General features: G+C 44.2%; 6 protein-coding genes and 1 long non-coding RNA gene across 14 annotated transcripts; 4 read left to right on the forward strand and 3 right to left on the reverse strand.

The window, feature by feature from the left end:
* The first annotated feature begins 344 nt into the window (after nucleotides 1-344).
* On the forward strand, nucleotides 345-13,369 carry LOC311510217 (zinc finger and BTB domain-containing protein 8A-like). 2 transcript variants are annotated; one of them, XM_084609721.1, is made up of 4 exons: nucleotides 345-463; nucleotides 5,022-5,994; nucleotides 10,467-10,627; nucleotides 12,170-13,369. In XM_084609721.1, exons 2-4 carry the CDS (start codon nucleotides 5,049-5,051, stop codon nucleotides 12,497-12,499), a joined length of 1,437 nt encoding a protein of 478 aa, XP_084465847.1. In that variant the 5' UTR covers nucleotides 345-463; nucleotides 5,022-5,048; the 3' UTR covers nucleotides 12,500-13,369. The 2 variants fall into 2 exon arrangements, with proteins under 2 accessions (XP_084465847.1, XP_084465848.1); XM_084609722.1 differs by having other exon boundaries at nucleotides 394-463; nucleotides 5,027-5,994.
* A 3,531-nt stretch (nucleotides 13,370-16,900) lies between these two features.
* On the forward strand, nucleotides 16,901-25,023 carry ZBTB8A (zinc finger and BTB domain containing 8A). The gene is made up of 4 exons (XM_084609727.1): nucleotides 16,901-17,172; nucleotides 18,222-19,192; nucleotides 22,270-22,439; nucleotides 24,584-25,023. The coding sequence occupies exons 2-4, from the start codon at nucleotides 18,253-18,255 to the stop codon at nucleotides 24,914-24,916; spliced, it is 1,443 nt and encodes a 480-aa protein (XP_084465853.1). The 5' UTR covers nucleotides 16,901-17,172; nucleotides 18,222-18,252; the 3' UTR covers nucleotides 24,917-25,023.
* Nucleotides 25,024-36,975: 11,952 nt separating this feature from the next.
* Nucleotides 36,976-43,667, forward strand: LOC311510218 (zinc finger and BTB domain-containing protein 8A-like). 4 transcript variants are annotated; one of them, XM_084609726.1, is made up of 4 exons: nucleotides 36,976-37,182; nucleotides 38,248-39,239; nucleotides 41,536-41,705; nucleotides 42,893-43,666. In XM_084609726.1, the coding sequence occupies exons 2-4, from the start codon at nucleotides 38,279-38,281 to the stop codon at nucleotides 43,217-43,219; spliced, it is 1,458 nt and encodes a 485-aa protein (XP_084465852.1). In that variant the 5' UTR covers nucleotides 36,976-37,182; nucleotides 38,248-38,278; the 3' UTR covers nucleotides 43,220-43,666. The 4 variants fall into 4 exon arrangements, with proteins under 4 accessions (XP_084465852.1, XP_084465851.1, XP_084465849.1 ...); XM_084609725.1 differs by having other exon boundaries at nucleotides 37,172-37,271; nucleotides 41,536-41,651; nucleotides 42,893-43,667; XM_084609723.1 differs by having other exon boundaries at nucleotides 37,172-37,271.
* Nucleotides 43,668-46,383: 2,716 nt separating this feature from the next.
* On the reverse strand, nucleotides 46,384-63,062 carry ZBTB8OS (zinc finger and BTB domain containing 8 opposite strand). The gene is made up of 7 exons (XM_084652180.1): nucleotides 62,927-63,062; nucleotides 58,249-58,273; nucleotides 54,977-55,098; nucleotides 54,674-54,756; nucleotides 54,208-54,260; nucleotides 52,555-52,591; nucleotides 46,384-51,338 (listed from the first exon to the last, which is right to left on the reverse strand). Exons 1-7 carry the CDS (start codon nucleotides 63,012-63,014, stop codon nucleotides 51,252-51,254), a joined length of 495 nt encoding a protein of 164 aa, XP_084508306.1. The 5' UTR covers nucleotides 63,015-63,062; the 3' UTR covers nucleotides 46,384-51,251.
* Nucleotides 63,063-68,451: 5,389 nt separating this feature from the next.
* RBBP4 (RB binding protein 4, chromatin remodeling factor) lies at nucleotides 68,452-79,203 on the forward strand. 2 transcript variants are annotated; one of them, XM_084609701.1, is made up of 12 exons: nucleotides 68,452-68,610; nucleotides 70,015-70,162; nucleotides 70,899-71,044; nucleotides 73,453-73,626; nucleotides 74,587-74,702; nucleotides 74,824-74,984; nucleotides 75,088-75,214; nucleotides 75,339-75,416; nucleotides 76,747-76,823; nucleotides 76,928-76,985; nucleotides 77,074-77,184; nucleotides 78,144-79,203. In XM_084609701.1, the coding sequence occupies exons 1-12, from the start codon at nucleotides 68,475-68,477 to the stop codon at nucleotides 78,207-78,209; spliced, it is 1,398 nt and encodes a 465-aa protein (XP_084465827.1). In that variant the 5' UTR covers nucleotides 68,452-68,474; the 3' UTR covers nucleotides 78,210-79,203. The 2 variants fall into 2 exon arrangements, with proteins under 2 accessions (XP_084465827.1, XP_084465828.1); XM_084609702.1 differs by having other exon boundaries at nucleotides 68,455-68,610; nucleotides 70,018-70,162.
* On the reverse strand, nucleotides 79,016-94,429 carry SYNC (syncoilin, intermediate filament protein). Of its 3 annotated transcripts, XM_084609703.1 has the most exons (5): nucleotides 91,361-91,808; nucleotides 91,018-91,102; nucleotides 87,527-88,496; nucleotides 84,033-84,157; nucleotides 79,016-80,886 (listed from the first exon to the last, which is right to left on the reverse strand). In XM_084609703.1, the coding sequence occupies exons 2-5, from the start codon at nucleotides 91,065-91,067 to the stop codon at nucleotides 80,826-80,828; spliced, it is 1,206 nt and encodes a 401-aa protein (XP_084465829.1). In that variant the 5' UTR covers nucleotides 91,068-91,102; nucleotides 91,361-91,808; the 3' UTR covers nucleotides 79,016-80,825. The 3 variants fall into 3 exon arrangements, with proteins under 3 accessions (XP_084465829.1, XP_084465831.1, XP_084465830.1); XM_084609705.1 differs by lacking the exons at nucleotides 91,018-91,102; nucleotides 91,361-91,808 and adding an exon at nucleotides 94,381-94,429; XM_084609704.1 differs by lacking the exon at nucleotides 91,018-91,102.
* A 13,367-nt stretch (nucleotides 94,430-107,796) lies between these two features.
* LOC311510200 lies at nucleotides 107,797-114,263 on the reverse strand. The gene is made up of 3 exons (XR_014709043.1): nucleotides 114,174-114,263; nucleotides 108,828-109,573; nucleotides 107,797-108,752 (listed from the first exon to the last, which is right to left on the reverse strand). It is a non-coding gene; the product is annotated as an uncharacterized lncRNA (long non-coding RNA).
* Between the last annotated feature and the right edge of the window lie 4,029 nt (nucleotides 114,264-118,292).

Consider the following 118,292-nt stretch of genomic DNA (forward strand, 5'->3'; position numbering starts at 1 on the left):
TCTCTTCTCGGCACCTGGAAGGGGAAAATGAAGAACCAACCAGCCCCTTCCCCTGTGTCATGATGGGCACTCTAGACGTTCCTACCCTGCCAGGGGAAGGCGCAGAAATCGGGCATGGGGCGGTGTAAAATGGCCCTTAAGGCATCACGTTGCCTCCTGGGGAGCATGTGGGGTTGCGGGTGGGAGAGGAGGAAAACGCAGCCCACGCTGCCGGGAAGCGGCCGGGCTTGTGCCTGCTGCGAGCGGAGCGTTGCCCCTTTAATTGTGTCCCCAGCCCTCGGGCGTCTCTGTCCAACGCCCACGTCAGCAAATACCTTTTGTTTCTCTCCGCTCGGGCTTCCAGGCTTTGGGGCGGCGGGACCCGCCACTCGCACTGAAGCCACACAGAGCCCGGCCCGCGGGTTCGGGGATCCCGCCTCCTGCTCTCTCCGGCCCGGCGGCTGCCGCCCGCGGAACCCAGCCGGTAAGTGGCGGCGGCGCAGCCGGGCGCTGGGGGCTGCCAGGGCCCGGGCTCGGCGGACCCGAGGCGGGCGCTCCCCGCAGCCGAGCCGCGCTCGCAGGGAGACCGAGGCGGGCGCCATTTGTAGCCCGGGCGCCGCTGTGAGGGGCCGCGAAGGGCAGCCGAGGGGCTGGCGGCTGCGCAGCGGGACGGAGACCGGGCAGGGGCGGCAGGTCCCGGGCGGGCAGGGGCGGCAGGTCCCGGGCGGGCAGGGGCGGCAGGTCCCGGGCGGGCAGGGGCGGCAGGTCCCGGGCTGGCCGCGGGGCTTGGAGCGGCCGGGGGCGGGGCAGCCCCGTCCCGAGCCGCCGCTCAGGCTCCCGCGAGCGCCCCTCGGGCACGGACGCTCTGTCCGCTCGGCCAGGCGGGCGGCGGCGCCCGCCTGGATGGCGGCCCGCGGGCTCCGAAGTCCCACGGTGCCGGCCTCGCTGGGCCGGCGAGTCTAGCGCCGTCGGGCGTCCCTCGCGCTCCCCTCGCGCCCGATGGCGGAGCAGCCCGTTCCGCCTGGGCGTGCGGGTGAGGGGCGGGGTCCGTCCCCGGCGCCGGGGGGCTCGGGGGCCCAGTGGGAGTTAGTGCGGCCGCCTCCTTGTGCCGCGCTGCTCCCCGCGGTCAAGAGGAGGCGGGGAGAGGGACGGTGGGTTGCAGCGCTACTGGTTCCTCGGCGTGTCCATGCGGAAGGCGTCTCCATCCCCTCCCCTCCTCCTCTCACCCCGCTTCCCTGTGATGGGGGATAGACCGAACTATGCCCCCTCCGCACCTCGTCGGGGTCTTACACGTGCGGTCGAGGGAGCTGGAAGAGAGCACCTGGACTCTAGTCAGTCTGATAGCGCCACAGCCCTTCGATATCGGCTTACGGATGATTCTGACTTACTCGGCTGTACTTGTATGTCATGACAAATTGCGAGCAAGCTACTCGAGTCTGCTCAGGAATGTATTCTTTGCTCCCGTGTAAATGTAATACATCTAGCTTCTCTCTAATAAATGTATTGTTCATTTCTTACGTAGAAAGGCAAGAAGGCTGCAATGGGATTTTTAAAAAGTCAGTAATAACAGGTATGTGTTTCAGACTTTGCAAGGTGCTTTCCAGGCACAATAAAGCATGCCATCTAGCCTCTTCTGATTTGAAATTCGTTTTTAAGGCGTCTGATACAAATATTACTGACATCTGGACAAATCCAAGGTTTTAGTTCAAGCAGTAGCCTAAGGATAAAGAGGTTATAGCATCATCAGTGCAGTATTATATCCACTTCAGGACAAAGACCTCATCATTTTTTTGCCAAAGATTTCTGTTTCCAGCCACCAGTGAACATCACCACACATGTTTAGCAAAAGCTAGCATTATGTTTCTCCATCTTCAGGTAAGGAATCCATGTTGCACCTGCCATGCATTGATATTCATTCTGCTGTAACAGTAGTTCATCTTCCTGTTGTGTGGGGGTGAGTAGGGGGTTGCTTATTTTCCTTTTGTGACTTGATTAAAAATCATTGTCACCTTAGGTTCTTAAGTCTTCCAGATATTCTTATTGGTTTTCTTTTTTGTTTGTGTTCACTTCTATATAATAGTAAGAGTAAAATATTTTTCTTGATTTAATATGACTGTTCAAAAATAAAATTATTTTAAACTTTAACCACGAATATCTGCTTTTTATGTCTCTTTAGATTTAAAATAGAAATGTTATGGAGAGTATTCTTAACTTAGCTTCCGTTTAACACAGTTACATGGAAGTAAAAAATCTATACTTTCTCTTTTGCATGCCTCATTGAGAGAAGAGTACAGTAGTCAGGAGAATACCTGTAGATGCTGAAGAAGAACCATTCACATCACCAGCATCCCATATAATATATAGTACTATATAGTCTAGTCACTCACTAGATGATCATCCCAGTTCTCTGTACTGCCATGCTGGAGATGCAGATTAATCTTTTCTGGTCTGACTCTCTGGATTAGTAGAGAAGGGCACTGTGGAAAGAAAAAGGACCATTTAGACTCTGTCAGAGATGTGGAGAGCACACTACTTTATCCAGTGGGGGGTGGAGGGGGGGGGAATAGGAGATAGTGCATGTACACTAAAACTAATCTGGTGTTGTACCAATAAAATAAAAACCAGCAGGATCTTATTAAAGGGAAAAAGGCAAAATACTACATTTATTGTGAATACAGAAAGAATCATAGTAAGCAGTTAGTTATAGTTATAACATTCCATTCAATCTCATATTTATTCACACATTCATTCATACAAACATACACACACAGGTTCTGCAAGGTTGTTATCATAGTTACCAGCCTTAGAGTTGCTCATGCCAAGCCACTGGCCAGGTGGCCTGGACATGAGGAGGGAGCAGGGCCTTGTCAGATGCTCATCTGATGCTCCTGGAAGTTGGTTTGCAGAATCAGACCCCAAAGTTCTCACTTTTTAGAGTCTATTTTTATAGGAATTTCTTCCTATGCCAGTCTATGGGAATTGCTTCATCATGCTGTTGCTGAATCAATCAGCAGATAGCACATTCCTGATGGCTCCAAGATGTTATCTTGTTCTTTGGTTCTCCCATTCTTGAGGCTGTTGGGTGGATTCCAGTCTGCCCTCCGGGGGGTCCTCTGGTTATTTCCACTTGACGCCTTCTTCAGCCGATGGACACTGGATTCTTAGGCTGGCACCTCCCTGATCATTCAGTTATTATCCACACCAAGCATCCATCCACATACATCCTCTATCTCTATTTTAATCACAATTGTTAATACAACAAAAGGGCGGGGAGTCTCTGGGTGCTGTTTCTGTTGTTCGAGTATTGCTTTGAGTCTCTCTCTCTGTGAATTGCTTTGAGAACAGACTCTGTCTTAGAATGTACTAACACAATTAGCAGCTTGCAAGTTTCATACATAGAGGGAGAGAAACAGCACCAAAAACCAAGAGACCTCTTCATTAGTAATACCCTGGAATTTAAACTCTGGGGAATCAAACTCATTTGTGATTTTAATACAGAACTTCTTTAATATGATCCAACACTGGCATACTGATTTAATTTCCTGATCATTGATGTCTTCCGAACATGCATTGTGATATTCAAAATGCATTTCTGAACTGTGAAGATCATGTTCATAGTCTGTCTTGTATCACTTAGTTTTGATGATAGTTTGTGATGACTGTCATTCATAGAATTTCACTCTATTTTTAAGAGCAATAAATTCTAGATTTTTTTCAAACACTACTTCATGAAACTTCCAGTCATTCAAATTTTATTCCCTGCATGCTGCGGAACCTACAAATATATATAGTACCCCCAAACTGTACTATTCCATCATAGGGTCTCTTCTGGCTTTTGTATTTTTAAGGGATAATTTCATATCTGTTCACTAAAAATATTGGTGTGGGGCAATCAGAGTAATCCTGTAGTTGACCATTTAATACATGTGTTGGATTTACAGCACCTATATCTTGCTTTATGAACTGGTAGGACTGCAGAATTTGCCAGCTCCTGGTGAGAGAGCACCTTTCATTGCTCTGCAGTGATCTTTGTGTAACTGAGTAAGGAGCAACGTTGAAAGATACTAAAGCCAGTCCTATATTCAGCCCCTTTTTGCCAAAGAAGGTAGCTCTGACATGAGCTCTTGAGGGACTGGGTAGTGGAGAGAAAATTCTGGTGGTAAGGACATAGTAGACTGCTGCTTATATTTTCTTTTAATATAAATTGATATTAGAATACCAAAAATGGCATAGCGCTTTTAAAATATTCTATTTCAAAATAACAGTGTTATTTCAGTGGCTAAATGCTGACAGTTTTATGTTCCAACATCACCCACCCTTTATAAAAGACTCTTCACTTTGGACACTTCTAAAAAACATTACTCAACTAGATTTTTTTTGGTCACTTCTTAGGCAACAACGTTGAGAAATTACTATTTGTGTATTAAAAGTTACATTTGTGTAGCGCCATTCATCCCACAGGAATCAATAAGACCTTTCCAATTTATATATTCAGGAATAACTTAACCCACTGGTAAGTGTTACACAGCAGCTTTTTACAAAACACATCAATAATGCATGAGAATTTAGAATAGGAATTGAGCAATAAAATTATCCACTGAAAATGGAGGGTGACTTTAGGAAGGCGGAATGTAAATATCCCAGTGGGAATGTGACATGACTCTACAGGCTAGGACCATTTAACTCCTACAAAAAAAGGAATATTAGTGATCACAAATGGTCAGGTTCTCCTCTGAAAGGCAACACCTTCCACCGAGAGTCCCATAGCATCATGCTAGTTCGTTGTTTCATTATTGGTTTTGAAAAAAGATTACCACTTACTGAAATGACAACATCACTTGTGGCAGTACCTGGATTTCCCCCAGTTTCTTAACCAAGTACTGACAAAACCCAATCCTGCTTAGTTTGTGAAATCTGTCAAGATCACATCGTGAGGTGGAATGGCCACTGGAATACCCACAGAGGTAAAATCTTTGCTCTGCCAATCAGATTACTTCTTTTACGTTGCACATTTTATAAACATAATTTTCAATTTTTCTTAGAGTAGTGCTTGTTTGCCCTTCTCTGGAATGGAGATTTCTTCTCGTCCATCTCGCCTCCTACAGCAACTGAATGAGCAGCGCAGGCAGGACTTATTCTGTGACTGCAGTATCCTGGTGGAGGGGAAGGTCTTCAAAGCACATCGAAATGTGCTGTTCGCCAGTAGCGGTTATTTCAAAATGCTCCTTTCTCAGAGCTCAAAAGACATGAGTCAGCCAACAACTGCCACCTTTCATATGTTCTCCCCTGATACTTTTATGGTCATTCTGGACTTTGTGTATTCAGGCAAGTTATCTCTTACTGGTCAAAATGTGATTGAGGTCATGTCAGCTGCCAGCTACCTACAGATGACAGATATCATTAGTGTTTGTAAGACTTTCATTAAATCTTCACTAGACATCAGTGAGAAGGAGAAGGATCGCTACTTCAGTCTTTCAGAAAAAGATCTGAACAGTAATGGAACTGAGAGTCCAGGCTTATATAGCACAGAATGGAGAGTAGAAAGCAGTCCCCCACATTCTCAAATGGACTCTGACGTAGGGGTATCTATGGTGGGTGGAAATTCCTGGAGTAATTGCACCTACTACTCCGCTTCACAAAGGAACACCCAACGATCTAACTTGATCAAACAGACTCAAAGACGGCATTCCATAAAAAAACGTATGAGGCAGCTTGGATTGCCACAGTCCACTGACGTCCCCCCTGGTAAATCAAGGAAACTTGGAGACAGAGCTTCAGAGCCTACTAACCACATTTCTCAATCTGAAGAGCAAACTCAGCTTGATACAGAAGTTGACTTTGCGGATGCTGGGTATCAACATGGTCTGGGGTCAGAGGTGTTGCCAAGGAGCTTGCTAGAGACCCAGCAGGAGTATGAATCATCTAGATCAGCCAACAAGTCTAAATCATCAAAAGCAGATGAGCTGTATGCAAGTATGCCCACAATTTTAGGTGTTATGGGGAGTTGGATTGAAGGTAAGAGTGAACTAAACATTTATTCCTTCACTATTAGGGGTTCTTAAATGTTTTTTTCTGCTGAATTTTTGGTCCAGAAATTGATTGAACATTTAACTCAATAAAAATGATCAGCTCTAGAAACTGAAAAATTAGTTACAGTTATGCACTACAGTGAAATCTAGAATCACCTTTTTAACTAATGCCCGATAGTAACTCCATGGTTATATTTTCAGATTGCAAATCATTCAGACATTCCCATATTGATAAATCATTGTAATGGCTTTGAATTCCTGATAAATGAGGCTCCCAATAAAATAACTAAAGTTGCCTTTTATATTGTTGCTATGAACAGATTTTTATTTATTTGTCCATATTAATTTATAAATTGTGTCAGGCTCATTTTAAAAATTGCTATGAATCATCATGTGATAATTCTTACAGTAGCAGCGGCCAGTCAGTTTCTCATTCTAGAAAGACATTATTAACTTTCTATCTTGGATTCCCTTTTAAGGAAGTGCTGTTGCCTCACTGAAAACTTTAAAAATAAGTTCCCTATAGAAAGGATTATTTTAATAACAATTGTCCTGCATTTGTTACTTCTAAGGACAGATGCAACAGACCTTTACCAATACTGAATGCCATGATTAGTTAGCAGTGCTAATGGGGTGCTGGAACTAGGGGTGCTGGGGGTGCAGTAGCACCCTCATCGCTTGAAGTGGTTTCAGACATATATAGGGTTTACAATTTTGTTCAATGGCTTTCAGCACACCTATTACTAAAATTGTTCCAATGCCACTGAGTGCTAATACAATGTCTACGGAGGAATTGTAAATTGATGGACTACTACATGGAACAGCTTCTAACAGAAAGATGATCCTATCAGAAGACTAAACATCTAGTTGATAACAATGAGTGAAAGAGTGCATTGTGTTAAATGTAGCTGATATGTGTCTTTGACTAGAGCAGAATGTAAACTGGCCACTAATTAGTTTAAAGAGAGTCTTCAAACTTGTAGGTTCTCTCAGGTATGCTGTAAAGATAGCTGAAAACATACATAGCACTCCTTCAGGAAAGAATATTTCATGTTGTTGACCTTAATTTCTTAACAGGATTCTGCAAATGTATAGTTGCCATGGGGAAAAAGCACCTTTCAATTGTTATCAATGCATGTACAAATATGTTATTATATGACCCTTACAAGCAGAAAAACAACTGTACCAGATAGTGCAAAACCCTGTTGTGATTCTTTACTATTTAGAGTTTTATAGGCTCTTTTTGACTTCTTAATTAGACAAGATTTCCTGCTAATTGTTTGAATTTGAGGAAAATTAATAATTTGTTTTTGACAAATCATCCAGTTTTAGCAATTAAGGGTGGACTGATCCTCCAATCTACATTGTCATATCTCAGTGGATGACTGGTGCACTTCACTGACCTTGGGTTCAATAATAAAAATAAATGTAATCAATTTTTTTAAATTATAAAGTATACTCTCTCTCTCTCTCTCTCTATATTTTAAATCCACACAAATTTCCCTTTAGGGAGAAAAAGGGAGAATGAAAGAACCATACGTGATAGATGCTAGTCACATCACTTAATGCGCTACCAGAAGGCACATACACCATAGTGATGTGTGCGATATAAGAACCTGTATAGGTTGCTACTTTAAAGGCATAAAGTTCTGTTCTACAACTAACTGAGCACATCATTATAGGAAAGGCAGTCTTAATAAGGAGATCAAACTACTGTACCTTTGGTTAGAGTTTGTAATACCATATCTAACTTTCAGGTGCTAAAACTTGTCTAGTCCTAGGTTTTTATAGCTTTTGCTGCTTTCAAAAAGGGAGTACCATGGAGTTGCAACAACCTATGCCCATCTTATAGAGTTCATTAGTCAGGTAATTAATACATTTGAAAAGATTATATATAATGATGTCTTGATGACTCCTTGCATAAGTCATTCCTTTGTCTTTATATATTTTCAGGATTTTTTCCTATTATGTAGCTTGAATTTTCCTTTGATAAGAAATTAAGGGTGTGGACATACAACTCCAGGTAGACCTTCTATATACTTCCAAAATTTAAAAAACACTATATTTAATAAGATCTCGATGTCTTCTTTGGCACTTCATTCCCCTGTGTATGTGACCTCTTTTACTAGACACTGCCTCCTAGAAATTGACCAAACCCTTTGCAGTGAGAAAGGGTTCAGTCATACTCTTCTGTTGCAAATATGCATCAGGCTATTCTTATGACTGATATATTCTAAATCCAAAGTTTTCAAACTGCAGGGCGTGCCCCCCTGCGGGTGCGGGGGGACAAGGAGGGTATTCTGGAGGGGCATGAGAAGTTGCTCTGCCTTCAGAGCTGGGTGGCCAGAGAGCAGGAGCTGCTGGTGGGGCACCCAGCTCCGAACGCAACACTACCACCAGCGGCACCGCAGAAGTAAGGGTGGCAAGCTGCTGCCCAACTCTGAAAGCAGTACCACTGCCAGCAGCAGCAGAGAAATAAGGGTGACAATGTCATGCCACCCTTCCTCAGTAATGCAATTTGTGCATATGTGCGGTGTACTGAACTTTCACAGTAGACAGAGCTCCAGAGAGAATGACACTAGCAAACTGTCTCTGATTTGACGGGCAAACTCGGGAAAGTGGTACAAAACTAAAACTAACTTGGCTGCAGAATAAAATGGGTTTATGTTTTTTTGTAATGCAAAGTTAGCAGCCATTTCACTGTTGCCCACAAAAAAAAAAAGAAAAAAAAAAGGGAAATATATGTGTTATTGAATATGCCTGGCAATGCTGTAGTTTGAATTACTCATCTGGTAAGACAGAGAACAAGCTGTATAGAACTTCTCAAATAGGACAGGAATTGACCAGTTCCTTCTCTGTCTCACCTGCTAGCAGGAAGGTAAGTACATTTTTCAAAGTTTTCCATGAACAGTCCACAGTTCTTTTAAAAAAAATCAAAAGGATAATAATAGTCCTTTCCTGTTCATTTATTCTCTCATCCTTCTTTGGTATACAGACTGACTACTAAAGCAAGATTTGTCACTTCATCTCCTTGAGCTGGTAGGGACTGGCAGCATTGCAGAAGCAGCATGTTCAGCCTCGGGGTTACCCTCATGATTGATACAGTAGTGTCTGACTCCAGAAAATTCCTTCTGCCTTAGTTAGTGTTACAGGGTCATCTTAGTCAGACCTGCATCAGATGCATGGCAGTGCCTCAGTTTCCTCTCTTCTGTGCCTCCGGGATAACCACGCAAATAGAATTTCAAAACAAAATCTCCCTTCTGTGGTCTGGTTTATTAATATACCAGTTGAATTCCAGTATTTGCACTGGAAAGTCTTTCCTATCCATACCTCATCCTCTGACTTCTACAGCCCTCCCACTGAGGTCTGTGAGTAGTTATTCCATTTTAACCAGGTTCTTGACAGCCTTTCTGCCAGGGTCTATTAAAAGTTATTTCAGTCTTTCTTGGCTGCGGGGGTCCACAGTATTTCTAAGCAGTCCCTGCCCCACTCAGGCTCTCTCCCCAGTCCCTTGGCAGTTGAGGCTTAATAGCCATTCCTCTTCCAGTCTGCCAGTGAAGAAACTCCCTGATCCCCCATCCAGATCTCTTTCAGACTCTTCTGTCAAAAGGCCTTGCTGTCCTCCTAGTCACATGTCTCCATACTATCAAAGGAACTGAAGCCCTGCAACAAATGTTCTGGTGAAGCTTGCCCTTAGTGGCCCACCATGATGCTACACTTGGCTACAGAAGGTTGCCATTAGGTACATCTTGAGGTGAAATAAGGGATGGATGGCAGCAGGGAAGTCTTATACTGAGGATTGAGAGACAGAGTTTCATGATTTAAGTATTTCAGAGAAGACAAAAACTGTCATCATCTTACTGGATTTCTTTTTCTATCACTTACAATCTCCAAGACTTTTCTGTGTGAACAGAAGCTATTTTTTATCTATTTTATTCTGTTTGCTTGATTCATTTACTGTTGTCACTATCTAGTGTTCATTATATGACAATTGCTTCTATAGTAACAAAATCCAATGTCAGAAACCTTGGATTGTGTCAACACTACTGTACACAATACAGCAGGGAGTAAGGCTGTCTAGAAAAAGACTTTCTGTGTACAAATATGCTGGTAAAACACTGTGGGAAAATATCCCAGATTGGTATGTGACTAGTTAATGAGGGTTTTTATAAAATATATTATCTAAAGGTATGCAAGTAAGGCTGTGATTCTTTCATGCTGTGGGTAATTGTTAGAAATTCAGTGTTGATTGGAAAGATCTGCAATTATTTCAGTTTTAAAAAAAGTTGTTTTCCTCCTGCTGTTCATAGTCAAAATATCATTTATACATCAGAAAATCTGATAAATGTGGTAAGTCTGATACACTTCATTTGGGTTTGGAACTTTAGTTATTGCTTTTCTCCCACTACTAAAAAGAGCATGAAACTTTTAGAAATTAACAGGACTGTTTTGTAACAGATGATGTGAGGTTCAAGTGCCCATTTTGTACCCATATGGTGAAGCGGAAAGCAGACCTAAAGCGTCACCTTCGTTGTCATACAGGGGAGCGACCCTATCCATGTGAGGCATGTGGGAAAAGATTCACCAGGCTAGAGCATCTGCGTAGCCATTTTCGAACAGTATGTATATTTTTTAACATATAAGAGATTTTTTAAAAATGTTTGTAGCATAAACCTGCCAGTCACTTCTGTAAATAATCAATAGGGTGAACTTTAGACTATTTGCTTCTAAACATTTCTAAATAAACTATTGTGTTGTGATTATTGCTTGGATTTGAAGAACTCTGATTATTAAGATGAGCATAGTGCTTGTGTCTTCAGCATACCATGGTCAATTATTGTACGTTATTCAAATACTGAAAAAGAATATATTGAATAACTAATGCTCAAATTAAATGATAGAATGTTTTCCTGTTCCAGTCTGGTATTTTAAAAGGTTTCCCAATGTTTATCTTTCTCCCTCTTGCAAAATGTTATGTCCCTGAAATGACCCCGTTTGTGGGCAAACTCCTTTTAAGCTTCTCTGCATCATTCTGACAAAACACCTCAGTGTCAAAATCCTGTTATTACAGTTCTCTGTCTCTTTTGAAGAAAGACCACTAATTATTCACAACTGTGAAGTTGTTTGTGAAGTGGACATTTTATTTTTTTTATAGGGATTATGATGAGACTACCAACCAAAACAAGATTTAATTCCTAGTTTTCACAGAGGAAAAAAAGTACTGAATGTTGTTGACTAGCTCCCATCTCTTTCCAGTAATTTTTGCATTCTTTCCCACCCGAATCATGTGGTCCTAGTAACAGCCTTTCATCTCAACAATATTAGTTCACATCTATCTCATTTTGATAGTGACCAAGAGACATACCGTTCCAAAGCTGTGTGGTGATCTATGATGAAATTAACTGATTTTCTCAGTACTGTTCAAAAAAATCAAAACCAACATTTGTACTAATTGAAAATCTTGTTGGAAGTCCCAGCATAGAGACTGAGGACTTAGTAAGTGTGGAAACTGAGTTAGTCTCTCCAGGCCAGACTCAAGAGCTTTTATTACTGGATTGTCTAACCTTACAGAAGAGTTAGATGACGTAGCAATAGAAATTCCTATCTGCCTAACCCCACTTCTACACCATAGCTTCTGTTGTTGCTACAACTGGTGTAACTCACCAGTGGCAAATTATCAGTAGAGCCTGTCGCGGATACAAATTTATTTCCATGGAAGGATAAATTTGTATCCACGCAGGACTCTAATTATGAGCCCTAATTTACTTAGTGTAGACCAAGCTATTGGCAAGATGAGTAGTGCTGGGAAATTTGTGCCACTCCTGTTTTTGGATTAATAGAGGACATATATCAATAGTGCTGACAATCCAGCATTTTTTTCAGAAGCTCTACATCCTATTTAGAACGTTCAGCAGATATCTTTCTCAACTTAGATGCGGATACAGTACTCATTATACTGTGCAATTGATATTCTTCTCAAAGATTCTTCCCTGAATATGTAACATATTTATTAAAGTACATGATGTAGTTTGTCTCTCCTTTGAAAGGAAACTGGTTCTATTACATCACAGAATTGTTAAATTTAAGATATAGAATCTGAAAAATAACTTGTATTTTTGTGCTGCTATTGGATAATATTTTTTATAAATTTAAATTTTCAGATTCATCAGGCTTGTAAGCCAATATGCAGAAAGTGTAAGCGCCACGTGACTGACATGACAGGGCAAGTGGTGCAAGAAGGAACAAGGCGCTACAGACTGTGTAATGAATGTCTGGTTGAAGCTGGCATAGAAAGCATTCCTATTGACTTGGAGGCTGAACAATCACTTGGGTTTTCACCAGAAGAGGACAAGGATTCTAGGTGGCACTTTGGTGAAGAACACAGAACTAAGGAAGTTGTGGAGGAGGACTCTGTTGGCTTAGTCATCCAGGAAGTTGATGATAGTGAAGATGAGACTGAGAAAAAGGAAGTAAAGCCAAATATTAGTTAGTTGTGAATTAATTGAGAATTAGTAAATCTCACCATTACATTAATTTTTTGTGTCTTGTCCAGGAATCCCCATATCCCCAGACTCTGGTTAACAAGCAAAGTTCTGTCATTATGACTGTGATAGGATCTTATTTGCATGCTTTGTATTCTTCAAGACACCAAGATCTGTGACATTGGAAAGAATTCCAAGACAGAATAATGAACAATTCACCTTTGAACTACTAGAGGGATGAATAACTTTTTTATTAAAATATTCCTTAAAGACTTTTAAATGAAGGAAAAAAAGATTAAATTCTCACCAATACTTGCTCTCTCTTTAAGAAACATTACACCATTTAAAAAGCAATCATTTTTGCACAAGTTCTAAGCGTAGTTACTCTTGTTCATATTTTTTCATTGGATGCATTTTTCATCCAGCAAAACAGAATGAGAATTAAAATACTCTGCCACTGTGAAGCAGGAAGGGAATTAGAGGTTTCAGAGTAGCAGCCGTGTTAGTCTGTATTCGCAAAAAGAAAAGGAGTACTTGTGGCACCTTACTCACAAATTTATTTGAGCATAAGCTTTAATGAGCTACAGCTCACTTCATCGGATGCATTCAGTGGAAAATACAGTGGGGAGATTTATATACACAGAGAACATGAAACAATGGGTGTTACCATACACACTGTAACTAGAGTGATCAAGGGAATTGTGTCACTCAAACTGCTCTGTAGCCAAGGGATCCATTAAACTTTTCTTATGTTTTGTATTTTGAAAGAATCTCAGTATAAGCATATGGTACTTTTATTTTCTTATTTTGAAAAAATCTGTTACAACTCATTCATCAAATTTATCTTTCAAATAAATGAGTTTATGTTAGTCTTCCTTATTACAGCAATTTGTGTTTGTATATTAGCTGCAGAACTTTTATTTAACAAATATTACATAACATTTAAAGAAAAAATATACCATATTTGAGTTCTTGGATTTTCAGGACAAATATACTTTACATAAGGCAGAGCTCTTTTAACTTTTTCTGGTGTTAATTCTACTTTTATGATACCTAAGTGAAACCAAGAAAGACACACCTTGTAAAATGTATGCTAATATTTTTTATATTAGCAGCTAACTGAAGAGAAGGAGATTTTAATCTCCTTTTTCTAGAGCTAGTTTACAAGATAAGACTATCTGTCTGGCCTCTGAGCTACTACTCCTCATATTGTTGCAAGGAGTTCCACCCCCAGCAGAGCTCTTCCTACCAATCAATCCTCTCTGACTCCCAACTCCAGGAGAAACTTTCTTAGCCTAAAACACTAACTCAAAATCGGAGAAATATGAGACCTAGCACTAAATAAAACAACTATACAAACTAATACCTACGTGGTCTCCTTTGCAGAAAATTTATGTACAAAGTAAGAACAAAAATCTCCCTGTCTGCAAGAAGCCCAACAGTTCAGAATGTGGGCTATTCCTAGCAGGTTTACTGAAACCCTTAGCAGGTTTACTGATTGAAATAAGAGCTCTAGGAAAGTTGTCTTAATCTACAATCCCTGGGACTCTGAATGCAAAGGGTACAGATGCTAACATCTATTCTGTAATGTTGAGTGAAAGTGTGGATTGATCACCAGGGTCCTGTGTGACAGATTAGTGCCATGGAAAAAGTAGTCATGCTTTAAGGAGAATGGAACCTTGCGCGCAGAAAGCAAAAGTATTCCCAAAAATCTTCCTGAATATTCCAGTCAGGCACACAAGCACTAGTTCCTCATCCCCACAACCCTTGCTATCTGTGCACAACTATGTGATTGGATTTTCAGAACAGTTAGACACAATGTGACTCTTGAAAATTTTAACCAAAACAACATGTAGATATCTATGTGCTTATCTACTGGTTTAGATGCACCCTGTTCAGTTCCTGATAAGTGATGAGCCCCCACCTCCATTGATGTTGATGTGAATTCTGGGTGTTCAGCATCTTTCCAGATCTGGGCCCAAGTACTAGGGCTTTGAAAATTCAGCTGTTAATTTCCAACCTAGATTAAACCTAATATAGAAAAGTATTGAGTGTACAAACAATTGGTTTCAGAGGGAAGTTTTCCCTACATGATGATGATTTTTAGCATAGTTTTAAAAAAGAACTAGGTAAGTTCATGGAGGTTAGGTCCACCAATAGCTATTAGCCAGGATGGGCAGGGATGCAAAACCATGCTCTGAAGTGTCCCTAGCCTCTGCTAGCCAGATGCTGGGAATGGGTGACAGAGGATGGATCACTTGATGATTACCTGTTCTGTTTGTTCTCTCTGAAGCACTTGGCATTGGCCACTGCTGGAAGACAGGATACTGGGCCAGGTGAACCATTGGCCTGTCCCAGTGTGGCTGTTCGTATGTTCTTAAAAAATATCAAGATATCATTTAGAAAGATGAGTACTGCTTACCTAAATTTACAGACTAAATTAAACTGTAGAAAAATGAACTCACATGCTACAAAAATCTGAGGACACATATAAAAACGGTTTAAAATTTTGAATGGATAGGAATGAAAGATTCTCAAGTATTACACTACCTTTAACATGTTGAGTAACCTTTAAACACTATCACAAGGTGCCCCAGTTTTTGTGGAAAGAGAGAGCTTATTCTTCCTGTTCTATGACATTACTTAGTTTCTGCTGCATAATACAATGGTTCTTTTGTTGCAAGTTTAGTTGAGACTTATGGTCCAAGGCCCCAATCCCGCAAACTGCTCTAGGCCTGCACAAAGCCCCACAAACATCAGGAGGCTCCTGATGGGTGGAAGGGGTCTACATGCACAGAACAACTTGCAGGATACAGATTTCAGAGTCGCAGCCGTGTTAGTCTGTAACTGCAAAAAGAACAGGAGTACTTGTGGCACCTTAGAGACTAACAAATGTATTTGAGCATAAGCTTTCGTGGGCTACACCCACTGCATAGGATGCATGCAGTGGAAAATACAGTAGGACGATTTTATATACACAGAGAACATGAAACAATGGGTGTTACCATACACACTATAACGAGAGTGCTATTACCAGCAGGAGAGAAAAAAAAAACCTTTTGTAGTGATAATCAAGGTGGGCCATTTCCAGCAGTTGACAAGAACGTGTGAGGAACAGTAGGGGGGAAAAATAAACATGGGGAAATAGTTTTACTTTGTATAATGACCCATCCAATCCCAGTCTTTATTCAAGCCTAATTTAATCTGGTATTCCTTCATTTGTATTATACAAATATTTATGATGGCACACTACAGAACCAGGAAACTGAAGTTGTGGAGAACAGTAGTTCTGTTAAAGCTTCCAGTACCACTGTTTTCTTGACAAGTTTCAGAGTAGCAGCCGTGTTAGTCTGTATTTGCAAAAAGAAAAGGAGTACTTGTGGCACCTTAGAGACTAACCAATTTATTTGAGCATAAGCTTTCGTGAGCTACAGCTCACTTCATCGGATGCACGTTTTCTTGGGTCTATCATTTTTTTGGCACTTGCAGATTGATTATGCAGATGATTTTTGACCTTACAGGGCATATCCATATTCTGCAGTCTTCACTCGTAAAACCCCCCATTTGAGTAAATATGAGTTGTTTTGTTTGAGGAATTTGTGAAGATGATACTAATCTAAGTACTTTGTGTTAATTTACTTTACCACAAACAAAGAATTATTTCTCCTTTTGTCACCAGCTGCCCATCATTTACACATACATACAGGAACTCATAAAGCAGTACCCCTAAGGGTTGAGTTAGCAACTGCAAGTTGTGTTTTTTTAAACAGATACAGAAAGAATGTGCTCTGTAGAACTAGATATATGATTTTGCATACAAGGATTACACGGATATGTCCAATAAATTTAACATATGTACAGTCTCTGTATCTTTTCTTTGCCAAACAAAATGATATAAAATCTGGCCCTTCTCCTGGCAGCTAGTGCTTTCATCTCATGTACAAAATCACATTAAACTTTTATTATGGCAGGAACTGGGGCATCCCACCAAACCTGGGGGCTCAGCTAAGAGCGAAAAGTAAGGAGTGGGGCATCACAGATTCTCTTGAAGCGTCTGGAGTATGGGAAGGATGCGAAGTAGACCAAGCCGGGGGTGAGAAAGGACAGGCCCTCAAAACTCTACTGAAGAGCATGTCAGGAAGAGAAAGAAATGGGATATCAGGGCCTAAATCATAAAGCGTGAGGGGATTAAGAACAATTTGAGGCATGCTGGTGCCTTGAGGGGCAAGTGGGCGTGAGGCAGGACAGGGCATTACATTCCCTCAGGGGAAGAGGCGGGTGTGTGGCAGATGGATCTTGGGCACCAAAACCCCTATAGTACACAAAGGTGTGAGAAGGAAGAACCTAGGGCATCACGTTTCCCTCCTGGGGAGCATGTGGGTTCTGTGGGTGTGAGAAGAGGAAAGCGCCACCCTGGAAGGGAAGCTCAGGCAGCGGAAGCTGCTGGGTTGTGCCTGCAATCGGAGCGTTGCCCCTTTAATTGTGTCCCCAGCCCTCGGGCGTCTCTGTCCAACGCCCACGTCAGCAAATACCTTTTGTTTCTCTCACGTTCGGGCTTCCAGGGTTTGGGGCGGTGGGACCCGCCACTCGCACTGAAGCCACACAGAGCCCGGCCCGCGGGTTCGGGGATCCCGCCTCCTGCTCTCTCCGGCCCGGCGGCTGCCGCCCGCGGAACCCAGCCGGTAAGTGGCGGCGGCGCAGCCCGCCGGCAGACCGGCCTGGGCGTTGGGGTGCGGGGGCTGAAACGGCCCCGGAGCCAGCCGAAGGCCGGGGGCGGCGAGCCGCTCCCGCGGGCTCTGACACGAAGCGGGCCGGGGCCCTTCGGCGGACGCTCCCGGGCCCAGGCGCTCTCCGGAGCCGAGCTTCAGCCCCGCGAGAGCCGCGTTTGCCGAGAGACCGAAGCGGGCGCCATTTGCAGCCCCGGGCGCGGCTGTGAGGGGCCGGGGCCGGCAACAAAGGGCTGGCGGGAAGCGGGTGCGGGGCGAGAGCAGGCGGAGGGGGAGGCGGGTTCGCACGCAGGCAGCCAGACCGGGATCGGGGCCGAGCGAGGCGGCGCGGGCAACGCCGGGCGCGGGCGGCAGGTCTCGGGGGTGGGGCGGGGGCCCGGCGGGAGCCGCACAAAGCGGGAGGCTTGAGCCTGAGGAGAACCCCCGCCGGGGCGAGCGGGTGTCGGCGCTGCAGCCGCCCGGGCAGCCCACAGGGCCCTGCCGGGCTTGAGCCCCACGGCGCCTGGCCCGCTGGCGGCCGCCGGCTGCCCCCAGCTCCTGTCGGGCACTGGCGCCCCGGCCGCTGGGGAGGGCGGCCGGCACTGCGGGCTCCAGTCGCTAGGCGCTGCTGCCCCTGGTCGCTGGGCGGGCGTGTCTCGCGCCGTCGGGCGTCCCTGGCTCCCGATGGCTGAAGGACCAATGCGGACTGGCCGCGCGGGTGAGTGACAGCGCCCTCCGCCAATGTCACGGCGCGGGAGCCCGGCCCGGCGGCTTCGGTGCCCGTGGCGAGTTTGCTGCCGCGGCTGCTGGCCGCGGTTTTGGTCTCCCTCCGTGCAGAGGATGTGACCGTCGCGGTGCTGGTCTCGCTCCTCTCCTCCCTGTGCTGATGTGGGCTGTTCCTTCGGAAAAAGAAGGAATGGTCTCAGTGCATACTGTATTTCCGAAAGACCGCTGCTTTTAGAATTGGGTTCCGCAACTCTGGTTTACATGTAGCATGTCAAGATTGTAATTATTCTTTATTGTAGAGCAACGCTTCCTGTTACCCTTTTTTTTGGGATGGAGATTTCTTCCCATCAGTTTCATCTCCTGCAGCAACTAAATGAGCAGCGCAAGCAAGATTTATTCTGTGACTGCTGTATTCTGGTTGAGGGGAAGGTTTTCAAAGCACATCGAAATGTGCTGTTTGCCAGTAGTGGTTATTTCAAAATGCTCCTTTCCCAGGGCTCAAAGGAGACAAGTCAGCCAACGACTGCTACCTTCCAGGCATTTTCTCCTGACACATTTACAGTTATTCTGGATTTTGTGTATTCTGGCAAACTCTCTCTCACTGGCCAGAATGTCATTGAGGTCATGTCAGCTGCTAGCTATCTTCAGATGACTGATGTTATTAGTGTTTGTAAGACCTTCATTAAGTCATCACTGGACATCAGTGAGAAGGAGAAGGATAGATATTTCAGCCTGTCAGACAAAGATGTAAATTCCAATGGTGTGGAACGCTCATGCTTGTATGGTGCTGACTGGAGAACAGAAAACAGTCCCCCTCATTCTCACTTAAATCCTGATCAAGGGACTTGTGTGATGAGTGGAAATGCTTGGAGCAATTTCAGCTACTATCCAACTTCTCAAAGAAATTCGCAGCAGCAGCTGGCCAAACATGACCAAAGGCAGGATTCCATTAAAAAAACTAGACATTTAGGATTGCAACAATCCTCTGACATTCCCCATTATAAATCAAGCAAGCTTGAAGACCGATCCTCAGACCCTACTAGCCACATTTCTCAATCTGAAGAGGAAGTCCAAATTGACACAGAAATTGACTCTGCCCATGCTGGGTACCAATATGGTCAGGGGTCCGATGTGATGCCAAGGAGCTTGGCTGTGTCACAGCAAGAGCATGAATCACCCCATTCTTCTAGCAAGTCAAAGTCCTCAAAAGCAGATGAGCAATATGGCAACATGCCCTCAATTTTAGGTGTAATGGGGAGCTGGGCTGAAGGTAAGAGTTGGTCATTTGTACCTCTCCCCTCAGTTTCTTTCAAAAATGTTGTTGAATCTTTACTGTATGAAAGTTACAATGGAAAATTTATATAACAATCTATTATATCACCAGCTCTATCAATGGGGAAGTATGTGTGACTGCACCCAAAATGCAGGGGGAGGGAATACATTCAGCTGCATTGCCTAGAAATGCAAGATTGGAAAGTAACATTCCCTAAGTGGTACAACTTTGTTACGGCTACCTACAGTATCTTTCTACTTTAAGTCACTAACTTTTGAATTGGTTCTCAAGTTTTGGAAGGATTCCAAAATGGGGTGAGTTTCACAAAATTAGAGCTCTCACTTCTCTTCCTCTCCCACTGTAATTCTGTTGCATTAACCCCTATGCCCTTAGGTAGACACAGAAACAAAAGCCATGTAGCAAAGGTATGCAACAAACTACTAGGGATCTTGGGATAGGTTCTCAGCTGGAGTAAATTTGTAGCTCCATTGACCTATATTCCCTTTATTTTTGCTATATCTTTTTAAAGATATGGTGACCAGAACTGAACACTATTTCCTAGTGCAGGTGTACCATCCGACAGTATTATCTTTTTACATTATTTTTCAGTCCCGTCCTTTTACATTCTAATACTTGTTGCTTTACCATTGACTTCTGCTCAGTATGCAGCATTGCTGAGCTGTCCATCATGATATCCAGGTCTTTCTTTCCTGAGGGTTTACAGTTAATGTGGAGCACTGTACGGTGTACACACCGTTCCAACTCATGAACTATGAGCTGTTTGTGAAAGCACACTCTCAGTAGTTGATTTTAGCCACAATTCTCTTTTTAGTAGAGAGAATATCACAAGAGACTACTAGTTCAAGCTGGAACCAACGTGGGGTTGTTTTTTTCCTAGGAAAGGTATGTAGGGTCAAAGTCTTAAGTTCTTATAGAAGTATTAGAATTTTGGCAGAGACTGGCAGCTAAATCAGGCCAGCCTTTTCAGGTCTCAAACTTTGTGATTTTTTTTAATTTATTTCTGTTGATTAAAACTTCTCATATGTCCATGTTCCCAAAACATCTTTTGAAATTATACTCTAATAATTGGACTCTCTCGTGAGTTTTTGCTTTATCACCTCTTCCTTTGGTCATAATTATTGTGCATTACTAATTGTAATGTAATGTTCTGCTAACTACTGGGCAATACAGGCAAAGTAACTTTACAAAATTGAAGTTTTAAGTGGCAGGCAACCAAACACTAGAGATCAGATATATGATCTCTTAAGATTTACCAACCAAAGATTCCTGTGGAAGGTGAAGGGTGTCAGAATGCAGTTTATTTTATCTTGTTTCACATTCTGGGAAGGCACTGGCTTCTTTGCTCCTCACATTCATGCAACAGAGCAGAAGTAGGTGTTGGGATTCCGTCCAAGACCTCTTCCACTTGACTTATCCAGAACAACTCATCCAATTCTAGAAGAAAACTTCATCCAGTTTTCTGGAATCCAAAAACTCAGTCTGACTCTAGCTGGTCACTCAAGTTACTTTTTTAGGATGTAACAGCTCTATGCCCACGCTAGCCAGGCCCAGACACAGGGGTTTTAGGTACAGGATTATACCATGATTCTACATCATATCACACAGTACACAGTTTCCTAGCTACTAACATTTATGCTTTTTGAATCTAATCGGTTTACACATTGTACGGATCGAGTAAGGACCAATCATGTTGCAGATTGTGTAAAGACCAATCACTTATGTCCCCACCTGATTTACATTTCAAGCTTATCAGTTCAGCATGTTCCCACTTATCTCATCTAGCCCAAAAATACCATCTCCAGCATAGCTTGTCACACCCTTGTTTACAGTTTAGCCTTGCACTCAAATCAAGCTATATGCAAGTTTACTCATGCCAAGCAAAATCTATGCTAATAGTAGGGAATCTTGTTCCTCAAAACCACTTTACTGTTAATTGCAATCACCAGTCAAAGAACACTCCCCCTATCCCCATCATGCTTTTTTTTTAAAAGAGCCTGTGGAGGAAGCGAGGAAGGTCATGGTGATGACAACTTTATAATGTGGTGGAAGGGCATAGCAATAGGAGAAAAGATACCGGTGTTCTGTTTCCAGCGGTACTGCTGACTTGCTGTACGATCTTAGGCAAACCATTTAGGTCCCAGTCCTGTAAATACTGAAGTCAATAGGACTATCCACATGCTTAATTAACTGTAAGTATAAAAAAAGGGTTGTGTGTTTTTTGTTTTTTTTTATTAAAGGATTGTGGCCTAAAGCTGTTTATCTGTAAAATGGGGATAATAATGCTTATTCCCTGGTGAAAACCATTATGAAAGTGCTATGTAGTTGTTTGCCATTGTTAACCTAAAAATTGGGGGCGGGAATTAATTCCCTGACATATTTTGTTAATTACTGCTTTGGCATTTCAAGCTATTTTATTTTTGAGGCATGAACTTTGTATATTTACGCCTCAGTTCTTCTGCCTTGATCTGCTGGCAGTGGAGCTGTACAGTATAACTAGGAAAAAGAAAAGGAGTACTTGCGTCCGATAAATTTGTTAGTCTCTAAGGTGCCACAAGTACTCCTTTTCTTTTTGCGAATACAGACTAACACGGCTGCTACTCTGAAACCTGTCAGTATAACTAGTAGAAATGCTAATCTTTCAGACACTAACATTACAAAGGTAGTTAATTTTGAATGGCTGAAATAGCTATCTTATCAAACTCCATTGTTACTATAATCAAAGTGTTTGTCCAGGCTGGCTTATAAACACTAACCCTTCAGTGGCTCCCTAGTTTCATCCTGCAAGTTTGGTCACTATCCTTTATTTTTATTCTTATCCATTCTAGTATAGCCAGTTGTTGAGTCCTTTTCTTTTATTCCACTGCTACATATTTAACATGAAAAAACGATGACATCCTGTGGAACTGAAGGGTTGACTCTGAAAGATTTGTGATGTTAATTCACTGCTTTTTATAGTCAACATAACTTATAAATTAGAAAAAGTATTTTAGAATTTGTCATATTAGACCTGTTATGATATTTTTCAGGTTTTTAATAGGATTGTTTTGTAACAGATGATCTGCCCAGGATGAGATTCAAGTGCCCATTCTGCACCCATGTGGTGAAGCGAAAAGCAGACCTAAAGCGCCACCTTCGTTGCCATACAGGAGAACGACCTTATCCATGTGAGGCATGTGGAAAAAGATTTAGCAGGCTAGACCACCTAAGTAGCCATTTTCGAACAGTATGTATTTTAGACAAAGACTGCATGGTTTCATTTAATGCATGTACAAGTGTATGTCTTGGAGTATAATGTATGGATGTATATTATTTTACATTACTCAATCTGCTTGGCATGATTATGCCATTTTTTTTTAAAGCAAGGTTAATATAAAATGGCACTCTAGTGGTTTAAAAACATGTCAACTTGAAATTTAATCCTTTTGAAAAGGGATGAATTTCATCCTTGTTTAGAGGGCCTGCAAAAGGGCTACGTACAATTTAAGACCTCCAAATAGGGTATAGGCCTTGTGTGAGCCCTTTGGAGATGGGTGAATGTTGCTCAAAAGGAATTGAAAGTAGTATTTGGCACTACTCCTACCCCTTTCCATTTCTTTGTCTTAAAAATCACTTCTCCCTCTTCCCTGTTGCTCTGTGAAAGACTCCTATAAATGAGGAAACAAACTGACTAACCAATTTGACTATACAAAAAGTAAAACTGCAAATACAGAATTTTTCTTAAGTGTTAGTACAGTAATAGGTAGACTTGCACACAAGTGTAGCTCTTTTAAATTTTGGCTTTGTTCCTTTAATCCCTATTTAATTGTCTTTTAAAAATAAGTTCAGGAATAAGGTAAAACTGGTGGTACTGGGGGAAATAAGCTGTAATATTTGAGAAGGGATCTGGCAGGGTGGATGGAGAACCTAGAGCGGGGTGGGCATACTTTTTGGGCTGAGGGCCACATCTGGGTGGGAAAATTGTATGCAGGGCAGGGGGTTGGGGTGCAGGAGGGAGTGCAGGGTGTGGGAGGGGGTGTGGTGTGCAGGAAGAGGCTCAGGGCAAGGGATTGGGGCAGAAGAGGGGTGTGGGGTATATGAGGGGGCTCATGGAAGGCGGTTGGGGTGCAGGAGGGAGCTCAGGGCAGTGGATTGGGGTACAGGAGGGGTGCGGCAGGGGGCTCAGGACAGGGGGTTGGGGTGTGGCGGGGGCTCAGAGCAGGGGGTTGGGGTGCGGGGTTCAGCAGTGGGCTCAGGGCAGGGGGTTGGGGAGCAGGAGGGGTGCAAGGTGCAGGCAGGGGACTTAAGGCAGGGAGTTGGGGGGTGGGGATGCAGGAGGGGTTCGGGCTCCGGCCTGGCACCGCTTACCTAAAGCAGCTCCAGGGTGGCAGCAGTGTGCACCCGGGCCAGGGCAGGGGCCTCACGCCACGCCACTCCAGGAAGCAGCTGGAACCACTTCCCTGCGCCCTTCCCCTTCTTCCTCTGCCCTCCCCCCAAAAAAGACTACCACTCAAACCAGAGGACTTCATTAACTGTCAACTTACCTCATTTCAGGCCCAAAGCTAACTGTTTTCCACACACATTTGGCACCTTCTCGTTTATATTGTTGAAAAGTTACAACAGAAAAATAATAATGAAACTTGTTATTTACCCTTAAGGAATTAATCCGACATCCATCTTAATGAATGAATAATTATTTTGTGTCACCTATTTATTAGGTTCATGTTTTTGGACCCTGACAGGTTGAAAATTATGTGTGTCAGTAACATATAGATCTGTAGGACGATTACAGAAAGATGAAATCAGATGATCTGTGACAGAAATCTTTGGTATACATACACACAAGCCTGTATGCTCTCCCTCTTCGTATTTTTATTTAGTAAATTTTGTATTTGAAAGTGAAATCTGAAATTGTTGAATGAGCACAGTTCTGTCATACTACTTAAGTAACAAATCACAATTTTTTGTTGCAGATTTTTTTAAATTCCCAGTTATGAAATAATAAAGCCAGAACTCAGTTCACTGGGGGTGGTTAGAATTTTCCTATGCTGCCTGGATTCTTAACACTAAAAGTTTAATTTCTCAACCAGGCCTGTCCTTGAGGACAGAATTATAAACTTTAAACTGAGACAGAACTTTTCAAAAAAGGCAAGTGCTCTGTAGTGTTGAGATCACAACACAGGGTTTTCAGCTCCCCTGTGAATCTCCTTTTGGGCTACTCAGTAGGTTTGTTTAAATCAGCCTAAATTAATTTTTTTTATAAACTTGTGAAGCACAAAGTTGTCAAATGATATCTGACTGCCTCTTCACAACACAAGAACACAGAACTTGTTTGGCTATCCTACTCTTATGGAGGAAAATACCAGCTTTTATCCATTTCAATTTTCACAGATTCATCAAGCCTGTAAGCCAATCTGCAGAAAGTGTAAGCGCCATGTGACTGAGCTGACAGGGCAAGTGGTCCAAGAGGGGACAAGACGTTACAGACTCTGTAATGAATGTCTGGCTGAAGCCGGCATAGACAGCATCCGCATTGACTTGGAGGCTGAACCACAGCTTGAATTTCCACAAGAAGGGGATAAAGATTCCAGGTGGCACTACAGTGAAGACAACAGATCGGATGTGGAGATTGTGGAGGATGGGTCTACTGACTTGGTCATCCAACAGGTTGATGATAGTGAAGATGAAGCAGAAGAACAGGAAGTAAAGCCAAATATTAGGTAGTAGTGAGTGAACTGAGAATTAGTAAATCTCCCCTCTTACATTGACTTCCAGTGTCTTGACCATTAGCCCCCAACCAGCCTGTTCTTAATATACAAAGATCTACTATATTGGCTTCTTATGAACTTGTCTAAACTTGCATGCGTTTATGGACATGCCATTGAGTCCATTTTGAATTTTGTTACTCAAAGTATCAATATTTTGCTTCATTAGAAACAATCCATCCTGCGATGGAATAATGGATGAACAATGAAACTGAACTACTACGATAACTTTATAGCAGACAGTGGGTCCCTTCTCAAACCTTTTTCGTTGTGGGGAGGGGTAAAAAACACTTTAAAATTTCACATTTCACTGTAAATTACCCTATTTTAAAACTTTTATAGGCGGCGGGGGGGAAGAGAGCGCGGAGTTTATATCCAGTATCACCTGGTGACAGCTAAGTATAACAGGGTAGCCCAGTACAGAACATAAACAAAATTTTCTTTAAAATCCAGAAATGAGGGTGCCCTTCCATGGAATTTAATAACTTCTTGATATCAAGTTTAGAGAAGCCAGGAAAAACTTTCAGAAATATTGTATATAAAATGTTTTAGATGTGATAGCACATATCTGGAAAAGCACTTTTTTGTAAAACTTCTAATAAGAAAAAAACAGTAGCAGACCATTCATTCAGGAAAACTTTTTCCCAGAAAATAAACAAATGGATATAACTTCTAGTCAATGCATCACAGATCAAGTGATGTCTGAGAGAAATCATTCATTGATACTGCTAAATGTCTTATTCACTTTGAAAATCGGGAATACTCGTTCTTTCCATCAAAATCCACTCCGTCTTTTGTTAACTACCCAAGGAAAGCAATTTTTTAAAATAATGAATTTTTGTACTTCTCAAAAGTGCCAAATTGACATGACTGAGAATTGTATGTAGTGTAGTTGTAGCTGTGTCAGTCCCAAGATATTTAGAGAGACAAGGTGGGTGAGGTAATACTTTTATTGGACCAACTTACGTTAGTGACAGAGACAAGCTTTCGAGCGACACAGAGCTCTGACCTGAAGAAGAGCTCTGTGTTGCTCAAAAACTTGTCGCTCTCACCAACAGAAATTTATTATAATATAAAATATATTGTCTCACCCACCATTACTGAGATTTCTTAGTTATAAGAACAGGTACAACGCTACCAATGGCAGTTCAAGCTTCCCAAAACTACTGTAAAGTAAACACCTTCAGGGGTGAAAAGGGTTGTTTTAGCCTTCATGCTAGTTCCTTCCTTGTCCCCTCATTACATTTTCAACAATGGTCTCACAGCTAACTAACCTGTACACCTGGTAATTAGAAACTGAACTAATGCAAACTAATTTTAATCTAAGCCACTGAATATTTTGGTCCATAGTGATCTGTACTCAATTTGAACTGGTAAGTTAAAGGTAATGTTCCCAATGTCATTCAGTCACCAAGAGGACCTTGTAATCTTCTTTTCCTAAGCTTTCTCAGTGAACAATATACCCTGAAAACATACATACAATTTGTTACTTTGTCTACAATTAGAATACAAGAGGTGATTAGTGCCAACCAGAGAATGCTGCTGAGACAAAATAAGCCACTTTTACTCTCTGATATAGTGAGTTAACCAGCACTGCAAACATGAAACAAACACATGCATGCTACTAGTGTGCTTTTCTACAATCTCATTTTGAACAGAAATAATCTGTAGTTGGATGATTTAAAGATAATTGGACATAATTATTAAAAGCTTCATCCTGCCCTCATGGAAATTACAGGTGTTATCATTTATTTCAATGGGTGCAGGATTATGCCCTAAATTTCTATTTTCCATAAATCCTTGCTTGTCTGAATTTTTCTCTGATAGTAAATTGCAGGTTTTATCTCTTTGCACTATATCAATAAGCATGCTTGCCTGACGTCTAGATTAACTACAGCAACATTACAAAAGTGTACTATTGTAACTTCTCTACCCATTTACATCTTTACATAAGTGGATTTCAAGTAGTGCTTTTTAAAGATGCGTAATCTTAATTTAATATCTGCATTACCTGAGAGAGCAGCATTTTCTTTTTGGGATGTTGATAGCTAGCAGGAATGTTAAATGAAAACCTGGGCAATGCCTTCCTGGAGATCATAGACTGGGTCCTAAATTTCTATACTGGCAGAGGCTGAGAGCAGTCCAGAAGTAGTATGCTCATCTTCTAGGGAGAAGAATACCCTCTTTTGCCTTTGTCTGCCTCAGAAACAGTGTTCACTGCCTCAAGAGAAAGCCTTGTCCGTTCTTTTTCATATGGCAGAATGGGATGACCAGAGGTGGGCTCTGATAAAACAGGGAAGTGAAAGGAGATTGCTTATGGGCTCCTATAGCTGATTTTAATTTTAATTATAATTATTCCAGATTTTCTCCTGCTATCACCTGTTTAAATTTGTTTTATGTTCCTTTTCACGCAGAAATTTGCACAATGGGTTTGCTCTGAAACTGCACAGAAAACTCTTAAAGTTTTCCACTTTCCACAAAATTCCTGTAGTGGCTGGCAGAGGCAAGAAATCCAAGCAGACTTCTTCCATTTCTGCCAGAACTCCTAATATACTACAATTAAAACTTTGTAAAATATTCCATGACCAACCTGAACTAACTTTCAGACCTAACAAAGGAATGAAAATAGAGAGACTGAATGGCTTCAGAGAGCAGTTAATTTAGTAATTTGCTAACAGAAACCTGATTTACAGGTAAGAGGGAAAACTCCTGTTCAATCAGTAGTCAGCCACAATAAATTCCAGTTAGTAATAAATTCCACTGTGCCAGAATATTGAGCAATCATAGGAAATGATGGGGAGAGGGCTTTAGGGCCACGCACATAACCTGGGCTACATCTGCTGAGGATGACATCTAGTGTGTAGCCTATTGCAATGGTTTTCAAACGGCAGGTCGTGACCCAGTACTGGGATGCGGCGGCTCTGGTCAGCACTGCTGACTGGGCCGTTAAAAGTCCTACCTGTTCTGACGCTTCGCTGTGCCACAGAAGCAGCCAGCAGCAGGTCCGGCTCATAGGCAGGGGGGTCACGGGTCTCTGCGCGCTGCCCCTGCCTGGGCAATGGAACCTGGGGGGTGGGGGTGCCTGTGGGCGAGCGCCACACAGCTGCTTGTGTGCCTCTGCCTAGGAGCTGGGCCTGCTGCTGGCCGCTTCTGAGGCGTAGTGTGGTCCGCAGTGCCAGGACAGGCAGGAAGCCTGCCTTAACGCTGTCGCTGACCTGGAGCCGCCTGAGGTAACCCCAATCCCCAGCCCTGAGCCCCCCCAAACCTGGAGCCCCTTCCTGCACCCCAAACCCCTCATCCCCAGAGTCTGCACCCCCACCCCTGACCCCCCACACCCCACCCTGAGCCCCCCAAACTCAGCCCCCACCTGCACTTCAATCCCTGGCCCCACCCCAGAGCCCTGACCCCCTCCTGCACGCCAACCTTGGCCCAGAGCCCCCTCCAACACCCTGAGCCCCTCCCACACCCCGAGCCCCTCCTCCCCAGCTCAGTTGGGTCACGGGCCATCAACACTTTTCTTCAACTGGGTCGCCAGAAAAAGGGTTTGAAAACCACTGGTCTATTGGGTATGTGGGGTTTTTCTTTTTAGAGCATAGACATGCTGGTCTGAGTCAGGATATTTGATTAGATGGACATTTATCTATCTCCAGGAGTGGTCAATAGCAGATGCTTCAAAAGAAGGTACAAAACCCCTGTAATGGGCAGGTCTGGAACAACCTGCTCACATGAGGGAAATTTCTTCCCAACACTAGGCAGTTAGTGGCTGGCTGTGTCCTGACGCACAAGGGTTTCTACAGTTTTAAATACATTTATCCAAGATAATGTAACCAGATGTTTTTATTTGTCATGTCTAGTCCATTTTGAAAATTTTATTAAGCTATGAGACTATCTTGAGGCAGTGATTTCAACAGGTAAACATGTTTTGTATTTTAAAGTATGTTTTATACTTGCCTTTTTAATTTGATTTATTCACATATTTTTGTACTGCAAAACATGGTAAACAGAAGTGCCTGACACTCTTTATCATTCATCATTTTACATACTTTATCATGTTCCCTCTGTTCCTTTTCTAAATGTAAATGGTCCTAATTTTTTAAACATCTCCTCTCATGAAAACCTTTTGCTTCTAATCACTTTCTTTGCATGTTAGGTAGTAATGTCATACAATTCTTCTCCAGAAGCCCCCTCTCTTTATGCCCAGAAAAAAAACCATAGCCTGGCTGAGCAAATTTTAATGGAAATGGGGCTGATACCCTGCTGGCTTCATAGGACTGTTCAATAGAAAAAGTAACCTATCTGGCAAAATCAACTGATTGTAATACTCCCTTCTTGGTACTCTGCCAGACTACAGATAAGTCAGCTGACTTCCTGCACTTCTAAACATCTTGAGAAGCTGTTCACAATTGTCACATTGACTTCCTCTCCTGTCAAGGACATGACTGGGATGTTAGCGGTCATGCCTAATGGTCAGAGCTACGGGAGTAGCCAGGCCTGGAGGTTAGAGTGGAGCCAAGTTGGAGTCAAGATTCAGGGCCACAGGACATGTAGGGACAGAGGCAAGAGCAGAGCTGAGGGGCACAGCCAGGGGTCAGAAGCCAAATGTCAGATCCAATGGGTGAGCCGGAGACTTGGTCAGGAAGCGGACCCAGACTTCTCAAGGGCAGGGACAGAAGCAGGTACAGCAAGCAGGATCAAGTGCAGTTGCAGTTAGGGAATGCGCTGAGCAGTCAGCAAGGTCTGGGTATTGCTGGGTTAAACAGTAATTAGCTCTACCCCTCCATCAATTAGGTAGCCTGTTAAGATCAGCTGTGTCCAGTGTGGTGTTAGGAGACTGTCCCTGCTGCAACTGGCTCCTTGACAGTACTTCCCCCATCTAAGGGCGTGGTCTTTCTGGCTCCTTACCTTTCATCATGAGTATGAGCTCCAGAGCATGGACATTCCCTTCTGGTTCCCAAGGTTGTTCTTTGTGGCCATAATTCTCCCCCTCCACCAGGTAGTAAAGTCAATCTCGGATTCGCTTAGACTCCAGGATTTCTCAGACTTTGTATTCAGCCTGACCCTGAACCTTCATGGGAGGATAGTGGAGTGGAGCAGCCAGGGAAAGGATTTTCTGTGTAAGGTTTCAGGGGGTCATGCGAAAAACTGGGTGGACTTTCAGGGATTTGGGCAGCTGGCTTTGGCATGCTACCCAGCTGATTTGTTCAGTAATCTTGAATGGACCCATGTATTGACAGTCTAATTTGGCATATGGGCAGGAGGATTTGAGATTTTTAGCAGACAGACTTTATTCCCCCACAGTAAGTGTTGGTGCAACTTGGTGGCTTTGGTTAGCATGATGCTTGTATGTTTCCTTGGCAGCTTCCAGATGCTTTGTAAGTTCCTGGAGAACTTGGTGAAAGTGGATAATGAGATCTGTTGCAGCAGGAACTTGAGAGTCTGCAAGAGTGACTAGATTGAGACAAGGGTGAAAACTAATGGGTATAAAATCTACTGTATTTGGAGGTAAGGATCGAGTTACTGTAAGCAAATTTGGCATATGTCAGGAAAGTGACCCAGTCTTCTTGGCGGTAGTTAAGGAAGTATCGACAGTATTGCTCGAGGATTTGATTTTACCTGCTCTATCTGCCTGTTGGCCTGCAGGTGGTAGGCTGAGCAGATGAAGAGTTTAATTCCAGGAGTTTAGAGTTTGCCCCAGAACTGGCAAGTGAATTGTGGGCCCTGATCAGATACTATTCTAGTTGGCAATCTGTGGAGATGAAAAACATGGTTTTGGAAAAGGGAGGCTGTTTCCTCAGTGGTGGAGGGAGTGAAAAGAAATAGTGTGCCATCTTAATGAAGAGATCAACTGCAACCAGGATGACAGTGTAACCTTGGGAGCGAGGTTGTTCTACAATGAAGTCCAACAAGACCACACAGCAGGGCTGAGGTGGGGTGGGCAAAGGCAAGAGTAGAACAAGCAGTTTAGCATGTGGGCACTTGATCCAAAAGCACAGGTTGCAGGAGCTGACTTTTTTTTTTTCTTTTCTTCTTCCCCTCCCCCACATCACTACTCACCCCTGGCCATCAGAAACTTCATACCACCAAATTCTGAGTTTTATGGAAGCCAAAATGGCCAGCCACTGGCATACCCTGGCAAATTCTCAACACTTCAAGTCTGGGTTGACATTTTGGAATGTAAAAGCACTTCTCATGATACAGTAGACCATTGAGCAAATGGAAATCCGAGTTGAGCAGGGTGTCAGAGGTATCCCGCCTCTGACAGATTTTGGCCGCTTGCTGGTCTTTTGGGAGTAGCGTCTGAATAAGGGACAGCAAATCCTGGGCTGTGGTTCCACAAAATTAGCTGATCGTAGCACAGTGGCTCGGGAAGCAGTGTTCAGTTCGGCATATTTGTCCGTGTGGGAAAGGGCATCTGCTTTCCCATTTTGTGACCCAGGGTGGTAGGTAATGATGAAATCAAACCTGATAAAGAAAAGTGGCTAATGGATCTGCCATTGATTAGGATTATGGGCCTAAAAGATATTCTAAGTTCTTTGAATCAGTAAGACCTGGACTGGGTACCAACCCCCCTCCAAAAGATGTCTCCATTCTTCGAATGCTCTTTTGATTGCGAGCAGCTCCTTGTTCCAGATATCATAGTTTTCTCAGCAGTGGTTAGTTTGTAGGAATAATATACACAAGGATGGAGTTGGTTATGGAGGCCTTCATTTTGCCCATTTTGCCCTGATTGTGAAGTTTGAGGTATCTGCTTCCACAGTAAAAGGTTTGGCAGAGTCTGAACGCACAAGAACAGGAGCTGAAGTGAAACCTTTATTTAGCTGATCATATCTAATCATATCTCTGCCAATCAGACAAAACAAAATCATTTTTGGAGGAGTGCAGTTATCATTGACGCTAGCTGGGAGAAGCCTTTCATGAAGTGCCAACAAAAATTGCTAAACTTCCTTGACCTCCTTTTGGGGCATTCCACCTAGTGATGGCAGACACTTTCCATGGGTCCATTGTTAGGCCTCCTGGAGAAATTATGTAACTGAAGAACTTGTCAGTGTCCTTGTCAAATTCACATTTTTTCAGTTTGGCATAGAAGTCATTCTGGTGAAGTCGGACAAGGAAAACATGTTGCTTGTATGTTTCTTTGGCAACTTCCAGATGCTTTGTAAGTTCCTGGAGAACTTGGTGAAAGTGGATAATGAGATCTGTTGCAGCAGGAACTTGAGAGTCTGCAAGAGTGACTAGATTGAGACAAGGGTGAAAACTAATGGATATAAAAATCGACTGTATTTGGAGGTAAGGATCAAAGCTTCTGGTCTTTGAAGAGAAGAATATCATCTAAATAGAGAACAATAGAACCAGCATGTCCCAGAAAAATTTGTTTACAAAATGCTGAAATGTGGCCAGAGTGTTACACAGCCCAAATGGCATATCTAAATACTCAATGTCCATATTAAGTGTGGAAGAGCCAGAATTCCACAGCAAGCCTGGTGACTGGCCTATTCACCAGGCATAGGTTCTGAAGTACACTCTCGGAAGTGCAGGGACAATTCAGGTAATCGAAAACATGATCTTGGTCTGCAACCTCTGCAAGCTGTCCATTACCTCTGTCAGGAAGAGAGAAGCCCTAATGGACTTCAGCCTCACAGCCAAGCCCAGTCTTTGGTCTTTCTCTCTTGAGCTTCTCAAACTGTCAAGGACACAACTGGGCCATGGGTGGTCAGGCCTAATAGTCAGAGCCATGGGGGAAGCTAGTCTGGAGTTTAGAGCAAAGCTGAGCTGGAATCAAGAATTGGGGCCATGGGACATGTGGGTGCAGAGTTGACCGCAGAGGGTCAGAACCAGGGATCAGAAGCCAAATGCCTGAGCCAATGGGTGAGCTGGAGACTTGGTCAGGAAGCGAAGCCAGGGGTCAGAACCACGGGTGTCCAGGATGAAGAAGGGTAGGAGCTGAACTGGGCACAAGAGCAGGCGAGGCAGGAGCAGGCACAGAAAGCATGACCAACCACAGCTGCAGGCAGGGAATGCATTGAGCAGCCAGTGAGCTCTGTCACCGAATTAAACAATAGGTAAGTCTGCCCCTCCATCAGTCAAGAAGTTCTAGCTATCAGACAGCCCCTGTCGGGATCAGCTGTGTCTAGTATGTTACTAGCAGACTGCCACTAACTCCTACACCCACCCCAATTGGGTTTCTGTCCTCTTCACTCAAACTGCTTTCACCAAAGTCTCCATTGACCTCTTCCTGAGCAATTCTCCATGCCAGTATTCCATCTTGTTTTGACTTGATCTTTTCCACTCCCTTTTGATACTGTTAATCGCTCCCTTCTCATGGACATTCTATCCTCCCCTGGTTTTCTTCCTACTTTTTTTGACCAATCCTTCAGCATCTGTTTCAGCAGATTCTTTCTTTCCACTACTGCCCTCTATGGAGGACCCCCATGGCATTGTCCTGAGCCCCCTCTTCTTTTTCACCTACACTTTGTCATTAGGAGACCTCATCTATTTGCTCTCAGTTCTAGTGTGGCAAAATAGACTCCTCTTCCTCTATTCAATCTCTCATCACTCACTGGCATTTCATTGTAGGTGGCCTGCACTCCTTTCAAACTTCGCTGCCAAAACTGAATTCTAAACCTCTTCTCCACCCCACCCCACCCCCCATCTCCATTCCTGAGCAACACCTCCATTCTTCCTGTCACCTAATCTGCAATCTCCAGGTCACCTTTAATATATTTTTTTCACTGTCTCCCTGCACATACGGTCCATAGCCAAATCTGTCACTAAAATTCTGTCTTTCCTATCTCAGCAGCCTGATCACTTGTCCATGCCCTAGAATTTGAAGAAAAGTTTGGGGAAAATGACCACCAACCACAAGAGGAACGAGAGACAGTGAGCCTCCCTCTGACTTCTTAAAAGTGTATCCTACTTAGTGAGAAGTATAGAAATCAATGCAATGAATGGTGATTTAGTGGGTTAATGGACATAGTCCACCTAATTCTCAGTGGAAAAAATTGGTAGATACCACTGGTAAGTCTACAAACCTACTGTTTTCTCACACATATCCCATTGTCCTCTATATACCCATCACTTTTTATAAAGGCTAGACACACACCATGTTTAAGGGCATGCCCCAATTGCTAAATGATTAGTTGGGAAGAAGCTTCAGCTTTGAGCAATTTATTTCATAATTGTTCACTACAGGGCTTCTTGCTCCATCCTCTGAAGCATTTGGTGATGCTGCTCACTTTGAGTGACTAGACGGATTATCTACTGGTTAGATTCAGTATGTTAATTCCTATTTTCCTCTGTCTCCCTCTTTCTCCACATCTCTCTCTCTCTCCTTTCTTGGCATAATCGCAACCATGGTCACACAGGAGTACTAATTTGGAGCATCTTGCAGTATGCAGAGTAGGATCATGCTATTTGAACCATCTGTACAGTAGCTATGGTTCACAAGCAGGCTGGATGTTAAATCTATAACAGTCTCAACATCTGAAGATCTTTTAGTATGCAGATCTCAGCTTCATTGTTTCCAGGACACCTCTAACAAAATATGTTAGAAAGCAAATGCAGAGAATAGCCTTCATAATAATTTTTGTTTCCTAGCCTCAGAAGAGATGTTTGTTCTTGATTTTTCTTAACAAGAAACTGTCGTCATTTTAAGTAATGAACATACTTTGGACTTATATAACCTTTCAACAGAGTGTTTTAAAGTGTTTCAGGAATTGTTATGTAACTAACATCCTTCAATTCCAATCAGATTAATAGTTCCACAAAGGGTAACTTACTTAAATTGACTTTTAAAGATGAGTTGCAAAAAACAAAACAAAACCGGACACTAACTGAATAGAGTGATATGCTGAATTCCTTACATACTAAGGATAAGAGGAGTGTTCAGCAAAGTTATTTTGAATGCATCAGTTGCCCTGAAGCTGCACATTATTATTCCTTCTCTTTTACAATGTATTATATTATACCTGCTGTATAAGTTCACTGAAAGAGAGGCCTTTTCAAGACTAGGAGAAAAAGCACCTTTTTCTCAATCAAGTTATCTTAACTCTATTGAAAACCCCACTTAAAACTCGTTTCCCTTTGCACTGAGCAGTTAGCCAAAATTCAGGGATTTGCAGAGTTTTTAGGATCAGAAATTGGTGATATTGTTTTGCAAAAAACTACATAATATCTTGTTTCCCTGAACACCGTAACAAACAACAGTTTCTTTTCTCAGAAATCCCCAAGTCTGCCACTCCAATCCCCAAGAAACCACGTCCCTCTGCTTCCTTTCAGGGTCATATTTGCAACTCCTTGTCCCATCTGGCTTTTTGTCTCCAACACACACTACCTGTAGCTCATATCCTCACCTAGATCCTGCATTTCCAACCAGGGTTAGCACTCTATACAAGTTTCAGAGAGCAGCAGTGTTAGTCTGTATTCACAAAAAGAAAAGGAGGACTTGTGGCACCTTGGAGACTAACCAATTTATTTGAACATAAGCTTTCGTGAGCTACAGCTCACTTCACTGGATGCATCCGATGAAGTGAGCTGTAAGTCACGAAAGCTTACACTCTATACAAGTTAGCCTTGACCTGCCATGTGATGTGGTAGCTGGGGCAGTAGCCGCAAACCTTGTAGCTATTTTTACTACATAAAGGGGCTTGACTGCCCCTCCTTTTGAGCTTGAAAATGCTTGGCACACCCATTGGCTTCAAAGAGGCCTGAGATGGTCTATAGACTCAAGACTCCAACACAGGTAGCCATAAACACCTTTCAGCATAATTTGAATATAGGTTTTAATATTTAGGCTATAACTTGACCTGCAAAAATCAAACTAAAGGTGTTTGACTGTATCTATGTTGGTATTAAGTGGGGTTTTCAATTGATTTAAACTAGCTCCATTAAGCTAACTTAATTCGGGGCGGGGGGGGAGTACCCTTTTCTCCTAATCCAGACGAGGCCACAAGTAAGCATCAGAGAAATTAAGATGGGAGGTGGGGTTTGAAGACTAAATTAGGGTACAACAAAATAAGGTAAGTAAAACCATTTGGCTTCAGTGGACTATGGGGGTCAGACAACACTAATACATTGCATGATTTTGTTCTACATACAGTAGGAGGCACATGTGTGATTTCTGACCATTTAAAAATAAATTTAAATTATACACTGAGTGCCCAAATAGTTTATTTTGTGTCTTTCAGCATTTATAAACACTGAATCTAAAAAACAGTTGTCAGTACAGTACTTAAATACTTTTCAAACTAACTATAACATAGATTATAGGGATTCCAGCTGAGATGAAGCATTAAAAAGGGAATCAGCTGTCAATTTCTTAATTTATATAGAATATTTTAGGAATGATCAAGGAAGATGGGCAGAACACTACTACTACTGCGGGAACACTATAAAAGAAGGGCTGCATGATCTGAATACCCATTTGCTAAACCAAAATTATGGACAGAATGAAAATGACCCTTTTATAATTCTAGCAAGAAGTGTACAGCTGAGAACCTGAAACTTCCAAATCTCATCTACTAAATTGTGCTTCAATACAATCTCTCCCCTCCCTGTGTGTTACTAAGAATTTTTGGGTCATTATTTTATACAGTGCATGCATGTCAATTATCCATACTTCTGCAAAATCAGAACTAATCGTTATGCTAATGAGCAGAGGTTTTTATACCATGTTACTTGTCCAAGAACTGTTTCCAGTATTGTTTTTTTCAAAGAAAAGAAATACCCAACATCAAACTAGCACTGTCCTTTATTATGCACATAGTGACACCTGAAATACAAAGTAAGACGGATAAACTTTCGTGAGCTACAGCTCACTTTCCGATGAAGCGAGCTGCAGCTCACGAAAGCTCATGCTCAAATAAGTTTGTGGGTCTCTAAGGTGCCACAAGTCCTCCTGTTTGTATTTGACACGTACACTCTCCCCACCCAAGAAACCCTGGATATTTGACATTTTCACCTTGTTCAACAATGACCGCGCTCCCCCGGTTGCGGGAAACCGCGACATGGGCTCCCCGGGCAGAGGGCGGGTGCGGGGGGAGGGCGCCAAGGCGAGCGCAACCCGAGCGAAGCGGCAGGAAGCGGCCGGGCTTGTGCCCGCTGCGAGCGGAGCGTTGCCCCTTTAATTGTGTCCCCAGCCCTCGGGCGCCTCCGACCAGCGCCCGCGTCAGCAAGTGCCTTTTGTTTCTCTCCCCTTCGGCCCTGCGCGTGCGGGACCCGCAAACTGCGGTACAGTGACACGGAGCCGAGCCCGCAGCACCCCCAACCCCGCCCCGCCCCGCCCCGGCCCGGCGGCTGCCGCCCGCCGAACCCCGCCGGTAAGTGGCGGCGGCGCTGCCATGGCCCCGGCCCGGCCCGGCCCGGCCCGGCCCAGAACCGGCCGGGGGCAGCGGCGGGCTCGGCGGACCCGAGGCGGGCTGGGGCCCTGAGGCGGGCGCTCCCCGCAGCCGAGCCGCGCTCGCAGGGAGACCGAGGCGGGCGCCATTTGTAGCCCGGGCGCCGCTGTGAGGGGCCGGGAAGGGCAGCCGAGGGGCTGGCGGCTGCGCAGCGGGACGGAGACCGGGCAGGGGCGGCAGGTCCCGGGCGGAGCCGCACGAAGGGAGGCTGCTGGCCGCGGGGCTTAGAGCGCCCCGTCCCGTGGCCGGCTCACGGGCAGGCAGCCGGGCGAGAGAGGGCGGGTCGGGGGGGTGGTTTCCCTGCGTCGGGAGCCCGCCCGCACCGATCCCCGAGCGGGCGTCTCGCGCCGTCAGGCGGCCCGGGCTCCCTGTGCTCGAAGGGCCCATTCGGACGGGGCGTGCGGGTGATTGACAGCGTCCTCCGCCAATGCCGTGGTGCGGGCGCCGGGGCGGTAGTTTCTCTGGCCGGTGGCGCTGGCGCCCTGGTCCTGCGGTGCAGAGGGCGCAACCGTGCGAGCGACCGGGGCTGGAGTCGTAGCCCGGTGGCCTTCTCTCGGGCCTGAACCCTATTGAACCGTAACCCTCACAGCTGTGAAAGGGATGGGTCTTCTTTCCCCTTGCTGAATCCGCAACGGGGCTTGTAAAGTTTTCCAGTGAGTTTTTTGTTCGGTTTTAGGATATAAAATGCACAGAGCTGGAGCCTCCAACTGAGGCATCTCAGCTGCTCTATCAAAATAGTGTCTCTTCTCTCTTCCTTACGCTAACGCGGGCCGACCCTGCGGGGGGGGGGGCTACATGGTCTCACTGCATCCCTTTATTAAAGAAAAATGTTCTTGAAATTGTGCAGTAACTTGGGTTAAATGTAGCATGTCAAGATTGTAATTATTCTTTATTGTAGAGAGACGCTTCCTGTTTACCTTCTGTTTGGAATGGAGATTTCTTCCCATCAGTTTCATCTCCTTCAGCAACTAAATGAGCAGCGCAAGCAAGACTTATTCTGTGACTGCTGTATTCTGGTTGAGGGGAAGGTCTTCAAAGCACATCGAAATGTGCTGTTTGCCAGTAGTGGTTATTTCAAAATGCTCCTTTCCCAGAGCTCAAAAGAGACTAGTCAGCCAACCACAGCTACTTTTGAGGTCTTCTCTCCTGCTACCTTCACAGTTATTCTGGACTTTGTATATTCAGGCAAACTGTCTCTCACTGGGCAAAATGTGATTGAAGTAATGTCAGCTGCTAGTTATCTGCAGATGACAGATATTCTGAGTGTATGTAAGACATTCATTAAATCCTCACTAGAGATTAATGAAAAAGAGAAGGATCACTACTTCACCCTCTCAGCCAAAAGGGTCAACAGTAGATTAGACTGCCCACCTTTTTATAAGTCAAGAAGGAAAGTTAAAAGCAACCCCATCCGTTCTCACTTAATTCCAGATCAAAAGGCAGGCATGGTGAATGAAAATTCCTGGACCAATAGCAGCAACCACTCATCTTCACAAATGAATGTCCAACAGCAAGAAACACAATTATCCAAAAGAGGCCAAAAGCTTGGCTCAGTGAAAAAACACCAAAGGCGTCTTGGACTGTCACAGCCCCATGATTTTCTGAAATATAAATCAAACAAACCTGATGAGGCTAGTGGAAGTTGCAGTGCTTCAGAGACTAACTGCACTTCTCAATCCAAAGAGCAAATTCAGTTTGACACAGAGAATGACACTGCTCATACTGGGTACCGATGTGATCAAGAATCAAAGGTGATACCAAAGAAATGGTCTGTTGCTCACCTGGAACAAGAACTTTCAAGAACTTCCCCTGTGTATATGGATTTAAAAGCAGATGAACTGTATACCTCTATGCCCACAATTCTAGGTGTAATGGGTGGTTGGAATGAAGGTGAGAGTAGATATAATTGTATACGGTGTTTGTCTTGAGACTTTTCTCAGGGTTCTCTTGAAAAAGATTCTGGGTGTCTGCAAAACCTTGGGAAAGACACAATCATGTGTATATGCCCAAACTTTAAGCTTCATTACACTTCCTTAATTCAGTATAACACCTAAGGAATAAGGAGAGAGAAGCAATATAGTCTAGTGGGTAGGCATCTAAATTCTGAGCCAGAAGACTTGAGATAGATCCTCAGCTGGTGTGACCTCAGTGGAGCTATGAGACAGTTTTACACCAGACTGAGGATCTGAGCCCTAAACTGAGCCAGTTTCTATTCCTGGTTCTACCACTGATCTGCTGTGTGACCTCAGGTAAGTCACTTCATCCCTTTGTCCTTTCCCTCTTCCCCCTTGCTTTATCGGTCTTGTTTATTTAGAGAGTTCCTGCCCCAAAGAGCTTGCAGCTTTTCATGCTAATGTACCTATTGCACAATGGAACCCCAAACTTGGTACCACTAAGTGCTACAGTAATAGCTTGTGCATTTAAATTATTAGACCTACATCCTTCATATAAGTACACATGAGTTATCTTATTGACTTCAATGGTACTGTTCAGATGCATAAGTGTTTGCAAGATGGGGTTCGAGGTTTACCGTATGCAATCAACGGTAGAGATAATATAACAAGTACAGTATAAGAAGAAAGCAATCAGTGTGACCAAAAAAATTAACAACAATTTGCACTAAGCTATAATCACATTATTGATGATCCACACTTTGCAAAATGCAATATTTACTATTAAACATTTGAAGTCTATATTCATTCATATTGCATATATTTAAGAAATTTTGCAATTCACAGTAAGTTATGCTTGTCAATAATTCTGAAAGCAAAAGCTACTGAAACCGTTGAAGGTTCAGAAGCGTTCCTCAATGAGTTACGCTGCAGGAAATGTCTTAAACATTAGTAAAATAAGGAGTACCAAATGGGAGAGGGAAGAGAAGAGTTCTCTATATTCATGTGTACAATTTTAAGGGGAAACAAAACAAGTTGGTTTAAAAAACAACAATGGGGTCCTTATGACCAAAAGTCCATATTAACTGCTGTGGCAGTATGATTGCTGACAGGTTTAAATCTGCTTAGATCTGAGTCACAACTGTGCCTAAAGGAAATTTAGAAAACAGCTTAGTATAGTTTAGTAGTAGCATGGTGCACCATCACAAGTAAGAACCAGACTTGATTCTTGGGTTTAGCCTTTTCCTGAATTGGCACTGGATTGCCATTACTCCAAGGGAGAAGCACCACATTAGCCATTTAGCTGTTTCTGTCTTGAATGTCAGGCAGATCCCTTCTCCATATAAGGCAGAGAGGGAATTGAATGTGGGTCTCCTACATCTCATGAGTGCTCTTGCGACTGGGGTAAAAGTTATGATAGTTATCTTTCCTCCCACATGGGAGCTATTTGGTGAATTCATGTCAAATATGTGAATAATTTCAGGTTGACTGAAACTACATTTTTTGACAAACTACTCATCTGAAAAAAATTCAGTCAGCTCTACCTGGTACCAGCCTACTTACTACCTGAGGGATTGCCTCTCTCTCCATGCCTGCTGCAACTGCTGTGGTCATCAAAAGTGCTTTAGCTAGACCCTCTTCCTACCCCCTCCCCGCCCCCCCCCCCATTATAAAAGAGAAGAAATGTGAGGGCTCAGACTTAACTTGCTTCCGCACCCTTGGTCCAAAATTGTCTGAATTTGATGACTTTCTGGATATACTGCAAAAGACCTCTGTTTAGGAGGACTTTTGGAGAGGCTTAGAATATGCTTTCCTGAGGAACAGGGAATAGGTGGCTGGCAAAATTCTGTGGAATTTATTTTAATGCTGCTGAGATCTAATTGTATTTTTTGTATAAATTATATTAAGGCACATTGAGTCTTGGAATGTCGTCTTTATTTCAAATTAAACAAATATTCATCTGGATTCTAAAACATTATCTGAAGCAAAAATCCAATCTGTAAGCATCTGAAAACCTATGCATGTTAAGGCACCGCTGTATGTAAATAACCTAGTTTAGGGTCAGTCTGTCTAGGACAGAATCCGCTATCTAAATCAGTTCACCAAGTATTTGACTTTTTATTAAGTTGGAAAAATAATGCAGTGAGAGAGCAGAGAAGGAGGGTTGTGGTTGTGTTTTGGATTCTTTTCTCTCAAGTTACAGATTATAGGAAAAGCTAACTTTGCTTCAACAAATCTGTCTAGGGAAGAGACTATTGCTGTTTACCTAACTAATAGGATTTTCTCTGTAACAGATGATCTACCTAAGATGCAATTCAAGTGCCCCTTCTGCACCCATACAGTGAAACGGAGAGCAGACATGAAGAGGCATCTTCGATGTCACACAGGGGAACGACCTTATCCGTGTGAGGCATGTGGGAAAAAATTCACAAGATTAGAGCATCTACGTAGCCATTTCCAAACAGTATGTCATTTGACTAAAGACTGGTTTTCTTGAAAAATGAAATTATGTTCGCAACAGCAGTTTGTTGTCCAGAACCAGCCCCAGAGAGTCACTCATCTTACTGCTCTTCAGTGGCCAGTATAAAATAATTTAGTCGTCTCACTTGTCTCCGTTTAGGAACTGGACAAGCATCTATATCACAACACTAACCATCAAATTTACCATTAAAATTAACATCTTTGGTGGTAGCATAACCATGGCTTTTGTGGTAAAGAGAGACTGAACTACTCTATCTTGCCCCTAAATGTTAAGATGGATGAGGCCTTTTGGCACAATGAAAAGAAACTTGTACTGTAGCTGCATGTGCTGCACCTGTTATGTGCACAAATAGGACTGTACTCTCAAAACTTATGGACTTATTCTTCAGTGGAGACAAGTGCCTTTTACATGTAAGATAATATTTAGAAATAACAAACTGTATGATAACATAGCATTTTCTAAAAAAACCACTAAAGCAGTATTTAAAAGAAAGGGCCATAATAAGCACAACGGGTACAGTTTAGAAAAATTGTCTTCAAATGACTAAGATTGAGTTGTGGAGGAGAACAAAGTAGCCACAAATTGAAAGTAGAAAGCAAAAACTAGCTTTTAATCTACTTAAAAGTTGGAAAATGTGAGTGTAAATCACGTTTGAAGTGCTGAAATAATAGTGTGGCATTTTCATTACTTTTTTTTAAGTATCCCATCTTTATTTGTCTTGGTGCACACATACACAATGCCTATGTGAATACTTGGACCCAGTTAATAACTTGGTTTCTAGTTTAAATAAAAAGATGGTTGTAGCACAGAAGCAGTGCATCCTGTCCTAGGTGTGCATTTTGTTGCATAAACACATCTGGAAAGAAAAAAGCTTTCCCCTTTTGATAAGCAGATAGAATACTCATACTTCATTAGTTGTGTAAGAAACAAGATGAAAATCAAAGATAGTTAATGATCCAGTGTACTTGTACTATAGACTTTTAATAAATGAGTGCAGATCTGTTGGTTCTTGCTCTAGAAGTCTCATTTATAATCCCCTTATTTACTTTTAGGGTGATCTAATGCATTTCTCAGTTTATAAAAATATTACTGTAGATGTTCTTAAAGAAAAAACATTGTATTAACCCTTCTTTGGATGAAAGCTGATTTTCCATTTTAAATCTCTATAGATACATCAAGCCGGCAAACTAATCTGCAGAAAGTGTAAGAATCATGTCACCGACTTAACAGGACATGTGATTCAACAAGGAACAAGGCGCTACAGACTATGTAATGAATGTCTAGCTGAAGCAGATATTGACAGCATTCGTGATGACTTAAACGCAGAACATCCTCTTACTATCTCTCTAGGAGACAAAATTTCTGGGTGGCACTTGGATGAAGAGCACAGATCAGATGTAGAGATGGAGGATGAACCTGATAAATTTGTCATCCAGCAAGTTAATGATGATAACACAGATGAGACAGACGAAAAAGTGAAATCAAATCTTAGATAGTTGTATTTGGAGTGAAATCTGTTAGTGCTCATCTCATCACGGACTTACTACATCTTGCCAATTAAGAGACTATGATCTACTTAATCATTAATAGATCCTTTTTAACAATACTGCATGGGAGCAAAATAAGGTCTACAATCTAGTGTGCACATAGTTCCAGACATTCCTTTGTGTCCATAGGAACTTCTTTCCAACTACATTTTTTGCTACAATGTAAAGATCCCTGAAAGTTGGCCAGAAATTGAACATCTGGAGAGCTATTAAATTGACTTATTTTACGGTAAGCCAAAGACCACCTCAAAGTTCCTATTTAAATGAAAGTGTGAACCATTGCCTTTGTTAGAACAAAGTTGTTTAAGATATTCTAAAAGGCATTTCTTCATAGGTTTAATGTTCTGCCAGCTGCATCAAAGCAAGAACTACTGAATTAGTTACTATGAAAAACTTACTAAAGCCAGTAGTTAAAATACATATTTTCTGTAAATACTGTATTTAATCTATGTATACTTATGAAAAATGTACATTTGATACTTGTAATAAAATTTTAAAAACTAATTAGAATCTGACTAGTCTGCTTACTAGAATAGCATTTTCTCAAAAAAATGCTACCCCTTACTGGTTACAAGAAAAAGCATTTTTAAGAATATCTATATAGAGTAGGTTACAGGATAGAACAACTACATTTGGATGGAGTGAGTTGCATCCTCAAATGAACAGGATTCACACTACTGAAGCTTTTTAATTTAGACTACCTATAAACAGAGTTGCTTTAAATAAGAATATTAGAAGTGCAATCTTTACAAAGAGGTTTTTTTTTGTTTGTTTTTTTTTAAACAAAAAAAAGTGCTCAGGACTTGCATTAAACTGCCAGAGGGGATTGGTTAGGCACTATAGGGGAGGTTTTCAGGCACCTACAATTTAGGAACACAAGTCCTACTTTCAGTTGGACTTGTGACATAAATCCTTTCATGCATATTTGAAGTCTTTGTTTTCAGTCTATAAGATGTCCAAAGGCCATTGGGCACTCAAAGCAAAAACCATAGTATATTAAGTAAAGTTACAAGTGAGACTCTGAGGGCTAAAACATAAAATTTAAAATACAATTTAAATTTTAAAATTTTGTAAACTTAAATACAGATCATACTTCAAGAATTTTATTTGACTACACAAGGCAAATGGCAGTAGAGAATTGAGCCCCTAATCTACATTGCTGAGCTATGTGAAAGGCAACTTTCCCTGTTCCTGGATGTCTTTTTAATCCTTAAGAACCATCTTGGTAGAATGCTCAATTATGTGGACTCAGCAAAAACTTTAGATCCTAGAAACACTAAATTCTTAGTGCTAAGTGCTACAACACTTCAAAAGGGAAATGCAAAAAAGAAACACTAGCAGTACAGAATGGGGGAGCTCATGAGTGGGGAATGTCAGCCATATGAAGAGAAGCCATAGCTGTCTCCCATACCCACTTCCTAGTTTTCTCTTTTCTCCCAACATAACTGCATCCGATGAAGTGAGCAGTAGCTCACAAAAGCTTATGCTCAAATAAATTGGTTAGTCTCTAAGGTGCCACAAGTACTCCTTTTCTTTTTGCAGGAGAACAATGACTTTCATGAGTTAAAGGTAAACAAAAGGTTCTTGAACAAGCTTTGAAATAGGAGGCTATAGACTAAGTATCAACAATGGGCCTGATTCTCAGCTGTATCCCAGCCCCCTTCACACTGCTCCAGTGACCTAAAGTGACAGCAAACCTGGCAGAAATGGCCTTTAGAGAATTACAACCTGCCGGCCCCGGGACAGTTCTATGCCACTATTTCCTTATAGCCCCCAGTGTAGGAAATGTCAGGACAGAGATGGAGTGTGGCCAGAGCATGCTTGTGCTGTGGTTATCATCAGGTGCTGAATTGCCCCTACGGGGCATATCTATTGCAGCTGGAGGCTGAAAGTAGACATGATATGGCTAAATTTCAACAGGGGCTGAACAGGCCTTCAGACAGTCCAAGTGCTAGTCCACACTAGAAGTGCTGCAGCTGTGCCTCTGGTGAAGACACTCTATGCCAACGGGAGAGAGCTGCTCCCACCAACATAGCGCTGTCCCCACTGACACCACTCGGGGTGAGGAGGCCTATTCATGCTCCTGAGCAACGTAAGTTATACCGACATAACCTGTAGTATAGACAAGCCCTTAGAATACAAGGAGTGCAAGTAGAATTTGAACCTGTTTTTGGCATGTCCATTCTCCATTCATTAAGGCCTATATATTTTAAATGACTATTTAAAATATAAATTGGTTTCTTACCTTCCAAAGTTTTACCCAGCAAGTGTCACACCTCCTAAAAGCAAAGCATTTTCTTGCATTATTACAATAATATTTTCATATAGTATCTTTTACATACTCTCTAAACACTTTTACAGTTAAATGAAAGTTACATAGAAAAGGGGAAAAATTAACTTTTAATTTTAACAGGTATCAATTATGGAGATATACTTCCAGCAGAGACTTAAAAATAGCTGAAGTTGAGGTGAAAAGATACATAAGGCTGTTCTAAACTCAAGGAGCTGCAAATGTGGTTCTTACCTACAATAGCAAATTTCTTATCCGTTGTTCAGCTGCTCCTGTGCTTCCAGTGCATAGACCAATATAGACCACATGCATACATCTTTTTAAAAAACTATATTATCAAATACCAAAGTGGCTAGATTTTATGGAGGGGCAGAGGAGACCAGTGCTAAGATAAGTGAATAAAGGGGAGAGGGAGAGAGAGAGAGAGAGAGAGAAAGCATGTGAGGTTGTTCACAGTAAATCAATAGAAGGCTTTGAAATCAGGATCCAAATTAGTCAATGGGGTAATTCTATTGAAGTGAGTAGATGGAGTTACTTCATGGATGAGTTGGGCCACAGAGGACATTTTTTCCACTATGCACTGAAACAGATGAGGATCTAATAGGATCTGTGATGAGTATGGGGTTACACTTGTTTTAATGTGTGAGAAAGTAGACAGAAGCATTCTGCACAAGCTGAAATCTAACAAACCTACACTATCTGTAAATGCATGAACGATGCTCTTTTCAAAGATTCAGCCTTCCCAAAAGGTAATGCATATATTTAAAAATAAATATGAAATACAATTAAGAGTATGCCCCAAAATAAAAAAGTGAGACACCTATTTATGTTTAATCTGAGCAGGAAACTTTTATTTTTTAAAAATAGAGCATTCCTTTTGCATCTTAAAACTATTTATTTTTAACTACCAGACTGGAGAGGTTTCATTTTGTTAGATACATATTTACATTTGTGTCGTCATTTGTCATTAATAAAATCAACTACTTTTATTTTAAAATAGTGAATTCTCATAGTTTTCAATTCTTTACAGATAAATACACTTTGACAAAAGATTTTTTTAAATTTAAATTATTGCTATATTGTATATATATTTGAATTCCTTTCAAATGTACTATAATAAGTATGGCATGAGTGAAATATAAGTGGAAAAAAGACTGTCCTTTAATATTAAAGATATAACAAATGTCAAATTTCACCCACAAACACAAGCCCTTCTTCATCTGCAGGGGAGCTACATATGCACCTGTGAGGTCAGCACTTTCCACCCCTCCCAAAAAATAAAAGTTATTGCATTTAAATATTTTAAAATATAACATGTTTTCAGAGTATAGATTTTTTCAAAGCCAGAACCGGTTGAGTATGATCAAAAATCCGACAGATCTTCGGAGTTTGAGGAAGGGAGTTCAGTCCAGTTGTTGGTGAAAATGTGTACGTCATAGGAAAACATCAGAATTGGCAACCATGTTGATAGTTTCAGCAGTCTAAAGACTGCATGGGAACAGAAGCTGAACTACCTTCCCCATTCCTTGAGAAGGTCCCCGTGGAATAGGCCTAAGCGACCATCCCGGCTTGTGGAAGAAGCTTGTACTGCTATTGGCTGTGGTGCATTTATTTTTACAGACTGAGGCTTTCACTCTCCAGAGATTTTGTTCAGGAACCAAAATACACTGAAAAAGACCTTTGCAGAGGGTGCCCATATGGTGGTGAGAGAGAGCCCTCATTTTCATATTTGCACGCAGAGCATTGCACAGGAAATCCATTTCAACTTTAGCAGTGAGGTGGGCCCATACAGATGCCAGGGAGTGCCAGTTCGCTCATTCAGGGCCCAGCTGAATGATTCCAAGAGGCACCAATTTCAAGTCTCTCCTGACTTTTTCAGATGGTTCCACTGAATGCCCACCATTTTCCATGTTTAGAAAAATAAATTAATATCTAACATTTCACATTTTCTCCACAGAAAACATTATTTCCCCCCCCCCCCTCATGATTTGGGCTCAAGCACCACCCACTCCCTGCCTCTCACAGGTAGTGCCTTTTATTGCAGGAGAAACACCCCAGCCTCCTCTTAGGACACCCTGCCCTTCTTACAGCAACAGCCCTCCCTCCTGCCCTCTGCTTAGCCCCCCACCCTTCACAGGGGCTCTGGCCACCGTCTAGTTACAGGGGCAGGAGGCCCCCTCCTCAAATACGGTCATACAGAGATAGTACCTCTAATTCCAGCACCTATAGGTGAGGCTGCACCCCCTGGCTTTGATTTCCATCAGACAAGGGTTTAGTTTTGTTCAATGGCTTTCAGCACCCCCCTCCCCCACCACCCACTCTAAAAATTGCTCCAGCACCACTGGCCTCACCCCACCTCCCCCATTCTTACCTCTAGCCCCATCACAGGCTAGCCCTTGCCACCCTGCCCCCTCTATCCCCTCAGGATGGGCCCCAACCTCCCCTACAGGGCCTTCCGCTCACGCTTCCACTGCTGCTGCCCCTTTAGCTTTCCTCACACTGGGGACCGTGCTACCCCCCCCCGCCCCATGCCAAAAATCGACCCGACATGCCACATCCAGCCCCACCTGAAACTCCTTCAGGCACCAACGGGAACCGAACCCGACCCGCCCGAGGTTGCTCTGGTGACAGAATTCCAACTCGACGCACCATTGGCTGAATACAGCCACCTGACAGCCCCTGGGAAGTTGGGCCAACTATCTTGTCTTCCTTCCCCCTCCCCTGTGATAGGTCAATTAAGATGACTGATTGACAGCCACATGGTCCAATAGAACTCCTTCCTGATTAGCTGCTTTGAGGGGGTGGGACCTGACCCAGTGCTCAAACAGCTCTGTGGAGTAAAAGCTCTGCAGAGCTTCCCGCCAGCCCCGCATCAACTCCACGCTGCTCTTGGCTGAACAAATCGGCAGACCGTTTTTGCCCAATGGGGTGAGGAGTTGCCTCGAGTGAGGGACAGGGGCTGGCCTGGGTGGGAGATTGTCCCCGTTCACCCCCCGGCCCTCAGAGAGGTGATGTCTTTTGGTTCCACTCTTATGCTATAAACCCTCTGCTCTCTGGCTCCACCCCACTAGCCAGCGTTGGCCCAGCCATGTCCTGCTGGGGGCCGGCTTCCCTCATGGCCCGGGCTGGTTCCCCCACCTCATATTGTACACCGTATTACGCACCCACCCCACTCGCATCAGCTCAACTAGTTCTCAGGCTCGCACACGCACACATCCTCACTCCAACAGGCAAACGGGACATCACCCCAATGCAGCCAGCTCTGGGGTGCAGCCAACACAACTGTACATCTTGCAACAGCCTGAGGGAGGGGCAGTTTAGCCAATATGTCATTGCCCATGTGTAACAGAGTTGCAGAGGGTCAACTGGAAGGAGAGGGAAGGAAAGTGGTGACGGTATTTGCCCTGCTTCACCTACAAAACTAACCGCACCACTCTCTCTCACCTCCAGGAGATGCTGCTCTCCGTAGATGGTTATAAACACCTGCACAATTAAGTCAACTTTATTTCACACTATACATGCAACTAAATTGAAGAGATTTTTAAATGGCCATGTGCACAGTAACATGATTGTAAGAAAACCCGTTCCTCCCTTTAAAGGTGGTCTTAAGTGAAACATTTTAAAAAAGAAAGCTGCTTGAAGTGGGCAGCTCTTTCTACACTTTGTAATTATTTTCTCAAAATACAATGGAAGAAGGGAAGGGTACTAAACACAGTATTAACCTTTCCTAGTTATAGTACAATAGACTCTTCTTTTTTGAGGTAGTGGGCAGTGGGGTTCGTTAGCGTGATGATGTCCCAGTTTTATAGGGACAGTCCTGATATTTGGGGCTGTCTTATATAGGCAACTATTACCCCCAACCCCCATCCCAATTTTTCACACTTGTTGTCTGGTCACCCTAGTTCTGACATGCTATACTGAGCCAAACAGACAACTGCAGATAAGATGTTACTGATACCTGTTGGTGATTTGCTCCTACCCTCTTTCAAACATCCCACTTCCTATGCTGATAATAAAAGGAGAGCTAGTAAGTGGTCATTTCAAAAAGATGACAATTGTCCTGCATGGATCCTATATGCAATAATGTTCAAACAGCAAAGAACAGTTACTCGCACAGTTAACTTGTACACTACTGTGAAAGATACGGGTCCCAATTCTAGTTTGCCCCTGGCAGCATGAAGGTGCCTTAGAGCTGCTGAAAATATAATTTACTCACTCCTGCCCCCCAAAAAACTCCACTTGCTGTAATTATTCTCTTTCTCCTCCCCACTAACACACCCACAACCATCCCTTGCTAGTAAAGGCCAACCCAAAATATACGTTAGCATTTAAAGAAAGACATAGGAACTTTCCGCACTGTTTACATGCAAGGTCTCAGAACTGTATAGCACAATGAAGAACGGTGAAGTTTACACACACTTCTCTGTAGGAAAGGTGTTCAGTCAGAGTTTGCCTCCTGCATGACAATGCATTGTCCTACAATGGAGGAATGTTCTGTACCATTTCTACGGTCTTAAGAAAGAAGTAGCCAGTTTATTGACTGCCATCACGGGAACAGGAGAGAAGTGCCCTTCATATGCCAAGATCTAATTGTTCTGGGACATGCAAATCCAGGTAGACTCCCTTCTACCCCAGAAATGGTGAACGCAGCCTCTGCTTGTGGGAAGGGCAAGAAGAAACATTAGTACTGTACTACACTTACATGGACACATGCTCATTACAGTAGGAGTTTACCAGTGTTCTATGGAGGAGATCCAGTACCACCTAGTGGCATCTTTTCACTTTAACACAGACAGGTCAAGATGGACTTTTACCATGGTAAATCCTTTCATTAGGCCAGACTAGCAGCAGAGATCTCAAGGTATGTCTACACACCAACTAGAGACTTGTGGCTTACCCGTGCCAGCCGACTCAGGCTTGCAGGGCTCTGGGTGTGGGGTCGTTTCACTGCTGTGTAGACTTCCAAGCTTGGGCTGGGGCCCAGGCTCTGGGACCCTGTGAGGTAGGAGGGTCCCAGAGCCTGGGCCCCAGCCTGAAAGCCTACATAGCAATGGAACAGCCCCACAGCCTGAGCCCAAGTCGGTTGGCATGGCCCAGCCATGGGTTTTAGTTTGCTGTGTAGACATGCCCTCGGAGGCTTTAAATAAAGTGAAACAGAGATGCCACTTTGGAATGAGCAAATTAAAATCTATATCAAAACAGTGCAAAACAGAGGAGAGGTAGTTTCTCTAAAAGAAGGCAAAAAAGTGTTCAGATCTATGACACTCTAGTCTTCTCCTGCTCCTGTTAACTCAATAACATATATTTTTGGCTAATAAAAATAACCCCCTTTTGATTTCCCCACCTACATTCAAAAGGAACCCAGTACCAATGCTGGCCTTTAAAAATCGATATAAAAGTATCAGTGCTACTGAGAGACTCCCTACAAATCCCTTTCTTTTCACCAGAGAAACTTAGCTCTCCTTTCTGGATATGCAGTTCCCAGCCTGGTTCACCATCCTCAGAGTAAAATCATAGGTGGCTATTCCCTGTTATTCCTCCTCCCAGCTGATGGAGCATCTTACTGGGTCTAAGTATTACAATACATTTATAGCCAACTGTTCCATTATTTCCAGACGGATGACAGAGTTCGTGTGGGACCTTTGCCAGCAATGACAAGTATTCACTCCTTTCAGCAGTTTTCTTCTTGTTTTAGATATCGATGATCACAAACACTTCTGGAGTCTCTTCTTCATAGATCTGCATTGCTGAATAAGTTATTGCCTTGACCTCAGTACCCTAGAGGGAATGGGCACAGGAAATTAGAGTTTGTAAACCATGAGCCCCAGCAGTGGCTCTGTATGAATCACAGCAATACATGAATATTTACTGGCTTCCTGGGAATGCTATTCAGTTTACAGTAGTTTTCAAACTGGGGTATATGTACCCCTAGGTGTATGTGAGCTCTCGTTAGGGGGTACATAAGAAAAATCCTGTAGTGGCAGACAACGCATTTTATTTAGTACAGAGATTTTCAAACTGTGGCGGGGTGCCCCCTAGGGGTGTGTGGAAGAACATTTGGGGATGAGCGGGGACACAAGGTGGCTTGGGCCAGCGAGGCCAGGCAGCTCAGGGAGGGAGTGCCACCTCCACCCCCTGCCTGACCTCTATGTAAATGGAAGGCAGAAATTGGGGAGGGGCACATGATCCCACACACCCTCCCCCACCTATGTCAGATAGGGGCATGCAGTAAACTATATTATTTCGAAATGGGTACAGAGCCTAAAAAGGAAAAGGAGTACTTGTGGCACCTTAGAGACTAACCAATTTATTTGAGCATAAGCTTTCGTGAGCTACAGTTCAATTCATCGGATGCTAAGGTGCCACAAGTACTCCTTTTCTTTTTGCGAATACAGACTAACACGGCTGCTAAGAGCCTAAAAAGTTTGAAAACCGCTTAGTTTAAAAAAAAAAAAAAAATCCTTCCCCAGAAGCACAGCTGTGCTGCACTTGTTAGGAGTGTAAAGGTTGGGACATCAACATGTAGTAACTGGTCTAGGTGATGGGAAAGTAGCAGAACAAAGTTACTTTCTGCACAGCACCAACTCCCATCAACTAGCCACAACAGAACACAGTTTGGATGATGTGGGAGGGAAATCAGGAAGGATTAGATTAGTTTATTACTGAATCTCTAGAGAATTTACAACAGAGCAACCTAATAACTATTATGCCAGTGTAAGCACCCTGACTTTGGATTGGTTTGCATTTCATTGGCTCAACTAGACAACAGACTTCTCATTGCTGCTAGCTCATGAGTAATCACCCAGACACTCAGTTTCAGGAGTGCTAATTGCTGCATTCACAAATGGCAGTTAGTGAGCAAGAGCTTTGGTATCAGAGGCAATACTGACATCTAATTACGCAGAAAAGTTAGTAACTGGCTCTCTTAATAACTTAGGAGAAAAGCCTTTGTCATACCCATGAAACCATAAGACACAGAGCAATTGTTACATACCTGAGGGTGTTTGGGTAAAGAGAACTCTTCCCCCCACCTTAGGGAACAAACAAAAAACAAACCCACAGATAAGTGTGAGGAAATTGTTGAAACTTTGGTTTAATTCAACAACCATCATTGCTGGAATTACCAGTGCAAGTGAGTCACTTAGAGGAAATCCACTTTGTGGAAAGGTCAGATTAACTCTCCTCAGTAGTTCTCTCATAGCGTAACTACTGAGGTGGTGTGGAGCATAGTTACTATCTCAGAGAGCTGAGCCATCCCAGCAAAGATACTAGTTATTTGTACCTTGCTTGTTTAAATATATAAAAAGCCTCCTGTTCCAGGCTCTAGCCTCTTGGGCAATTTTACAAGCTATTAACAGAAGAAAAAAAAAGAAAAGTAATTCAGGGAACAACATACTACACCCTCTCTAGTAGTTAAAACGCGCAACTCCCACTGTAGGGGAGAGAATGGCACACCATCCCTTGTGCCCCATGGAGGGGAATTTTTCCAACTAATTGCTGGAAAGGTCACTCCCATAAGCCAGGGTTGCTAGGAGAGGTGTGGGTGGAAGAGAGAAAGCATGAGCCAGTGGTTAGGCAGCAACCCATGACATAAAAGAATAGGGGTGAGGCTCTTCTACAGAATTCCTCTGTGATCTTGGGCAAGTCACTTAGCCTCTCATGGTCTCAGTTCCCCGATCTGTAAAATGGGGATGATAGCACTTCTACACCTCACAGGGGTTTTGTGAGGATAAATATGTTATAGCCTGTGAGGCACTAAGATAAAGGGCCCAAGAGAAGGACTTAAGATAGATAGAAGGGAGAGGAGAAGAAACAAAGCCCATTTTCCTTTCACTTATGCATTAGAGATTCACTCTTAACAGTTCCCCTATAGAATTGGGAGGATTGAAGCTATTCTGGTCCTTCCAAGTCTCCTCATGCAAGTACAATACACACAGTGTACCATCAGCTACAACACTGAAAAGCTAATCCCCCCAAAAAAATCCACTGAATCATCAACATGTATGTAAATGCTATAGTTGTCGTCCAGTGGGAGCGAAACTGGGCATCTATGGCATTGTCTAGACTAGGGCTACACCCACACCAGGAAAATGTATTAATTAACCATGTGCTAACATCCTAATCTTAATAAGGCTGCTATAGTTCAAACACTTTAAACTGGTCAAGATAAAACTTAAGGGGAGTCTAGGGTTTAACTTCATCAGGTTAACATGTTCTGAAGTACAACTGCTTTGTCTCAATTAGACTTTTAGAAGAGGTTAGTTAGATTGAGCTTTAAATCCTAAATCTAGAGAAGGCCTACAAAATAGGGAGAAGGAAGCGGAGAGACGTTGATTTGCCTACAGTCCCTGTATTGTATTAAGTAAATCCCTGAAGTTCTGGGCTCAGATTATTTTTATTTCCGGTCTGCTTCCAAGTCTTTGATAGCAACTGGCTGAAACACATCAGAATAATAAGTAGTATTATACAGTTTTACAAAGATTAGCTGATTAATCCTCATGAGAGAGAGCATGATAGATACTTAAATTTTATATACAGGACAGACACAGATAGAAGGACTTGCCCAAGGGCCCCCCGACTCCTTCCTAGTCTTTATTCACTGGTTTTCAGAATTTCACTCTTAAATGAGATGGTGTTGATTACTCACCCAATGGACCTTATTTTGTACCTCATTCGGTCAATGTGAAGCACTTTCACCTCCTGCAAGGAAAAAAGAAACAGGGGAAAAGTTGCCTTTAAGAGGACTTCTCATATTGATTTATACCACCGGATGAAGACTCCCAGTGAACATGCCTCGATACAAAGCCAATATTCACATCACCATCGGAACCTAAAGCCAGCGTTTGAGCAGCCTCAGAGACACACTGGTGTTCAGAATTCAGATGTACACAGAACAGTTATTATGGTATAATGGCATCTATTCATTAGCTTTTACAACAGCAAAACTAAGAATATGTGCCTTGCCTCTCCCTATCCTTGTGTCTACAATCCCCCTGATGTGTTGGCGGGTCTAAGTGTTTTGTTGGTTCCACCTTTACTGCCCCAGATACTGCTGTACCTTTGGCAGGTGTTGGTAGGGAATAGTCCTGTCCTGTAAGATGGAAGAGACTTACCCTGGGTACGAAGAACTGGTCAGCACTGAATTTATACAGCCACTCATTCAAGAAGTTATAGAGAAGAGAGAGCAGGTCATGTCCTACAGGATAGAAGCAGAGAGAGAAAGCGACTCAACTGGGAGCTCGGTCAAGAACTTCCCAAACATTCTTTCAGTCCATATCAAAGGGGCAGTTTCCTGATGACAAAGTACTAGAAGATTCAGCCAACTGAGATTGGCTCCTTAGATGTAGTACTGACCTTTTTATTTCAATGCACTTCTCTTTCAAAGAGTTCATACAATAGGCTCACTGCCTTCTTACCTTCTGCCTCCACTTCTATAGTATCCAAGGGTTCAACCGTCTCTGTATCCGTCATGTAGCCAAACATGGCCATAGCACACTGCTCAAATGTCTCTTCCAAGGTATCTCCCCAGGCATGTAACCTACAGACAGCAGCATTACTCCATCATACAATAGTAACCAAGAAAGTGGGGGGATGCAGATGAAAGATTGGGGTGCTAGTATAAGTGGGAAAGGAAGTGAATGCAGAGAAGTGCAGACCTGCCATTACCTATGAATAGGGGCATTTGGGAAGAAGATTAGGGAAGCACTGTTGAAATATAGCAAGAGGAAAGGAGCTTCCTTTTGGAGGGACAGAGTGGGAAAGTAGAAAATATTTTACTAAAAGAAGTGATGTCCTTCCTAAATATGGACAGTTGGCATGCATGGAAATAGATCACTTGGAAATAAAGAGGTAGCATGAACATCTGAGGTTGAAGAGAAGAGACAAGGAGCTGAAGAATTAAAACACCTCCATGTAGCTTAGACTTATTTCAGGAGCACTCTAGGCATACCTTTGTGACATTCTGTACCTTGGAGGAGCACCCTGTAACTCCCCATATTCCTCATCTGTATATAATTGTGATATTACATATAAACATGCCTTGTAAGGTATCAGTGGGAAGGTTATGATCTGCTGAAAGTCATTTCTCTATGCATTAATGATATACATATATGGATGTGAAGTTATGAGAATTGTGTTGTATGGCTGTCACTAAAACATGCTGTAAATTGGGGAATTAGCCAGATGATAGCTCGCCAGAGGAAACAGCAAGGAAAGTAACTAACACCCAGGCAGGATGTCAAACAACCCATCAACCACCCTTGTCCAGCAAGGGAGCTACAATTCAATGACTCACTTGCATGAGGCCACACCAGAGGAATTGCTCAACCTTGCCTGGAGACTCAGCAGTGCCCTGAGACATGCCTGGACTTTTGTTCTACAACACAGGGGGCCCAGGCTTGGCCTTTTACTCCTTCACCCACCTATGCTGCAAGCAACAAGGACACTCTGAAGACTCCAACTGAGGGGACTGGTCCAGATGTCAAGGGTGAAATCTGTGTATTTTGAACTGCAATATCCAGTGGGGTGAGAAAGACTCCTTAATCTAGTTGTTGCCCAGTCTAATAGGGTTGAGAGTTTAGACTGCATGTTTATATTTTATTTCTGTTGGTAACTAATTGACTTTTTGCCTATCACTTAAAATCTATCTTTTGTAGTCAATACATTTGTTTTACTGTTTATCTTTACCAGTGAATTTGCCTGACGTGTGTGGTAAATCTGCTCAGGTTTTGCAAAGACTGGTGTATGTACACTTTCCATTAATGAAGAAGTGAACCAGTTACTAAATTTGCACTGCCCATCTAGAGCAGTGCAAGACGGTATATTCCTGAGGTCCAATGCTGGGAGCTCCTGGCTCAATGCTGTCACCCCACCAGCTCCTGAGCCCAGGCCCCATTCTGTCCCCCCAGCTAGCTATTCTGAACCCTAGTCTGTGACCCCTAGCAGCCCTGTGTGCCCCACTCTGTCCTAACCTGGCTCTGCAGGCAGGGTGCAGTGATGAACTTCTACTCCTGGGGGAATTCTGCTCCACTGTGCATGCACAGAAAATACATTCTGCCCTAGAAGTGCTGCAGTTCCACCTTTTGCCCACCAGAGGCTGCTGTGGCGCCAGAACAGCCAGCTGTGTTCAGGTGCTGTTGGCTGTTCTAGCGCCACAGCAGCCTCTGGTGGGCAAAAGGTGGAACTGCAGCACTTCTGGGGCAGAATGAATTTTCTCTGTGTGTGGGGGGAAATTCTGTGTATGCACAGTGGCGCAGAATTCCCCCAGGAGTAAATTTCTGGGTGTAACCTCACTAAGATTACTTCTTCTATCACATTTGATGTAAATCAGGAATAACTGTGAAGTCAGCAGGGTTGCATCTATGTAAACTGATGTGAGAGGAGAATTGGGCCAAATATATCCCCTTTGAGCTTATGGAATGCATACCTAAGCATGCTGGGATGCAGGGGTGCTGGAACTAGGGGTGCTGGGGGTGCAGCAGCACCCTCTGGCTTGAAGTAGTTTCTATCATGTACAGGTTTTACAGTTTTGTTCAATGGCTTTCAGCACCCTCACTATAAAAGTGATTCCAACGTCACTGCTGGGATGCTAGATATTCTTTGTTTCATTTCAACAATATGGTTTCTCTTTGGAGGTCATGGGGGGTGGATATATTTATCTATTTCTCTTTTGATAAGTTTGTAATGGGTTTCCCGGGGTGCAGCCTGGGACCGTGGGACTGCTGTGCCCCCTAAACTCTCCAGCCTGAGCTGTGTCTCATAATGCCTTGCTAGTGACCACCAGCAAACCCCTCTAGGAGCTGTGATCACTCAGCACAACCTCATGTGGAGCCCCGCAGCCAGCTAGATTGCATGAATGCTCCCAGAGCCACTCATGAATCATGCAGGGAAAGGCACCAGCCAAATCCCTCTAGCTGAATGGGAATTGGGATGCAAGGCCACATGGGGATTGGGGGAGAAGGGCTGCAGGGACACATAAGGATGGGGAAGAAGGCTGCAGAGACCCATGGGGATGGGAGGTGTGGGGAGACGGGCAGATGTGCCTGACTGAATGAGAGAGGATTTGGGTCAGCAAGGGTCTGCATGAGGGAGGCGTCCAAACTCCCTTACAATCCAGCCTGCCCCTCACCCCCCAAACAAACAAACAAACTGTTCCATACTTCTTCCAGCCACATCCAACAACCCTCCAGGTTCACTTCAGGCTCTTTCTCTCTCCCTCAGCTCCTCCATTACCCCTGACTCCCCCAAGCCTTTGCACTGCTTCCGACTGGTGCAGGAAATACAGTTCTGTATTAAGAAAAGGAGTACTTGTGGCACCTTAGAAACTAACAAATTTATTTGAGCATAAGCTTTCGTGAGCTACAGCTCACTTCATCGAGTTCTACTTCTACTCACTACTCTGAGTTCTGTATTGTAATTTAAATTAATTACTCAAAGTTCTGTGCTAATATGCTTAGTAAGGAATCTGTTTGTCAAAAAAATTTACCAGAATCTTTTTTTGGTTACAGACAAACTTGCTGACAGATATTTTGAAATAAATTACCAAAATAATTGAAACTGGGGTGATTATACTGTGATATTTTGACAAATAAAATATGCAGAATTTTGCAGAATTTTAAAATATTGGGCACAGAATTTATTTTGGCATAGAATTCCCCCAGGAGTAGAAATTGCAGCTGTAAATACTCACTGAACGTCAGCTGTGTGATCCAGATCTGAGGGAGTAGAAGAAGAATAGTTATGAGATCATCATGGTGGTTTAAAAATAAGCAATAATATGGAAGAAAAAGTCAGGTCCTGTTAATAACAAGATAATTTTTTGTGCTTGTTTTGACACCGAAGCTCCAGCTAGTGTGTTAATCTGATTAATTAACAATGACACTTGAAAAGATTTAATTCAGTGTCATCAACACATGTCAACAGAACAGGTTTTTAAAAGAAAAACCACAAAAAGCTAACTTGTTTCTAGTGAAACCACCGATAACATGGTACAATTCAGGGCAGCTGCAACAGTGTTCCCCTTTTGTGGTCCACCAAGGGCACTCACTCTTAAACCTCCAGCTCCCAGCCATCACCTCTCCTGGGGAGAGACCCGCATCTCTCTCCCTCTCCTGAATGGGGTTTTTCCAGGTGGCACAATTCCCTACCTACACGGTGTTATTACCAGCAAGTCAGACTGCCTAAATAGACCAGGGTCTGTGATTTGCTCTTATTCCAGAAGCTATAGCCAGCTTAACTGCCTACAGTTATGCTCTTACACAACTCTAGGTCAGCACTTTTATTCAAGGTGAAAGCATTACAGAGAAAAACACAATTAAAACAATTCTACACATGCAATAATAAGTTTACCAAAGACCATTCCCACCCCTACTCCAGCAGAGGCTCTGGTAGGAGTTAGTCCTTCAAACCCCCCCAAAATGTTTTGTGGTTACAAGTTCCTAACAGCTTCAGCTCAGCACAAGCACATCCATGCATAGGTCAGTCTTTCCTTTATGCAGCCAGGTTGTCTAACTGTATCCAGCGTTTTTTAAAATCAGGTTTTTTTATTAAAATGCTATTCTAGGCCATTCCACCTTTTATCCCCCTCCAATTAATCCATTCTTTGGGTCAGCTCATCAACATTCAGCCCCTCCCTGTGCTTGTGCTCTGACTCCCACTTGCAGAAGTCAAGCACAGACAACGTAACCAAGTTAATTTTACAATTAAAGTGTACTCCCACCTCCATTGTAGGCAAAATACCCCAGAGAGGACTGAGCTGAATAAGAAAAAAGCAGCCGGTGGTACAGAATGTATTTTGCTGCTTGCATACAACAAGGTGTGGTGTTGTAATTGATAACAATATTCTACACCATAATTTTGAAGCATAATGTTGATGGATCAGGACTGGATACAAGAAGTTGGGGAGAACTTAAGAACGGCCATACTGGGTCTGACCAAAGGTCCATCTAGCCCAGTATCCTGTCTTCCGACAGTGGCCAAAGCCAGGTGCCCCAGAGGGAATGAACAGAATAGGTAATCATCAAGTGATCCATCCCCTGTCGCTCATTCCCAGCTTCTGGCAAACAAGAATCTAGGGACACCATCCCTGCCCATGCTGGCTAATGGCCACTGATGGACCTATCCTCCATGAACTTATCTAGTTCTCTTTTGAACCCTGTTATAATCTTGGCCTTCACAACATCTTCTAGCAAAGAGTTCCACACGTTGGCTGTGCTTTGCGTGAAGAAATACTTCCTTTTGTTTGTTTTAAACCTGCTGCTTATTAATTTCATTTGGCGACTCCTAGTTCTTGTTTTATGAGAAGGAGTAAATAACACTTCCTGATTTACTTTCTCCACACCAGTCATGATTTTATAGACCTCAGTCATATCCCCCCTTAGTTGTCTCTTTTCCAAGCTGAAAAGTCCCAGTCTTATTAATCTCTCCTCATACGGAAGCTGTTCCATCCCCCTAATCATTTTTGTTGCCCTTCTCTGAACCTTTTCCAATTCCAGTATATCTTTTTTGAGATGGGCCAACAACATCTGCATGCAGTATTCGAGATGCGGGTGTACCATGGATTTATATAGAGGCAATATGATATTTTCTGTCCTATTATCTATCCCTTTCTTAATGATGCCCAACATTCTATTCGCTTTTTTAACGGCCGCTGCACTGAGTGGATGTTTTCAGAGAACTATCCACAATGACTCCATGATCTCTTTCTTGAGTGGTAACAGCTAATTTAGACCCCATATTTTATATGTATAGTTGGGATTATGTTTTCCAATGTGCATTACTTTGCATTTATCAACATTGAATTTCATCTTCCATTTTGTTGCTCAGTCACCTAATTTTGAGAGATCCTTTTGTAGCTCTTCGCAGTCTGCTTGGGACTTAACTATCTTGAGTAATTTTTGTATCATCTGCAAATTTTGCCACCTCACTGTTTACCCGTTTTTCCAGATAATTTATGAATATGTTGAATACGACTGGTCCCAGTAGCAGCTCCTGGGGAACACCACTATTTACCTCTCTCCATTCTGAAAACTGATGAGTTATTCCTACTCTTTGTTTCCTATCTTTTAACCAGTTACCAATCCATGAGAGAACCTTCCCTCTTATCCCATGACAGCTTACTTTGCTTAAGAGCCTTTGGTGAGGCACCTTGTCAAAGGCTTTCTGAAAAATCTAAGTACACTGTATCCCCCTTGTCCACATGCTTGTTGACTCCTTCAAGAATTCTAGTGTATTGGTGAGGCATGATTTCTCTTTACAAAAAAAGAAAAAAAACCATGCAGACTCTTCCCCAACACTTGAGCACTTGATTCCCACTGACACCAGTAACTCAGAGGACCAGGCCTAAATGCCTTCAATTACATGGCGGCTCCCTAGTATAGCTGCACTTTGTAAGGCATTAGGTTTACATTTAAAAGTGTCGTTAAAAAATAAATTTCCAAACCTGTGCAGTTAAAGCAGATACATGAACAGTCAAAATACTGGTCATCAGCCACTAACTGATCCAAAAAAGTGTATACATGGACTGTACAATCCATTGCAGACAGATCTTTGTACAGAGTCACGTACAGAGTAGTCCAGTGAAAGGGCTAACGAGTCGTGCTCCGCGCACTTACAGTGCAAGATGCAGACATTAGGCCCGATCCTACAAATACTGCCCGTCAGCTCTCAGACAGCTGCTGAGTGAAGAGCACTCTTGAAAATCTGACCAATAATTCTTACTACCTTTAGTAGTCTTATTGACTTACGCCTAGTGTTAGCGTGATCACGCCCAAGATGGCACAGTTTCTCCATTTTATTATTGCTAGTGCGGTATGCTCCAAATCCTGATTCCCCCTTAAGATTATGAAAGACAATTTTAAGCAAAACCTCTCTTTCTTAAAAGGCTTTTTACAGCTAGGTTTTGGGATGTGTGTGTCAATAACGGTTTTAAGAGAGGACAGTGCACTTAACAAATAAAGAGTACGATGACCCTAAGTGACAAAAATCTAATTGAGAGCAACGTTAAGGGACAAAAGTAAGTGAGCTAGCGCTTGAGTGAAAACATTAGTTATTAAAATCAATAGGGGAAACCTAGAATTGGTGTATCAGTGTTGTTGCATTGTCAAACAACATATAAGTTAGAGAACCAAATTTCAAAGCAAAGATGAATACAGTCTATACCTCCTATCTCTAGCTAAAACAGATTTCTGACAGCTCTTATGAGATATTAAAGGTGTTTACTGCATCAACACAGCAAACAAGTGATGATGACTAGATGTCTGTGACAGTTTCTTCTTTTCCCTCAAGGCTGAGAAGTGTCATGTGTCCGTATTCTGCAGGCCTACTGCACAAGCCTTTTCTGTTCATTTATAGCTTTTAAGCGGCCAACACCCTAATATGTGGCATTGACTTTTAAACCATTAAGAAGGATTACAAAACGAGGAACCCACAATATAAAATTGATCTTAAATTATGTAATATTAATTCTTTAAACACATATGAAATTTTCTACATCCACAATTTAGGGATCTAGAATTTAAGTCAACTCACAGTAACACAAAAGGTGTGTGAAATTGTTGGAGACAGATTTAAACTTAGGTCTAAAATAAGTAACATACAACAGATCATTACAGCTGAAGCCACCCTCTTGGCTCCATAATCACTTACCTGCTTTGTAAATAGTTCCCCTACCAACTATCTCTAACAAACAACAGCTATAGAGTCTAATTCATTTCAGCCAGAGAATAAAAATCTTCTCTGATTACAGAAGGAAGATTGGCTCCCTTTTGACTGGTGGAACATGCTGCTGTCATTAGCCTATACTAGGCTTAAGAGCTGAACAAGTCCTGAAACATATGTTAATAAATTACACAAACTACTCTCTCAAAGAGGCACAGCCTAAATAAAACTACAGTTAGACCCAGGCTGCTTCCTGTAAGCACCTAAAGCTATTAAATCAAGGCAGGAAGGAATTCCTGGGGAGGGAAGGGGAAAAAAGCCCAGGCAAAAGTCTTAAAGCAGCAGATTAAAGCACATAATGCAAAAACAAAACAGAAAAACATGTAGCGAAGAAGATGGAAAAAATACATTATCTCAAGCATTTGTTTAGAGACAAGAAACAGCTTAGAAGGAGTGTTTCCCTGGATGCTTTTGATGAATAAGTCATTGTATAGTTATTTACATCACAGAAAGGCACAAAGTAATTCAACAAATTAAGAATCACAAACAACCCCTACAGTTAATCTACAGGCACACACCCACAATCTGAAAGTGAAAACAGCATGCAGCACCCATGTATTAAGGAGACTCACCTTTCCAGAGTCCCCCTCACCCCCACCCCATGCCCAGCACCCCATAGACTATGTCTAGACAAGGCTAGGAATACTCACACTCATATTTCTTATTGAGGGGCGGGTACTTGGCTTTAATGGCCTGCTGGTCCGCTGTCAGATTATAGTCCCTGTAGTTATCTGCCATGATCACTTTAGTGTACACTACTCACTTCCTGCTTTATAAAAATGGCCACCCCCTTCCAGGCTGTCAGGGAAGTTTCCACACGTGATGCTGGTGCTTAAAGAGAGAGTTCTCTTTTTATCAGGCCAGTCTCTGAGGAGTATCAATAGCAATTTTGGAAGAGATCTTTTATTGTAACTAAATGTAGCTAGCACCACAACTGTAGGAGGCTATGGAACTGTGATATTTCAAATGTGCCTCTCTGAATTCCCATGCCACCAAATCCTTCATTCATTGGGGAAATTTAGACCTTGATTCTGCAAAGATTTTACATGTGCTTTTAACTTTATGCGCTATGAATAGTGAACATGAACAGTGGGTAAAGTTAAGCATGTGCATAAGTCTTTGCAGGTTTGGGGCCACAAATTGTTAACTCCTTGGAGCAGGAATAATGTCTTCCTTTATGTTCTGTACAGTCCCAAGCATGCTGTCAATTCTCCATAAATAATAGAATGATATTAAAACCAAAGTAACAAGTCAGTTGTATAGGAGGACTGCCTGAGCTTCCAAGTGTCAAATGCTTTCAACTCCCCCTGAAGTTAATGGTATCTGAGGGTATTCAGCACTTTACAGAACTATGCCCAGTGTGCATATGGAAATCTAAACATAGACATGTTACAAAACAAGCCCCTATAAAGCCCACCAAAATCACAGCAGCTGGCACAAATGCAGACTCTCAGTAGCTCTCAACCATGTCACTACAGCAGATAAAAGTGAAATCTGTTCTTTAGGGCAGCAACTGTTTGTTAGGCCCCAATCCTGAAAACACATGCAAATGCTTAAGTCAATGGGGCTCTGAATAGGATCTGGTCCCTAGTGAACAAGGTTGTCAGGGCCCAGTGAGGAGTACAAGTTTCCTAAAATCAGCCTGTTTGCAGTTTCTTCAGACTTTCAAGCCCCGTTTTAATTTGAAAGGTAAATGGAAATAAACTTCAGGACCAGAAAACACGTGTCAACTGCAGGTTCTGTAATCAAGTATTTATCCCCCAACTGTATCTTCCACTTCCCCACAGAGTGACCAGCCTTGCTCTTTCCTTAAATTGCTTGCATGTGGAAGGAGCTATCTGCAGCTAAATCCAATTAGCATCCTCAACAGCTGATGGAAATTGTACTGGTTCAAAATTGTCAGCTCTTGTGATTTTATCATGAGGGTCTCACAATGTGTAGCGTCTTCTTAAAGGCCCAGGTTCTGGAATCATGATATTGCATAATACACCTCTACCCGATATAACGTGACCTGATATAACATGAATTCGGATATAATGCAGTAAAGCAGCGCTCTGAGGGGCGGGGCTGCGCTCTCTGGCGGATCAGCGCATCAGCATGTCTGCCCTGACATGCTGCTCTGAGCGGTGTGTTAAGGGTGCCGGGCTGGGGCCTAGGGGTTGGATAAGGGGCAGAGGGTCTCGGGGGCCGGCCCGGGACAAGGAGCAGGGGGGGTTGGATGGTTTGGAGTTCTGGGGGTGGGGCAGTCAGGGGATGGGGAACGGGGGCGTTGGATAGGGCATAGGAGTCCTGGGGGGCCTGTCAGGGGGCAGGGGTGTGGATAGGGGGCGGGGCAGTCAGGGGACAGGGAGCAGGGGGGGTTGGGTGCGTTGGCGGTTCTGAGGGGTCAGTCAGGGGTTGGGAAGTGACTATTAATAACAGAAATGTTTGAGGCCAAAGCAAGTTCAATATAACGCAGTTTCACCTATAATGCGGAAAGATTTTTTGGCTCCCGAGGACCGGGTTATATCGGGGTAGAGGTGTAATTTCAACTTTAATTTTTTAAAGTAAATTTCTAGCCCTTGTGGTTGCAGAGAAAATCTTGAAAATGTGAAGCAAGGGATCCCTAAAGAGTCAAAAGGCAAGAAAAAGTACCGAACATTTAATATTTTAAAAAACCCTCATGATTTTTAAAACAATCTCTCCATTTGTATGGGCCAAATTAATTATTTTTCAATGTTTGGGGTTGACAAAGCAGGGCTAATAATGTTCTGAATGAAAATGTAAGAGAGGAAATCTATAAATAAATAAGGGTATACCTTTTTACTTTCAGTAGAAGGGAAGGACTTTTTGGAAGGACTAAATAAAAAGCTCTCATAGTTTTTTTTTATCAGGAGATTTTAAAAGAGGTCAGTATCATTATCTCCACTTTAAAAATGAGGAAATGGAGGCTCAGAGATGTGCAAGTGACTCTAAAGTCTCCTAGTAGAGTCAGAAATAGAGCCTGCATTTCCTGAGTCCTAGTCTAGTGTGTACACCTCTAGACCACACACATTTAGTAGCAGCTAGTCTGCTTTTTAAAATTGGGATTAAGGACAGAGTACAGTCTGTGTCTATCCAATGTAGTGTTTTCTATAATGTCCATCTCTGTTGCATCTAAGTGGTATATATGGAAAGGGGAAAGTATTGACTAGGGTTGGATATAGTCCATTTATGTCTTGCTGCCATGGAGAGAACTAAGAAAATAATCAGGAGACAGGAAACATCCAAACATACAGGGCACATAATCAAAAAAACCTTAATTTTGTCTGTAATGTTTTAACTCTTCGGTGAGGAAGGGCGGTAACAAACTATCTAGGAAGCAGATTAAAGGCTGAATTTGAACCTTGTTTCTCAAATTCCGTAATTGTCTGGATTTTAGGGTGTTCCATACTATTATCTGATAATAGATTGCAGTGACTTGTAGACAAAAACTTTTATTCCTAGGTATATTTACTTCCCTTAGATGTAGTATGTAGGGACACACAAACTTTATAAAAACAGAGGTTTATGGGCAATTAAATTTGCATAAAGTGGAGCAGCTAACAGTTTTTCTGCTCTCTCCTAGATGCAGCATGGAGATGTCTGCAAATGTCTGATGCAGCACCTCATTAAAGAACATCTTGGAGCACTGCATGGTGGGGCCTCTAGTCTCTGTGGTGTAGTGCTGCACTATTTAAAACTGCTTGGACCAACATGCAGCATTCCATACTGGGACCATCTGCCTGTATTATAGATGGGTGGTTGTTCATTGCATATTCCTCCTTAGTGTTGGGGACACTGGGGCATGGCCACTAGGTAACTCGAGGGGATGGAAGACGACGAGTGTTGATGAAGCCCCCTCGCACTAGGCCCAGGTGTCCTTGGCCTCCCCTCCTGCCTGGAGGCACTCGCAGCAGCTCTGCGTACTAGGCCCAAGTGTCCTTGGCCCCCCCCCCCCCCCCCCCCGCCTGGAGGCACACACAGCAGTTATGCTGAGAATCTGCAACAGTATGTTGCAGAGTCAGACTGCCTGAAACTAAGCAAGGCCAAACAGGGGAGATATGGAAGAACAATGCTGAATAAAGCAGCTTTATGTATAGTTTAACAAATGATACAGAGAATCAGGAAAGTAGCTGGGAACTGGATTGGCTGGCTATATGGATACTTGGGGCAGCTTGCTATTGGATAAGTATGCTGAGAAAAAGGATGTATAAAAGCCTGTGTAACTTCCTGCTCTGTTGTGCAGGATTTGAGATTTTATTCTCCCTGTACCTTTTTGCAGCTGCAAATAAACTTTTCTGCTTCTCCACCCCGTTGTGATTATTGGGTGTAGCACACCGGGTAACGAACCACTCAAGCTGTTGTTCAGCCTCTCGGCACTGGGTGCCGGCAACATTAGTGCACCTTAGCCAGTACATGATATAATATTACTCCTTATCATGGATCCACAGGATCAGTGCTACACTCCCAGTTTTGGAACAGCGTCTTGGAGGAATCCCTTTGATCTGCCAGACCCCAAGGAGTCTCACTTGACTCCCAGGGTAGGCCATGCATCCTTACCATCTCCTGAGACTAAACTTCTGGGGCTTCATCACTTCTGCTTCATACTGAGCTCTGTTCAGCAAGTCCAACTGAAACAGGGTCCTGATAGAGACTTGTACACTCTTCAGGGACTAGTGCACTTTACCAAGTAATTACACTGACACTAACATTGCATTTTCAATACAGGAGGTTTATTAGTCAGCTGGAACACGGAGTAGGAAGTCCTTAGGTTAGCATACAGAAATTAAGGTTAAAGCATAGTCCATTATGGTCAGCCCAGAGCACCAGCTAAGCAGTAGTGAACCCCATTTTCAGACTCTCTGTCTCTGACTTCCTTCCTCAGCTCCCAGGTAACAAAGCCCCAAGCTTCTTCCAGGAACCATCTCTTATGTCCCCACCTCACACCTCCCAGTCCTTTGTTCTCCAGCTTGGGTCTCTGCTCAGCTTCTCTGCTGAGGCAGGGAAATCCTCCTGTCTCTGGGTCATTGGTTGCTAGGTGTCAGTGTCCTGGTTAGTGGCTTTCCATTGGTTCCATTCCATTCTCTGCCAGTCCTTTTTAATGACACTCATCTAGTCCACTCAAGTGACACAGACACAGCTATGTCTTAGGCTATTTCTACACGACCACTTCTGTCGGTATAATTTATATCGCTCCTGGGTGTGAAGCCACCCCCCAACCAACATAAGTTACACTGACATAAACGCCGGTGTAGACAGGGCTATGTCAGCAGAAGAGCTTCTCCAACCAACATAGCTACTGCCGCTCACTGGGGGTGGATTAAGTTGATGGGAGAGCTCTCTCCCATTGGCTAAGAGTGTCATTGGTGCAGCTGTGCCACTGTAAGCTCTCTGAGAGCAAACACAGTCCTTTCCCCCCAACTGGGTAGCCACGCAAAGTACAGGGGAAACTGAGGTGTACATAGGATTCATAGGTTTCAGAGTAGCAGCCGCGTTAGTCTGTATTCGCAAAAAGAAAACGAGTACGTGTGGCACCTTAGAGACTAACCAATTTATCTGAGCGTAAAAATGAGGATTCATAAAAATTTACAAAAAATTTCCCACAGTGTCACGCTGCTCACTATGGCGGTGGTAGGGCCGGTTGTTGAGTGGCAGGAGTTACACGCAGGCTTTACCCTTCGGTCACTCACTCAGATGACCCCCAATAGTGCTGGCAAATAGGGCACACCTGTGCAATGAGATGGGCCAACCACTGCCATCCGCGAGGGGACCAATGTACATCATGCAGTGCCAGGCCAGAGGGCTGGAGGGCGGCCCATCTGGAAAGGGTTTTGAGGGCCGGGCCGGTTTCGATGGCCGCCACAGCGTCACCTGTGGCATGCGGTGCAATCGCTGATCCCACCACCCAGGGTGACCCCAACCAATGCACGGACGTGGGGCTCCAAGCGGACAGTCTGCGGTGCCTGTATGCAAGTGGCCACTGCCTGGTGACTGGCCCTTTAAGGAGACCTGGGAGAGGAAAAGGGCCCAGGCCGCCCAACACTGGAAAATGGCGGCTCCCAGGGGAACTTCAGCGGCACCTTCGCCACCCACGTGACCGGAGAGCCCGCTCGCCGCCCTCTGGGCCCGCCCACCCGAGGTCGCCTCGGCGCTACGATTGGCAGCGGGGGCCCGGCCGCGGGCTGTGATTGGCGGCTGATGGCGCGAAGGGCGCGCGGCGCTGGAGCCGCACGCAGCGGGCAGGAAACAATAGAGCGGCGGCTGGCGGGGACGGAGGGAGGCGAGGAGCCGGCTGGCCGCACCGCCTGCACCGACGCCATGGCGGACAAGGAGGGTAGGCGAGAGCGCGCAGCCGACGCGCGCAGGCCCCGGCCGGCCTGGGGCCCCTCCCCCCTCTCTGTGAGGCGGCGGCGGCTCGGCCCCTTCCCCGGCCTGTGGAGAGCCTGCGCCGGGGGGCGGGCCCGGCTCCCGGTAACGGGGACCGGCGCTGGGTCCCCCTCCCCGCCCGCCGGAGCCGGTCCCCCTGGTGCGAGGCGGCCCTCCCCGGAAGGGCTGGGGGTGGGGCCCCGCTCCCAGGCGGGCTGCTGTGGAGGCGGCCCCTGGGTCTGGGGGGGCGGGGTCCGGCCCCGGGGTGTCAGGCCGCGGGCCCCGCGCCGCGTAGGGCGGGCGGGCGGGGGGGGGGCTGGTCGCGCTCCGGCCCAGGGGGCGCCTGCTCCCCTAGGGCCCCCGAGTCTGGGGTGTCAAATGGGGAGGGGGGCTCCCGGAGGGGCCCTTCTGGGGTTCGCCTCCGCCCTCGTAAGGTCACTGCTGAGTCCCGCCCCTGTGAGCGTCAGGACCTTCCGCACCCTCGGCAGGCTCCCCGCGAGCTGCACTCGGCCCCTGGGGCTGTCCGGGGCTGTGCTTTGCTCATCCAGCCCAGCTGCCCTGGGATTCCCATTTCTTCCCTAGCCGCCTGCTGCTGCTCCCTCTGCCCGTCTGTGAGGTGGTTCTCTGGGGCACGTTTGTCCAGTGAAGAACTTCCTACCCTCTGCTTACAGGGGTTCATTCCTTGTGATTCCCCAAATCGCCCTTATCGACCAATTTAACTCTCAAGGGCCCCAGAAACTCCCCTTCTACACACAGGGAAGTATCTTTGCTCTGTCTGGGTTCTGACCCCATCTTTACTACTGCATTTTTATAGGATTCCTGGGTTGCTCAAACCTAGATAGTATAAAAGGAGGAAGATTTTGTTTTTCATGTTCGGTGAAAACATTAGAGGAAAGAATGCCATTCTAAATTGTGGAAAGCTTTTGTGCATTATCTTTAGTGAAGGGTGAGTTGGTAGGTTTAAATTCAACTCCTCTGTCACACAAGGAGATACAGAGGGATCTATTGGCTGACTTAGGGCTACATAGCGTTGTTGGGGATATTTCTAGTATGAACTGAGCCCAGCTAGGCACTGCTCCTTTGTATTCCAGGCATATTTAATTTTTATTGCTTCCTACATCTGTGTGACAATGGATCTTTAAGTGTTGGTTCTGGATTAGTCTTCTTTATCTGAAGAGAGAGAGGTGATTGCATGTGCTGCAGGGGATTTTTAATCTAATAGTTGTCTTTTTGGTAGATGTATGGTGTCAGTATCAGCAGTGTGACAATGTAAGACAGATAGCTAGTTGTTAAATGCCCACTCATTGTATTGTTGCTAGCTTATAAATGTACTTGTCCATATTAATTTTGTGCATTTTAAAAAAAACTTTAGCAGCTTTTGACGATGCGGTGGAGGAGCGTGTGATCAATGAGGAATATAAAATTTGGAAAAAGAATACTCCTTTCTTGTATGATCTGGTAATGACCCATGCTCTGGAGTGGCCCAGCTTGACTGCTCAGTGGCTTCCTGATGTAACAAGGTAAATTGAGCCTCTTATTTTGAATGAGGAGGGAGATGGTGATGGAAGAACAAATTTGCTATCACATCTCATATTGCAGTGAGACTGTATAATTGCTGTCTTCCATGACCCAGCTGTTTGTACTCATGCCTTATGAGTAGTGAGTTGAGGACTGTGATGGCCCGCAGACTGTTAGCCAATACCTCTGCTCCTCCTTTTTGGTTTAGAAACAAGCTTCTGTGTGACGGTATCTTTTTTTTTTTTACCTGTATTCAAAATATCGAGTTGTTTTCTGCTCTTCCCCCACCACCCTACACCAGACAAAAGCTTCAGAGTAAAAGTAAACCGTTTACATATGTCCATTGCCTGCTTCCTTGTCTGCACGCAACCGCTGTCCTCCCCTTAATTTCTGAGCCAATTTATTTTCCATCTGCTGCTTGCAGAAAGGGCTAATGAGCCTCAAGGTTTTACTCCACTAGAAGCTCCTTGGGCGGTATATCGGGGACACTCTAGAGGGGCAAAGAAAACAAGTAGGTTTTGGTGTTGTGAGGACTCCAGTATGGGATCTGGAAGCAACCTTGTTTGAAGTGAGGGGATTTCCTATCTGAGTAGGCGCACAGGGACAATGCTAAAATGAGTGGGTGGTTGTGTTGGTTGTTTTGTAAGGGATAAGTTCCAGGCAATGGCTCATTCTGACGAGCTGGTTACAGCTGGATATCTCTCCCTTGATTACTCATGTAATTTCCTTTTGTTGTAGACCCGAAGGCAAAGATTTCAGTATTCACCGACTTGTCCTGGGGACCCACACTTCAGATGAACAAAATCATCTTGTGATAGCTAGTGTTCAGCTGCCCAATGATGATGCACAGTTTGATGCTTCACACTATGATAGTGAGAAAGGAGGTAAGAGATAAAGGAGATGAACAAAGTGGAGTTTTAACCTTTTTCTCACTAGCTCTTGGCCTTTTCTTAGCTTTGGGTTCATAAAGTACAGATATAAAAAAAATTAAAACTCTCACACTACTAAATCATCAGGAAAGGATTCAGCTTCTCTCTCATGGATTTCTACACAGTACCTCTAATCTATATGCTACACTGAATGAAATTTAATTTTCACTTAGTAAAATATAACCTTTTTTTCTTGTAACTGTGGTGAAAAGAAAGGGGGAAGGTTTAATGCAAAATGGTGGGGTACAACTGTATATCCATTATGAGATGACTGAATTCTACAGGTTGACTTTTACATTGCATAAAGTATTCCTTTGTAGTGGCTGTTTTCTTAACCTGGTGAAAGTGTCCTTTTCCTCTGCCCTAGAGGGGGTGTAATGTTTCAAATGTTCTCTTTAGTTTGAATCCTGCTGACAATATTTGTGCCAGCCCCTTCAGAATAAAAAGAATGATTGTACCTTTGTCCAGTTAAATAGTCAAATACTTCGGGTTTGGATCCCATGTTTTCTGCGGCCTTGTTTGGCTGCCAGTGTTCCTATTTGTTATAAGGAATGGCTATTTTAGTCAGTTTAATCAATTGTTCTGCATGACATATATCATTTCCAATCCTGTTGTTTGCTGTGCACTGTCTTGCTAGAAGCCAGGATTGTGCAATTGACATTTTGATCTTTGGACTTCTCAGTATTGCTCATGAACAGGAGTCTATCTAATAAAATACTTCATTTTAGTATTTATTTTCCAGAAATGTCAAATCTCAGTAAAGCTGCTTCTTTTCTCCTTCGTATCTTAATCCTTTTTGTTTTTCATGATGGGTATTGAATCACAATATTTGAATTCTACTTGCAATTTTAAGTGAGATAGGAAGTCTGTAGAGAATCTCTTCACCCCAGAACTTTTAATCATGGTCCTAAAATGGTTTTAGTTTTAATTTAATGACTTTCACATTAGTGTCTCTCAAGGAATATACCGCACAATACTTGTTCTCAATTTTGTATTCAGATACTAAACAGCTTCAAAAAGTTATCAACTGATTTTTTTAGTCATCTGACTTTCTATAACCCTGATATATTTGCTACTCCTCATTCTTCCACATGAGGCAGTATGGCCTATTGAACTGAGCACTAGACTAGAAGCCAAGAACACTTGACCTAATCCTAGCTGTGGCACTAATGAATGCCTTGTCTAAACACCCACGGCAAGACCTCCTATTGTGGCCTTGGGCACGTTGCTTAATGTAACCTTTCTACCTCAGTTTCACTCTGTAAAACAGATTTGTTTGCTATTATTGTTCATCTAGCTTCTATTTTAAGCATATTTTATTAGTTGTAAATGAGAGGAGCATAAACAAGAACTTTGTTTAACTTATTACAAGAACATTAACAAGGACTATGAACTTTATTTTTAATGTCCCAGTACTATAAAGTACATTCATCACAAAAGAAAACCTTGCCATTTTACTGTGAGTTCAGTTGATGAGATTTAGTGAATTAATAGTTTTCTATCTAAAAATTTTAAAATTTCTCTGAAAGTCTCATTTCTTGCATTCATGGGCCAGATTCCAATGTGGTTTCATTATCATTCAGAAATGGAAGAGAAATCTACTGTGAATCCACTCATAGGAGTAGGTAGATTGATGCCAACACTGTGGAAGAGAGGTCAGGAACTCTGTCCAGGGATTCTGTCACTCTGACACCTTTCTCACCTCTGGTCCCCTGCTGCCAGATCAATGGTGGTAGGTCCTATTCTCTTTCCTAGACTTGGGGTTGCCTGCCAGATTTTTCATACAAGGTCCTGCATCTTCCTCAGGGAGCCTTGGGGGGTAGGCTGAATTGGTCCTGTCTGCAGAGGCAGGCTGAACTGTTGAACAAAATTGTGCTGTAGCTCCAAGCCTTAAAGGACAGTATGATGCTTTGTTAAATAAAGTTTGGTACCATCTAACTGGGCAAGACTCGAACTGTGTTGTGTTTAGGAACAGATGTGTTCTGATGGATCTCCCAACATACATCACCTATTTGTAGAACAGAGAGGCTCTTTTAAAACTATTAGTCTTGAACCTTCACCAGTAATAGATTTGTGAGTTTCTTAGCTGAAATAATTAGCAGAAGCTTCTAGTAATAAACTGACTTGGGGGTTTGGGAGCTAGTTAGAGCCCTGTTGTGTTGATGTAACAACAACAAATGCATTTTAAAATGAAGTATTTGAAAATCAGCTTCTCCTGGCTTATTTTCTATGAATATTGCTTCAGAACAATAAATTGTCCTATAATCTATGTGGATACTTCTCTGGCCTTGTTGAGTTCTCATATTCTGTTTTGAATGACATGCTCAGTTCACTATTAACAGCTATCTGTTCCTTATTTCCAGAGTTTGGAGGCTTTGGCTCTGTTAGTGGGAAAATTGAAATTGAAATCAAGATCAACCATGAAGGAGAAGTGAACAGAGCACGCTACATGCCCCAAAATCCATGCATCATTGCCACAAAAACTCCATCCAGCGATGTCCTGGTCTTTGATTACACCAAACACCCCTCTAAACCAGGTGTCTGTAGCTCTCCTTTGCCATAGTCCAGAGCTGAGCACAAACTCTAGTGGATAGGCCGTATGAATCTGTGTGTGTGGGAAGGGTGAAACAGGCCAATAGAAGCTTAAGGGTTTGTGTGGGATATATCTTGTTTTTAATTCTTAGAATTAAAAACCTGATTTTTGTTTCTTATGTAGAAGACTTCTCCAAGAAACTAGTTGATATGTGTTCTCAGTGGCTGCCTCACTGAATGCTCTGTCATGTCTTGTTTAGAATCTAATTTTTAAATATTTATGTATTGTCTGAGTGGGGCAACGCTAGCAGTTCCTCACTAAGGCAGTGTTGGGAGTTCACCTGTTGTGGTAATGGAGGATGCTCAGTGACCAGCTGGAAGCTGTTTTGTTTGCTAGGTGGCTGAGCTGCTGTCCTGGCTAACAGGGATGTAAAATCATCAGCAAATAGCCTAGGGAAAGTAGGGAGAGGGGGTAGCCTTAAAAACTAATTTGGCCTCTTTTGGGGGAAGCCAACGAAGATCATTGCAAATTACAAAATGAGTGGGTTACATTGCACCATCCAGCCTGACAAATTACTTCTTGATTTACAGATTGTAGACATGGAGCAAAGACCGTCTTTGTTTTGACAGCACCTTAGCATAATGGAACCCTGGTCCAGAATTAGCTCCTCAGTAATAAATGTTTTGAAATATTATTCTTCCTTTTAGCAGTTTAAGAAGACATTAGTTCTAACATTTTTCTTTAGCCTTGTAGATTGTCTTGGTGCATTCTACAGCTTTTCTTAAAAATGAAATGGTCCCACTGCTGGAGAAAATACTCAAGAGACTAAAGTGGAAATTCTGTTTAAAATGTGAAAGCAAAGCTTGGGGAAGCAATGTAGAACTCTTTTTTTCATGGTGGTCTGGGGTGGGCTTGCATGAGTGGAGTTGTTAGGAACTGAAGTTTTCTGACACTGCTTTTGCAGACCCTTCTGGAGAGTGTAACCCTGATCTGCGTCTTCGTGGACACCAAAAGGAAGGCTATGGACTATCATGGAATCCAAATCTGAGTGGGCATTTGCTTAGTGCTTCTGATGATCACGTGAGTATTGTAAATATATGTAGAATGCTGTGCTTTAGTTGATTAACTATTGCTTTTTTGGGGGTGGGTGAGGGGAGGTGAGGAGAGTTCCTCTATCTTAAAGATACACTTTTTCTTTAAGACCATCTGCTTGTGGGATATTAGCGCTGTTCCAAAGGAAGGTAAAGTGGTGGATGCAAAGACCATCTTTACAGGGCATACAGCAGTAGTGGAAGATGTATCTTGGCACCTGCTCCACGAATCTCTTTTTGGATCTGTTGCTGATGATCAGAAGCTCATGATGTAAGTGGGTAGTATCATTATTTGTAAAGTTGAGAACATTCCCCCTTTCTTTTGATGTTGGACAGGAAAAGTTTATATCCCATCACGTTCCCTCTCTTTGTAGTTGGGACACCCGGTCAAACAACACCTCCAAACCCAGCCACTCTGTGGATGCTCACACAGCTGAAGTGAACTGCCTCTCTTTCAATCCCTATAGTGAGTTTATTCTGGCTACAGGATCAGCTGATAAGGTATGGTCTGTCTTGAATGTGGACAGATGACATCCTTTAAGCTCATATTCACACAACTATATATTGCTAACTCTGGTAAAAGTATCTCTTGCCTTTAATTTTATTTTTTCTTCTTCCTGAATAGACTGTTGCTTTATGGGATCTGAGAAACCTAAAACTGAAGCTGCATTCCTTTGAATCTCATAAAGATGAAATATTTCAGGTACAGTAAAATGGTATATTTTTATGGAATTACTTTGATTTTGTTTCCTGCAGTTGAGGGGCCTCCAACCTACTGACACCCTGCACAGTGTTAACATATATTGATTAAAAATTAGTCCATTTCGTTCCTTTCCTTCCACTGTCCTTAGTACTAAGGATATTTGCATTAAAAATTTGTGGCGGTTTTTGGCAGCTTTATGTGACTCTCTCCACAGTAACTAGTTGCAGTGAGGAGCTGCAGCAGATAGTGAGCCCTTTAAATGTGGAAGAATACCAAACCTTTACGGGAGTTAAAATGATTGGGAGAAAGGAACAGGTTAGATGAGAGGTAGCTTTAATGGCCTTTCCTCATTATCACTAAAAAGAGAAATGTTAGCAATACAGAGTAAAATTAAATTATTCATAGTGGTAGACAGAAACAAGGTGGTGTGCTGAAATGTCTGCAGCATGTTCATCATCTGGATTCGTCCCTCAAGGAACGCTGCACCATCTTAGAGTACAAACTGGTGACCAATAATGGGGATCTTCAGGGTCAGCTAGAGACAGTGAGCAATTGGGAAAGCAGGACACCTTTTTTAGACAGGTTAGCATCTTCAGCATCAGAAGAGATGGCAGGTGACGATAATTGTTCGAGAGCAGCAAAATGGGAGACTCTTTCGAAAGAAAAGAATATGCAGGGGTTTGTTGGGTAAGATGCTTACTATCATTGAGAACTATAACAGTTTCTAAATAGAACACTTGATGGCTTTTACATGCATTGTTGAAAGACATGTGCTTAGAACCCAACACTCTTCCCTTGACCTCTGGCCCAGCGGCTGGATTTTAGCATTCCCAGGAATAGTTTGTCCTCCAGTTGGAGGCAATAGCTCTAGTATTTGGGCTGATATAAACAGGATTTTGGGACTTCTTCCTTTTTCCCTTCTGTTCTGCTTTTTCTGTGCTCCATGTAATCTTGCATCCTATTTCACATGAGTGCATGGTTTGTTGTGTAAGTGTAACCCTCATTATCGCAGATGGGAGGGAAAGCAGCCTCCTTGGAGGATGCAGTGCTTTTCAGTAAGCATCCCACATGAGAAGGAAGACTGGATGTTGCAGCTCCCTGGAGTCTGAGTACATCACCTCATTCATGCTTTAGGCATGCCGTCATAAGTGTTCACAAGCCTCTCTTCTATGTAGAAGCATTATCAATGGAAAATTCATATTTTGAATTGATGTGTTTACAACTTGAAACTGGAAAACTGCATTCATGAGATAAAGCAGATGTAGCTCCACTGTCTCATGCATCGCTTCTTAAGATTCATCTCCTTTCTGATATGCTCTTATTTGTGCAGGTTCAGTGGTCTCCTCATAATGAGACTATTTTGGCTTCCAGTGGTACTGACCGCAGGCTAAATGTCTGGGACTTGAGGTAAGTCCTAAACTGGCAGTGTTACCTGCTATTGTCTTTCCTGAATCAATTCCCTTGTGTCCTATGAAAACTCTGTTTACATTTTGCTCTTGTTTCTACTACAGTAAAATTGGAGAAGAGCAGTCCCCTGAAGATGCAGAGGATGGCCCACCGGAGCTGTTGGTAAGTTTCTCAGACCATAACGCTGGATCTGACATGCTTTACACTGTAGACCTGAATGCTCTGTCTTTTGTGTTTTCCCCAATACTAGTTTATTCATGGTGGTCACACTGCAAAGATATCTGATTTCTCCTGGAATCCCAATGAACCCTGGGTAATTTGTTCTGTATCAGAAGACAATATTATGCAAGTCTGGCAAATGGTAAGTTTCTTTGTGGTTGGCTGGTGTGTGGGGGGTGTTTTTTGTTTTCATTGTTTGGTGGCTGTGTGGGGAAATGACACTATCTCAGATCTATTGAGCAGAGTAGAATTCCCTGCTCTGATTCAGACTTGCTGTGCAGTACTGAAGTTGATTTAGGTTTTGTTTTTTTACAAACATAAAAGAAACTACTTCATGTTTCTCAATTCCAAAAATGTGGGGGGTTTTTTGGGACGATATAAACCTTCCCTTCCAGTATTTGGAACCCACACATTATATTAGTGTGTGTGAGAGCCAAAGGAGAAGTTGAAAACTGATCAGTCATTGTCCAAAGTGAGTGAAATGCTTACAAATGGTAAATAGAATAAATGGGGCTGGGGAAATTAATTTTATATTTTACATAACTCCACTTAGAAGCATAGGAAAAGAAAATAGTGTTTTTAAGTGACTTATACCCTGACAGTCCCTTTTTTACCTCCTGCTTATCAACCTGGAAATGGATGGAATATCCACTTGATAGGGGCTTTGGAATGATCGTGTTGAAGTGCTTTGAGATCCTCTGAAAGGCATTGTCTGAGAGTAGTGCATGTTAAATATATGGAAAAGATCCTTTTTTATTGTTTTTAAAATACAGTGGGATTCTCAGTGATCTTCACTTACACAATTAGGGACTTGCCTCCTTAATTGTATTATGTACAAACTACAGTCTATATAATGAGCCTTTGTTTAAGGAAATAATGTAGAAAACATGACCATTATGAGAAGGTTGTCATATTTATAGTAACACTTCTGTAAATGCTAAATGGTCTTGAGGGATCTAGGGTGAGAGCTCAGTATGTGGAGATGAGCAACTGCTAGAACTGCAGTCCTTGGGAGTGCTCCAGTTGAATCCCTTTAACCTGGATAAATGTTGTCCTATTAAGTGCTTCTCCAATTCCCCATCCTCTGTATCTGTCTTGCAGGCTGAGAACATATATAATGATGAAGACCCTGAAGGAAGTGTGGATCCAGAAGGTCAAGGGTCCTAGATGACTGACCTTTTACTGTTTTTAGTCCTCTTTCCCTCTCTTCCCTTCCAGTCCTAATATTGATTTAACACTGGTTTTGAAACACACATAGACTTTGTGTTCAGCCTTCCTTATGTAGATACCATCAACAATGCTTTTAACTCCAACAATGAGGACCCTAACTTAAGGGCTTGGCCCAGCTGAGCTGGTACTGTGCTGTAGCTCCTTGTTTAAATTTCCTACAGAAGTTGATTGTGTATCGAGCTGGCCTAAGATGCCTTCATGAAGTGGAAAAAAACTCACTTTTTTTCCCTCTCTTCTGCTTATATGCTACAGCTGCAGGCTTTCTGGTTAACTTTAACCAAGGTTTGAGGGGTGGAGCCACCTAAGTGTGTCTGAGATGATGCAGTTCAGATGTTGCAAGGGGTTTTAATCTGTGAGCAGCTGATAAGTGGAGAGTGGTGTCTCTTGTCCTCTTTTTGGTAAAACTCAGAATATCGGGATCCTTTTCGTCTGTGTGCCAGTATTTTCAAGTGCAGATTCTAACTTCAACCAGAACTAGAGTTCTTTCCTTAATTCTGGATTTTCACTTCCCCGTCTGGTGGGCAACACAGAATTTTGGATACGGTAGCTATTCCTGCAGATCATTGTTCACCACCCATGTAGTTTGCTCTATTGTGTGTTCTTGAGCTGTGTTTTCATACTATATTTTCTTTCCTTTCTGTGAAATGGTTTTTAAAACTTGGGACCACCAAGTTGTAAAGTTGTATGTTTTTACCTGACTTACCACAGATGGCATGCCCAGTAATCTGAAAACACCATTGGTAGCTGGTATATGTAAAACAAAATATTAAATGTGGATGAGCAACTTTTTTTTTTTTTTAGGAGTTAGTCCTTGACCACTAGCTTCTGCACATCTCCCACTAGGGTGACCTGTTCCACCAGTAGGCTGTTACTCTCCAAGACTAATTATGTGTAAGTGCTTCAGATGGAATAAATTGTTTTTCTACATAAATGGTGTGCTGCTTTGATTTTTTTTTTTTTTTTTTTTTTAACGCTTATCTTCAGGAAAAGTGCATTCTCAAGGCAAAATTGTACCTCTTACAATAGAGGTGCTTTCTGAGCAGCAGTGTATGGAGACCTTATACCTTCCAGGAGGTTCTTTAAAAGATGTGACCTGTAAATGCTGCCAGAAGAATGCTGGTGTGTAGGAGGCAGGAGTATGGCTACTCCTCCATCAGCCTCTGGGGCTATTAGCATTGGCAGCAGTATCATGTAACATCTTCTTTGTGCCCCCTGCAGCCGAAACATGGCTGTCGTATTAGGGGAGGAATGAAGGGTGCTCTCTTGCCCATTCCTTCTAGAGTACATATACAGAGCTATCCATAATTTTAGCCTTCAGAAAGTTCTTCTGTTCACACCCTCTCAAGGACAAAGTTCTAATGGTGTGGCAGCCTTGGGTGGGGGAAGAGTCCCAAACCTTGATATTCATGAGGTCAGAAAATCAAGGTTTTGTAGCATGGATTACCTTTTTATATAAGGCTGTGTGGTTCTGATTCATTCAACATTAAGGTAAAGCTTGGCCTTCAAGAAGGCATGAGCAGACTGTAGTAACCCCTTTCAGAATTACACCTCAGAGTCTGAATCTCCCCGGGTGCTTTGAGTGGGGCTGTCTCTACACTGCAGATGCTGTGGTGCTACAATGATGGAAGGGGGTTCTCTCTTGCTGTAGTTAATTCACTCCTCCTACAGGCAGTAACTAGGTTGATGGAATAATTCTTCTGTTGACCTACTGTGTGTACACAGGGGCTTAGCGGTGTCCGTTAAGTCACCCTCAGGAGTGAAAGTTCCACACCACTGAACAACATAAGTCCGCTTAAGTTTTAGATAGAGACCAGGCCTGGGTCTTAAATCCCCCTAACAATTGTTAATAGGCTGTTAGGTCTACATCCTATGATGATTGTTAACGTGTGAACAAATTTACAGCTGTTTTGATTTGATCATATGAGCATGTTGCAGTCTCCATGAGGCAGAATGTGGGATATACAAGCAGCCTTTAAAACCTGAATCCTTATTTTCAAGGTGAGATTTTTATATAAAGTGGAAACAATTTGTTTGGGAACTCAGTTTATGGACCCTACTAGAACATATCACAATACAGCAGTCCTCTTTTGAGCTACAAAAGAAACCATCCTGTTTACGGTGCAACAACAGTAGTTCTCTGAAGTGTTTCTTTGAAACAAAAAAAAAATTGGCTTTCTATATGACCCTTTCTGTGCAAGCTTATACGATCCACCTACAAAACAAGATCGATATGCTTTCCAAACACACAGCAAAACAGCTATCATTCCTCTTTATATGTTCATTGTTTAGTACAAGTGTACTTTTCTGTGCCCTCCTGGAGGACAGCAGCTTTATTCTTTTCTACCGTGCTAGAAGATCAACAGAGCAGCACCTCAAGAAATATAAACAAGCAAATGATTGTCTGGTAGTCCTGACTTTAAATAGTTGCTATGCATTATTTAGGAGGGGGTGAGCAGGGAGAGGGGAAAAGTAAGTGTCCACTGCAGATACCTCAGTCCTTCACATTGAGCTCTTCTGCATTTATTTTCTGATAAAATAAGGAAAGTCCATGGGTCAGTCCTGGTCTACTTTTTCTTCTGAGTTGCAAAGATGACCATAGATTTCTAAGCAGCCCCTGCAAGGGAATAAAGTAAATTTAGGCCACCAATTCTATGAAATAATGATCTGGAGAGTTATGGGAGGAAGACTTTATTTATGGAGAACACTCTAGTGCTGCAAGGTGTGCAGGAATAGCACTGGATAGCAACCAGGTTCGCCAACTAAGCATGTAGAACTGAGATTTGCCTCCAGAATGCAGATCAGCTTATCCTCAGCACAGAGTGTGACAAACGAGGAATTACTGCTATGGCAGAGAGAAGAATGGAGTTGACATGTAGGCCACAGGCAAAGGAGCAGATGACCCACACTTTCAAATGTGGGTGCCCAATTTTAGGTTTCTTATTTAGATATCTCAATCCATATTAAGTGGCCTAACTTTTAGTGGTGAACACCTGCAGCATGTGTAAGTATCCAGGAATTCTGACTATTAGGCAACTTTTATTTAGGTGCAGATATGGACTTAAGAGTCTAAGATTGATCATTCACGTTTGAAAATGTTGTCCTTTGAAACCTGTGATTCAGAATAATCTGGCCTACATCTGTAGTGTCCTAAAGTCTTTGCTATCTGATACCCCTTCAGAAGGGCCCAGATAAACTTCATCCAAGAATATTAAAGGAATTGGCACATGAAATTGCAAGCCCATTAGCAAGAATTTTTAATGAATCTGTAAACTCAGGGGTTGCACCATATGATTGGAGAATTGCTAACATAGTTCCTATTTTTAAGAAAGGGGGAAAAAAAGTGATCCGGGTAATTATAGGCCTGTTAGTTTGACATCTGTAGTATGCAAGGTCTTGGAAAAAATTTTGAAGGAGAAGGACATTGAAGTCAATGGTAAATGGGACAAAATACAACATAATTTTACAAAAGGTAGATTGTGCCAAACCAACCTGATCTCCTTCTTTGGGAAAGTAACAGATTTTTTAGACAAAGGAAACACAGTGGATCTAATTTTCCTAGATTTCAGTGAGGCATTTGATACCGTGCCACATGGGGAATTATTAGTTAAATTGGATAAGATGGGGATCAATAGGAAAACTGAAAGGTGGATAAGGAATTGGTTAAAGGGGAGACTACAACGGGTCCTACTGAAAGGTGAACTGTCAGGCTGGAGGGAGGTTACCGGTAGAGTTCCTCAAGGATCGGTTTTGGGACCAATCTTATTTAATCTTTTTATTACTGACCTCGGCACAAAAAGTGGGAGTGTGCTAATAAAGTTTGCGGATGATACAAAGCTGGGAGGTATTGCCAATTTAGAGAAGGACAGGGATATCTTACAGGAGGATCTAGATGACCTTGTAAACTGGAGTAATAGTAATAGGATGAAATTTAATAATGAGAAGTGTAAGGTCATGCATTTAGGGATTAATAAGAATTTTAGTTATAAGCTAGGGACGCATCAATTAGAAGTAACGGAGGAGGAGAAGGACCTTCGAGTATTGGTTGATCATAGGATGACTATGAGCCGCCAATGTGATATGGCCGTGAAAAAAGCTAATGCGGTCTTGGGATGCATCAGGAGAGGTATTTCCAGTAGGGATAAGGAGGTTTTAGTACCGTTATACAAGGCACTGGTGAGACCTCACCTGGAATACTGTGTGCAGTTCTGGTCTCCCATGTTTAAGAAGGATGAATTCAATCTGGAACAGGTACAGAGAAGGGCTACTAGGATGATCTGAGGAATGGAAAACTTGTCTTATGAAAGGAGACTCAAGGAGCTTGGCTTGTTTAGCCTAACTAAAAGAAGGTTGAGGGAAGATATGATTGCCCTCTATAAATATATCAGAGGGATAAATACCAGAGAGGGGGAGGAATTATTTAAGCTCAGTACCAATGTGGACACAAGAACAAATGGATATAAACTGGCCACCAGGAAATTTAGACTAGAAATTAGACGAAGATTTCTAACCATCAGAGGAGTGAAGTTTTGGAATAGCCTTCCAAGGGAAGCAATGGGGGCAAAAGATCTATCTGGCTTTAAGATTAAACTTGATAAGTTTATGGAAGAGATGGTATGATGGGATAACATGGTTTTGGTAATTAAATATTCATGGTAAATAGGCCCAATGGCCTGTGATGGGATATTAGATGGGGTGGGATCTGAATTACCCAGGAAAGAATTTTCTGTAATATCTGGCTTGTGAATCTTGCTCACATGCTCAGGGTTTAGCTGATCGCCATATTTGGGGTCGGGAATGAATTTTCCTCCAGGGCAGATTGGAAGAGGTCCTGGAGATTTTTCGCCTTCCTCTGTAGCATGGGGCACTGGTCACTTGCTGGAAGATTCTCTGTTCCTTGAAGTCTTTAAACTACGATTCGAGGACTTCAATATCACAGATATAGGTGTGAGGTTTTTTGCAGAAGTGGTGGGTGAAATTCTGTGGCCTGCGTTGTGCAGGAGGTCAGACTAGATGATCATAATGGTCCCTTCTGACCTAAATATCTATGAATCTATTAAAGGGTGGATACAACTAACTCCTTCTTTGGCAGTCTGAGGAAAACATGATATTTCTCTGGAGTGAGGGAATATTTTCTGAAACTGTACAAAAGGAAAAAGTGTGGGGGAAATGAATGCTACAATAAAAAGGAAAATTACTAAACACCTCTAGAGCCTGAACAGCCCAAGGAAGGGGTAAGATGTCTCAAAGTGAAAACCTTGAGAAGCGAGACCAATGATTGTACTGATGCAAATCAATGCATTTTTGTTTGAAATTCTTGGCATTGTGGAGTATTCCCGTAACAAGATGAGGCGTCCTGAGGAAAAATTAGCAGTAGCGGTATCTTGGCTAGAAGGGGAATTTCCTCCCCTTGCTTGTGGTGATGGAGACTATCCACTGGTGCATTTCCCAAACTTTTCCAAAACTGGGGCTGCCTCCAGGAAAACTGTGCCCCCACATATAAGCCTTCTGTGTTGTTAAAGGTCTATCCATTTTACTTTCTATCCATCTCCTCCTGCTCTCTGGTAAATACTTGAGTTCCAGTCCCTCCCCTTTCTGGCTGACACTAATGGTATTGTGCCTAGTTTGTACAGTAAGTGCTTTCCATCGAAGTAGTACTACTTTGGCCCCCTGCTTGTATAGGAACTAGGAGCCTTAGGCTCCTACTCAACCAAAGTCTAAGGCTGCCCTTGAGAACGACTTAAAATTAAAAAATAAACTGACTTGTAAATAGATAGCTCCTGGTGCAGGCTGGTCCTCAGCTCTTCTAATTCTTGGTTCTTATGTTGCTGAAGTTGGACCTCATTTTTCAGCTCCCTTAGCCTCTCTTCCATCTCTTCCACCTGTTCCTGTGGACAAAGAATATGTCTGATGTGTAACTCTGAAACACAGTGCCTGGGAGATGAAGGTTAACCAGCTCTTAGTGTTGCTTTCATGGGGAGGGGTGGAAGGGAGAGGTTTTGCCCGGCTTACAGCCATCAGTATAGCAGGTCTGCCTGGTTACATTATGGGTTTGCACAGTTGCAGCTATACTGATGGCTAGCGCCACCCATTGATTGATTTCCCCGGTATAGATAAGGAACCTAGTTTGCCTAGGGAGGAAGTTCTGCTCTTGGCTGAATGTGCTAATGGATGTTCACTAGGCTCATCTGTATGTATGGGATGTTTCTCAGCTCATAGTGCCTCAAGAAGCAACAACTGACGTGTAATACAAACAGGAAAATTGTGTGTTTCAGAGAGATCTAATCTGTATTTTTATCTTCATGTAAAATTTCCAGGAGCTGAAGAAGAAATTAATGGAGAAAGTATGCCCTGAGTTCTTGTGTGATGTGGAAATAGTGGGGAGATCATCCAAATCAATTTTCAGCAAGCCCTGTCCTTTCAGAGCGCTGAATAGGGAGAAAAATCTAAAATGAAAAGTTGATGTAAAGTCATAAGCTGATCTGGACATAGATGGCTTGTCCTCTTCATACAGAGCCTGCAGCATCTGTTACCTTCATGCATGATATGGGGAACTTGCCAAAAGCTTTTCAACAGCAGCATTCAGAAAGGCTATAGGGATTGAAATCCAAGTCCAGTTTTAGAAGCCACTGGCTGCCTTGGCTTGCTTTAATTGAGCTGAAAAGCTGTAAAGTGAAATGGGGGTAAATGTTGTGGATCATCTTCATCTAAATGCACTCTGCAGGTATTTAATTGCTTTTCCTTTCCTTACAAAATGGGGGAGAAATGCTTAACATTGGACATTTCTCTTGTCTTTATAGATAACCTGTGGCAAGGGAGACAGCCCAACCCTGTGGCAGAGTACTTGAAACTGTTACTGTACTATTAATGCATGAGGAAGTCAGCCAGGCAGTGCTTTCACTGGGACCCAACATGTTAGGTAAACAGCTGTATCTGGGCATTCAGAAAGGCTTTTACTCGTAAAGGAGCACCAGCTTCATTTACTAGATGGCATAGACTCTATTAACAGCGATGTTAAGAAAAGCAGAGAGAACAATACTGAAAATAGTCTGCCATTATAGACCTTGACAGTACATTCTCCCCTTTGAATTTTGTGGGTTTAGGTTTGGTCTCAAAAAGCATATTCTAGAAATAGAAAAAACTAGGGGAAGTGTTTTGTTTAAAGACAGGGAAAGTATTTGTATAGGAAGAGATTAGAATTGGACTATTATGTTTAGAGAGGAGGTAAATATGATAAGGTATAGAAACAGGGTCAGCTAGGGGGTTTCTGTTTATCCTCTGTCCTAATACAAGAACAAGATAAAGGAAATGCAGCAGATTTTAGAATGGAAAAGGAAACTTACACAACTCACTGAACCTGTGGAACAGTGCTAAAAGAATGTGGCAAATAACTTAGTAAGATTCAGAGAAGGAGTAGTCACTTATCTGAGTAATATCTGCTATTGCACCAACTGGGATAAAAAATGTTTAAGAGGCATAAACCTTCACATTTCAGGGCATAAATCAACTATTAGCTGCATTTGCTTAGAAAGAAATTCCCTCTCCTTTCCATTCCCCTGAGCAGGTTGTTGCATAAGTAGCCATAATGAAGGTTTATATCTTTCTTTAAAGCTTCTAATGTTGGCCATTGGAGGATACCGGATATCAGACTGGATGGGACATTGGTCTAATCCAGTATGGGAATTTGGAGGAAAATCATTTTTCTCTCTAGGGGGGGAAAATGGCCCTACTTGAAACAATAGAGAGGGGTCTATAGCTCTTCCCATCAACATCAGTAGTTTAGTATTAACAGTGTGTTTGGCTTAGGCATTTATAATGGTGCCAAACATCTCCACAACTGGTCCTTTGTGTTACTCAAACCAGTTGCTAGCAAAGGCTTACATTTTCAGGATATTTGACATCCACTCTCTGGCTTTGCCAATGATGGACCAGTGAGGGCAATTCCAATGTGTCTTACACAGCAGCCTGAAGCTCACCAAGTTAGCAGCCCAGTGTCCTGCCAACAAGGTGACAAGATAAATAACAGGCGTTAAACCATTTAAGGCTTTATAAACTAACCAGCACCTGGAACTAATCCCAGAAGCAGACCAGGGTACTCTGAACACTAGTGTCTTCGTAGAACCTCGCTCATTATAAGAGGAGCTGCTGTATTCAGCACAAAGTGAAGCTAATAGGTGCTTCTCGAGTAGCCCAGGCAGAAATGTGATGTGCTGCAAGTTGGACTCTTTAGATACATCTCTCTCTCTTTGTTTTGATGTGCTTATCTCTGTGGTATTTGAACATGCATGTCTCTAAGGCAGAAATAAATCTGCAGGAGTGTGTTACATACCTGTAAGCTAGTGTGTGTCTGTATATTGGATATGCAGTAGTGTTGTAGTCCTGTTGGTCCCACTTTATGCCTGTGTATCCAGTATACATAGACACGTTCTCCTGGGACAAATCTAAATAGAGAGAGGGTCAGATCCTGTGGTGGTGTTAATCGGTGTCGCTTCATTGAAGTCAATGGAGTTTCACTAAATTATACAGAGGATCTGTTTCATTGTGTCTAATAAGTCAGTCAAAGCTTGGAGGCTTTTAAAAAACCAAAACTTTTAGCAGGACTTGTATTGGACATCTGATTTAAATACAAATACATAAGACAACTGCTGCAAGTACAAAAATCAACAGCTTGGGCACTACACTGCTTCGCAGGCTTTAAACGAACTCCTTGACAATGAACATGCATGTGATAAACTCATGATGGTGTGCTGTAGGCCCTTAATTAATATTTGCTTTTAAAGTAACACAGCTAAAGTTATTTCTGCTCCACTGTGTTTCACACAGTGTGCTAGGTAGGGACTGGCTTTATTCGGAGGTGTTATTTAGGTGCCTCATGTCTGAAGAGGAGATCAGTAACTGATCCGGTTAAACTAGAAGAATATTCCCTTTGGCTGCCCATGGTGATGAAGCCATAGCAATATCGCCTGGTGTCCTCTTTATTTCTAACCTCTTTTCTGCCTACCTAGCAGCTGCCATTGCTTTGCCTTGCCTCCATAAAGGAGAGGGGACATCTGTCTTTTCTGGGCTACTAAATGTATCGGCAAGTAGAGGGTGTCTGACTGTTCCCAACTCTTATGTGTAAGGTACTTGTCTAGCACCAATCACTGTAGCATGCAGTTGCTGAATCCAGGAGCCCCAGACCATCTACAAGGAAGCAGCACAGACTAGGCCTATACTAGAATGGTGTTTAAACTATTTTATAGGCCCGTAAAGCATACCCTGTACTGGAGAACTTCTTCGTCCCGTTTTTGCTTAACGAGCATGATCTGTTCTTCCAGACTTCTGTTCTGCAGCCGCAGCCTGCTGGCCTCTCCCTGCAGTGGTCGCAGTGTCTCCTTCAGCCCCTGAATCTCTCCCTGTGTTTGTTGCAAAGCCTTAGCACTGGCTTCTCTCCTTTCTAAAAGGCACACAAGCTGTGGCTCATAGTGTTTCTCTAGGCCCTGGCGACTCTCTGCCACAAAGCTCTCGAACTCCATGGAAAGCCTTCGGCTCTCCTGCAAGTAATGGCTGTCCCCCCGGTATTGGGGCATTTCTAGGCGCTGCCTGAACTGTTCCTTCTGTTTTTCACAAGTCTCTCTCAGCTGCGATATTTCTTCTGAAAGCTGGCTGACCCTGGTTTCCAGTTCAGCCCGATAGACTGCATATTGGGCCATGTCATGCCGTCTGGTTTCCAGCTGGTACTGGCAAGCCACGCACTCTCTGGTTACCTTGAATAGCTTGTGCTTGACTTGTCGGATCTCGTTCCTCAGATTGTCCCGCTCCAGCTCCCCCTTGGCCTGCAGTCTGTAGGCTGCCAGTATCTCCTCATGAGCTTGTCTGATTTCTTCAAGGGCAGGTTCCCGGAGCAGCGTGAGTTCCTGGATGAGGCTATCTCTCTCCTTCTCCAGCTGCTCCACTGCTTCAATGCATTCCTGGAAATGCTCTCCTAGCTCCTCAATGCTGAGAGTCTGGGACTCTGCAACATCTAAGTCCAAGGGAGCGTCTGCGCCATCCACATGCTGCTCCAAGTGTGCATCTGTGTTGTTCAGCTCCAGGGGGGCGTTTGTGACATCCATATGTAGCTCCAAGGGGGCATGTGCAACTTCAGGCTCCAATGGGGCATCTGTAACATCTCCCTCAAGCTCTAAGGATGTACCTGTATCATCCACATGCAGCTCCAAAGGGGCTTCTGAATCTGCCATCAGGTCTCTGGAGATGAGAGATGAAGTGTGAATCAGAACAACATTCACTGCGAGTTTCAACCTTCCCTTTCCCTCTCCGAAATGTTAAGGAATGGTTCCTCAAACTGGTTCCCCTGAACCAGGAACATTAATGGTGTGTTAACCTAAGCACCTGCTTCTGCTGCAAAGCCCCATCTCTGCTGCTCTTAGCTGCCTTTGCACAAGTAAGACACCCTTCCTGTCCAAGTAAGACACCCTTCCTGTCCTTTACAAGAAACCATGCTCTAAAATTCACAAGCCGCTTCAAGCATGAAGGCGACAGTATTGGCTGGTATTGATGCATTGTGCATGGTCTTACAAGAAGTTTGCCCTTAAAAAATCTAAGATGTTTGAGAAATAAGAAGTGACATTGGCTCGGATGGACCGGGAAGAAGAGATTTGTAGCAGTAATTTGAAAACCAGCTGAAGTTCCAGCCTCCCAGAACTGTACAGCCACTTCTTCATCCAGTGGACCTGCAGGGAGTTACAGAATAAACAGCCCAGGACAATACATTGCAAAGTTGCACTGCGATAGCTGGTCAGGTAGTAAAACTTCACTACTGATGCAAACCGTTATCCCGTGGCAGGATGTGGCTAGTGAGTGACGGCTGAGACCGGGGCACATAGACACTACGGTGACTGTTGCGTTGTAAATACCGAGGTAGCTATATCCTTTTTGTTTCCTGGTTGCTGGTACTAAGACACTGTTTCTGATCCCTCCTTGTTGCTTCATAGGGACTAGACCAAATGATCCTGATCCATTTACTCACTGTTTCTTCACACTGCCTTGCGCCACAAGTACAGAGAATCCTACTGGATGTCTGACTATGGCCACATATACCCCTAGACCAACACTCGGCTAAACTTTTTTTGTTTACATGAGTGAAGGTGTTTACTGATAGAGGTTGGGTGTGGAAACCCATCTCTCTTTTTCTTCCGTAGTTGACACGTGAGCTGGTGGCTAGATGCTGTAGGGATGGGTGCAGTGGACGTGCCTAGATTCATATTATTGCTTGTCAAACTATATTTCTGTCAGGCTAGGTCTATACCAGAAACTTCAAAGTGCTGATGCGGCAGCGCTTTGAAGTGTGAGCGTGGTCACGCTCGAGCGCTGGGGAAGAGCTCTCCCAGCGCTCCTGGTAATCCACCTCCACGGTTTTTCACCCCCCTGCGCGCAGCCAGTTTGAGCACGATACAATGTAAGTGTAGACGAGCCCTTTGGAATTAAAGCTCTTTGAGGCAGGGACTGTCTTCTGTTCTGTGTTTGTACAGGGCCTAGCACAGTTCCCAGCCTTGGTTAGGATGCTGAGGTGCTGCAGTAATACAAAATAATAATAATCGATGTGTATTCCTGCCTCTCCCACATGCTGTGACTGGACTATACGTGCTAAGTCTGTATCTCTTTTATTTTTAGGAGAGAATTTACTCCTCAGAATGATAGAAAGTCAAATGAGAGGCTTTTACTAGATGCTGTTGCATCGAGAGCTCGTATACAAAATGTCAGGCAGACAGCAGTTTATACAGTACTGCCAAGCTATAGATTTTTTTTTTTCTTTCTTCAGTAAAACCTGCCTGGTTTTTGCCATGCTGACACAGCCTCCGAGGGAGGGAATGTGCTGTTAGACTACATCCAGGCTCTCCAAGATGGCTGAGGATGGAATACAACATTTAACACAGAGTAGAGAAGCTTCAGCTTTCCCAGGAGGGATTCTTAACTTGCCTCTGCAGCTGTGAGCTGATCATTCATCCACTACAATCTGTGTAAGTCCTCAGTGCACGTTGTTACAAAATGCTTCAGTCATAACTAGTCTAAACGTATGCGCTTTGGGGTCGTGAGGAGAGAATGATCTGTTGCAAAAAGGCTGTTGGGGTTTTTTTTTTAAATTACACCCTAGAATATGTTCGGTGGGGAAGCTACAACCACACCCAATTTGGAGTAGAGTCAGAGAGGAAGAAAGCATGCTCGCTGCCAGCATGGATCTGAGCTAACGTCTAGTCACCTAGAAATAAATTAGCGTAGGCTGGCACAATAACAGCGCTCCCCCCTGTTCACTAAAACAGTTCTAAGATGAGAGAACAGATTATTTTAATGGATACGCTCCCTCTTTCCAAATAAGGCAGTTTTCTGAATTCATGACACATCCCTAGCCTCAGAAGCAGGGTGAGTGTCTCTTATTTCCTAAGGGAGAAGGGGAAAAATCATGAAAAGGTGAGGACAAAAGCAGAGCCCTTTTTCAGCTGGTACTATCAACTTTTTGGCTAATTGAACCCCTTGGTGCTCATCTGCACGTGTGGGACTAAAATCAGGAAATAACCCCGCCACACCTGTCCTGCTGTTGCAGGATTTAATCCTGAAACTGATCAACTGCCCAAGACCACACACTGCAGTCCCACCCTTCCAGATCTGGGTTTAGAGATTCACATCCACGCACCATGCCACCCCTCTTCTCATTTGTGTGTGTGTGTGGACTCCCTCTCCCTCCCTCCAGTTCGCACAAGGAGTCTCTTACCTGGCACATAACATCCCTTCCTTATCGTCCTGTGGTGAAGTACCACACATTCTTCAGCACAGACCAGAATGGCTGGTAGTCTGACCTGCATGTATTGAAGAAGGCAAAATCCTGGCAGATCTTCTAACCCTGTCAAATGAATGAAGCTCCTGCCTGCAGGAGCCCTGCTGCCCTACATCCTGAGCAGAGCTGCTGGACTTTCTGGGTTAATCCCAGCATGAACGGTGAAAGTGGCTCTGCTCAGGGAAGACCCGTCCCCACCCCTCCACTTTTGCCCCATTTACCCCATCTGGTCCCAGACAAGGGAAAAGCACAGCCCCAATTTACAATTGTTAGCTCTCACCTTTCTCTCCAGGAGCCCAGTTCCTCGTGTTCTGGACTGGATGTGGGTGTAGCATGGGAGTGTGTATTTGCTATTAATAAACTGTTGGAAACCAGAGCCCTCTGGCCTCCAAGCAGCAATCTCCCTTTCTTTGCCTGGACGCCAGCTGCAATGCCAGCTGCAGGCTGACACTGGATCCCTCCCAGTGTGGTCAGGGACGAGGAGGAGGAGGAGGAGGGCGGAGAAAGGGAAAGCTGGCTCCTTGCTCCAGATCATTTTTAGCAGGCGGCAAGTAACAGCAAATGAGGCTGGGTCCTTCCAGAAGTCCAAGGGAGGCTATGGGCCGGGAGTCTGGATCTAAAGCATGCCCATCCTGGGAGGCATTTGCCAGGGAAGGTGGTGGCTGGAGTTATCCTGTTCGAGACAGAGCACAAGCTCTGGGTTGCTGTACTCCTTTGATTTTTAGAAGGATTTGAAGTGATGGTTTTTGTTGTGCAGCCTTAAGCCCGCCCCTTCCCTGCCCTTATTGGGCCCTCTTCCCTGACTGGCACAATACCCTTACCATCCCAATCCAGCCATGGCGATGCTTGCACAGAGAGGCAGCTGTCTGGTGAGCAGGACATGAGAAAGCAAATGCAGTGGAGTGGGTGGGATCAGTTGGAGGGTGAGGCGTAAGGGTTTGTGATATTCGTTCTGAGTTCTTGGCCTGTGATCAGTTTTAGTTGACTGGAATAGAAAATACTACAGAATTTTTTTTAAAAAACCCCAGCAAATCAAATATTTTGAGATTAAATGGACTTTAGGGATGGGGCACTGCTAGGGTGACCAGACAGCAAATGTGAAAAATCGGGACAGGGGTTGGGTGGGGGAGGGGGGTAATAGGAGCCTATATAAGAGAGACCCAAAAATCAGGACATCTGGTCACCACAGGCACTGACCTGTGAGTCAGGCTCCCGGGTTCTACTCCCACATCTGCCACAGACTCGCTAGTTGATCCAGAACTAGTCACTTTAGATAAAATTTTCAAAAGCACCTAAATCATTTAGGAGCCTAAGTCCCACTGATGTTCAGTGAGATTTAGGCCCCTAAGTTCCTCGTGACAATGAGGCTATGTCTACACTTCAGGCACAGTTACCACCCTGTAACTCTGCCTCTGCGGCACAGTCGTATAGACGTTTCTTACAGGGGCTGGAGGAATTTCTCTGTCACTGTAGTTTAATCCACCCCCTCGAGAGGGGGTAGGTAGGCGGTTTTTACACCAGGGCTTAGGTTGGCTTAACTACATCTCTTGACTGTGAATTTTTCACACCCCTGAGCGATGTATCTAGGTTGATCTAAGTTTTAGGCCTAGACCAGGTCTTAGACTTAGGCCAGGTCTATACTTAAAAGTTAAGTTGACCCAGTTACGTCACTCAGGGATGTGAAAAATTCATACCTCTGAGCAATGTAGTTAAGTTGATCTAATGCCAGGTGTAGACAGCACTAAGGCAACAGAAGAATTCTTCCATCCACCTTCCATCCGGCAGGTAGACTGACTACAACAATGGAGATCCCCTCCTGTTGCTGTAGTGGGGTCTGCATCAAAGGGGTGCAGCTGCAGCATTTCTAGTGAAGACATAGCCTATGTCCACACTACAGCCTTCTGCCAGCATAGCTCTGTTGATCGGGAGTCTGAGATTCCCTGACTGACTGACTGAGCTGTGCTGGCAAAAGTTTGCTGTGTGCACACAGCTGTACTAGGAAAACGACGCTTTGATTGGGTTAGCTTGTTTTGCTCATGGGCGAGTGGAGTTACCATGCTGGTATAAAGCACAGCTTTGCCAGTACAGATGTGTCCACACTAGGTCTTTGCTGGGATAGTACTTGTAGTCCTATGCTGGTAAACTGCTCCTGGAGTAGACACAACCTTAGGCTCCTAAGTCACTTACATGCTTCTGAAAATTCTATCCTTTACCTTTGTGCCTCTCTGTCCCCATGTGTAAACGGGATTAGAATAATGACTGCGGTAAAGCACGTTGAGACCTGCAGTTGAAAAGTGACTACATAAGTGCCAGGTGCTATTATTGTTAGGAATAATTAAGTTCTGCCTCCTTTGTCACTGCACTTCGGTCTTCCCCTCCCAGCTGGCGCAAGAGGGAGCTCAGCTGTGGTTCATTAATAAACCTGCCCACCCCCGTAGCGCTGCTCTGACAGTAACATTCTCCCTGCCCTTTGGAATGCAAGGGGGCTTTGTTGTTTCAAGATTGCACCCTTTCAAATATATTCCCATTTGCTAACATTGAATATATATATATACAAATGTGCTCCCCTCATGCTTAGTCTCCTCTGCAATGTGGCTATTCTGAGTGTAATGCAGAGAGCGGGAGGAGGGATGAGCCAAGCGGTGCCCACCAGGTTCTGCTGCTGCAGATGCCCTTTTCTTTCCAGTGGTGGTAAATCTTAGCCTCAGTCCCTGACCTGGCAGCTGTCTCTCTCCCCCTCCAAGTTCTCAGGGCAGTCTTGGCCTTGCTCACTGTATCAGCTGCAGCAAACTCAGAAGTGGAAGAAGGTACCAGCTACTCTCTAATGGTGATTGCATAACCCTGTGATGATAGTCTTCCCAGTATAAAGGACTGCTCTATAAAACCATCAGCAAAGGAGTGGAAAGACATAAAACTATAGATGTATAAAGATTGTCACAAGGTATACCTAGCCCCAGGAAAGAGATATATCATACAGTTAAGTCTATAAGAAGCCAGAGTTTACCCTTTGCATTTGCAGACCTGACAAGTCTTGGAGTTTCTGCTTTTTGGATTAGTTTTAAGACCGTTTTTAAAGACTCTCCCTCTTGCAATTAAGGGCTTTGTTGTGTTTCAGTGAGATGTTCACAGCCTCACTAATGACTTCTCAACACCTCCTTCACTTTGAGATTATCAGGTCTTGACAACCTTGCGTTCCTATTGTACTGATAGGCCTTGTGATCTGTGTGCCTTTACATTTTAAAAAAATACAAATCTGTAAATCAAGCAATAATCTATGGTGGGAATTAAACTAGACCTTACCTTTGCTGTAACAGCCCTGTTCATGCCCAGTCCTCGACACCCTCCCCAGCAGTTGCTAGCTGGCTCTGCTTATCTACCTACGAATTGCCAAGCAACACCCACCACACTCTTGAAACTTTCATAAATGTCAACGTAGTCCCGAATGTCAGCTTCCCCAGTCTTGCTAATCCTCCCTGGGCCAAACACTAGTGCAAGGATCAGGTTACCCATCCCTTGTTTGCCTTCAGGTTTCTAAGTTCCAGTGAAATCAGGGCTAAATCAGGCTTGCCAATATAAGCACTGAAGGAAACACAGCTTTAAGTGACAAATATTTTTGTTAAAAAAGATCCTTTTTTCAGTACAGTCCACGCTCCCCCTCCTCCCCCCCCAAAAATTCCCCTGTTTGTGGAGTTCCTTTTGACTCAATAGCACAGGAATGCTATTAACTTGAACAAGTTGTTTGTGTGTGTGTGTGTGTGTATAAATATATAACTGTCCAAAGCTGCCAGGGGGATAAAACCCGTGGGTCATGTGCACTGCATAGAAAAAGCCTTGTATGGGATTAAATTAAAAAAAGGTTACTTCTGAAATGCCTGCTTTACACCTCTTTCTGATTTATCCATTAAATATTTCAGGGGAGGGAGGAATGTGGAAAAAGTTCAGCTGTGCTTTCCTTCTGGACTGGGTGCGTTTGCAGCTCTTCTCCTGTTGGGGATCTGTTTGTGAGTATAGCTAGGCAACAGTCAGCTAGGGTGTCATCAGGAGAGGAAGGGGCATTACATCTGATATGCCCAGGGCTACTGATACAATGCAGCTTGTTACAGCAAATCCAGAGAAGAGATCTCAGCAACGTTGTGACCCCTCATAGCTGCAGAGAAATGATATCTCTTTTTGGGTTTGGTTAAGTAAGACTCCCCACATGTGCTTCTTTTAGGCCTGGTTGTTTGTGAAGTTAATTCAGGTCTGAAGGTTGGGTGGATTCCTGTTTGTATGGAGCAATCCAAAAAACGTGTGTGTGTGTGTGTGTGTGAACTAGAATAGTCTGTACTTTGCTCCTGTAAACAGCACCAGTGAGGACTTATCAGGAACACTACTGAAACCATGAAGGAGAAAAGAAAACACATGAGCATATTGCAAAGACTAAATGTTCCTGCTTTTTTAAAAAACTGCAGTGTCCCTGATTTTCCCTCTTGTGGTTGCAGATTTCTCTGCTTTGAACCTGATGACCTACTAAAAATAGCTAAGCACCACAGAGCACAAAAATAATACTTAGTTCACTCTCTCTCCGTCTGAACCCCAGCAAAGTGGGAGGGGGACACATTTTTTCCTTTGAATTGTGCCTTTTTTTCTCCTCTCCCTCTTCAAAAATTTCACATCTTCTCCAAATCCAGTATCTGGGTAGTAGGTTTAATAAATGTTAGACTAGAGAGACATGGTTCTAGGCTCCTGGGTTCCGGACCCAGCTTTGCTACTGACTCACTGAAAGATCTTTGAAGAAAGCATTTAACTGTTTATGTCTCAGTTTTTACTCATCTCTCTAAAGGGGATAATACTTACCCCACAGAAGTGTTAAGAGGTTTAATCAGTGTCTCCTCTTTTCTCCCTGGTGGGACCATTTATCTCACATGGTAAATACAGTAAATACTATCCATATAAAGTCATTCTGCCTAAGTTATTTTCCATTGTCCTTCTTTCTTAGGTTAAGTTCATGTCCTCTGTCTGCTTCTTGTCTCTGACACTGACTTGAACAATTTTGCAGCCCATGTCTTGTCTAGTCCCCACAGAATTTCATACACCTCAGTGAGTTCTCTTCTAATGGCCTATCCTGCTTCTCACTGGAGTTTCCCCATTGATTTAAATGGGAGTAGGATGGCTTTCTTTCCCAAAGAACAGGTTTCAGAGTAACAGCCGTGTTAGTCTGTATTCGCAAAAAGAAAAGGAGTACTTGTGGCACTTTAGAGACTAACCAATTTATTTGAGCATGAGCTTTCGTGAGCTACAGCTCACTTCATATCCGATGAAGTGAGTTGTAGTTCACGAAAGCTCATGCTCAAATAAATTGGTTAGTCTCTAAGGTGCCACAAGTACTCCTTTTCTTTTTCCCAAAGAATGCAGGGCTTTAAGGATCCCTTTCCCTCTGGACTACAGCCATTGCCCTTTTCTCTGAATTATCTCAATTTCTGTGCTCTGTTTTCCCCACTGTGTCCAGGGGGGCAGAGAGTTTTCCTTGAGAGGCTTGGGTAATCCCTCCAGCAGGGGTAGCATCATTTCCCCATCCCTGTATGTAACCTAGCAGTTCTTTTGTTCTTTTACTGCATTCGCAGCCTGTGTCAAAGGTTTTAAGATCTTATGTGCCACTCCTCCTGATTCTTCTGCTCCTCAGTGTTTCATAGCATATCGTCTTGTGGATCTGTTTATTCCCTTCCCTCCATTGTATGTCCCTAGCATCATTGCCGTGTCTGTTTCTATATTGAATAACATCATCTGTAGTGACCAAATCATTCTGAATTTTACTGAAAGCTCCCTTCCTCCCTCCCAGCCTTAACATCAGCAAATTCCACCAGCCAACTGCACTTTCCTTCTTCCAGGTCGTTAAACAAAATTGATCCTTATTTACTGATCTCTGTGGCTCTGCACTAGCTAGCTGCCTCCCTTCCCAACTGCTTCCATGTGCTTGAGCTGTATGTGTTTGATAGCTAAACCTGTTCCTAATGTTCTCAAGCAGAGATGCTAATTAACTGTATGGATTAGTCTTTTGCAAGGTGCTGTCTCCAGAAATGGCCTAAACATTCAGGAAAAAGATGTCCACAGCTTCCTCCTCCAAACTCTTCCACCTTCCTTTTCAGACCTCACTCTCTGATCTCACTTTCTGAATTAATGTGGACTGTTCTTATCCTATTAGTCTTTTCCTTGTCATGCCATCTGCTGAAGTCAAACTCACTCGTCACTCTGTGCATTTTCCTTCCACTTCCTTAATTCCATTCTGCTTGCCCTGTCCAATCCTCCTCTATATCTCACAAAGAGACTCTTTAAAATCTCTTGACGCTTTCGTTGCTAGCTGGGACCCCCCATCCTTTGGACGTAGCAATTCTGTCCTTTAAAACTTTCCGTTTCCCCTCCCCGCTTCTAGGCTGGAGGGAGGCCAGCTTTAGGGGGTCTTTACCTTCCTCTGCCCCGGCCTTGTGCTACAGCTCTTAGTTCCTTCCTCCCCTAACCCTCCAGTGAGAAGTGCTGAGCACAGGAGGTGAGGAGCCCCTAGACCTGCCCCACTCCACTGCAACCCTCCTAGGCCAGAGGGCGGGCAGAGGAATCCAGGAGGAGTAGAGATGACTTTGGGGGGCCTGAAACAGTGGGATGGAGCGGCTGATCTGCTGGGTGGGGTCTGGGGGACAGGATTGATTGCTGGGCACAGGACAGGCAGACATGGGGGTGAGAGTTCTTGTAGCAGGGGCCAAATTATCTTAACCAATACATTTGGGAGTGTTGGCAACACTGATTGTCACACATAGACACCAAGTGCGGGGGTGGGAGATTCAAAAATCAAAAGGCTGACTGAAAAAACAGCAATTTTGTTTTTTTTAATTGAGTTTTTTGAGGTGGGACTCATGATTTGTGATCTCTTGAGGTTGGCAATCCTGGGTCTGTGGACTGTCGCTGACTCCTCATAGACCTGGGCCGGAGCTGGGCTGGAAATGAGCCCTTTGGATTTTGAATCTGATTCTGTGCATCTGATGAAGTGAGCTGTAGCTCACGAAAGCTTATGCTCTAATAAATTGGTTAGTCTCTAAGGTGCCACAAGTACTCCTTTTCTTTTTGTGGGGAAAATGTGACTCTTTCATCCAGCCATGCGTATATTTCCACGGAAGGCAGCACTCCATGGGAAGGCTTTTTTGCATGATGTCCAGGCTCCTGCATCTTTCTCCATGGGGATTTCCCCTTCTTTGTCCCTAAACAAAAAGGCCCTCCACAGGTAGGTCTTTCTGCCTTGGCAACACTTGACGTAGTGTGTCATGAGCGATGCAGGGTGACAGGAGTGAACTGATTTACTGTACGGGGATGTTCTGCAGACGTGTAAGTTCGTCCCTTTGGCCGCCAGAGGCCGCCAAGAATGCGAGTTACATTTGTGATTTGCCTGGACAGGAGGCAGGTTTAAATATTAGTCAGAGTTCCAAGGGGGAGGGGCAGTGCTGGGCCTTGAGCCTTCTTGTTTTCCAGTTAAAAATTACATCGGTTTGAGCTAATCACTGATAGATTAACTTCAGTTTCCCCCCAGCTCTGCTCCTGCTGAGTGACATGCACTGTACTGCTCCCATCTGTTCCAGACCACTGGGCTCAACAGACATAAATCCCTAAATGCTACCAGACATCATCCGGACTCCCTTTCAGTCCTGACTGTGTTACATTCCAAGTACCTAGCAGTTGTGGCAGGGACTTTCCAAACCAATGGGCCTTATCCCACCCTCTGGCTATCTACAGGAGTAAATATTTGTAAGGAACTGTAGAACTAGATTCCCTACTTCCCGCCCCTCGGACAAACAGGCTCTGCTAGGTACGAAGTGGGATTCTTGGGGGATGCTGTGTGGCGTAATGCATATTCTAGAATCAGGACTACTGGGTTCTATCTATCTACCTTATGGGTTTCTACAGCATTCATCGCCATAGTATCCATCCAGCTCTGCCACTGAACTGCTGTGTGACCTTGGGTGAGTTACTGCTGCTCTCCGTGCCTCAGTTTCCCTGTATATAACACAGAGACGGTTGAACTGCAGCTGCTTTGGTATGCCTTGGTATCCCTGCAAGGTGCTGTCGATGTGCAATGCAGCATTATTACTCGGAGAGAATGCCCCCTCTGCTGAATTGCCTATAGCAGCCATGGTTTGGATCAGAGAGCTACTCTCCTCCCACCAACTTCCTTCTTCCCTGACTCCTGCAGTGACACAACTGGTACTGCGGGAGGGGGGATCTGGCTCAGATTTGATTAGAGCAGATGTCTGTAAACAACCAAATTACAACAAACAGTTGGGCTGCAGCAGCACATGCCTGAGGTATCCAACTTCTGTGCAGTGGTGCTGTCTGGAGAGCTCTGATCAGGAATCTGGAAGGGCTGGCATTCTTACCCTGCTTTGGTGATTTTTTTTTTTCTTTTCACCCCTCCACCTTCTGCTTTCTATTTGTTCTTTCCCTCAGACTTAGTGTAATTTGAGGGCTAGCCACAGAAAACCAACAGTTCCAGCTTAGAAATTGACACCCACATCCTGGCTGGAAGGGGAGAGAGGATGGGAGCAGCATGGCAGGGGCAACCATCAGGATCCACACACCCCAAGGGAGAAGAGGGGATCTGATCATTATGAGTGATGTATACAGACTGTGATTATGAACTTGGGGTAGACTCTGGAGTGGAAAGGCTGTTAGGGTCACCCTGCTAGGAGTAACGAGGCTGGTGGAAGTCAGGATGAGCCCTTAGGCTTATGGGTTGGCTAGTGGTGTCTGGGTTCTGAGCCACAGCAGCATATCATTAAGGCACCCAAAGTTACAAGGAAGGTGGTTGCAGAACCCCTTGCTAGTCTGGGTGATCCCCAAAATGTCACATGGGGCAAAGGGACATTTCTATAGGTTCACGGGCAAAGCAGGGTTTCTGAGGACACAGTAGATTGAAAGCAGTCACATCTCATCAATTCCCTGAGTAAAAGAGCTTGTGAGGAAGAGTATACTGTACTCAAGGCTGTACACTCCAGTAATGGCCTCTCTCAGCTGGAAAGAAGAAGGATGGCTCAGTGGTTAGGGTACTAGTTTGGGACTCAAGACCCTCAAGACCTTGGGCAAGTCACTTAGGGCCAGATCTTCAAAGGGATTTAGGCCTCTACCTCCCAATTTAGTCACCTAAATACCTTTTAAGGATCTGTGCCCTAGGCTGGTCTACATTACAAAGTTTGCAAACAATGTCATGCCCTCTGTGATGTAATTAAGATGACCTAATCCCTGGTGTAGATACCACTAGGTCGACAGAAGAAGTGTTCCCTCAACCGAGCTACCTTCTTTCAAGCTGGATTTATTCCAGTGATGGATGTAGTACGGGTCTATACTACAGCCCTAAAGCTGCACCACTGTAGCATTTCTAGTGTGGACACACTTAGTCTTTTTGTGTCTCCCTTTCCCATCTGTACAATGGCAATAACAGAACTGCCCTACCTCGCAGGAGTGTGGGGAAGATAAATACATGAAAGATTGTGAGGTGCTCAGACACTATGGTGACAGATGCCAGAAAAGTACTTTTTAGCTAGTTAGAGGCATGACAGGGAGGGGCCAGAGCACTGGCTCTAAGGGTATGTCTACACTTGTAACTTATGCCGGTATAACTTTGTCAGTCGGGGGGTGATTTTTACCTATATAGTTATAGCAGTAAAAGTCCTAGTGTAGACAGAATTATACTGGTATAAAAGTTATGCTGGTATAACTTATTCTGCCTCCAGAATTGGAATAAGCTATATCAGTATAACTGCATCCACACTAGGTAGGGTTTGTCACTTTACCTCTACCAGTGTAGTTAAAGCAGTCCATTTTTTACCGCAGATAGAGCGTAAGGGAAGTCATGGCTCTTCCCATCCTATTCTTCTACATCAAAAGTCCTGCTGTAGGGAGTTCCCAGCTCCCCCTGGAGGAGTCACTCTTCAAAATGGTGTTGCTTCTTGCAGCAAGAAGCTGCAAGAGCAAAGGTGCCCCCAGCTAATCCTACCCCAGCCTTCTGTGGCAGCTGTCCCTGTATGGATCTATTCAGGAAGGCAGGCTGTGGGGCACTCTAGCTACCTCAGATTCAGCTTCTCCCTGCTGGAGTTAATGTAGGGAGTATTGTTAAAGGTGCTGGCTATGGGGAGAACACATTCCCAGCCTCTGCTCTATCCCTCTTGATTAGCATTGATCTGTCTCCACTGAAATGTCAGCCTAAGCCCTGATGAAATAGTTAGTAATAGAGAGATAAGGCTTGAACATAATGTGTGAGAAAGCAAGGAAAGGGTTAAGCTGGGGAAAGATTGATATGATAGGCAAAGCAAACATCCCAGAGAGGATAGGCTGTGGCTGCTGGCAGGGCCTGGCCAGGTCCAAAGGGGAAAAGCTTTCTAAGAGCATATCAGGATAAAGACACTCTCCTCTTTGAAGACAGCTGGGGTGGGGCTCTGGAGAGGAAGGAGAAACTTACAATTTCACCAGCTTCCAAACATTACTTTCAGCCTTATTTCAGCCTTTATTATTTTATGTATTACTGTTGCTCCTGAAGCCTTAGTCCTGGACTAGGACCCCACTGTGCTGTACAAACACAGAACAAAAGACAGTCCCTGTGGCTGCTTGCGGACACTGCAGGAATGAGGCTTCCACTGCTCTGGGATATTTGCTTTTCATATCTTCCTGCCTGGCATTGACAGGGCACTACTGCCAGGAAGCTCGCAGCCCAGTCCTGCCCGGCACGGACAGGGCACCGCTGGGTGGAAGCTGGGGTCCTGGCTGGTACTTTTAGAAAGCAGGCAGTGCCGGAGCATAACCAGCCAGTTCAAATAAGCAGCTAGAGGCAGCCATCTCCCTGCACAGCAGGTTCACTTTAACAGCAGCATGAATCTTTAGGCTCTGCTACTCTTGAATAACAGACAAGCATCCCAAGCTCTGCCCTCCTGACTCCTTGGCCTGGCATGTCACATCAGCCTCACTAGACAAGCGGCTCTTGCATTTTCAGTTCATTTCAGGCTCCATCCAGGGCACATTACGCTCAGAGTTAAGAAACACCTGGCAAAGTGTTGCCACATGGGCAGGCTGAACATTCCCTGTTCCTTTTGGGGTGGGTGTGGCAGCTGGAATTCTACCTTCCCTGCACTCGCTTTCAAACCTGTCCTAAAATTCATCCAGAAGCAGGCAGCTTGGTAGGAATGAAGGTTTCCGGCAGCTGGATGAGCGATCGGTTGGAGGGGGAAGTGCATGAAGTGATAGCTATTCCTTTGGAATCTTTCAAGGCCAGAGAGCGCGCATGTTGGCACCGACCAGGCAGGGAGCTGGGAGCAGTCTGGGGAGGAGTCTGGCAGAGCTCAGCCACCTGGCAGAGAGGCAGCAGCTGGATACAGAGGCTTCAAACCGTCAACCTAGGTTGACTAGTTTATTCTGGAACAGGGAGCCATAATTCTCTTGCCTACCCCCCTCCGTTCAGGATCTCACCTCCTCATTATTGCCTGCTTCTACCTCCACTCCCATTTGCCATCAGCTGGCCCTCACCTCCCTTCCCATTCAACCCCATCATAACCTCCTCATTTTGTCCTCCTATGAGTGTTTTATGGCCCTGACCATAGGAGATGGGGGTGCACCCTACTTTGCAGGCCTGGGCCTTTAGAGAGGGAATGAGGCAGTCTGCTCCTCCTTCTACAGGGAAGCTCTCCTTTAACCAGGTCATCTTCTTCCCCAGTGAGCTCTTGCTATCTGAATAGTGTTCTGCAGGATTTCCCATTGAGCTGGACGCTGTCTGTAACTCAACATGCAGGTTTCAGAGTAACAGCCGTGTTAGTCTGTATTCGCAAAAAGAAAAGGAGGACTTGTGGCACCTTAGAGACTAACCAATGCATGCAATAACATGCAGGATGAGTTTAGAGCTGCTACAATAAAGACCTCTTCCAGCAGGTGGCGCTGTCAAGGGATGGTATTTGAATACTGGTGGGATGTGCTCACTGCTATACCGGTCCCATCATTTTCCAGCAGGAGGCACTGTAGGGGGATGGTATAGGAGCTCTAGCTATTGGAGAGCTGGCAGTGGCTCCCATCCCAGCAGCAGAATCCCTCTCAGAAATGGTGCAGGCAGAGTGTGGTGGGCTCCACGGAGTGTGGTGGGCTCCACTATGGCAGTCGGTGGGAGTGGGAAGCATCCAACAAGGACCAAGAAAAGCTGGGGGGGCGTGTCCTCTCCTTCTACTGTGCAGAAGAGAAAATGGATGAGGTGCCCCTGAGGGCTCTTCAATGAAGTCTCCGCTTGGGGCACATGCCGCAGCTCTGACACGTCTGCATGTGACCTCTCTGCTTCCAAATACTTTCTCTCAGACAGCAGCTGAAAACACAGGCCTTTCCCCTGCCCCTGGGACATCCCAGCACCTTGGCAGGGTCGTTTTAATTTTAAAGGGATACTGCATAGCCATGCTCATGGGATGAGGGGAGGCTGAGGAAGCAGAGTGGAGTCCTTTGCTTGCAGGAAACTCATTTCTGCCCCTGGCTTGTCCATGACTGGCCGCCAGGCAGCTGGTACTACAGGAAGGCTTGTGGCAACCTGGGAACAGGGATGTTGGGGGTCTGATTCATCCTCTCCCCAGTGTTCTGCATAGTCTGTGCAGTATTTGTGGTGCATCTTGTGACGCATAAGAAGGGAACATTACTACCCCAAGGAGCTTAAAATCATCCTCACACTGCAGCTTCTATTCTGGGTGCCCATGGACATCACATAAAGCTAAACTGCTGTCAGGGCAGTTTTGGGGACCGGACTGCTTAGTGGAGAGAGATTTCAGGAACGGGGCACCCCTGGAGTTTGTCCTGTGCAGCAGCTCTCGCTTTGCTGAGGTTTGCTCTGACACTGACTGAGAGGTGAGAAAGATCCTTTTGCGAATCCTGACTCAACGCTGAGAAAAGACCAGCCAGCTAGATGGCTTCCCGTGGGCATAACAACTTGGCACTTGGTATCGGCATGCCTGTGTGCATGACAGCTCCAGTGCTGGACACTTGTGTGTATGGATGTGTGAGCCCATGCACCTCCATTACTCTGTGTGTGTGTGTGTGTGAGAGAGAGAGAGAGCGCGTCCCTGACTCTGCATAGGGTACCTTGATTGTGGGTCTCCTTGACTCTGTGTGTTTTTGTCTGGCACATAGTGTGTGACCTTGATACTGTAGGTGGGAGGCCCTGTCTATGTGTCTACTTGCCTTGTGTGTGCCTTTGTGTGTCGCTGTGGATCTCCTTGGTCATCTCTGTGTGTTTCCCTGTGCACCTCCCTGACTCTGTATGAGTGTCTGTTTCCTACTTCTAGTTCAGTGTAAAAAGAAAAGGAGGACTTGTGGCACCTTAGAGACTAACCAATTTATTTGAGCATAAGCTTTTGTGAGCTACAGCTCACTTCATCGGATGCATCGGATGCAGTTCAGTGTGTTTCCCTGGTTCGTCATGTGCTTTCCTGACTGATTCTGTGCTTCTGTGCATCTCCTTGACTGTGTATGTTTGCCTCCCTGATTGTGTCTTTCTGCTTCTCTGTGACCCTCTGCATCCCTCTGCCTCTGTGTGTGCGTTTCCATGACACTCAGCCTGTGTTTCCATGACTGTTTGTGCGTCTCTGACTGTGTGTGTGCATCTGGGTGTTTCCCTAGCTCTGGCTGTGTGTGTGGCCGCCTCTTTCCTGCACTGATACCAGAGGTCTCCCAAGACCTCATGGGGGAGTAGCTGAGTGATGTGACTCAAATAGTGCAGCCCTTGTTCTTAATTCCAGGGTGTGGCCCTCATTGGCTCCTTTGTTCTCATTCTGTGTGTATTTCTCTTGGCATGCGAGTGACTTTGCTTTCCCAGTGCAATACAATATCGCAACATCCGCTCTGCTGGCGAGGCAGCAAAGAGGAATGGAACAGTCCCAGCAAAGCCTTTAGCTGCTCACTGCGATTCTGTTCTAGACTCGTCTGCTACCCGTCTTCATGGGTCTGTTGTTACAGACCCATTCCCATCCCCACATATGACCCTCTATCCTGTTGCCTGCATCATCCTGATTTGCAGAGATTGGCCTATGCAATCTATGACCCCCGACCCCTGTCCATTATTGCCTTCTGCTGGTTGGCCCAGAGCTTATCTCCTGTGTTTAAAACAAACCCTTGTGATTGCTATAGCTCTCAGCATGGGTGGTGTGTGAACCACCGGCCCTGCCTCTTCTGCCTGAGGCCCCACCCCTCACACCAGAGCCCCCACATGGCCACCAGGCCCCCACCCCAGCCCCAAGCCACCCGAGTGCTCCCAGGCCCAGAGCATCGGTCAGGTGGGTGGCATGGCTCCAGCTGCCCAGAGACGCACGCTACAGACCAGCCTCACCTAGCCCCTGCCCCAGCCTGGCCCCAGGGGAAGAGTGCCCTGGGAAGCAGGAGGGGGCCTTGGGGTGGAGTGTGGGTGGGGCTGTTTGGGAAGGCTCAGCCTCCCCTGGCCTGCGACACCCTTCACCCATGCCTCTCAGTATCTCCTCTATCTCAGCTGTGGAGTCTGTGAGAGGCTACTCTTCCTCTCACTGATCTGCAGGAGAGGAAAGTCCGAGGGTTCAGGAGAAAGTTTTCGTAAAAGTCTCTATTTTAGAAAATCAGTACAGTTTGTTCACCACTCCCATCACCCTCTCCCTTGGGATTCTAGTGAGAGGGTGTGGCCAACCTTGTGTGAGCTTGTGGTGTGCATGAATCTTTAAATACACCTTTTGTACATGTTCCAACATGTGAGTACACATTGATGCTGAGATAGGGCACTGATGGGTGCGCTGTGAACGAACACAGACAGATAGATACAATTAGAAAGAGGACAGTTTGCAACCGTATAACTCGTAAGTACTATAACTAGTTAATTAGTTTAAACTCTTTAACCCCCCCAGGCAATCCATGTACAAAGCAATATGGGCCATGTTGATATCTGGTGTAACTCCATTGCCTTCATTTGTTACATCAGGGATGAATGTGGTCCAATATATTAAGGCTGTGCGGTGAGGAGGCAGTGCTTATCTAATGCACCAAAGCGAATCATCGGGGGGCCCTTGCTGAGGATGGGGGGTTTGTCTGAAGCATCACCTTGCCTAGATCTGTTGCTTCATGTCACAGACTCATCCTTATCCAATGGGCGTCATCCCATCCCTCTGTGCGTTTGGTTGCATGTGATGGGCATAATTGTGTTGTTGATTTGCTTTAATTTCATGTGATTTGCAGGAAGGGAATGTAAATGCAGTGTTGAGATGATGGGAGGTAATCACAGGAGCTGCAGGCCCTCCCTGATTGCTCTAGAAAGGGGCAGGGCGGGCTAACCAGACTGATAAGATAGGAAGGTATTCGGGAACCTCTGAGCAGAGCAAACCCTTTCCCAGGAGGCTTAGAACCAGCTGAGGTTAATTCACTGAGCAGGGCAGTGGTTAATTCTAGGAGACAAGGGAGTGTGGTGTTTCCACACCGTACAGTCAGTGCAGCCCAGGCTGAGGGGAACGCCTTGTCCTAGAGTGAGAAGGTCTACGCAGCTCCCATGTTCCTTCATCCCAGGACTCCTTTGTGGGGAGTGGGCCTTGTGGTTATAACCTTGGCTTGGGAAGTGGGAACAGGGGTTCTGTTCCCAGCTCTGCCCCTTTCCCTGCTCCGTGCCTCAGTTTCCCCATCTGTGACTGAGGGTGATCCTTACCTTCCTCACTGGAGGAGTTGTTTGGGATTAAATCAGTAAAACACTTTGGGATCCTCCAACAGAAAGGGGTAAATAGGATTAATTGTGGTGAGGGCTGCACCAATGGTCCTTTGCTCTGCACACTCTGTAGCAGACTGGGAGGACAATTGTGTCCACGTTCATTGATGGGCATCTCCACACCCCTGAGGCAACGTAGCCTGATGTGGATATTAAGGGACCATGCTCTGGCTCCCTGCTCCAGTAGCTTGGAGCTGCCACCCCCCCACCCCCAGAGGAGCTCGCTCTCCACATTTAATCGTGGAATTCATTTCCAGCAGCTGTTCTGAATTATGCCAAAAATCCAGAGGAGTCCTATTGCCACTAGCTGGACGAGTTGTTTGTAGCTGGTCTGCAGGAGGCTTCCTCTCCTGTGCTGGGGGTTTGGCATCCAACCCTTCACTACAGAGACTTGCAACCCGGTTCAAAACTTCCAACGCTGTATGTGGGAATCAGATCAAGAGCTCTCGGGTAGGCGCCTGGACTGGGAGACCGAGCGGATGGAGACCCCAGGAGGACACTCGGGAGACAGGGGGAGGAGGAGGAGGGGGAAGGAAAAGAGGAGAAAATAGACTAAAAACTCATCTGGCCGTGGTGGAGGGGGGGTGAAAGATGAAATGGAAGAGGTCAAGGCTGCCAACCACCCACTATTTCCCATGTTCCTGAAGGAGCTTGTAGCTTGTCTGTGTGCAGACAATAGAGTGACTGTGAGGAACGGGGCACCCGGAGCTGGGGCCCGCAGGGAGGTTACAATCACGGGCGTTTTTTAGCTTCTCCCAGTTGCCTAGGCCCTTTCTGTCGTCCCTACTGGCTTAAAAGGAAGGGAGATGCAGAAAGGGGCTTTCTCATGACAACATTTGCCAAGTGCAAAGGCAGCCCCTGGGGAGAGTGGGGGCTCAAGGTTAGGGGTAGGGGGAGAGCTTCAGAGGAGGAGAAAGGGGGCTCTGGGGTTTACAGGGGCAGAGACAGCCCCCTGCCTGGGTGAGACAGGAGGGCTTGGGGGATGAGAATCAGAGAATCAGCCCCCTCCCAGAGTAAGGCAGGGGGATATGGGGTTGAGAGGGGCAGAGACAGCCCCCTTCCACCGTGGAGGTGTTAATAACATTTCCCATTGTTGCATTTGCCCAGGCTTCCTTCAGCCAAATCCCCTCCCATCCCCACCCACCCACAGCGAACTGTTCTCAGCGACCCATGTGGCTGGATGGGGAAGCTCTTTCCACAGTGACTGAGGGAGAGAGCTATGAGAAGACTCAGTGAGGGGACGGGGACCCTGAGAGCACTGGGGCTAGGGCTAGGTGGGAGCCCACTTTGCAGCTCCTCTAGCCTGCTCTAGCTCAGCCTCAACTCTCGGCAAAGTGGAAGGGCGAAATCTGGCATGAAGGGTTGGAGCCACGTTTTTCTTCAAGAAAAGCGAAAAAGCTGCAGCAGGGAGGGGCTGACCAATGGCCCAATGGGTAGGGCAGTGGGCTGGGACTCAGGAGACCTGGGTTCTGTTCCTAACTCTTCTATTGACCTGCTGGGTAACCCTGTGGCAAGTCACTTCTCCTCTGTATCGTCTCCCATCCTTTGTCTGTCTTGTCTATTTGTGCTGTAAGCTCTTTGAGGTATAGACTGTCTCTCCCTCTGTGTCTGTACAGCACCTAACACAATGGGATGCTGATATCAGCTAGGGGCCTCTCAGTGCTACTGTTATACAAATAACAGTAATAGCCATAGTCGCTACACCACAGAACTCCTGTGTCTTCTGGGTGGGGGTCTGCTCACACTGAGGCTGGGCAGAGCAAGCCCCATTCCTTTCCCTTGTGCCACGAAGTATCCTCCACACAATCCCTTTGCTCATGTTGGTGGTACTGAGGCTTCGCCTTCCCACTGCTTCCTTGTCCCAATGGCTCCACACACTTCACAGAAGCAGGTTCAGGCGCCAAACTGTGTTGTGAGGATGCTCCCAGTCCTGCAGAAAGAAGAGGCTGCAGGAGGCTGGGAATTGGTAATGTTTGACCCCCAAACACATGGGAGAGAAACTTACCTCCTGTCTTAATTCTTACAGTTTTGCTTCAAAGCTGGGACATCCAAAAATCAGGTAAGGCCATGCACACGAGTTGAACTTCTATTCAGTGGATGACAGTGGTAGGTCCAAAATCAAAATGATGTTCTCTTCCTTTTATTTCTCCATGCAGAGTGTATGTCATGTTCAGATTCTTTTGCAAAACGTTTGTCGGTGCTCTTTTGTCTAAAGCAGCCAAAACCTCAATGCAATCTCTGGTACTACAACCCCAAGACCAACCCTACAATAATAAATGTGAGTGTGTATAGCCCAGCAATCACGTACAACCCTACACTAATAAACGTGTGTGAGTGCAGCTCAGCACGCATGAGCAATCCGACATGACCAAACTGCTGAAGACAGAGCCCAGCGCTTGGTAACAACCCCACATTATTGACAACCCACTGTGCTCATAAGAAGTGTGCACGGATGGAGCTAGCAAAGAGCTTTCAGGGTCATGCTGCTGAGGGAAAGTTTGGAACAACAATGCCTTGATTCCAAAATTATGAGCTGTCTTTTGACAATGTCCTCCTGATTGCCATTCACTAATAATGTTCACAGACACATTTCCCAAAGCTTTCTGAGCCCTCCTCCTCACTGCAGCTGCTTGTCTTTTGTCTTGCAACTTGTGGGTTTGCAGGAGTTTCGGCCACACTCACCGTTCATTCCAAGGGCTCATGGGAGGGTCATTTGCGTAAGCCATGTCCCAGCGGCTAACCAGCTCCTGGCTGAAACAAAATGGTGCCACATCAACACACCCCAGGCCTGATTCAGGAAGGCACGTAATTGACTTTTTCACTTCAAGCATTCACTTAAGTTCCATTGAAGACAGTGGGGCTTAGTCAGATGCTTAGGTGCTATCCTGAATAGGCATGTGTTCTTGGATCGGGGCCAGGCTGCACAGATGTCCACGTAGCTGAATGACAGCAAGCTGGGGGCAGATGCTAGGCAGCCCTGCTGCTTTGTCCCTTGTTTGGGAGCTGCACCTTAACCTAATTCAAACCCTCACTATTAGGCTGTAGCAAACTTTAGAAAGTGTAGACATTTGATGTGTCAACAATAGCGTGTTATCAAATCCCATGCCCATCAGATCCTATAACATCTAGATACTATACTGATGGGCACATGGGAAATGCCTTAGACTAGTGGTTTTCAACCTCGGGTCTGCAGACTCCTGGGGGTCCACAGACTATGTTTAAGGGGTCTGCGAAAGGTTGTCGTTACCATAATACAGTGGTTTTCAACCTGGGGTCCGCAGACCGTGTCTGAAATTTCCAAAGGGATCCGCAAATGAAAAAAGGTTGGAAACCATGGCCTTAGACGGACAGACAGCCCTTCTAAAATGTCATGTACTTTTCTGTGTTTCCTGCCCCCTCTTTACTGAATGACAAGCTATTTGTGTGTAAACAGAAGCTGTGTCCTCTATAATCTGCTCCCTTGGCCTGAATGATTCATGTAGCGATGATGCTATTCAACAACTGTGACAATACAGATTTCAGAGTAACAGCCATGTTAGTCTGTATTCGCAAAAAGAAAAGGAGTACTTGTGGCACCTTAGAGACTAACCAATTTATTTGAGCATGAGCTTTTGTGAGCTACAGCAGTGAGCTGTAGCGCACGAAGGCTCATGCTCAAATAAATTGGTTAGTCTCTAAGGTGCCACAAGTACTCCTTTTCTTTTTGTGACAATACAATCACTTACCCGGCTATAAAGTGGGGCATCAGCAGCCCTGGCTTGCATATCACTGAATGGAGCAGTCTGATTAGAGAGGAAAACGCTGCTGTTTACGCACTTACATCCTGGTGCAATCACTAGAGATGGGGAAGGAAATAACATTTAGCACTGATATGGTGCTTCTCATCCAGAGCTCCCGAAGCACCTTACCAGAGAGGGGCCAAGTCATTATCCCTGTTTTACAAAGGAGCACACACAATGCACATGGCAATTGAATGGGATGTTTTTCAAATGTTCTTTTCTAAAACACCTTTCTAAATTGCAAACTTTTATCTATCATTCCAAACCCCTGACAAACCCCTCCCTGTATGTTCATCACGGGTTACAGTGTGTTTGCTTTGTAATGAAAAACCTGTTGAGCGCTTAGCGTGATTACTTAGGGATCTTGGCTAGTGTGCCTGGTGCTGTACAGAACCCAATGAAAGACAACGTCCCTGCAACAAGGGGCTAATGTCCCGAATAGACCACATACAAAATTCCTGAAACAAGAACGAAAGGCCACGATTCTTCTTTAGTCTGTCCCTGAGCTGAGCACAGGGATAAAAAGTGGGGGTGGGTGAGGCAAAGGGGGGCTTTAACTCTCTTTTACACTCCCTGTGTTGTGGAGCCTCTTGGGGACCATGCAGCTTCCTCTGTATTTAGGGTCTTATGGGCCTTGGGAAGTTGAGAATAGCTGTAGTCCAGTGTGCTCTGCTTACCCCGACCCTTCCTGACACTCCTGCGGGTGGGAGTTGGGCTAGCAAACAGCTGCTCCAGATGTTCCTTGCTGGTGGCAGTGTTGCCACCATTAATCTCACGCTATTTGAGGTTTGCCTTAAGGCCCCTGCTATTGGAGTGAGGTGAGTACATGAGTCTCAGCCTCCATTTAAAAAATAAACAGTAAATTTCTAGTCCCTGTAGTTTGCAGAGAAAAGCTTGAAAATGTGACCCCAAGTTCAGCCTAAAGGCTCCAACACCAGAAGGCAAAAGGACAAGAATGTATTATTTTCCTCCCGCAAAAAACCCTCCTGAATTTGAAGTTAATCACATGATTTTGGAATGCTTGGGAAAAACCCATTCAGATCAGAAGTTAGAATGGCCTGCGGACAGCTCCAATTTAGCTGGTAATGACTCACAAAGGGCTGCTAGATCAGATGGGGCTCACCAGAGAGCAGCAGTGGTCTAAGCACTCCCCCTCCCTGTCCCCACTCCCCAACCCCGATACTAGTTTGGCTGGACTGCGGTGTGGAGTCCCTTTCACAGGGAGTATTCCATTCCTGCCCCCGTCAGTGTCTCTATGCCTTGCAGCACGGAGAATCATCACCAGAGTTTGTAAAGCTTGCCCCAAGTGACAGCGGTTCTGAAGAACTAAGCTGACACATCTGTGATTGCTTACTCCGGGGTAAAGGAATCAATTCTTTTTTGTCAAGGTCCAAGTTTCTTGGTCAAGGTATAGTCAAGTTCCAGACTCCAAAGAAAATAATAACAATAAAGATGATAAATAGGTAAATAAAAAGATTTTGTGGTCTGTTCAAAAGCATCTGGCGGTCTAGATTTGGCTCCCCGCCTACCTATTGACTACCCCTAGCTTGATTGTCAGTTCTTTGGGGGAGGGTCCGTCTTTTTGTTTTGTGTCTGTATCGCATCTATCACAATGGGGTTCTGGTCTATGAGTGGGGTTCCCAGGCACTAATGCAGTACACTTAATAAATAATCTGTGACTGACTGAAAATGGAGTTTTAGGCCCCAATAAATTATACTAATGATTAATTGGTTAGCATTAATTATTTAACCTCCATGCTCCTGTGAAGTAGTATTGTTTCCATTTAACAAATGGGTAAACTGAGGCACAGAGCGAGTAAGTGGCTTGTCCAACTCAGGAACAGAATTGAGAAGAGAATCCAGGGATCTGACAGCCAGGCCCCCTTGCTCTAACCATTAGACATTTCCCCTCCCAAACAACTGCAATGATTCATGGATAGTCTGAGCTCAGCTAACAGCCACTGTGGTGCCTGAGTGCTTGTGTAAAAGGCTCTTAGCTAGGTTTTTCCATCTCTTGGGGCAACTGTTAGAGCAGATGCACAGACTGGACCACTCCCATCACTGCCAGGTTCCCTTCGGCAAAAAGTTTGTACTCAAAACATGCACAGAAGTGTCAGAAACACCTCTCAGGCCCTGGAAGTTGCCATATCATTTTTGTTCCAGCCGGCACACCCAACTGTGAGGGAGCCCAGAGCTAGTGCCTGTCTGGGCAGGACACAGATCAAGATACACTTTCCACACACAGCTGGGTGAAGAGAGAAATACAGGTAAAAATTAACAGGAACCTTGGGGTGGATTCTTTCCAACTCCTGGGACTCCGTGAGTTATAGCTGCGAGGTGTTTGCAGTGACCTAGGAGATGAAAAGCTGAGGTGTCCTGAGCAGATTAGTTAGGCGGGACTGCCCAGGTCAGAGGGCAAGAACAACTGTGCCTCCTGATCTGAACCTTATAGTGCAGCCTCAGTGCAGGTACAAAGAACGTGTTACTGAATCTTAATGTGGCGAGATCAACAGAGGAGAGACAGCTGGCCCAGGGAGAATGGCCTCTCTGGTGTCCACATGAGGGAGGAAACCAGAGGCACAGGGAGTTCAGCATCTGAATGGGATTCATTTGAGGGTGGGCTGTTCTAAAAGCACATATTTAAAGGGGGAACATCTAGACTGATGGAGGAGAGGGACTACAAGGCCAGATCTGGCTCATGCTATGGCCTCTTTTTGCCACTCTGGAGAAATCCATAGCTGCCCGGCTAATGTGGAGACAGAGGACAGTGAGGGGAGTGGTCAGAACACTGCTGCTCTCTGATGATCCCCACATGATCTAACAGCCCACTGGGGGCAATTACAGCTGGCATAAGTTAGAGCTGCCCTGAGGCTGCTCTAACACATACTGGGGAATGAACTGGCCCCAGCATCAGAGAAAGGGTATAAAGGCGACATAGTCACTTTTGCACCCCCATCCTGGCCAAGCACAGCTCAGCTGGACCTAAGGCTCAAGGGCACACACCCCACCCTGGACACTGGTTTAACCTGGTATTTTTGCATTAATCAGGGAAATATGGGGGGAGAGGGGGGAACTGTTCCACTGCAGTTGGCTCCCCCACCAGGAGTCTCAGCAGTGAGGCCAGGGGCAGGACTGAATAAGCCCCACAGGCTAAGTACACTGATTGAATAATGTTTGGGACTTGAAGGGAGCCTGCACTATCTCTGTGTGTGCTCTACACATTCTGTTAATAGAGGCCTTGGGCCAAATTTTTAAAGGTACCTAAGTGCCTGAAGGCAGGTACTGAGAATTACAAAAGCACCTGAGCAGGTTGGGCAAACTAATGGGAGTTAGACACCGAGGTGCATTTTAAAATCCCAACAGACGCCCACCTGCACCTTTAGATGCCTAAACACCTTCAAAAAGCTTACCCCTCGAGGCTCCAGAGCTGTCAGGCCAGCATGAAATTCAGCTGCACATGCATAGAAAGAAGACATTAAAATTCTGCCCCATTTGTTCCCATTCCTGTCACTGTCATTTCATTTTTGCCTCTTCACTAGCAAAGCTCTACCTGATTTAAAGATGATCCTTACCAGAGGGCGGAAATAACAGGAACATTCAAATTTCTGCAACGACCAGACCTGTCTCTTATTCCTGACGTAACATCTCAGATCAGCCAGCACGTCAGAGAGCAATGTTCTCTGTTTAAAAATTGACCATAAGTCTCAAAGTACAAGCCAGAAATGAAACCTCTCTTTGTCCAAATGTTTCATGGAAATTCTGACTCAGCAAATATCTCCTCTCAACCTTAATCTCTGGGGCCATGAGATTAGTGATTGGCAGGCAAGATCAGTGTTAATTTTGGGGCACTGGCTCTATGATAGGAGAGGAAATAGGATCCAGTGGTTGGGGATCTAGCCTGGGAGTTGAGTCCCAGCTTCAGTGTTTATTCGACCTTACTCTATATAACCTTGGAAAGGTCACTCAGTCTCTCTGTGCCTTGGTTCCTCATCTGTAAAATGGGGATAATAATACTGTGGGTTTTGTGAAGATAAACGCATTAAAGATTGCAAGGGGCTCAGACACTGGGATAATGAGGGCCAAAGTAGTACCTAAAATAGGTGAAATAATGGGGGAAAGGAGCGTTAGAGGCAACGAGGAAACAAAACCCAGCAAAAAGCATCTGAACTTCATCTGTCTTACAGTTTTCTATTGCCCCCCTCTCCCCAATCACTGTAGCTTCTTAAATTCTGCATTGGTCTTTTGGATCTGCACTGCAAAGACTCTAGTAAACTTCAGAGGATTCTGCTCTTTGCCTGTCCCAAGTTTAAGGACAGTTGGCTTGGGTGTGTCTAGAGTTTTAATAAGAAAGAAAACTTCCTGTTGTTGTGAGAAACCTCTGTCACAAAGGAGGATCCTGCAGTGTGTTCTGATGTCCTCAGATAGCTCAATCCATGGTCAAGCCCCCAGGAACGAAAATGCCTTAGCTTTTTCCCTCACATACATTGTCCTGGGTTTTGTCAGCTGCTTTATCCCAGACGAAGTAGTCTGGTCTTGGATGGAGATTTGGTCATTGATGTAGCTGGGTTCTGACCCACTGACAATTTTGTAAATTAGACCCATCGCCTTGAACTGTCAGCAGAAATTGATTGGGAGCCAGTAGGGGGAATTGGTGCACAGGAGTGATGTGCTGTCAGTGGCTGGTCTCACTGAGGGGTTGGGCTGCTGTATTCTGCACACACTGGAGCCTATGCATTGCTTCCACTTTCAGCCCCAGATAGAGTAAGTTACAGAAATCCAGTCAGGGTAGTAAATGCATGGATCACTGGGGGTCCAGATCCTCCTCTGAGAAGAAGGGCAATGTCCCCTAGCAAGCTGCCGCTGGAAGGTGTTCCTTGACATTGTCACTACCTGGTCAACCAGGGCTAGTGATGAGTCCAGCAGAACTTCAAGGCTTTGCACTGCTGTAATAAATAGGGGGCAGATGCCTTTAGTGGGAGGGGTGGCCAGTGTCCTGACTTGTGCCAGAAAACATTTTCCTCTCCCAACCGGCATCACTTGGGTCTTTCTTGGGTTGAGTTTGAGCCAGCTGCTTTTTATCCAGATACTGATCTCCTCTAGGCACTCTGACACCCTTGCAATGGTCTTGGCTGCATCTGCAGAAAATGAATTACACAGCTGGGTATCATGAGTGCATTGCTGGCAGTGGAACCCACAGCATCACACCACCTCTCCAGCTGCCACTTGTAAATACTGCAAATGACTAGGCAGGATAATCCTCATGGGACTCTGCAAGGCAGGGCTTTTGGGGAAGAACTGCAGTTCCCCCCCACCCCCCATGCCCTCTGGGTCCTCTTGTAGTGTTGTGCTGACTACTCCAGCAGTAGAAACAGGTCAGCAGTACCTATAGTTCACTCTCCTAACCAGTGCCATGACTATAAAAGGAGAATGTCGAGTAGGACATTAACAATAGACTAGCTTGGGGGAGAGCCAAGCTGACCCTTGTGGAAATGCCTAAACAAAGTGAATGCACCTTTACAGCACTTGGTCTCTTGCACAGCAATGAACAGCACTAATCAGAGGGCTGGGTACAATTATTATAATGTGAGATTCAGGCCATAGCTATAAAATAAGACTGACGTAAGGGCTGCAGTTACCACATGGGCATTTTTGTCACCCTCTAGAAATCATCCGAGAAAGGGTGTTTTTATCCCTCATTTGCCTCCCTAGCACGTCCAATGGGATAGATTTCCCTGCAGGCTAATTGTTATTCTCTTGCCTCTCTCTTCATAATTATTTGGACAACGCCCCATAACTGAGTGCAAAGCTATTTTCAGACAGGTTCAGTTGCCACTTGAGGAGGGGAAAGATGTGAAATATACAATCACTTTTTAGAAGGCTCATGAGTCATTAGCAGTTTGAGCCGGCAGCAGAAAGTATTAAAAAAGAAAAAAAAGCCCTAATTAGGGATTAGCTTTTCCCCTGCAAAGTTCAGTTATTTTTAAATTGGTCACATGCACTTTTCATGACAAACAACCCGTTTGTTCTGCTTTTACACCCCAGTTCTGTGCAAGGTGGGGTTGGATGGACTTGTTCCCATGGGCACACAGCAAAAGCTTTGCAGGTAGAGTCCCTCACAGCTGCTTCTCTCAGATGTGAATTTCACATATAATCATTGGTTTCAGAGTAGCAGCCGTGTTAGTCTGTATTCGCAAAAAGAAAAGGAGTACTTGTGGCACCTTAGAGACTAACCAATTTATTTGAGCATGAGCTTTCATGAGCATCCGATGAAGTGAGCTGTAGCTCATGAAAGCTTATGCTCAAATAAATTGGTTAGTCTCTAAGGTGCCACAAGTACTCCTTTTCTTTTTACATATAATCATTATTTCCGCTGGGCTGGGCTGCTGGAGGGGCCAGGTTAGCCAGGAAATCCATCATTGTAGAGCCATGGTGCAGTCCTGTGGGTATAGTGATGACTATGTCAAGGTTAACAAATTTATTTGAGCATAAGCTTTCGTGAGCTACAGCTCACTTCATCGGATGCATCAGCTGACGAAAGCTTATGCTCAAGTAAATTTGTTAGTCTCTAAGGTGCCACAAGTCCTCCTTTTCTTTTTGCGAATACGGACTAACATGGCTGCTACTCTGAAATATGTCAAGGTTGCCACTCATACCACAGTAGTTAAGGTGGAACAAATTGCACCTGTTGTAGGGGTCAGTAACTAGGCCACAGACCTTTTGGTGTAAGGGGAGGAGAGATGAAAGGGGATGGGTGCAGTATTTTACTTAAGACCTTATTGAAGGGTGAGGGTAAAGACACCGTAGCCACTAAATAACATTAAACGTGCCATGGAGTAAACAGGCAAGCTGAGGAAAGGGACAAAACTAGAAGCAATCAGAAAATATAGTTTACTTCAGTCATAGTTTAGATCTAAATAAAGATGTGAAGAAGTTTAAGAGGAGGGACAGTGTGAGTGGAAGAAAACTGAAGTTTGGGGAATCAGATCCCTGCTCATGGGGAAATCCAGGATACACAGTCAGTATCCACATTTTCAGTCCAGAAGCCTTTTTGTTAAGCAGCAACAAGACACTCAGCATTGTACAAATCACAGAATACACACCTTAAGAACTGAATGAAGTAGATACAGTAAACAGATATGAAGATACAAAATTTGTATCCTCATCTGAGCCGCAATCTGCAAAAAATGGTCTGTGAATATCTGCTGATTTGCAGGGCTCTACAAACACGCACTGGGAAGCCCATCAGAGACAGGGGCTAGTTTCCAGAGGGTGAGGTTTAAAATCCTTCTAGCGATTTCTACAAGTTGGCAAAAGTCATCAGTATTTGGGCAGACCATTTTGAGCCTCTAAGAAAGGCTGCATTTTAAAGAGCGATCAGGCAGCCTACACAGTTAAAAAATACATCTGCGCAATAACGTAAACATGGGTAACTTGTTCGTCACATAGCATTTGTAACACAGAAAATTAGCTTCTGCTTTCTTGCAAGGTTTGTAGCCCACCCCTTTGTTTTACCACAATAATATTGCAAGCTGCAGGCTGACAGGATGTATGGTTAGCCATTACGATGTATCATGTCAAAGATCTGCCAACTAATAGCTCTGACAAGATGCATAACAGCTCCTTCAGTGGCTTTAGGATGCATCATTAGGAGATGAATGGAATCTTGAGAGCAGAGGATGATTCAAGCAATC

The sequence above is a fragment of the Lepidochelys olivacea genome (assembly GCF_965140295.1).
Source record: "Lepidochelys olivacea isolate rLepOli2 genome assembly, chromosome: 19".
NCBI lineage: Eukaryota > Metazoa > Chordata > Testudines > Cheloniidae > Lepidochelys > Lepidochelys olivacea.

Bases quoted from the DNA above. Each gene is read 5' to 3' on its own strand.
- ZBTB8OS (XM_084652180.1), bottom strand. From the start codon at position 63,014: ATGGCAGATAACTACAGGGACTATAATCTGACAGCGGACCAGCAGGCC. The intron at 58,274-62,926 runs GTGAGTATTCCT...CTACTCCCTCAG, and splicing joins CCTCAATAAGAAATATGAGT to ATCTGGATCACACAGCTGAC. The intron at 52,592-54,207 runs GTGAGTAATCAA...TTGTTCCCTAAG, and splicing joins TACAAAATAAGGTCCATTGG to GTGGGGGGAAGAGTTCTCTT.
- SYNC (XM_084609703.1), bottom strand. From the start codon at position 91,067: ATGTGTGGTACTTCACCACAGGACGATAAGGAAGGGATGTTATGTGCC. The intron at 88,497-91,017 runs GTAAGAGACTCC...TCTCATCTCCAG, and splicing joins GAAGGGATGTTATGTGCCAG to AGACCTGATGGCAGATTCAG. The intron at 84,158-87,526 runs GTATGCTTTACG...CTTTGTCCACAG, and splicing joins AAGAAGTTCTCCAGTACAGG to GAACAGGTGGAAGAGATGGA.
- LOC311510217 (XM_084609721.1), top strand. From the start codon at position 5,049: ATGGAGATTTCTTCTCGTCCATCTCGCCTCCTACAGCAACTGAATGAG. The intron at 5,995-10,466 runs GTAAGAGTGAAC...GTTTTGTAACAG, and splicing joins TATGGGGAGTTGGATTGAAG to ATGATGTGAGGTTCAAGTGC. The intron at 10,628-12,169 runs GTATGTATATTT...TTAAATTTTCAG, and splicing joins TGCGTAGCCATTTTCGAACA to ATTCATCAGGCTTGTAAGCC.
- LOC311510218 (XM_084609726.1), top strand. From the start codon at position 38,279: ATGGAGATTTCTTCCCATCAGTTTCATCTCCTTCAGCAACTAAATGAG. The intron at 39,240-41,535 runs GTGAGAGTAGAT...TCTCTGTAACAG, and splicing joins AATGGGTGGTTGGAATGAAG to ATGATCTACCTAAGATGCAA. The intron at 41,706-42,892 runs GTATGTCATTTG...AAATCTCTATAG, and splicing joins TACGTAGCCATTTCCAAACA to ATACATCAAGCCGGCAAACT.
- RBBP4 (XM_084609701.1), top strand. From the start codon at position 68,475: ATGGCGCGAAGGGCGCGCGGCGCTGGAGCCGCACGCAGCGGGCAGGAA. The intron at 74,985-75,087 runs GTAAGTGGGTAG...CTCTCTTTGTAG, and splicing joins GATGATCAGAAGCTCATGAT to TTGGGACACCCGGTCAAACA. The intron at 75,417-76,746 runs GTACAGTAAAAT...TTATTTGTGCAG, and splicing joins ATAAAGATGAAATATTTCAG to GTTCAGTGGTCTCCTCATAA.
- ZBTB8A (XM_084609727.1), top strand. From the start codon at position 18,253: ATGGAGATTTCTTCCCATCAGTTTCATCTCCTGCAGCAACTAAATGAG. The intron at 19,193-22,269 runs GTAAGAGTTGGT...GTTTTGTAACAG, and splicing joins AATGGGGAGCTGGGCTGAAG to ATGATCTGCCCAGGATGAGA. The intron at 22,440-24,583 runs GTATGTATTTTA...CAATTTTCACAG, and splicing joins TAAGTAGCCATTTTCGAACA to ATTCATCAAGCCTGTAAGCC.